Source organism: Saimiri boliviensis, chromosome 1 (genome assembly GCF_048565385.1).
Source record: "Saimiri boliviensis isolate mSaiBol1 chromosome 1, mSaiBol1.pri, whole genome shotgun sequence".
NCBI lineage: Eukaryota > Metazoa > Chordata > Mammalia > Primates > Cebidae > Saimiri > Saimiri boliviensis.
Genome location: NC_133449.1, coordinates 21,400,158 through 21,544,336, shown reverse-complemented (window position 1 = coordinate 21,544,336; position 144,179 = coordinate 21,400,158).

Here is a 144,179-nt window from a genome sequence, read left to right as displayed (position 1 = left end):
GGACACGTGCACACGAATGTTCATTGCAGCACTGTTTCTGAATTCTTTTAAGTCAAAGCTTGCAAAAGTCAATTTATATCTAGAATATACACATTTTGTTTGGCCTCCACACCACAGATTCTGTTGGAAAAATATGACTAATTGTCAATATTTAGAAATTATATTTTATACACAATCTTGGGTTCCTAGCATCTCTCCAATGATCTATATGTGAACCACATTCCTAAATGGCATTAAGGGGCTGAAATACAGAACAGGCGTGAATTTCTCAGTTTTCCACAGGTCCCTTAACTCTTCTTGGGGCTCTTACTGAGGAAACTAAAGTATTTCATTCATTTAATTTATCTGCATGCTGTCTGCAGACAGGCAAGTTTGTGACCCCTGCTTAACTTAAAACAAGTCACCTCCTGATATGCAACACAATAGTAGACAATATAGTATTTTTTCTTTTTCATTTCTGATATTTCTTTGACATCTTTGTGGATTAAAATAGAGAAAGGAAAATTTGTGTGTTTTTTTAAGTCAGAAAAAAAAATGCATTTATCCTCAGTCTGCTTAGCAGTGAGTAGGGTATGCTAACTTTGTTCAGCCACCGCTGGATGCAGATTTGACATTGGCAGGCTAGTCTGGTAAGGAAAAGTGAAGGTGAGTGAGGTATCTCTGAAAGTAAGAGAAAGCGTGAAGATTGTTGTGTGGAACACAGGCTGATTCAGCATAGGCCAATCTGCTACCAGAGCTTAGATTCAGGCCACTTGGAGCCCATTGTTTGACTGAGAAAGCCATACCCATCCAATCACTAAGTTGACAGTTAAGTAGGGCTTCTTAAAGGAGTGGATTCACTGCTTGTTTTTCTCCCACATAAATATAATTAAATATGAAAGGTGGTGATGGTGGTTGAACATCTGTCTTTAGCTTTCAGATTTTTCACAGTCTGTTGATTAGGTTATGTTTTGTATTATTCCAGTGTCCACAGCTGTCAAGTGAAACGGGAGCAGGCCTTCCAGAATCAGGGAGCCGAGGTCTATAGCAACTCTTCACGTTCCACGTGGTAATAGTTGGTGACAGCTTCTCCTCTGAACAAATTGTTTTCTGTTGGTTGATGGGTCTCAGCTGTTCTAACCTGGGAAGTGATGAGTTTTGCCTTCATTTGGGAAAGTAGGATAAGATCTGTTCAAAATAGAGTTCCTGGCTTCTCTGGGTGTTATTGTTTATTTTGTTTTAATCGTGGGTATGTATGTATGAACATGCAATGAGACTCTGGTGCATTTTGGACAGCAAGTTCTGATCTTACCAAAGTACAGTATCTGGAGCTTTCAAATGTTTGTGCTGTTCCTGCACCATGAGAGGGAGGGATGAACATAAGGGCAAGAGGAGCATTTCAGAGATATCACTTCTCCCCAGCTCTCTCAGATTGATTTCTTCTCTTAGGAGCATTTGTTCTCAGGCTGATGTCTTTTCCTCATGAGTGAAGTTAGCTCACACCAATATCCTTGGGTAAAGCCAAGCAGTGGCGTGCTAATTAAAATGGTAGGATCGGGAAACACAGAGGTTTTTCTTTCAAAGGTGTCAGATCTACAGACTTAATTTCATATGCTGTGAGTGTGCACACATGGCACTGAAGTTGAGTATGTCTGAAATGAAAAGGTCTGGAAGATTTTCCCCAGTGCCTTCACATTTCCTTCTCCTTTCTCTGTATTAAAATAGGGTCTTAGAAAAGTATCTAAACTGACTTTGACCCAAAGGCACAAATACTGAATAATTTTTTGGTTACTTGCACTTTAATATGAAACAATTGTAGGTATCTATTACTGTTTAATGGAATTTTCTGCCATGATGGGAATGTCACATAACTGTTCTGTCCACATCTATAGATAGATACTGGTCACAAATCCCTATTCAGCACTTGAAATGTAGCTGATATAACTGACAGACTGATTTTTCATTTTTATTTTTATTTCATTTCAATTAACTTCAAATTAAAATAGCCACGTGTGGCTGGTGCCTACCATAAGAAATGCAGAAATGAACCATTCATGATGAGATTTAAAGCTTTCAGCTATTCCAAATGAAGTATTTATATTTAGGAGGGTTTAATTACCCAGGCTGAAATCTGAAACCATACCTTTGCCAACTGAATGGGTAGCAAAGACCATTTCTAGTGTACACCCCAGGAATGACTAAATCATAGATAACAACAAGATATTTACACAATGAATGCATGAATAAATGCACAGTGATAATAAATGACACAATTTGTGGTATCAGAAAACATTTGTCTGAGCCAGGCACTTTGAGCATCACGTTTCTTGCATCATCTATGCAACAATCCTGTCAGGTCTCTATTATTGTCATCCTTATTTTGCATATGAAGAAACTGAAGTGCAGAAAAGTTAAGGCCTCACTCCAGGCTAAAAAAGCTAGTCAATGATGGAATTACCTCCTCAACCTGCTTCTGTCTGTCTTACAGCTTGCATTCACAATTACAGTTACTACTGTGACAATGAACTTAAAAGTCAACTTACTTTATGGATGATTAATGAATCTTGTATCTGGATGCAGTGTTGTAGATCTCCAAGGTCCCTTTCTTTTCTTTCTTTAATGATCACATTTAAAATAAAATAATGTCTAGATGCAACTAGCAGAGAGTAAATACTACATAAAAAGCAGCTGCATTATTTTTACTATCATCATAATTACATGATATTTCTGTAAACTCTACTTGCATATGTGATATTAATCAGAAGGGTCATTGAGTCATAAATGAACCTCCTAAGTGGTTCTGCCCTTAATGTCACCAATAACAAAAATATCCTAAAATCATAATTGAAGATTTAAGGGGCCCAAAGAGAGTAGCTAAAAACATTCTGTCTTACAAGAGCTATTGCTGTATGATTCTGTTCTCAACTCAAAATCAGTAATGATATTTATGGATATGTTTACCAATAGGACTGAATTTTGGATTTAAAAATAATCCTGTATCTCATTATCTAAGAATTGCATTGTAAAGCTAGATGAAGGAGTGTATGCAAACGATATTGAATTATTAATGGGAGCAGGATTTGCATCTACCAACATTTCCACTGAGTATAGTGATTACTTTCTGCCATTCGTTCTCCCTGAAATGTGATTCCTGGTATTCCCACCCATAGGACCTGTCAACCACTGCACCAGGCATGGAAGTTAGTGAGAACGGATCTACTAGTTATAGTAAAAGGAAAAAAAAAAAAAAAAAGAAAAGTCCACAAAGCACTTAGCTGTCAGCCATATCATCTGAAGCAAATTCAATGGAATTGATTTGTTTTAATTCTTCAGTATTTCTAATTGGTCCCAAGCCAGTTGCCAGTTAGGACTCATAACATTAAATTCAGGTTAACCATTTGGTTGCTGATCTTTGCATTATCCATATATTACAATTTCAGGCCTCCTCCATTGGCCACTTCTTAGTGATCACATGAACACTATTCTCTATTCCTTTGTGTTGCTAAGAATGGTTTTGATGACACAAAATATACTCAGTGGGCTTCTAGTAGATTAGCAAAGCAACTGAATGCCTGAGTGGGTCAAAGCAGTGATCTCTTTTGATCTTATAGTAAAGAATACCTGAAGGCATGTGTTGCTGTACAGTGAAATGGAAATGGAAATAGGAAACTACAACTAGAGACCCTTAGGCCTGTAAGGCTGGGAAAACCAAGCAGAATTGTATAGACTGGTTATAGAGCAGGAGGGTCAGTTGGGAAGCTGAACCTTGGGAAACATCAAACATTGGAGTCAGGAGACAGGAACATTCCAAGCCTAAGAATCTGTTTAGAACTGGAGCTGAGGCCATGTGGCAAGGATGAGTTCAAGTCCTGTTCTAGAGAGATGTGCTTTTTTATCTAAACCTGGCCACAACATCTGAGACTGCATAAAGTAGGAAACCAGAGTCAGCTTATTTAGTACACTTTTAAAAAAATACAAATATCTGTTCAATCATTTCCTTTATTTATAGTCACACTGATCTGTTAAGACAAACAAATGAGATGAGGAAGCTTTTCTAACTGAGGCTAACATCAGGCTGAAAGATGTAGTTAGTACACTATACTCCTCCAAAAAGTGGATGAGTAAATTTCCTTTGAAGTAAACAGAAACCATGCTAATAAGTAAAAAGAAAGGAAGGAAAGAATAGTGAAACTTTAAAACAAACTAAAGCACAGGCTGAATCGGCAGCATTTAGTTGACTAAGTGGGAGGATGGTTATTCCTCCTTCTCTATCTATCAGGGTTCTTTGTTTTGCATTAATTTGATTTTTCTTATTTATTTATGTTGAAATTATTACTCAGTATTTGCGTTTTAATTTTGTAAACTCTTTCAGTTTTTCAAGGTCTATCAATTACAGCTTTAAGATTTCAGCCATTGATGTGTTACTTAAAAATGTTCTGCTTGGAGAATTGCCTGAACCCAGGAGGCGGAGGTTGCGGTGAGCCGAGATCGTGCCATTGCACTCCAGCCTGGGTAACAAAAGCGAAACTCCGTCTCAAAAAAAAAAAAAAAAAAAAAAAAAAAAAAAAATGTTCTGCTTATCAGAAAAAAAAAAGTTGTAAGAATGTGGTTAATCATATCATCTTATTTTTTACTAATGCATATTGGATCACATTTTCTAAGTTTGAAATTTCAATACGTTCTTTTAACTCTTTCAGTATCAGATATAATTTGGGAATCTTACTTAGTTTTCTTGTCCCAGGTATTTAGCTTTTTTTTTTTCTTTAAAATTCTTTCTTTCTGGATGTTAAAGGCTTATCTGTCCAGACACTATGATTATGTATATTTTTTACTCTGAATTTTTCAGCATATGACACTAATGTTCTGTCTTTTCTTTGCCTAACACCACATGCTTTAGTTACTGTAGCTTTAAAGTATAATCTTTTATTAGAGAAAATCCACCCTTATCACTCTTTATTTAAAATAAAAACTCATTTGCAATCCTTAGACATTTATTCTTCCATATAAATTATTTCTATAATTAGATATTTGTTTTAATTATGAAAATTATGTCAGGATACAATTGGTTTGCATTATATTTATGAGTCTATACCTTTCTTGCTTTCTTATCTCTCTCTCTCTGATTTTTTTTACAAGTTTTACAATATCAATTCTGAACATTTAAGTTAATGTTAGGTCTTTATTCAAGTCTTTTTCATAGGCCTCAGTAAGGTTTCCTTGTATAAGTTCTGTGCATTTCCTGAAAGCCTCAGGGAAGTTCCCCTAGTTCCTAGCTTGAATTATTAATAATAGAAAAATGGCCCTTCTCCACAGGCTTCAGTACATTTCTCCTCTTCTAACTTTTCAGTGGCATGGTGGAAACAATTTTAGGGTATTACCAGTGAGTAAAAGGAATAAGGAATAACAAAACTGGTTGTCTTGGATGGAAATGAAGGGTCTTATTTGTACTGGCACTCAAGGACATTACTCGGTGAGAATGGGATTAATTTCTGAGTTGGCTAAAGGACCTCAGAAGAGAATTCAGAGTACACAGCTTCCAAGATAGGTATGTGTCCCCCTAGATATGTTATTTCTCCCATTTCCTTTTTCTTAATCTCACCCATGTCCTTTAGTACACAAACAAAAAAAAAAAGAAGTATACTATTAGTGTGTCCTCAAATGTCAGCTCAGAGTGTAAACAAATGACTCATACGAAGTGGAAAAGAGATGAAGGAAATTCAACTAAACTGTATCAAGACAAAGGATTTGGGGAGAGTCTGTTTAGAATAAAGGGAGCATTTCCTAGCTGCTTTTGTCACTCAGGTGTAATCATGCAACTAAGTGTTGGCTGATGGGATGTAAGCATGAAGAGTCTGCACAAATTCCAGGAATTAAATCTATGGAACTCAGTTTGCTAATCTGCCTGCATTTCTTGCTGTGGTGCCTGGGATATTGACATGATGGCTCCCTTCAGATTTCTTCAAAATGAATGGAAAATAAATTATTTTCTTCTTAACTCATTGTTATTTTGGGGTTTGCTGCCAATTGCAGCTGAACCTGATTTTAACAAAATAGGTTATGTATTTTGCAGGAAGAATACATAAAAACAGCCACCACCAGCCACACATATCCTCATGAAATTAATGAACTTCATGAATGAAGAAAGATATTTTTAGTCATTCAAGCAGAAAAAAGCAACTCTCTCTCAAAGTTTAGAAAAAGTCAGGTTCACTTTCTAATTCTCTAGAGCAATATTGAATTTTTTGAAAGGGCTTAGGTCTATAAGTTCATTGGAAAATAGTATATGACTGAAAAATCATAACAAGGCAAGTTTTCTTTCATATTCAAATGTTAGAAGAAGACATTCTCAAACAGCCTTATGCTCAGGGAACTGCTACCTGAGAGCCAATCTTGGAAAAAAACATCTTAACCATGAATAGGAAGACCATTCAAAAGAGGATTGAAGATGAGTTTGGATGTCTTTTAAGTATTACACAACAAGTAAATGACATTGGAAGAAATGACATATTTCATCTCAGGCATAGTAAATGACTAATAAAAATCCCACAGTGGGAAAAGGAAAAGTGGGAGAAATCACGTGCTTTTCATTCCAGATGTATACATCCAATGGTCTTCTTGATGTTCATCTTGGGAATCCTAAATTCATCATGTCTAAAACTAGATTTACATTCTTTCTCCCAAATTCAGTCTCTTTCCAATGTTCTCTGTCAAGGAGTATTCATGCCATTCACTCCACACTCAAATTTTTTACTTTCTCTTATTTTTTTTTAAATTATACTTTAAGTTTTGGGGTACATGTGCAGATCTTGCAGGATTGCTACATAGGTATACACACGCCATGGTAGTTTGCTGCCTCCATCCCCCGTCACCTACATTAGGTATTTCTCCTAATGTTATCCCTCTCCAACTTCCTCACCCCCTGTTATTGCTCCCCTATTCCCTCACCCCGCAACAGACCCCAGTGTGTGATATTCCCCTTCCTGTGTCCACGTGTTCTCATTGTTTGATACCCACTTATGAGAAGATGTGTTGTTTGGTTTTCTGTTCTTGTGTAAGTTTGCTGAGAATGATGGTTTCCAGATTCATCCGTGTCCCTGCAAAGAATATGAACTCATCCTTTTTTATAGCTACATAGTATTCCATGGTGTATATGTGCCACATTTTCTTTATCCAGTCTATCCTTGAGGGGCATTTGGGTTGATTCCAAGTCTTTGCTATTGTAAACAGTGCCACAATGAACATACATGTGAATGTGTCTTTATAATAGAATGATTTATAATCCATTGGGTGTATACTCAGTAATGGGATTGCTGGGTCAAATGGTATTTCTAGTTCTATATCCTTGAGGAATCACCACACTGTCTTTCACAATGGTTGCACTAATTTACACTCCCAAAAGTGTAAAAGTGTTCCTATTTCTCCACATTCTCCCCAGCATCTATTGTCTCCAGATTTTTTAATGATCGCCATTCTAATTGATATGAGATGGTATCTCAATGTGGGTTTGATTTGCATTTCTCTAATGACCAGTGATAGTGAGCATTTTTTCATACATTTGTTGGGTGCATAACTGTCTTCTTTTGAAAAGTGCCTGTTCATATCCTTTGTCCACTTTTTGGTGGGGTTGTTTTTTCTTGTGAATTTGTTTTAGTTCTTTATAGATTCTGGATATTAGCCCTTTGTCATATGACAGAATAGCGGCCTCAGAAGTAACGCCACACCCCTACAACCATCTGATCTTTGACAAACCTGACAAAAACAAGCAATGGGAAAAGGATTCCCTATTTAAGAAATGGTGTTTGTCTAGCCATGTGCAAAAAGCTGAAACTGGATCCCTTCCTTACACCTTATACGAAAATTAACAACAGATGGATTAAAGATTTAAACCTAAGACATAACACACACACACACACACACACACACACACACACACACCCTAGAAGAAAACCTAGGCAATACCATTCAGGACATAGGCATAGGCAAGGACTTCATGGCCAAAACACAAAAAACAATGGCAACAAAAGCAAAAATATAGAAATTGGATCTAATTAAACTTAAGAGCTTCTGCACAGCAAAAGAAACAGTCATCAGAGTGAACCAGCAACCAACAGAATGGGAAAATTTTTTACAAGCTGCCCATCTGACAAAGGGCTTTCTCTTATTTTTTGCAGGAGCTTAGCAGTCACCTTCTATAAGGAAATATGTGTTCCTGGTGCTCCAGCACAGGCACCTGCATTTGGTTTCCTTCTGTCTATATGTTTCTGTATCTCATTTTACCTCTTTTTCACTCCTCCTGCTCATATATGGGCCTTCACTAAAACATACTTTAATCTCTATTTCTTGTGTGGTAATATCACAGCGTTGTGGTTCTTATAAGGTCTGAGGTTCTCCATATCTTACCCCATGGGTAAATTCAGTTTAGGGATGAAAGAGTGAGCCTTGAGTCCAAGTCATGTTCCCAATATAGTTTTCCAAAATAGGCACTGCATTGTGTCTCATTTGTATTCCTGCATTAGTTATCAGTGTGGTTCAGAAACAAGAGAAAGAGGCTTATGATTAATCTCTACTTTCTGAAGCCACATCATTATCTATTGTTTCTGCCTGTGTGGGTGAAGGACATTTTACCAACTCACTGTAATTAAAACTTTTGATAATCTTTTTTAGTCATTTGTTTTAAGTGTTTCTCTTGTATAGAGCATATAAGGTTCGGATTTGTGGTCCACCTGAGAAGGTTTCATTCAATTGGAGTTTTTAGGCCATCTATACATACACATATAGAACAGATATATTTGGCTTTAAATTTTTTAATCCTTTTTTTTTATTGTTGTCAATGTGGTGATTTTCTTTGCTTTGTTTTGTATATGTGTTCTGATAATTTGGAATGTTTATACATTTTCTTCTAGTGGCTTCCTATAGGTAACTGTAACTTTATATAATTTACTCTTTTTTTTAATAATCCATGCAGGAATAATATAATTTATATATTATTTACTTTGTCTTTATTTTTATTATCTTAGTTATCTAATTTTAGTAAACTTTTGGTTATAAAAAATGAAGAAATTAGTATCCCTATTTCCTACCATTTATTTATAGGATTCTTACACTTTCCATATTTATGACTAAATGTTCTCTTTTTAAAGCACAATCCCAACCTTGGTTGTGTAATCAAATAAATTTGACATCATTTCATTATAGAGTTAATTTTAATTTTCAAGAGGTTAATAGTTAAAAAAAAAAAAAAAGGAGCATGGGAAGATTGTCTTTAGATTAGTTTTAGGATAATTGTGTTCCATTCCCTAACAAGGAAAAGTACTCATGTAGCAATTTTATTAACCACTGTAATAGAAGAAATGTATTTTTTTAATTTCTACCCTACTCCTGTAACTAGTTGGTGAATTGGTCAGTTCCTGTAGAGAAGCAGGAGGAATGGCCATTACTAACGTGCAGAATTCTAACAGAAAAGCAATAGAAAATGGTAGTAAAATAATGAGTTTTGGGATCAGACTGCCTGATTTGAAGCCTGGATTTGTCACCTATGATGTGAGAAAAATACTGATACTTTCTATAAAATGGACAGGAAAGTTAGATCAAAAGTTAAATGAGAAAAAAATAACAACCTAGAAGAGTGTTGTATCACATAGTATGTATTCAGCAAAGGCTCCTCGTTATGGTATTCCACATCTTAATGTTTGCTAGTCTCGTAGATGTAAAATGGTGGTTAGTTTTTATTTGAATTTGCAGTTTCCAGATCAACATGCTTACAAACATTTCAAAAACATGTTTATCTGTATTTATGTGCCTCCGTGCATTGTATGTTAATGTTCTTTGTTAATTTTTCTCCTGAATTGTCTTTTTTGAATGAATTTGTTGAAGATCTTTTTACATTAAATATGGTAACCTTATTGTGTATTATACATTATTTTCAAGTGTTTTCTCTCAGTCTCACATTTATAATTTTAAAATGTTTTTATTAGAGTAACATATATTCACAAAAATGTACAGCTTGATGAACTTTTACTATCTGAGCACCTCTGTGTAGCTAGCACTCAAATCACAGAAAAAAGAAAATATTCCAGCACCCCAGAAGATCCTGTCCTGGTCTATTAGTTCCCCACCTGACCCAAGTGTAATGCTATCCCGACTTCTAACAGCAATTAGGATAGATTAGTGTGTTCTCATGTTTCTATTCTTTGAATAAATGGAATCACATGGAACTGTACTAATTTATGTCTGGCTTTTGTTATTGGTAATTTCATTTTGTTTAAGTATGGCATCTTTCATTTTATTTTATTTTATTGAGATGGAGTTTTGCTCTGTTGCCAGGCTGAAGTGCAGTGGCACAGTGTTGGCTCACTGCAACCTCCGCCTGCCGGGTTCAAGTGATTCCCCTGCCTCAGGCTCCCGAGTAGCTGGGATAACAGGGGTGTGCCACCATGTCTGGCTAATTTTTTGTATTTTTGTAGAGATGGAATTTCACCATGTTGGCCAGGATGGTCTCAATCTCATTACCTCGTGATCCACCTGTCTCGGCCTCCGAAAGTGCTGGGATTACAGGTGTGAGCCGCCGTACCCAGCCAGCATCTTTCATTTTAGAATAGTTTTTTGTTTATTTGTTTGTAATGTCTTAAGTAATTTAATCCCTTAAGAGCTCAGTTAGGTGAATTAAAAATAATAATAAGTTAACCTATGGCTGTACTAAAGGGTGAACTAATAAGTATCTTAGAATAAGGTGATGTTGAGTAATTTTACCTCCTAAAGCAATGTTTTTCAAAGAAGAGAATAAAGTCCTTTTAATCATTTCAACAAATTTTCAACATCGCAGCTAATCTCCATTATCTAGTTTTCAAGTTTTCGACAGTCTGGTTCTGATGTATTTGTCTATATTATGGCTTGTTCTCTGAAGGGGTCAATAAGGCAAGTTCCTCATTATTGTCCAAATGCAACAGTCTCTTCTTTGTATCTTTCTCCTTCTCTCAGCATTGTTCTCTTGGTGTCCCTTCCCAGCTCAAGGCCATGTCATCTCGATGCTCATCTCCCTACAGCCAGCAATCCAATGCATATTTATTGGGTAACTCCTGTGCTTCACATAATACTTAGGTCCTGAGCATAAAAAGTAAATGAGCCACAAAGTCATTCTTATTAATGTACTCACGATCTAGCAGAAACGTTATGTAAACACGTAATTACAATAAAGTAAGTCTGGAAAATATGGACAGGCTATACAATTTGTATAAATGGAAGAGCGATTTGCATTGCATGTGTCAAAACTCATCGACATTGTGAAGTGAAAGCATGACAGTGGGAGTGACAGATGATGACTTCTGGGAGAAAGAAACAGGTTGTGCAAAACCACAGAGGATTGAAACACTCTAGCAGTTACATGTAGGTGCCACTCTGTCACGATTTGTAATGTGGAAATTGTTTCCATTTGAAAAGGGACCCAGGGAGCATTTGAGCAAGATTTTGCAAAGGGGCATATGTGCAGAGGTAAGGCCGAGGAGGCAGGCAGGTACCATATCATGAAGGGATATATCTCATAGTGTTCATAGAAGAGTGCTTGGATGTTATCTTGTTGTTAGTGAGGTTCCAAGAGAATTCTTGGGTGATTCTGTTTTGGGTAGGTCAGTCTGCACTACTTATGACAGTTCTGAAGTGAAAAGAGCCAGGGGAATAGTTGTGCCGTCAACTGAGTGAAGCAATACATCCGAACCCCTCTCTCACCAGAACTGTCAGTTAACTTGCTATCTGCCACCTCTTTCTCACAACAGACCCGTCCCAGGTGGATGGCACAATCTGGACTCTAATTTGCATGCCTGGCTGACTGAGAACTTTTGAAGAAAACCCCATCATATGTGTGGATGACAGTGTAAATCCATGTCCACCTGCCCTTAGAGGAGACTCAGCATCACCCAGCAATTGTGTTTGTTTTTCTTCCTGGTAGAATGACTCTGATTCTTCTGAATTATTATTTTAAAATTTAGATAGTCTTTTAAACTTCTTACTTAAATACATCCCTTTACTCTCAGTGGAGATATTTGCCTGTTATTTCTTGAAGAAGATTGGAGGTTTCATAAATATTCTCTCTAACTACTTTCTAAGTCCATCTGCATTGCTATAAAAGAACACTTGAGGCTCAGCATTTTATAAAGAAAAGAGGTTGATTTGGCTTTGGGTTCTAAAGGCTGTACAAAAAGCATGGCACCAGCCTCTGCTTTTGGTGAGGGCTTTAGGGAGCTTCCACTCATGGCAGTGGGCACAAGGAGCTGGCATATCACATGGCAAGAGATGGGGTAAGAGAGAGAGAGAGGGAAGGAGTGCCAAGCTCTTGTAAATGGCCAGCTCTCACGTGCACTAAAATGGAGAGAACTCACTCATTATGGTGCAGAGAGCACCAAACCATTCATGAGGGATCTGATGCCATGACCTAAACACCTCCCCCCAGGCCCCATCTCCAACATGGGTGATCAAATTTCAACATGAGATTTGGAGGGAGCAAATATTCAAACTTTATCACTTCCTCCCCCTCAAGATAAAATTGTATAACTATCTTTACCTGTTTTTCCCAGGATTCAGAGACAAGACTTTTATAAGTCTTTACATCTTTCATGTTTTTTATGTCCTTTATCAGAAAATTCTAGCTGCTTTGCCCTTGACCTTGTACTCCCATAGTTTCTCATAAACTGATTTCCTTCATTCACTCATGCTCTCTCCTACAGCTTTGATTTATCCTCTCCATCTGATTCACTTTAGATTATATTGTTTGAGACCACTTCCTAAAATTAACACCAGGACCACCAGGATTGTGTTGCTTTGCTAGATTTTAGCATTATATATTCCAGCTTTATGTAGGAAGGAAGCTGTGAGCAACTTAAGATACTTTCTTCCCTTTTTTGTGCTCCTGATATTGTTGAATACTGCCATGGAAATGCATTACTCTTCAATTCATATCATGTGTGCTAAAAGTTATGTGTAAATGAGCACCACTGCCTGCTGTTTTATTTATACACATCTGAATAATGTTCATAAATCAACAGATAAAGATTCCTCCATCAATATGTCATAGCTACATCTTGACTTCCAGCCTTGAGAGTACAAATGGGATAACATTGTGATCCTCCTATTCATGTGTCCCTGGGACAACTCTTTTTTTTGCTTGTAGACACTCTTTTTCTTTTCTTTTCTTTCTTTCTTTCTTTCTTTTTTTTTTTTTTTTTTTTTTTTTTTTTGAGGAAAAATACTCGCTCTGTTGCCCATGTTGGAGTGCAGTGGTGTAATCTTGGCTCACTGAATCTCTGCCTCCCAAGTTCAGGTGATTCTCCTGCCTCAGCCTGCTGAGTTGCTGAGACTACAGGCATGTGCCACCAATACAAATAATTTTTGTATTTTTAGTAGAGATGGGGTTTCATCATGTTTGCCAAACTGCTCTTGAACTTCTGGCTTCAAATAATCCACCCACCTTGGCCTCCCAAAGTGCTGGGATTACGGCATGAGTCATGGCACCCTGCCGCTTATGGATACTCTTGAGTCCATTGATTTCTTTTTTTTTTTTTTCTAAAGCTGAACTAACTTGCATTTTGTTTTTCCTTACTTGCAAGTACTAATAAATATTTTTCCAGTTTTTGTATGATTTTGTTCAAATAGTTCAAATATATTTCCTGGAAGCCTACTTTTCCCCCTAAACCATTCTTGATTCAGAAACTAAATATGAACAAGAGGCAACATTCTTGAACTTGTGGGGCTTACATTTGGGAGAGTACAGTGAGAATGATTTGCATGAAAATAGAAAATACAGAATTTTTAAAAGTAAATTGGTTTTTCAAAAGGAGCTGCAATGAGGAGGGTGTAGTTAAATTTTTTTTTGTTTGCATTCTACCTGAGCAGACGTTCCACACCTCTGTACCCCTAGTCTTTTCATCTTAGTAGGTACATTCTGCAGACTTCAGCACAGCTCATTTGCACAGCCAAGTGTTTTTGCAGAAAAATGATCATCCTGTGACTTTGAAATGCTTAAAAAAACTGTTCTCTAAGATCATTCAAATTCTATGCACTTCAAAGGATTTTGTTTTGTTTTCTCATCAATTTGTCAATGTAGGTTCTACAGTATTGAAACCCTATTGTCTTCCATTAGGCTAAGTTGAAATGAAAGCCCTTTCACATTCATGTCTTCCACCCACTTTGTGGCATGGGCATTTGATTTCTCATTTGTGCCCCATCATTTGTTGAAGGATAGTACCTGTGCTGTCCGAACATTGCATCACAGTGTTGAGCAACGGTTAATGATAGATGAAGCAAAAGTCTGTCTTTTTTAAACCACCGTATTTTAAAGAAGAAAGGACTTCATGTTGGAAGAATGCAGCATCTGCAGTGCACTCATGGCTAATTTGGCAGATTCAGAAATTAGTCAAATCAATTATGCAGCAACATGAAGACCAAATCTCTAGCTTGTTCAACCACATTCTGTCTTCCTACCATCTGTGTTAGCCTCCTATGTTTCTGGAGGAAAAATTCAAGTGGCTTCAGGAAGCTATTCTTTCCTCTCTTATTTTACTAATAGTGAATGAAAGCGCTTTGGCAAAGAAGTCAGGGTGATAACAATATGCTCAGACACAGATTGATAGCCTTCTCTCATCATCTCTCTGGCTCCAGATCCATGAATCAGAGGAAAAGAAACCTGTAAGCAGAGGTAATAAGTGGAAGCTGACAGATGACAACCCCAAAACTAAATAAAATTTAACGCTTTATAGACATTTCTCTTTGGCCTTTAATGAGCTGCTGCTGAGCCAGGTTTTGTTATCTCCACCTGAGGCTCACAATAGGTACTGAGTGGTCAGCAAAAGATTAATAAGACACAAGATGAGAAAATTGAATGTTTCACGCTAATGCTCTATATCTAGCTCCTGTTTATGAAGGTATAAGTGGAAATAAAAATTGGATGCTATTTTTATACCATCTAAGGAAGAAGTATTTTACAACATGGTGAGCCAAGGAAAATGCTTCTGAAGGTACTGGCACAAAACACACTATGAAGAAGTATAATTTATTATTTCTTTACTTTTAGGACACTTATGTCACCCACTTCTGATCATCTGATGTCCATGCCTCATTATACCTGTGATGGTTAATTTTTTGTGTCAGATCAACTTGACTGAGCAGGAGTGCCCAGACACTAGTCAGTCTTTATTCTCCATGTGTCTATAAGGATTTTCCTGGGTGAGAATGACATATTAATTGGTAGACTGAGGAAAGTAGATTGCCCTCTCTGATGTGGGTGGGACTTATCCAGGCGGCAGAAGAATGGTAAAATCTTTGATACTTTGCAGACAGTTTATAGGGACAGTGTCCCAAATAAATCTGCAGTTTACAAATGGGTGATTCATTTTCAGAATGGAGGCAGTGATGTTGAAGATGAAGCCTGTAGTGACAGACCATCTACATCCATTCCTGAGGGAAAAAAATGTATCTTGCTTGTGCCCTAACTGAAGAAGACTGATGAATAGCAGCAGAAACAATGGCCAGTACCACATCTCAAGTTGTTGAACTCACAAAATTCTGACTGACAAATTAAAGTTGAGAAAACCTATTCAATGGATACAAAAACCATTACACTCGGATCAGCTGCACACAAGAGCAGAACTTTAAATGAATATTTTAAATAAACAGGATCAAGATCCCAAAGCATTTCTTCAAAGACCTGTAGCAGGAAGCAAAATATGTCTTTCCTAGTATGATCTTGGAGACAAAGTGCAATGGCTACCAAGAGGCGGAAGTGGTCCTGTCAAAGCAAAAGAGAACCAGTCTAGAACAAAGGCCATGGCAATCATTTTTTGGGATCCTCAAGGCCTTTTGCTTCTTGACTTTCTAGATGGCCAAAGACCAGTAACATATGCTCATTATGAGATTGTCTTTAGAAAGTTCACCAAGGCTATAGCAGAAAAAATCCCCAGGAAAGCTTCACCAGAGAATATTGTGAAGATATTCTCTATCACAATAGTGTTCCTGTTTCATCCGTCTCCTCAGTCCAGGGCAGTTTCATGAGAGTTGTGATGGAAAACACTAGACATCCACCTTACATTCCCGATCTGGCTCCTTCTCACTTCTTTTTGTATCTTAATGTTAAATATTCTTAAAGGGTGTTCATGTTTGGTCAGTTAATAGTGTAGAAAAGACTGCATTGACAAGGTTAAATTCCCAAGACTCTCACTTCTTTAGGGATGGATTAAACATCTGATATCACTGCTTACAAAAGTGCTTTCAACTTGATGGAGCTTATGTTGAGAAATAAAGTTTATCTTTTTAATTTTTATATTGCTGTTCCATTTTCCATAAACCTTCTGAAGTCCCCTTATGTATTTGTGTGTACTTGTGTGTGTGGTATGTATGTATGTACACACATATATGCACATGCACACACCCCATTGTTTCTATCCTTTCTGTGTGCCCAATACATAAATCCTATTGGTTATGTTTCCCTGGAGACCCTGACTAACACAATACCCAAGAATCTCTGCCCTAGGACTGGCCCGCATATTTTGAAGGGAAGCAATGGGCATGAAGGGACAAAGGAACATCTCTAGCTCTTAGAAAGCTCTTCTCTTCCTCTGCTTCTTCCTTGGTGCTCCTCTCTTGACAGAAAACTTGTGCTAATCTACATAATGACCCTCAGGAATATCTGTGTTTTCATCCGTGTCTTCCCTCCAACATCCTTATCATGAAGCTGTATAGCTTTATGTAGTTATCAAGACCCTAAAACTGGATTTCTGCTGTTGCTTCAAACCCAGAACACCAAAAATACCTCCAGAATTGTCAGTAGCAAGTGTATCCAGAAATAATTTTATAGCATAAGGATAATTAAACACATTCAATCAATTCAACCAAGCAGTGATATGGCAGTGCATGAAATCAGTAAACATTGAGGGACAGAGGGAGGGAGGGAGGGAGGGAGGGAGAAAAGGAGGAAGGGAGGGAGGAAGGGTGTGCTTGCTTAATCTAAGCCATTACTTCTGTGATGCAATGTCACTTAATAAGTTCGTGATAAGATCTTGCCTTCAAAAGGTAACAAACCAGTGAAGAATGGGGATTCCTGCTCCCCCTGACTGCAGTATAATTTTCTTGAGGAATTCTGATAGTCCATATGTTTACCAGTGAATCTACAGGATTCCTAGTTTACATTAAGCTAAACATTCCAAACTGTTAAGCAAAACCTTGCTTCCCTAATACAAGTAGATGTCTGACTGTGACTCAAATAGCTTTCACGCTGCACACCAACTCCAGTGATAAAGCTGACGATTTCAGGAACTGGGCATCGTGTTCCAAGTTTGCTGAAAAGCAGTGTAGGAGGAAAGAAGACTATTCAAGAAAGGGTGCTTAGATGGCATCTCCCTTTGCTCTGTGTGTTCAAACATGATGACTAAAACCCTAACACAAGCAACAGTGTCTCAGGAGCTTACAAATACTGCCTTCCCATATGTCCATCAGAATCCTCTACTAATTATTTCTGAAACAAAGATCTATGTAATTCAAAATAAGTTACGTTTATCAACAAAACTCACTTGTAAGCATACATTTTTTTTTTCCTAGCAGAATTATCTTTCCTGCAATGTCTAAGTTTAATATCAAATTATGTCTCATGCACTGGAGTAAGTGCCAATGCTTTCTTATTCACTCTTCATATGATGGTCAAAATAATAGTATTATTTTTATTTTGCAGATGAGAAAAAAATAAGGCTTAGAGTGTTATAAAAACAAACTACCCAAGAGCTAGTAAGCAAACAGACTGCAATTTGGTCTCAGACCTTTTGGACTCCAGGAAATGGTTTTTGATATCAGACCATGGATCCCGATCTTCTATTCATATATCAATGGACGTCTAAGGAAAGGATGAAGTGGTGCATAAATCAAACTGAAATCAATTCAGCTCTCTCTTTTTTCATTTATCAGTTTGTCCACTTACCATGTATACTTGTACTTTGCACCAGTTATTGAGCAGACTGTCACAGACACATGTGTTAATCAGGGTTTATTATTTGAAATAACTCACAAATGTGTCCTTTGAACTGGTGTCATCTGCTTTGATATCTGCTTCTCCTTCCTCAAGATTCTTATTACATTCCTGCCCTTTGCACATTTGACTGGACCACTTAGCTCCCTTAACTCCTAATGTCTAACATCCAGGTGGAGTTGAAGCCTCATCTCCTCCAATAAACCTGCCCTGGGCACCTCTGCCCTCCTGAGATAATTAACATAAGATGCAGCCCAGTGATTAACTGTTACCTAAGTATTCCTATTTGTTTAATTTTTCTATATGGACTGTAAGTTTATGAACAACATTATACATAAAACATTTTTTCTTCATTACTATCACGATACTGGGCTATCACAATAAATTATTTATCACAATAAATAATTACTTATTAAGTAAACTCAGAATAATTTTCAATAAGACATATATCTTGAAAGTCATTTCTTTAAGCCTTAAGTTGCCCCTCTTGAGACCGGTACTTTAAGACATAGATGTAACTGGGATCTTCCCAGTTACATGGATTTTTACCTTTCCAATCTCCAGCCTTGCTTGACTTCTCCCAGTACTAAAGGGAAGGATTCTATAACTTGAAAACTGCATTAATTTCTCCTAGTAACAATCATAAACTCTGGAATTCCACAGGAAAACAGACAGCTGCTTATTGAAAGGAATTTTTATGTATTACAACATATTTTTTTATTTGGATTTTAAAAAATACTTTAGAAAGCTGATAATACATAAACCTAATGTGCTTCTTAAAATACAGTTTTACCAAATGTACCAGGCTTAAAAAATTGGAAGAGTGGAAGAGGATTTCTCTCTCTCTCTCTCTCTCTCTCTCTCTCTCTCTCTCTCTCTCTTTGTCTATGGCTAATATTTTTTTTCTTGCTGGCACTCTGGAGCCTTGTATCTTATTGAGATTTGATGGTGACCTCACAGGTACCTTATTAATAATGAACCAGAGGGGCTCAGTGGAGCTTGGGTTTGGAGTAATAAATCATACTGTAAGTAAGTGCCCTGTTTGCAGTTTTAGAATTTAGAGGAATGAAATAACCAAGACTGAGGGTCTGGCGGGTGGTCAAATTGATTAGGGGTGGGGGCTGACCTTTCATGGGGATGACACATGCTTATGGTTATTAATTACTTTTACATTTACACTGATAATTGCTATTATTCTTTCCAGTTACAATGTAATTCAATTTAAAAATTGAAGCTTCAAATGTCAGGACCAGATATTACACTGTGCCTCTGCCCAAGGAAGTTTATATACACAGTTTAGGTTATATGAAATGATGGATTATAAGGAAAGCTTCAAGGTGACTAATGATTCTCAAGGCAGAAAATTTGCTGCAAGGGAGATTCCAGGGGATTACAAAGGAGAAACAAGATCATGAAAAGTTAACATGTGGATTTTAACTCATCAGTTAACCGTTATGCATTTCAGTTTTCCTATTTAACAGAGAGTATTTCTAAGTCAGCACGAATGATAATTACTCCTGTAATTAAAGTAAATATGTTTTTTAAATGGCCTATGTTCTAGGGATTTTGTGCCTTGAACTGTGCTGGGTGATGAAGGTGAAGGAATGTGTGTAACACACGTTTTCAGTCACGAAAGCCCCTAGGCCACGTGGCACAGTTGAGTGTTTCCTGAACAACTTGGATATGGACCTCTGAAAGAGTTTGAGAAACAAGTGGACTCCTTCCTCTCGCACATGCCCATAATTACTCATGGATTCAATAGAATCTGTGAACAAATAGGCATGGGGGGTGAAATAATAGAATTCTTGGATCTCTGCTTTAAGGGATCCTGGAATGGTCATGGCAGGTGCATGGGCAAGCTGACCAGTGACCCAGCAGGATCACCACCAGGACACACTGTGGGTGTTCCCAATAGTGATTCTCAGTTACTGAGAAAAATTAAACCATGTTGTTTGTCCTTTCTTAAGAAGGCAGGTAGATGGCTGATTCATCTTTTAGTTAAAATTTTCAACCCCTCAAAAAAAAATATTCTTTATTAAAGCATTATAGAACAACCTTTAATAGGGCAAATGCTATTAATTATCATGAGAGTTAATTCCTTGATAGTAATAGCTGAATAAGGAACTGTTGTAAATGGAGACATCACCTTCCCAGGATTTCCTCCCACACTTGGGGCCTGGAGCGAGGGGCCATTTCGGCAATTCTCCCACTTCCTCTTGTGGTTGGGAAGCTCTGCGTGATCAGGGCTACATTCCTGGAGGAGGCCAAATTCTGCCATAGACTACCATAAACACTTTGAAGCATCATACTTACCCTTTTCTCCCCATCACAAACACTACTTGGAGCTTTATAATTATCCAAGAGGAATTTAATTGGAAAATTTAACATATCATATATTTAATTTTTAAAGATTATAGGACGGAGGCCCTGGGAAGGATAGCAGCTCTTCAAAGTCTCTAGTCAGCTTGGGAATTGAAAATGAAAGTAGTTGCATGCTCTCAGAATCGGGCTCCATGTAACCACTGGGAATGCAGTTCCCTGGGATTTAGCAAATCTGCTGTAAGAGCTTTCAGGCAGAAAGCAGCCTGAAAACATCATTACCGACCTCTGTTAGAGAGAAGTTTCCTAGTAGATCTAACAAAAGTTCATATCTAATGGATGTGTTCTTTAGTGCCTCTTGGTAAGGCAAGATACCTTTAACAGCATCTTTGAAATTATAGTACTTTGTTCTAGTTTCATAGTAAATGCTCTGATGGCAGTGTGGGCTCTCTTGGGTTTCTTCTTTGCTGTGAAAACACATACCTTATTATTATCATTGTTGTTAAGAAGTGTGAGAGCGTAAGATTCTACCCCATCATCTATGCAGAGCAGAGGCAGTGAATCCTGCTGGAGTGTAATAACAATCTATAAGTAAACCAGTTGTGGTAAAATCTATCAAAAATGTGGCAATTTATGAAAATATGTCCCTCAAGCACACCAAAGTTGTCATCAAAATGAGTTAACTGACAATTAACTTCTACATCTTGCATAAAGGGTTCGGAATTCTAGTGTAAAAATAAAACTAGATAATGCCTATCTACTGTTTATGAACAATAACTCAGAAACAAAAAAATGAACATGCCACTTGGTACTTTTCAATGTATGTTACCATCTTATGGAATGCTGCTGTTCAGTCTTCTGATTTAGAAAGATGACTTTCAAAGGAGACCGTAATGGTGATATTTTTGCCTACAGATTTTAATTTAAAATTTCAGCAAGTGAGCAGTTGTTTAGTGGTCACTGTGTTCCAGGAACTGGGTCACAAAAAGCAGGACAATTTGTTAACAACTATTAGCACTGGTTTACATTCCTGCCACCTGTTATACTTGGTAGGTGTATATTTATATTTTAAGCAAATTATTTACTTTTCACATTAGCATTCAGTGAGTTACCTTTTAACAAATTCACCTCTATATCAGTAAAAGCATGTAGAGGATTGTACATATACCTCAGAGACAGAGAGTGACATGGTCAGGAAAGGAGGTGGCATTGGTACTGGTCCTTAAGGGATATTTTGATTTTAATTATTTTCAGACTATTGGTGTTTCATTTTTGTTTGTTTGTTTTGTTTTGATTTGTTTTGACAGAGTCTTGCTCTGTCGCCTAGGCTGGAGTGCAATGGCATGATCTCAACTCACTGCAACCTCCGCCTCCTGGGTTAAAGTGATTCTCCTGCCTCAACCTCTTGAGTAGCTGGGACTATAGGTGTGCGCCACCACACCCACCTAATTTTTGTGTTTTTTTGTAGAGATAGGGATTCACACCACATTAGTCAGGATGGTCTCGATCTCATTATCTTGTGATCTGCCTACCTTGGCCTCCCAAAGTGCTGGGATTACAGGCGTGAGCCACTGCGTCCAGTCTCGTGTGTTCTTGTTCTATTTCACCAGCTCAACTGATGTGTCTCTCAAAAAGGAAAAAGAGAGAGGGAGAGAGAAATGGAAGGAAGGAAGGAAGGAAGGGAGGGAGGGAGGGAGGGAGGGAGGGAGGGAGGGAGGGAGTAAGGAAGAAAGGAGGGAAGGAAAGAAGGAAGAAAGGAAGAAAGGGAAAAGGAAGGAAAGGAAAGGAGAAAGGAAATAGGAAAGGAAGGGGGGGCAAGGAGGAGGAAAGAAAAGAAGAGAAAGGGAGGAAATGAAAGACAAAAGGAAAGGGAAAGGGAAGACAATATCAAGAACCACCTTTGTGCCCTGCCTCCTAGTCCTGAACTTACTTCCCCTCTGAGGAGCGCCTAAAGCTTTTGCCCTCTGCAGTACAGAAGGTTGCCCATCATTCCAGCATTCCCACTCTCCTGGGATCCTGAGGAGTCCTTGGACTTCTCCAACTGATGGAGGCAATGACTTAATGTCAACTCTATAGAGTGTATAATGTATATAGTCACAGGCAGTACAGAATAATTTTCCTCTGCCCAGATTTGTCCACTCAGCTCTCAGCCAACCACTTGCTCACTAATCTTGATGGCAACACCATGCTTTTCTGTGTGCCCTTGCTCTTCCTGGTAAACCTCTATGCACTTCAGCATGTCTAACACTCAGTTTACCCATGGAACTTTCCCTCACCCTCCATGCCTTTGAAAGTAATGCTCTCCTAAAATCAGAGTTCATCATCACTTCTACCTCTTTTATGTTTTGAAAATTTTCTTCACTTATATAATTCAATAACTATTTACCAAGGCTACTCCAGATATTATAATAAAAATTATGAAACACAGTAAATTTTAAAATGAAAATGTTTCTGCCTTCTTTAAGCACATAATGTATTGTGTGAAATAACACAATAGACAAAAAAAGGTAGCTTATATAGTAATTAGTGCTTTGGAGAAAAACAAATTTGAACAGAGAGATGCATTTGAGTATTGTGCAGTAGTAAAGTGGGTGATCAGGGATCTTTCATGGAGAAGAAAATAAGCAAAATATGAAGGATATAAAATTAAGCAAACGTTTCTCAAGAAGCTGTTGTACTTCTAATCCCTAGATTCTAAAACAAACAAACAAATAAATAAATAAAATAGATTCCTTATCTCTATGTGACTTATATCCTATGTCAAGCATTAAATACCTTAGAAGAAAAACCCTACTTATTTTTATCTTTAGCAACCAATACAGAGGCAGGTTCATTGTGCTTATAAAAGATTAGATAAAGAGTTAGATGTAAGAGCAATTGAATATTTTTCACATTTAAAAAAAAAATTAAGTCTTAGTCTCTCCAAAAAAAAAGTAAAAGAGACAGCACTGATAATTAGATAGTCCAAGTGCTCCCTCCTAAGTTTCAGACCTCTTTGCTGTCGTCAGGGACAGACAAATAGTTTCATCTGGTAAAAAATGAGTAGATGTGACACGTGTCACTTGTGAGCCAAGGCATTTAGGAGACCATGCATAAGCCTCCAACTTTCTCTCCTCTGCCTTTGGCAAGCTCAAATTCATGTGTTGAGACAGAAAAGTTAAAAATGGGGTACCTTGGACCACTGGATGGAGAAAAGTCCTACTAGGTTATAGCAGATTCTTTCAAGAAAGAAATAAAACTTGTTTTGTTAAGTAATTAAGATTTTAGAAATTATCTGTTACCATAACATTGTCCAATCTATTTTATTTTATTTTATTGAGACAGAGTTTCTCTTTGTTGCCCAGGCTGGAGTACAGTGCTGTGATCTCAGCTCACTCTAAACTCTGCCTCCCGGGTTCATGCAATTCTCCTGCCTCAGCCTCCTGAGTAGATGGGGTTACAGGTGCCTGCCACTATGTCATGGTAAATGCAATGAACATTTTATTCAGCCAAACTCTGGTAAGTGTAATACTCTTGATCACTCACTTTTTCATTGGCACCTATTTTCTCGTCCATGCCTTAAGCGCCAGTATCCCAAGGGCATAATCCTCAATGCATAAATCCATTCACTTTACACTTCCCAGGGATCTAATCCACTCTTGTGATTTTAACTGCCACCTACATGGTTAATGCCACTTATATCTTAATTTATAGCCATAACTTGTCTTCTGAGCTTTAGATGCATATGCGCGTATTGCTGGTAAACATCTGTAATTTTTGTATTTTTAGTAGAGATGGGGTTTTGCTATGTTGGCCAGGTTGGTCTCAAACTCCTGACCTCAGGTGATCCACACCCCCTCAGCCTCCCAAAGTGCTGGGATTACAGGCCTGGGCCACCATGCCCAGCCCAATCTATTTTTATCAAATGAGAGTGTGAGCATATCACTGTCAGGAGTATGTAATCAGTAGTTTTAAGCATCACCAATTAAGGTCTGGTAGAAATAGAACTGAGTTCACTGTAAGTTATCAAGAATTATATTGACAATTTTTAGTTCATTGAAAAGTTAGTTCTAGGAATTTAACGAGATTTTCCAAAGCTACTCATGTGGCTTCTAGAGACTCTGTAATAACAAATATGACAGAGAGCCCCAACTAGTTTCTTTGAGTCGTTAGTTGCTGTTCCTTCCCTGGATTGCGTGGCATAGAGGGTTAAGGAGAAGTTTCTTTAATTTGTGTTAGGGAACTGAGGGTGCTTAGAGAACAGAGATACTTGCTGCCTCAGGAGGGCTTATGTCAAGAACATACACTGGAGAGGAGAATTGAGCAGTGTACCTAGCTGTACTGTGAACTCCAGGGTAATGGAAACTTTAATCTGTTATTCCCCCACATTCCTCACAGCACTGAGCAAGAGAAGGGGCAGTAGATAATTGATGGCTGCATTTGTTGGTTGGTTCATTGGTTGTGTAATTGAAAAAGCAGTGAAATAAACAAAAGAAAGCAACCCAGACTGGTGACAGCACATTTGTTTTTTTTAGATTACTTAGATCTCAGAGTTTGAATCTGGAATTTCTGAATCCTAAAATAAGTAGTTATTAAACTTTCCCTGCTCTAGACTCTAAGACCAACTAGTAGGTTTAAAGTATCTATTTGCAGATACAATAAATTAACTCTAGATGATGTGAGCAGAAAAGACAGGTGAGTGGAGAGCCAGACTTAGGGATGTTAAATCACCTGCAGACCTGCTATAGTGAGGACACCACCACCAGTGAGGACCCTGGGCTCTATGGGCTATAGCTGACACCATCTGTGCTCCCAGCCCTGGGCACTGGAAATCACCAACAGCAGCTATCCCTGCTGCCCAGGAGGCTGTTTTCTCTGTACCCTCTTTCTCTCAAAGCCTGTTCTCAAGATTTCTCATGTGGCCTTTACAGCCAGTCTTCTAAAAATAGTATATTCCATTTGCTGGATTAATCTGTTCACCTCATCTTCACTTTGCAACCCAAAGCAGTTGGCTTCTTTCTCCACTGATGCTGTCTTTGGCTAAGATCTCAGTGACTTTCTAATTGGTAAATGCAATGAACATTTTATTCAACTGAACTCTGGTAAGTGTAATACTCTTGATCACTCCCTTTTTTATTGGCACCTATTTTCTTGTCCATGCCTTAAGTGCTAGTATCACAAAGGCATAATCTTCAGTGCATAAATCCATTCACTCTAGACTTAGCAGGGATCTAATTGACTCTTGTGATTTTAACTGCCACCTACATGGTTAATGCCACTTATATCTTAATTTATAGCCATAACTTGTCTTCTGAGCTTCAGATGTGTATGTGCAAATTGCTGGTAAATATATATAATTAAATATATCCCAGGAGCTTTGAAATTACATATTTTAAACTCAACTTATCCTGTACCCCAAATGTGGCTGTCTTTTGGTGTTCCCTGGATCACTGAATTACATCATTTTTCACCCAGTGTCCCCGCTAGGAACTTGGTGGTCATCCTTCAGTTTTTTATCTTGCTTAGCTCCAAAACAAAAACAAGTCTCATATACTGGAACTTTGTACATTCCTTTGGAGCTATACAGTTATAACTAATAATCCCTTAACTCAGGATTTCACAGTAATTTTCAACTACATTTTGATGTAGTCCCAAATCTAAACAGTCATCTCCGGCTCTGTTCTTCGGTGTCTTTCCTCCCACCTCATCTTACCCAGTTCCTGACACCCTTCCTCTACACACATCCCAAGACGAAAGATGATGTCATTAAAAATGAAGTCACATAAACTTTCTCTTTACATTTGTAGCCATTCAGGGGTTTCTGTATCTTCAGGCACATGGGCATGCCTCTTCTTTTCCCACTGCACCCCGAAAATATGAAGCCAGCATAGTTGCCTGCACACTCCATGTGGCTTCACCTCTCTGACCCTGCTGTTCTAATGCCTTGAATGAACCCTTCTTTGATATATAACTCTAATTAAGTGTTGTTTATTTTTCAACACACAGCTCAAGTATGACTTCCTCCAAGAAGTCTTCCCAGAACTCTTCAAAATGGGCAGTTTTTTTGTCCTTGTTTATCTACACCAACTTATGTATCTCCTCTGATGATACTTGCAGTTACCCACAAATGTTCACCACCTTACTACTCACTGAAGAATAAGTAGTTATTCAAAGACAGTGCACCCACATGCCCTAGCGTGAATCATAGTTTATCTTTTTTGTTGTTGTTCTGGCTACTTCTTCCATTTTGTGGTCTCTGAATCTAGAAACCAGCAGCTAGGAAAAGGTCAGAGAGCCCCTCCTGGTAACTCCTAAGTTTTGGTTTGTTTGTATATTTTTCTGGATAGAAAATCTAATACAAATAATAGTTGTTTGTTAGAATTCCCATGGATTCTGTAAGCAGATTATGATAAATAGGCAAACAAATAAACAAAAATTTGACAGCAGGATACCAGGGCTTCTGGGAACAAGGGCCCCAATTAATGTGGGTGGCCTGGGATGTCCTATTTCCATCTGTGAGCAGGTCATTCACATCTCCTTACTCTCCTTTTCTCCACTTCATTTTTCTTTCTTGCCATCAGATCATTTTTTTCCCTTGTTCCTCAGTCCACACGGAGAAACCGAATGTCATAATGGTGCAAATTTGAATGACCTTTGTTTCAGCTAGTCAGAGCAGAACATACTTTCCTTTAATTTTGGTTCCAAAATCCTAGAGAAGAACATTGGCATATTATGAGTCAAGTAGCTCTCCGGGGGAAAAATAGCTCAGGAGGAACAGTAAGTTATACTATCATGGTAGGTCAGAGGCAACATTGGGTATTGAATTGAGAGATTTATTTACTAGACTAAAGAGGAGGGAAGTTGTGCAGGGCTGAAGAATAATAGCTATTCCCTGTACTGGTAATCCTTCATATATGTGCAGCATCCTTCATAGCTTACAAAGTTATTTTTATAAAATAAATTCACAGTGATTTTCGTATTTACTTCATGCACAACTCTTGTGATTTAAGGGATACTACCCTCATTTTATAGATGAAGAAACTAAGACTCAAAGAGAACAAGAAATCTAATTTGCCTTAATTAGCCAGTAATGCTAGAGCTAAGGCATGAATCACTGCCTTTGTTCTTGAATACAAGTGCCTTGAAATATTGACTAACTTGTTGTGGACATTGGAGACCTCCAAAACTCAGTAGTGACTCTCAACGTCAAGACTGTACAAACTACTAGGTGAGACATAGTTTGCCTAATGGGATACTACTTTCTCTGCTTCTTAAAGAGGAGATATTGTTGAAATCATTGCCTCTGTAAAACTGACATCTCTGTCTTCGGCTCTGGGTTTGTTTCTAAGATAGGTGCTCCATGTTTATTTTCATTGAAAAGTCACACCTCTGGAACAATTTATTCATTTGGCAGGTGCTTTTTGAGCACTTACAATGAAAAAGGCTGTTCCTACTTCACAATTGGAAGAAAAATAAGACACTAATTCTGGCCATCAAATAATTTTAAAAGAGTTGGGCCAGAGATGGATATATGTAACTATAAAAATATTTACATGTGACAAATGTCATAAAAGAAGTACAAACAAAATATTATGGGGATTCTGGAAAAGGGATATCACTATAATAACAGGTTGTGGAATGTTTCACTGTGAAAGTGTCCCTTAGGGGATAGGAAAGTGGAATTGAGTTAGTTACATGATTTAGTGAGAAACAAGCATAATTGTACAGAACAGATTTAACAAAAGCTGGACTTAAACTTGAGCCTTACCTAGTCCCACCAGCTGAAGGCCTTAAGTTTATCCGTGACAAGTTTATATATTCACAACTACATTGATTGTTCCCATTCCCATTCTCTGATCCATTTGTCCTCCTGGAAATGACCATAAATTCTATTTGCTATCCATAAATGTCTATAGACCCATATTTTTTTTTACCAGTTGAAATCACACGCATTTGGCATTTCTTATTATAAGTGCTAGACTATCATAACTTACTCTTCTTTGCATTAGTAGAAATGTTTTTTTAAAAAGAAAATGATTTAATTTTTAGTTCAATAGGATATTGTTATGGAGTTGTGTATATAAAAACTAAAAAGAGGGACACATGTGTCTACAAATAGTCTGATTTTTCATACTGTTTTTCCAGTCACCTTTGCTTCTCAAGGACAAAGTGGAGATGCAGCAGGCTGCCTGAATCTAGCTCAGGCCAAGCTGAAGCTGGGGTGAAAGGCTACAGTTTCAAAAGTGCCTTGTGAATATATATATCTACATATGAATAAGTATATGAAGTTTTAAATATGCAAAATTATTTCATCTAGACAACAAAGAGCAGTGACTACGTACTTACTTCTGGGGATCAGCAGAAAACCAGAAAAAAGTCTGTGGTCAAGCTTGTAATGTAATGGGAAATAGACATTAAATAAATAAGTAATATGACCTAATTTGAAAAAGTAATACTTGCTATCAGAAATATAATATGTGAAGAGCGGTGATTTTAGGTAATGGAGGTTAAAAGAGACCCATGAGTAACATTTGAGAGGATCTGTGAATGAAGGAGTGCAGTGAACGATGTGGCATCTGAAGGAAAAGCACAGTAGGTGAAAGGGAGAGCAAGAGAAAATGACCTGAAACTGGAATAACCTCAGTGCTTTTGAGAAACAGCAAGAAAGAAGGTAATATGATTAGGTTTTGTGTGCCTCCTACTAAATCTCATGTTGAATTATAGTTTCCATAATCTCCACATGTCATGGAAAGGACCCGGTGGGAGGTAATTGAATCATGGGGGTGTTTACCTCCATGCTCTTCTCGTGATACTGAGTGAGTTCTTATTAGATCTGATGGTTCTATAAGGGGCTATTCCTCTTGCTTAGCTCATTTTCTCTCCTGCCACCTTGTGAAAATATGCCTCCTGTCATGATTGTAAGTTTCCTGAAGTCTCCCCAGCCATAAGGAACTCTGAGCTGATTAAACGTATTTCCTCTATAAATTACCCAGTTTCAGATATTTCTTCATAGCAGTGTGAGAACAGACTAATATAGCAAAGTAGTACCAGGAGTCGGGTGCTGCTATAAGGTACCTGAAAATGTGGAAGTGACTCTAGAACTGGGAAACAGGCAGAGGTTCGAATGGTTTGTGGGGACTCAGAAGAAGTTAGAAAAATATGAGAAAGTTTGGAACTTACTAGAGACTTGGAGGACTTGGGAGATAGGAAGATGTCTGAAAGATTGGAACTTCCTAAAGATTTGTTGAATGGCTTTGACCAAAATGCTGATAGTGACATGGACAATGAAGTCCAGGCTGAGGTAGTGTCAGATGTACATAAAGAACTTTTCAGGTGAACATGAGGAACCTGCTGAGAACAAGCGCAAAGGTCACTCTTGTTATGTTTTTGCAAACAGACTAGCTGCGTTTTGCTCCTGCCCTAGCAATCTATGGAACTTTGAAATTGAGAGAGATGACTTAGGGTAACTGATGGAAGAAATTCCTAAGAAGCAAAGCATTCAAGAGTTGTCAGGGCATGAAAATAGAAAAATTGCCACTTGATGCAGAAGAAAATAAAACTTTATTTTCTGGGGGAGATATTCAAGTTGGCTGCAAAAATTTGCGTAACTAATGAGCCAAATGCTAATCACATAATGAGCAAAATGTCTCCAGGACATGTCAGAGACCTTCAGGGCAGCCCCTCCCATCACAGGCCTGTAGGCCTAGGAGGAGAAAAATGGTTTTCTGGGCCTGGTCCAGAGCCCCCACTACTGTGTGCAGCCCTTGATGCCCTGCATCCCAGCCACTCTAGCTGTGGCTGAAAGGGGTCAATGTACAGCTCAGACCATTGCTTCAGAGGGTGCAAGCCCCAAGCCTTGAAAACTGCCACATGCTGTTGATTCTGTGGGTGCACAGAAGACTAGAATTAAGATTTGGCAACCTCCACCTAGATTTCAGAGGACGTATGGAAACACCTGAATGTCCAGACAGGCATCTGCTGCAGGGGTGTAGTCCTCAGGGAGAATCTCATTGAGGGCAATATGGAGGGAAATGTGGGGTCCTAAGCTACACATGGAGTCCCTACTGGGCACTTCCTGGTGGAGCTGTGAGAAGAGGGCAATGATTCTCCAGACCCCAGCATGGTAGATCCACCAACAGCTCACACTATGCACTTAGAAATGCTGTGGACCCTACATGCCAGTTGTGATAGTAGCTGGGAGCAGGGCTGTATCTGCAAAGCCACAGAGGCAGAGCTCCCTAAGGCTATGGAGCCTACCTGTTGCATCAGCATGACCTGGATGTGAGATATGAAGTCAAAGGAGATCATTTTGGAATATTAAGATTTGGTGACTGCTCTTTGGATCTTGGACTTGCTTGGGGTCTATAGCCCTTTTGTTTTGGCATTTTTTTTCCCATTTGGAATAGCTGTATTTACCAAATACCTGTACCTCTACTGTATCTCAGAAGTAACTAACTTGCTTTTGATTTTATGAGCTCATAGTCAGAAGAGACTTGACTTGTCTCAGATAAGACTTTGGTCTTAGACTTTTAGGTTAGTGCTAGAATGAGCTAAGATTTGGGGGTGGGGTGCTGATGGAAAAGAATGATTGTGTTTTGAAATATGAGGACATGAGATTTGGAAGTGGCTGTATGCAGAGTGATAGTTAGGCGTTGTGTCCCCACCCAAATCTCATCTTGAATTGTAGTTCCCATAATCCTCACAGGTTGTGGTAAGGACCCAATGGGAGGTAATTGAATTATGAGGTGGTTACTCCCATACTCTTCTCAAGATAATGAGTTCTCACAAGATCTCATGGTTTTATAAGGGGCTTTTCCCTCTTTGCTTAGCTCATTCTTCCTCCTGCCATCCTGTGAAGAGGTGCCTTCCACCATGATTATAAGTTTCCTGAGGCCTCCCTAGCTATGCAGAACTGTGAGTCAATTAAACCTCTTTCCTTTATAAGTTACCCAGTCTCAGGTATTTCTTCATAGCAATGTGAGAATGGATTAATACAGAAGGCTCCTGGAGCTGGAGAGGAATGAATACAGTGAAAAGTAAAGAAGATGAGGTGTATGAATAGGAAAAGGCAAGCTCATGGAAGCCCTTGCAGTCATAGGATTAGGAATTTATAATGGATTCTGAATGTGATAGGAAGCCACGGAGATCTTAAAAAGGTCAATTGTAGTTACTGATATATGAAGTGATAACTGTGTTGAGTGTGAATGGGAGCAAGAGTAGAATAGACGTTTGCTGGCATTTTTCAGGATTAGGCTTGAACTAAGGTAGTAGTTATAGAGGAGGGAAGACAAATTTAGGGTTTATTTTGAATGTAGACTTGAAAATAAATGCCAAGTGGGAAGTGAGAGAAATGAAGAATCTAAAGATAATTCAGTGATTTTTGACTGAGCAACTGCAAAAATTATGTTATTACTTAATGATATGGGGAACATGGGAGAAAAAGTTGGGTATTATGAGTACATGGGAGGTGCATTTGTTAAGATCTCTCTCTGGGAGGAGGTGGTGGCATTTGAGACGTCCTCATAGAAATGTGCATTTCACAATTGGATCTCAGGAAGGTTAGGGAAAACTTGGGAATTGTCAGAATGTGGATGATATTTAAAGCCATGAGATTGGATGAAATAATCTAGGATTGAGTGTAGAAAGTAGTTCAAGGACTGAGATTAGAGACAATCACAGAAGAGTTATTTCATTTCTTAAGTCAGCCTGGTTTAATCAAGCCTTCCAAACATCTTTGGGATTTGTGCGTTATGTACCCTCAGTGTGCCCTTCTTTACTCTCTTCCCCAATGGTAACACCAGGAGGCTGATATTGAAGGAGTGGTTGAATCAGAGCCTCCTTGATCTCTTCCTTCTGTTTTGAATTAACCATTAGAAGGAACCAGCAGGAGGTTGGAGAGCAAAAGAAGAAAAGTCTTGGGATTTATTTCCCCTTTTATGTTTACCTAAAATCTTGGGATTTATTTCCCCTATTCCCTTAATAACAGGCTGTTGTCTATGGTGAATGTCTATTCAAGACTAGAAAAACTAGAAGTAACTTTATACCTCCCATATGTTTGTTGTGATATTAATCAATCTTGTGTGATGCAATGAGCATGTGTAAAAAGACTTTCAAAAATCAGATTTACTATTTTAAAAGTTGAAGCGGAGAAACAAAAGCGGCTTCCTCACTAGCCTAATAGCGTTCTATCAGCAGCCCCCAAACCTTTGGCACCAGGGACTGGTTTCCTGTAAGAATATTTTCACAGACCAGGGCAGCAGGGCGTGGTGGCTTTGAGATACTTCAAGCAGAGTCTATATTTATTAATTTGGGCTTCTACCTACTACCAGATTCTTCAGTGTCTTGCAAGAAAAGAGCACTGGAATTTGTTTAATTTTGAATCTGTTTATGTAAGACAGAAACACTCTAAGGTCATGGATTTGGATTTCTTCTGTTGCCTAGAATGTTACACAATCTTCCATGTTCACATGGTAGGTAAGAAGTCTTATCTGAACTGATAAAAACAGTTAAAGCAAGAGAACCTCCAGAAGGAAGAAACAGTCTCCCTCCTGTCTAGTCTCATACGCTGTCCCCCTGACAGGGTGATGCAAACTTGACCAAGTGGAAAGGGTCATAGGTATTTCCTTCTGTGTTATACGTTCAATCTCATGCTCGAATAGCTTTGCACCTCTTGAAAATCCAGTGATGGTGATCGACACCATATCTGGGAGTGCTGGAGTGTCTCTGATCCAATCACTAATGCATTCATGCTGGTGGGCCATGGGCTTCAGGGCAGAAGCTCTCCAGAGCTACCCTGACCTCATTCTAGTTCCTGACAGCTCTAAGAAATACTAACCGGGCCCATAATTTATTTCACATGACACTTATCCAGTGACATTTATTTTGGTCAGAAGCTGATGTTCCTATTCACCTTGGCTGTGTTAAATCTTCAATCTCATAGAAGATGCTTTCTGACTGAATTCAGGATATATGTTGAATTTTTGAAATTAAGTCATTTAGCCAAATAGATGCTTCGAAAGACTATAAAAACTGGTTCTGTTGTAAGCTATGTGTTTGCCCTACGCCATCTCTCAGAGCTTTTACTGTCTAGCAAACCAACCAGGGTAAAGTGAATGAAGTGACGTTGATCTGTGTATAAAATTTCCTCTTTCTCCATTTTATGGAAGTTATGACATACAGTATCTGTATTAACCTGGCAGGTCTTTGTTTACATTATATATATATATATATATATATATATATATATATATATATATATCGGTGTTTAATATCCAATGTTTGCTAAACAATTAGTGTTATTTTTAACTTAAATTTCTATTTGATTATTTGATAGCATTAAATAAAACAGTCACTGGCCCATTAGAGAAGCAGAGTGAAGGGTCCAGAGTTGGGTTTGAACTCTGCCTCTCCCATTAGATTGGCAATTAAACTTGGTCAGATGACCCCCTGTCTTCATCTATCAACATGATTATAACAACAATATGTGTTACTTACAAAAAATTCCTGCTATTGTGAATATTAAATTATGTTTCATGAGAAAATACTTTTAAGTACTTTTTTAGAAATGATAAAACTTTATATATATTTTTAAAACATGAAGACAGTACCATTTTAGTTAAGACATTAGATCACAAAATACCAGAGGACTCTTTTGTTTAATATTCAGAACAGAGTAAGATGTAAATAGAGGGAAGTTAAAGGAATTTGATATTGATAAACTAGGGAAAATAACCACACCCTTTTTTGTGGCATAAGCTGGATAAAGGGAATTTAAGTTTTCCTAAGATTCCAAGATTTAGTAAGAATTTAGCAGGGTAGAGGATACTTATACTAGCCTCATATTTTGAGGTCAAAAAAGAAGGAATTTAAGACTTTTTTTTTTTAGGTTTGTTCTTTAATCTGACAGAAATGTTACAAGACGGGCAACTTTTATGTTGGCTTTGCATCTCTATTGGATGATGGTAGCCATATGGGCAGGGATCATTTCATCTCTCCTGAAGCAAAGAGCACAGAAGAGCACACAAGGAGGTGTCTGGTAACAGCCCGTTAATCAACTTGCTTGCTTCATTTCCATTTCATCCCTAAATAGAATGCAAAATGCCATTTTATGCCTGAAACATAGCAGCACAAATATTTTCATGGACCTAGTTCAATGTATCCCTTGAAATGAGCGCCAAGTCAGTTGCTTTAAGGACACCCTCCCACAGCTCGACAGTGGCTCTGACCTGCTTTGTTCAGCTCGCGTTAGCACAGCCCTCATTCCCCAGCACCTACATTTATGAAAGATGGATGAAATAACTCCTAGTGCTTTCACCCAATCCTAAAAGTGCTGCTGCACTACACAATAACTGTCTAGAGTTGCTTATTCCTTTTCTTCTATTAATAATACATTAAACTTCAGTTTAAAAAAACTCAGAGAGAAAAAGGGAAAAGAAGATGATAATGACTTCTTGACAGATCTTGAATGAAAGGCTTTAATACAGCTTTAACTGAGCTTGACACACCATTTTTAATGTGCAAGTGCCTTCTGTTTCCCAATCTCTTCATATTTAATTGAGAAGTCCCACTTAGGGATGAGCAAAGAGTCTAATGAACCTCCTCCCCCAAATCATTAATTCAAAATATCTGATGTTGATTATGTATTTTTTTTGGTGGTAACTACTGTCCCTGTTGATGTCTGCATAGAAATGGGCTGAATAACTGTGTTTTGTGAATATAAACCACACTGTTCAAATTGGAATGTTTTATTAATCACAGTTCTTAAAGATATTGAACATTGGAGGGGGTAGATCAGGAAATAAATAATACATACTCATGAAATGTCCCTGAGATGAGTAGCTGTTCTCTTTATAAATATTACAAAACTCACATAATCCCTTAGGTAAAGACAATATTCAACACACATAATGATGAACAACAACAAAACAGCATTTTAATTTGAACCACAGTAGCCCTAACTACTGTTTGCTCATCTTGTTAATACATATCCCCTTGAGTTGTGTGAACTAGGTAATTAGTAGCCCCAAATAATAGATAATTACCCTGAGATACAGCAATCGACCCACATTTGGTCACTATCAGTGATTAATGATATAAAATAGAAGAGATAATCCATATGCATGGAGGATTTGTGTATCGTTTTAGTATCATGTCTAATACTTGCTGCACATCTAATCTAACACTTGAACTTATTTTGGGAATACATGTTTATGTAGGCTTGTTAATCATTTACTTATAAAAATACTAGGTATTTCTGAAATTTGGAAAATATTTTGTATCACATTTATTCTTTAGTAAGAATTATGGCATACATTAACACTGTAAGATTAATTGCTCTAATTAGCAAATGTTATCAGTGACAAACTAACATAGAACATTTTATTTGCTGCAGCTGTCATTAATATTAAAAAAATGAAAGGAAAGGAAAAAGATTTTTAAATAGGTATGTATGAGTTGATCGGGTCATATTGGAGTAGCCAACATCCCTTTCCTCTGACTTTTGAATCCACTTACAGAGATGAGGGATTCGCACTGGGGTACCTCAGGTTCCTGGAAGCCCCTCACATCTCAGCAGCTCTCATATCTCTGGCTGCTACTTTCTCACTGATTACCCACTATTTCTGTAGCTAATTATCTGTTGGCATATTTCAAGCTTCTCTCTTCAAGTAGAATGTGGCTGGAAACTGTCTTATTTATCTCTGACCCATGTCTGAGCCTGGGCTAGTGTTTTTATACAATCATAGGTTCAGAAAACTGACATGTTGATTGATTGATTAGTATTAGAGTGGTGAATCAATTTCAGAACATGTTTTTGTTTTTGTTTTTTAACTTACTCTCTGCAGAGTCAAATAAAGCCATATCTGTTTAAGTAAAAATGATGCATCATATATTTTCAATTCTTAGCCTTGTTCAGATTGCAATAAAAGCAAATAGCCTTATATCTTTCTCTTTTAGAGACTCATACTTATGAGAAGACATATTGTCTTCATTTTACTAAACATTTTCAGCACCTACCATGATTGAGTCACTGAGAATGCAGGAATATATGAGGGCACTGTCATCAAGGTACAGTTTTGGAGAAAACAGATGTTGATACATAATAGAATGAAAAACAGAAGATAGAATGAAAGGAATTTTAAATAAATTCATGATAAACACTGTTGTCTGAAATTTAGGGTTGTTACACACTTTGTTGAACCCACAAAGCTCCTTGAATACAAGATCTATGTTTTTATTTTCTGTTATATCTCAATTGCTAGCAAGTCCTACAAATAAATTCATATTATTGAATATCAATAAAGGTATGCTCTAGAAATAATTTTATTCTGGTATTTTTCCTATAGTTTTACAAGCCAGTGACTAGCACATATAGCCAAACTATATAGCAGGATTAACAAATTTATATTCGTATTTTTCTTCTCGTGTGTGACTGGTGCTGGTGAGAATAATACGTAGAGGTCAAACGGCAAATGTTCTCCTACAAATTGCTTAGCCTGTTCAAAATGAACATGGTGTTTAGAAAAGGAGGAAGTCACTTCAGCAATTTAATGGTACTCTGAATATTTTAATCTTCAAATACTTTATTTTCACGTAAATTGAGAGTTTCACAAAACTATCAATGTGTGTTGAATAAGTGGTTAAAAAATGGACATCCTGTTTTGTGTATTGCAGCCAATGACAGCAGTAGGCTTGTAATGGTTGCAATTAGTGGACTTTGTTTGATTTCCTGTTAAATTTTTTATTTGTCTTGCTCTTTTATGGGAGTAAGAGAAAGAGAAATGTGTATGGTTTTTTATGAAACCAGTCATGTTTCCCTGTTTACTAAGATTGTTCCTGCATCAACATTTCCAAGCATTTCATGTTGAGTACTGTATGTGACATGGTTAACATTCTTCTCCCATCCCATATGTGTGTGTCTACAGGTGTATGTGTTTATGTGAATGTGATCTAAAGTACGTACATCCTTTCCAGGAACTAGACCAGCAGAACTATACAGACAGCTATGTCAGGCCTCTGGAAGGTATGCTGTTTCGCAGTGAGTAGAACTGTCTAGAGGTCACAACACTAAACAGATCCTCAAGTGATTTGCTCTTTTAGAAAGTGAGTGCTCTCTGGAAATCAGCAAAATCTTCCCTAAGTCTTTTGTCAAACTCTTCTTGAATTGTACTTAAAGTGCCTGATCTGGTGTATGTAAGTGTGATTTTCATGGTATGTGCATCATGCCAGAAGCACAGGTGATCTGGGCAGTCTCTTCTCTCCGTTGCATTGTGACTTGTTATGTTCCACAGCCTCAGACAACATGCACATTCTCTCCCAGCTCACAAAACCCTTTATCATCTTCATGATGAATTTTCACTGGCAACCCGTCAGCAAAGATGTCAAAGAATGGAACCCTGACCTTCTGTGGATTCATGAATCAATAGTATCCAGGCAACTTCAAAAAAACCCAAATTTCTGCTGACCATAGTAGTGCAGTTAGCATGCCAACATTGGGGAAGTTATAAAACCTCCTGCACCTCAGTTTTCTCAGGTATAAAATGTGGCCAATGATGTGCCTCCCTTCCAGGACTGTTGTAAGGATTAAATGAGTAAGCCCAAGGTAAGATCCGAGAATACTTTCTGATCAACATGTAGCATCTAGTATATCTAACCTATGCTGTCCATACTGCCATATGAGACCCTGGTGTGGAGTTGGTAGGAGACTGACATGGTTTGGCTCTGTGTCCCACCCATATCTCATCTTGAATTGTACTCCCATACTGACCACATCCTGCAGGAGGGACCCGGTGGGAATAATTTGAATCATGGGGATGGTTTCCCCTATACTGTTCTTATGGTAGTGAACAAGTCTCATGAGATCTGATGGTTTTATCAGGGGCTTCTGCTTTTGCATCTTCCTTCTTTTTCTCTTTGCCACTACCATGTAAGAAATGCCTTTCACCTCCCACCATGATTCTGAGGCCTCCCAGCCATCTGGAACTGTAAGTCCAATTAAACCTCTTTTGCTTTCCAGTCCTAGGCATGCCTTTAATAGCAGTGTGAAAACAAACTAATACAGTAAATTCGTACCAGTAGAGTGAAGTGTTGCTGAAAAAATACTGAAAAATGTGGAAATGACTTTGGAATTTGGTAATAGGCAGAAATTGAAACGGGTTGGAGAGCTCAGAAGAAGACAGGAAAATGTGGGAAAGTCTGGAATCTCCTAGAGATTTGTTGAATGGCTTTTACAAAAATGCTGATAGTGATATAAACAATAAGGTCCAGGCTGAGGTGGTCTCAGATGGAGATGAGGAACTTGCTGAGAACTGGAGCAAAGGTGACTCTTGTTATGTTTTAGCAAAGAGATTGGTGGCATTTTGCCCCTGTTGTAAAGATTTGTGAAACTTTGAACATGAGAGAGACGATTTAGGATATCTGGTGGAAGACATTCTAAGCAGAAAAACATTCAGGAGGTGACTTCGGTGTTGTTAAAAGCATTCCTTTTTAAAAGGGAAATGGAGCATAAAGGTTTGGAAAATTTGCAGCCTGATGATGCAGTAGAAAAGAAAACCCATTTTTTTTAAGAGAAATTCAAGCTGACTGCAGAAATGTCTGTACATAACAAGGAGCCGAATATTAATCCCAAGACAATGGGGATAATGTCTCCAGGTCATGCCAGAGGTCTTCATGGCAGCCCCTCCCATCACAGACTCAGAATCCTAGAAGGAAAAAATGGTTTCCTGGGCCAGGCCCAGTGTTCCAATGCTGTTTGAAGCCTAGGGACTTGTTGCCCTGTGCCCCAGCCATTCCCGCCATCGATAAAAGGAACCCAGGTACAGCAGTGCCCATGATTTCAGAGGATGCAATCCCCAAATCTTGGCAGTTCCATGTGGTATTGAACCTGCAGGTTCACAGAAGTCAAAAATTGAGCTTTAGGAAACTCCACCTGGATTTCAGAAGATGTATGGAAACACTTGGGTGCCCAGGCAAAAGTTTGCTGCAGGGCGGGACCCTCATGGAGAACTTCTGCTAGGGCAGTGTGGAAGGGAAATATGGGATATGAGCGCCCACACGGAGTATCTAACTGGGACATCACCTTAGTGGAGCTGTGAGAGGAGGGCCACAGTCTTCCAGATGGTGGATTGGTAGATCCACAGCTTGTCCTATGCACCTGGAAAAGCCACAGTCACTCAACCCCAGCCCATGAAACCAGCCAAGAGGAGGGCTATACCCTGCAAAGCCACAAGGGTGAGGCAGAGTTGCCCAAGATTATGGCAACCTACCTCTTATATCAGCATGACCTAGATGTGAGACATGGAGACAAAGGAGATTATTTTAGATCTTTAAAATTTGACTACGCTGCTGGATTTCAGACTTGCACAGTCCCTGTAACCCCTTTGTTTTGGTCAATTGCTCACATTTGAAATGGCTTTATCCAATACCTGTACCCTCATTGTATCTAGGAAGTATCTAGTTTACTTTTGATTTTACGGGCTTATAGGTAGAAGGGACTTGCCTTGACGCAGATGAGACTTTATGGACTTTTGGGTTAATGCTGAAATGAGTTAAGACTGTGGAGGATTGTTGGCAAGGCAGGATTGGTTTTGAAATGTGGGAACATGAGATTTGAAGGGGCCAGGGTGGAATGATATGATTTGGCTCTGTGTATCCATTCAAATCTCATCTTGAATTGTCCTCCTAGAATTCCCATGTGTTGTGAGAGGGACCTGGAGGGAGATAATTTGAATCGTGGGGGTGGATTCTTCGATACCGTTCTTGAGCTAGTGAATAAATCTCATGAGATTTGATGGTTTTATCAAGAGTGTCCACCTTTGCATCTTCTTCCTTTTTCTCTTGCCACCACCATGTAAGAAATGCCTTTCACCTCCCGCCATGATTCTGAGGCCTCCCCAGCCATGTGGAACTGTAAGTCCAATTGTCCCTCTTTTTCTTGCTGGGCATGTTTTTATCAGTAGTGTGAAAGCAGACTAATACTGAGACCCACTGTATCATTACAGTAATAGTAGCTGAAAAATCCCTGAATCCATGATGAATGACCCCAGGAGCTTGACAAGTGCTTTCCCAGTTCTTGCTTTAGTAAGAGGCATCACTCTCTTCTCTAGGGTCACCTACCACATGTTCCTCCGTGAAGCCTTTTCTGACCACTTGAGCCAATATTGATCTTCCTTCTCTCACTTTGCAGTGCAGACAATGTGCACAACACAGCTAACCATACCATGTCTTAGTTGTTCATGTGCTTTTGTCCTGCTGGCATACCTAGGTGATGAGGTGCAGCCAGTTGTTGTGTTATATTTGCCTGAACTCTTTAACATTGTGACTCACCCACATAGGGTGGAACAAGACTTATTAAAGTAATATTTAAAGATATATGTGTGTTTGGGTCAGGGGATATTAGAGTGAGGATATCAACACTCTTAACCAGTCCAGGCATAACAATTTGACTATGATTGCACCGTGTTATTCTTCTTACCCTAAATTCTATATTTAGTAATCACTTCAGGGGTTCTCAGAATCTATATAAGAGCAATAAATATTCAATAACAATGGCTAATCCCAGTTTGTAGAAATAACTCTACATAATTTGTTTGTTTGTTTTACTGAGACAGAGTCTTGCTATGTCACACAGGCTGGAGTGCAGTAGCACGATCTCAGCTTACTGAGACTTCCACCTCCTGGGTTCAAGCAATTCTCCTGCCTCATTCTCCATAGTAGCTGTGATTACAAGTATGAGCTGCAACACCCAGCTAATTTTTCTATTTTTAGTAGAGACGGGGTTTCACCATATTGGCCAGGCTGGTCTCAAACTCCTGACCTCATGATCTGCCCACCTCGGCTCCACATAGTTTTCTAACTGAATCAATTATCTATTTAGCAAACTACAAAGTGTGCATAGATGCTTCTTTCAATGTTAAAGCACTGCAGAGACTTTCAAACAATTTTATTTTATTCTGGATATATTATCTCTTATTTTACCAACATTCATTCCCCTTTCTTCTAACAAAATCTTACACTGAGAACCAAGTCCATGAACAGATATGAGCAAGAGAAGGAGTATGCGTGAAAGGGAGCTTGATGATAATAGTTCTATCTAAAGATGGACCATTGGGTGTTGGTCCTAAGGCTCTTCAGACATCCCCTCTGCACCTCTGAACCCCTTCTGTAGACATTTAGAGATCAGTGGCATCTATTGACTTCAAGGAAAATGAGTTGTGGAATGAGGCAGGTCTGAGTTCAAATCTTGGTTCTGCTGTGTACCTGCAATAAAATTATGAGCTAGTCTTTTGAAATCTATGAGCTACAAAATAAAGATAATCCTAACTAGAATATTATCTTAAAGGGCTATAAGAATTACCAAATATGTGGTCCAGAATATAGTATGTCTTCTTATAGGGTAGATATCATTATTCTCTTCTGTGTTTCATGTCATGGGTACCTTATGTCGTTCTGTGTAGAATAGCCATACTCTTGTATAAGATGATTTTTCTCAGGTCCTAATGGAGAAGCAGAAATAGATTCATCACCGTTTACAACCGATATTCATTGTTCCCAATACTGCTTTACTACAAAATCCAGGCTTTTATAAGGTTACCTCCCCACAAGATTTTCAAATATTCTCCAAAGCAAAGATGTGCCCTCTGGTTATTACTCACTGCTGTAACTTAAGCTTCCTGTCTTAAGGGGACTTCCAAAGTACTGCTGTGGGTTTGTACCTCACATTATTTTTGTACTTTCACATTTCCCAAAAAATATTCTCAGTTGATAACGAGGACACACTGCAAATGAACATTGCCATAAGATAAAACTTTCACTACCCAGGCAAAGACAAAAAGTAGTTTTTCATTATTACTTGTAGCTAGGGTTCCATAGAAAAATTGCCTAACCTGAAGAGAATTATAGTGGTGACATGGTGTTCATGCCTGATGATCCCAGGTGGTTACAGATGTCCAGCTATGCTGGGGACACTCAGGTAGGTCAGAATTCTAAATTCCTCACCATTGTTGTCTCTAGACAATCCACGTGCCCTGCCACACTTCATACTGGCACTGATTTCAGGAAGAGTGAGCAGAATAGTGTGTTTTGGCTAAGCTCAAATGGGAATTACAGCAAGGTTCCTTGTAGTCCAAAGGGTCACAGCGTTAAGAAGCACAACTTTTCCAACAGCCACACCTAGCTCCCTCCTCCTGGCTACGCATAGCCCAATGAAGAGATCAGAATGAGTTCTAGTATGAGGTAATAAATATACCATGCTTGGCTTTGTTACTCAGTTTGGCCCAAGAGATTTGGTCTTCCTGACTTACCTGGTAATGAATTTTCTTTTGGGATCTACATTGTTCCTCCCTGAAATCTGGTCCCTGGTGCCCCTAGGTAACCTCAATCCATAGTATAAATGATTTAAGCTGCATAGCCCTACTTCACTTGTCAGAAGCATCTGAGCTGAGATTTTGCCCAGCCTAGATACCATTTTATATAATAGATCTGAGTTCACATACTAATTGTGGATAATTCTCAATTTCTATATGCATGTGGTCAAAAGTTACACTTTAAACATAAGATGCTTCACCTACAGCATGTATATATTCATTTTTTTACCGTTACACAGATTCATGCATGAACTATGGGATAATATGTACATTAAACACAAACTGTATTTGAGGCATGATATCTTGTTCTTTAAGAGTATTTACATTTTAATTCTCAAAACAGTACTATAATGGAAACACTTTGATTATGAGTACTGTATAGATGAGGAAACCTGAGACCAGAAAAAGGTAAGAAACACACCTAAGTCTGACATGTCTAAGTCACAGTGTAATGGCAAGCCTGGGATTTAATCCCTGGTCTTCTTCTAAAAGACTATAAATTTGCAATAAATTAATTACTACATAAAGGTGCCTTCTTTTTTTATAGTTGCATTATTAGTGTTTATAAATTTTTTTTTTCTTTTTTTTTGAGACGGAGTTTCGTCCTTGTTACAGAGGCTGGAGTGCAATGGCGCGATCTCGGCTCACCGCAACCTCCGCCTCCTGGGTTCAGGCAATTCTCCTGCCTCAGCCTCCGGAATAGCTGGGATTACAGGCAAGCGCCACCATCCTCAGCTAAATTTTTGCACCATTAGTAGAGACGGGGTTTCACCATGTTGACCAGGATGGTCTCGATCTCTTGACCTCGTGATCCACCCACCTCGGCCTCCCAAAGTGCTGGGATTACAGGCTTGAGCCACCGCGCCCGGCTGTTTATAAATTTTTTAATGATGATTGCTTCTAAGGCATTCCTTGATTTTACATTCATAAAAAATGCAATGACATGTAAATGCATTGGAAAGACAAAGAATGTAAGTGCAGATTCATAGATTCTCATCACTTTAGGGTGGTTCTTAAACTTTAGTGTGCATCAGAATCCCCTGGAGAGCTTGCTAAAATACAGAAAACTGGGCTCCATACTGAGTGTCTGACTCAGGTTGTCTGGGGTGGGTCCTGAGAATTTGTATTTCTAACAAAGTCTAAAGTGATGCTGATATTGCTGGTCCCAGGACCACACTTTGTGCATCATTTCACAATGCTAAATGGAAGAGCAGTCCCTGTTATGACATGAGCCCTATCATTATTAAACAAATTTCATAAATACAGCATACTTTATAAACAACGGGGTTGATGCTCACTGTTACAAAATACATGAACTCTGAGCAAGCTGCACGGCAAATCCTCATTGAGGACTCATTAATAGATGACTGCTTTATATCTGACTCTCAAGTGCGCATTGTCTGGAATTACCGATGCTTCAGGTGAGATTCCCCATCCCACTCTCTTAGGTGGCTTGCTGGAAGGGAATTTGGAATGGCCCAAAAATTGATTACATCCTCTCTCCTGTTTCTTTTATAATCCCAGATGGAAATTTTTGTACCTTTGGATCTGTTTATCTGTCTGGAGCTCTCCCAGGAGAAAAAAAGAGAGGGAGATTAACCAACATAGAGCTGTAGCTCCAGGGTTTTCCCCTACAATCCCACAGGATCTTGCCATTTCTCTGGTTTTGAGAGGTGAAAGCATAGGCAGACAGCCATCCTGTGCCCAGTAGGAAATCCTGTTTCCATTGGGCCCTTCTCTTCTGACTGCAATTTGCACCTTACCTAGGTGTGAAAACCTTTCCTGGGGCAAGGAAGATGCAAGCCCGTCTGTCAGCAGCAGGTTGAAGCCACTCTCCTCCTTGTTACTGAGGAAGTGAGTCTCTATCTCGGCCTCTGATTTTCCTCAGACACTTGAACTATTCATACTCTATTAGACACATATGAAGGAAGGAAATTGGACTTTCTCAGGTTTCAGATGTATCAGCAGGGATGTATGACTGAAAATTAATTCCCTGACACAGACTGATATCGGTTTCCTGAAATACTGGGATACATTTTATAACCTTTATAACACATGATCTCAATGTTACATGTCATCCCTGGTTCAAAATGCTGATGTTTTGACAATGGGACATGGAATCTTCCATTTTTATAAATAACTTTCTTGTTAATTAGTTAAAATGTCAAGAAATTGGTCAGTTTGTATAGTAATGAAAAGACTCTAATAAAAATCTGCATATCTTCTAATGAGTGTAGAATGTCATTTAGGTATAAAGTATCAGATGAACTAATGCACTTTTAGATCTGGAGTTTGGCAATAACTAAAAAGAAAACATATCTTCTCTTATTTTTTTTAATCCCCAAATCTGCTTTATTTCACATGATTTTTTTTTTTTTTGTCTCTTCTTGTAGCAATACTATTCCTTGCTGTTACACTGCGACTTAGACATGTTAGACTTAGACATGTTTCTTACCTTCTTCCAGTCTCAGGTTTCCTTATCTATACAGTACTCATAGTCAAAGTGTTTGTGTTATAGGATTGTTTTGAGGATTAATTAGCAGTTTAAGCACTGCTAATCATACAAGCTCACTCGTGAGGTATTGGTAAATATCATTCTTAAACCAACTTTATTTTTACATATGGTATTGTTTGGATGTTTATTCATTTTAATTTACTACCCTTAAGTCTCATATGCAATCTCTGGAGGTTACATTTTAAATGTCACTTATTGTCCATGGCTTCTAGAGCAAGTTTCTTTATTTTTCTGATTCGTTGTCTACTCACTTGAAGAAAAGTACCAACTGCTTTAACTCACATGGTTGTGCCAGTGTAACAAATGTCTGATATATGTGAAAGAACTTAAAAATCTAGGAAATGTCATGTAAATTTGTAAGACTTATTATTACTGTGTGATTGTACTAACCCATACAGAACTTTGTAACAGAAGAATCATCTAATCAAGATGATTAAAATCTGTAACAAGGATAGCATCCAGAGGAAGCTCAATATATTGACTAAAAGATAAGACTGAAGGATTTAATGAGAGTTGACAGGACTCTCTTGACTGTATATTGAAGCCAAATAATTAGGATCTCTCTGCTATGAACACCTGACATCAGAGAACACTTCTAGAAACCACGAAATATATTAAACAGAAAAAAGGAGAAACAAATATTCAACACAACACAGAAATTACAGACATCCTGGAAACAAATCCAAAAACATATTCTTTTCAGCTTCAGTAACAGCCCATCCAGAAATTAAAAACAGCAATCCTTTGCGTGCTTTAAAATACTGAATAATATTGGAGTTATAAGTCTTGTGGTCCTCTATCAACCAACTCCCTGAATCTCCCTGGGATTTAAACAAATTGCTTTATAGAGTAAGTATTGAAAGAGCTTTGAGTAGACCAGTCAGTCTTACCAAGAACACATGAAGGAACTCATTGCACCCCCAGTGAATGGCTTTTCAGAACTCAGTTTGGGGTGTGTATGTGCGTCTGTACGTGTCTCCTTTTGGTAAACCAGAGACAGCATAACTAGTGGCTAGTATCTCTGAAAGCAATTACCTCTGCATTTTAATTTCTTTTGTTAAAAATAAAATCTAGAATAGCAGTTAAATAAAGCAGCCTGTGGTTTCTGGAAAGATGAAAGGTGACTTATATTGGGCTTATTGGTGGATGGGATCAAGAAAGAAACCATGCATTAGATAGTGCCAATGATAAAGAAGGGAGGAAGCTACTGATACCATTTTGCTGACTTCATGGTGCATTACTTCTGGGTTGAAAGAATTATTAGGAGAGCCAATAAAGAAGGAGGGTGGGTGGTTGTAGTGGAATTATGAGGAAAAGCTCGTCTTTTGAAATATTTTCAGAAGATATGGTACTTATTCGGTAGAATATGAAGACTTGCAGTGCAATACTTAGCAAAGACTTTCAGAATCCAAGACTGTCAGTCTTGAAAATGCATTTGCCTTGAGCTTTGAGTGTGCTGGTGGTGGGGAGTTAAGTATTCCCCCATCTTTTGTAGGAAAGAGCCATTTCAAAGTTCTCAAAGGAACATATAGGCAGCTTTTTGAGTGTTATCCTTCTTCTCTGCTTAGCTTGTTAATATGAAAATAGATTTAGAAAACAATTTTTTAAACTATATTGAAACATCAAATAAGCTTTTTTGAGTCCATCCATCTCTGTTTTGGGCTAGGCATTGTGGCACTATTTTTGGAGCCATATACTACAATAATGGAAGAATGAATTTCACATCTCGAGCTTGAGGAATTAATATTAAAATCTTTGCTTGCATTATATAAATAAAAGGGAATGCCACATTATTTAGTATAGATGTGCACTGTAAATTAAGTGCTAGTAATACTTAGTGTGAGATATTTAAGGGGTAGCCTGACGGGAGACTTTAATCTAGTAAATATGTATCAAATATCTTTCCTTATCTCTTTTTGATGACTTAGAACATAGAGATAAGTCAGTTACAGTCTTTGTTCTCTGGTTTCTTAAAAATCTTTAAGGAAGGATTGCCAAAGAGGACAATGAACATGAAAGTATAGGTTAGTAGTCAGTCTGTTCTTTTTAAATGGGAAGATTGGAAATGAGTTAAAGTTAACTCTATTCTGGAAACAGCCTGCCTGCTACATTTTAACCCTAGTGCCATTGCTTTCCTAAATGAAAGCCCCAAATTGCCCATCACTTCTATATAATTTCATATTGAAAGTCAGGAAATAGCTAGGCTGAGTTAGCTTGATCTGATAACTCATTTGGCTTTCTCTCCAAGGCTCTAAAGCCTTTTTTGAGACTTCATTCCCATTGATAAAGACATTCTGAAGTGATGCTTTTTCTATCCTCTATTATGCAACAGACCTTTTGTTCACAAAGAGTAAGAATTGGAAAGAAAGAGTTTAGAAATCTTACTGTTGTGGAAACTAAGACCTCCTGTTACTCTTCATTTTCTTCTATTTGACATACCCACAAAGTACTGTTAGTGCTGTTTCTCAGGGAAGTAAGAAATCATGCTTGGTTGGTGTATCAGCAAAGGCCTCATGAAATGATTGGAATTTGAAAAGAAGTCTAAAAGCAGATTAAGATTTCAGTGGTGGTGATAGTGGAGGCACAGGACATTCCATTTGAAGTGAAGAATATGAGTAGAGGTATAAATATATAACAGTGTGGGACATGACAATGGCAATGTGGAGTTATAATTTGTGAGAACTAAACATATACTGATGTGAAACTATTAGGTAAATTCTGGAATGTAGGTGTCAATGACATTTTGGAAACTGCTAAATACAAAGATCTACATTTCCAGTAGACAGTGAGAAGGTCATGGAATGTTTGATTGGAATGTGGTTGAAGTTTATCTTAGCAAAATGTATATGGCTGTCCACCTGTGAAATTCTTTGGAATAAGGCAAGCAAATAATGGGCTATGAAAATAGCCAAGGCAAAATATCTGAGTCTGAATTAATTAGATGGCAATTGTCATGAATATGACTTGGAATAGAGTGAGTGGCTCTGATGAATGAGAGGGGAAATGGGAAGGTAAATGAAGATGATTCCAAGAGTAGGTGTCTGGTGGATTAGGAACATGACGGTACCATTGCTGGCAACTGGATTATCAGAAGTGGTGGGTTGTTCCTGATGAGGGATGCATAGCCACTGGAGGTTTTGATGCTTTAGACTCAGGTGTGTATATATTTGCAAAGCTATATTTTAGAATAATGAATCTGCTGAGAATAAGAGGGTGGCTTGAAGGGGATAAATCCTTCGAACAGCAGGTGGTTGGTCATTGTTAAAAGCATTTGAGACCAGGCTGGCCAACATAGTTAAATCCTGGTTCTACTAAAGATACAAAAAAAATTAGCCAGGTGTGGTGGTGCACGCCTGTAATTTCAGCTACTTGAGAGGCTGAGGCAGGAGAATCACTGGACTCTGGAGGTAGAGGTTGCAGTGAGCCAAGATCATGACATTGCACTCCAGCCTTGGTGAAAGAGCAACACTCTGTCTAAAAAAAAAACAAAAACAAAAACAAAAACTTCAAAAGGATAATTCCCAAATGGCAGGATACATAGTTAAGAAATAGTGAAGCATCACTGTGAATAATGCTGACTTGTGATTGCATAACTAAAAGGACTTGTGTCTAACAAATGGTCATGCATATAGATTTTTTAAGAACAATTTTTGGGAGCATAGCACTTACATAATTTAAATACAGAAGTCAGTTTTGACCCCCCCCAAAAAAAAAAAAAAAAAAAAGCAGTCTTTACTAATTCTTCTGGGAGGCACGCACACATCCACAGGCAAGAAGGGGAGAACTCCATGTATTTCCATGGAGGGCCCCCCATAGTCAAAGGATTAAGACAAGAAAGACACATATTGATAAAGAAATTTTAATAACTGGAAGGAAAGGATACACTTCTCAGCTTACAGAACTTGAGTACAATTACCTGACATCTATTTTTAAGAAAGAGAAGGAAATTTAATTGAATGCACAGTTAGACATCTATCAAAATGAATTTTCTTTAAAAACCTCATATAACAATATCCCATTTCTCTCTCAGCATAATGATTTCTTACCAACAAAGCCTGTCAGTGTTTCCTAGAAGCAATATTGAAGTGACTTCTTGCTGGAAATTCAGCAAATGAACTTTTTTTGCTCCCAGAATCTCTCTCCTCATTAGGCTAGTTAGAAATTCGCCCGGGGCTCCCAGCCCGTCTTCTCTCTGACGGATGCTAAGTGTAGGGAAGCTAATGGACACTTTAACTGTTAGGGGGCTTTCGATTCAATCCCTTGCAGCCTGGCAGCTCCCTCCAAGTCCTTTCAGAAGAGCTGCAATCTTATGCACAAATATGATAGTTAAATATGGGCCAGAAGGAAAATCACAATTTTTTTTTTCATGGTAAGGGAGATGCTTGTTAAAAATGGGAAATAATCTGTGAAGGTATTCGATGGGCGGGGACTTTCACACCTTCAAGAGGCCCCTCCCACTGAACTGTCCCTATAGCAATTTGCTCCTTGCAGGGAACAAATGGGGAAGAAATCCCTTTTACCATTTCTAGGTGTGCTGTTACAGCCTCCTCCTATGGGCCATCATGTAATATAAATGTTCTCTAAGTTACCATCTAATAGCAATTACTAATAGAATATAACAGGTTTACAATATTTTGAATTTGAAATGAAAAAAACTGATGAGTATCTTGTAAATGTGAAACATGTTTTATGTAGACATGTAGTATCTGAGAATAGGTTTAATTAACCCTTTCCAATTACATTAACTTTCTTAGATTTTTCCCCTTCCCTCCTTTGTACCCTTTCTGCCCTAATATCAGCACCAATAAATTGGTCAGTGATTATTCTCTAATTGTCTGTGCCCCATATTTTTCTGCATCTAGTTGGAAGGTTTTTAAATGATCTTTTTTTGTTTGTTTGTTTCCACTTCTCAGTTCTCCTCCAACAAACCTGGCCATGAAGCTCTGACTTTACAATTCATAATTGTGTTCTTAATGTACAGGTTAAATTTGGTTTGGGGAAACAAGGGCCTGGTGTTTTAGATCGTTTAGATTCAATAATCCACAAATGTCTAGACATTCAAATAAGGTCAGAATAAAAATCTATTCTTTGAAATGTATTTAGCAATTTCAGACATCGATTTGGAGGAATGTGTCTTCCATAGGCGACTGAAAGAGAAATCTGTTCTGGTTCTAAATATGAATCAAAGTGGCAAGACCAAGACCATCTTATCTATTTAAATGGAAGATCATTCTGAAAGGTATAAAGATGCTCCTGCAAATCTGTCTGGTGCCAAAGCATCAAGACACAATTTATCCCAAATGACTACCATTGCTGTGAGACAAGAGCTGAATGTAGAGAGCCACTGGAGCTCACAATTCAACATTGACGGGGTTGTTTTCCCCAGGATACTACCTCATGATTTCTTCAAGTCTATTGATTCCTTTTTTTTTTTCCCCTTTGGGAAAAATAAGATGTCTATTTTGTTAGGTGGCTGCAGGACTTGGTGCTACAAGATCCAGTCCATGTGTCTTTGGTGACTGGATAAGAACCAGGGCTCTTTGAATCTACAGTGACAATGTGTTGCTGTTCTGGTAGTAGCATGTCTTACTGTTATCTCTGATGGTGTGACCTCACATCATGGGACACATACTAGAAGAAGTGATGTGACAAAGTGGATCAGGCAGACAATGTTGCACATGACAAATAGGCCATCTCATCTGAACACAGTCCTGCTTTTAGCAGATACTAACTTAAAGGGCGTATCACTTTTGTCCATATCCTTCAAGGTTTTTAGTGATAAGAAGGCCATGTGAAGGCCACATCTGTTATGGATATAGAAGTAAGCAGTATTGGGTAGTAACAAAAGGTGATGTGCCCAAGAAATCAGTTGGAGGAGGTGTAATTAGGTGGTGAGAGTGAGGATAAGCTATCTATCCCCTCTACCACTTGGTCTCTGGAACTGACAGCTACAGCAGAGCAGTTAAGCTGTGTTTCAGTAAGAGTAAGTGGGAAGGACATGGCTGAGAAAACCTTAATATTTCACTGCAGAGAACTTCACAATTTGGTTCAAGTTCATTTCCTTGTTCAACTATTATAGTTCACGCCTTCATTATATCCATCAGCCAGAATCTGGTCAAACATACAGAAACTACTTTAAGAATTTTGAACAGAAAATTTGGTACTGAAATATACCTAAAAGTTGTTAGAAAGGGTTATAGGAAACACTAGGAAATGGTGGTACAATCCAGAGATAAGAAAGTGGAGGAAGCATCTAACAACCTTCTTTTAGGACTAGGAAAGCAAAAGAGAGAAAGAGAATTAATGCATCAATCCTACCTACAAATGCTTTTTGAGCCTCAGCTTTTCCATCTTTTGTCGGCTACTTCTGCTGATGGGAACTAATCAGAATCCAAGTGGAAATGGAGTCCACAGAATGCCATTTTTAGTTTTTCAATACCTTCAACACAGAACACAGAACAGTGGGTAGGAATGAAGTTCAGTACAGACAGACAATATTTATTATAGTATGGTTTAGTTATTTTAATGAAAGGTGAACAAGGCAAGGATATATTTTTATGTGTATAATGTATATATACATAGACATATATATGCATGTACACAGATAACTACAACACCTAGTGATAATGTGTTAGACTTAAGTGTCAGGTAAGTGTGTGTTTATTCCTAGCTGTCTTTATATGCCTGGGACTGAATAATAACACCTTCTATGTATTCTTATTAGTAGGATGCAGAGGATGCAACATATTCTAAAGATATAGCATATTTAGCTACAGTGCACATTAAATGCTTTAAAATGGTTTATGCTTTAATCTCATTTGACAAAGGTTTTGCAAATATTAGCACTATAGTTCTTCTCACTTTGGAATGGATTTAAAATACTGTATGAGAACTGATATTTTGCTACTTACTGTCTCTTCAATTGTGGCACAATAAATGCTTGATGTTTAAATTAAAGGTTGACCTTAATATCCAGGGAAGAGAGTCACACACATTTATTATGTTATTAGAAATATTAAAAAAAAAAACCCACAGTGTCCTTTTCAGAGTAGCATAGAGTAGGAGAAAAACAGATTGTAAAAAATTAAATAATTTACAATGTGAGTCTCAAAAGGAATTTTCTACAACTTGTTTTTTCATGGCACAGAAATGCCTCGCTGTATTGATCATCACTGAGAAGTGAGGTGTTCTACTTAATTGTGTTTTTATATAAGCGAGGACTACCTTTTTAATTTATTTTTAATCATTTCAATATTTTAAGAGTAACATTTATTGTTTTCCTGCATATAAAATTAACATAGGAGAGAGGAGCAGGATCAAAATTGTAAACTGAACCCATTTTTTTTTCTTACTATCTCTGCACTAAAAGTTAACTGAAATTACAGAAATAATACTTTTATATAAATAATAGAAAGTAGGAAAGGGTCTCTTAGGAAATTCTGGAAGAGAGAGAGTAGTTGGGAGAAATTTTCAGAGGAATCAAAATATAGAAAATTGCCAAATACCAGCAATAAGAACACTCTTTTTATATAAAGTTGAGAAAATCCAAGCTTTACGACAAATTCAAAACCACTAGAGGCCTATAGTATAATCAAATTACTGAACTTGGATAAACTGGCAATATGGAAGCCTTCAGCTCTCCTAATGGTGAGATTTTGCTTATCGTGTGTGTGTGTATGTGTGTGTGTGTTTGCACATGTATGTGTTTTATTTTGTAATTTTTTAATTTTTTATTATACTTTAAGTTCTGGGGTACATGTGCAGAATGTGCAGGTTTGTTACATAGGTATACACGTGCCATGGTGGTTTGCCGTATCCATCACCCTGTCATCCACATTAGGGATTTATTCAAATGCTATGCCTCCCATAGCCCCCCACCCCCTTGCTATCCCTCCACTAGCCCCAACCCCCCAACAGGCCCCAGTATATGATGTTCCCCTCCCAGTATCCATGTGTTCTCATGTTCACCACCTACTTATGAGTGAGAACATGCAGTGTTTGGTTTTCTGTTCTTGTGTCAGTTTGCTGAGAATGATGGTTTCCAGCTTCATCCAAGTCCATGCAAAGGATGTGAACTCATCCTTTTTTATGGTTGCATAGTATTCCATGGTGTATATGTGCCACATTTTCTTTATCTAGCCTATCATTGATGGGCATTTGGGTTGGTTCCAAGTCTTTGCTATTGTGAACAGTACCACAGTAAACATGCCTGTACATGTGTCCTTATAATAGAATGATTTATACTCCTTTGGGTATATACCCAGTAATGGGATCGCTGGGTCAAATGGCATTTCCAGTTATATATCCTTGAGGAATCCTTATACTGTCTTCTACAATGGTTAACTAATTTACACTCCTACCAATAGTGTAAAAGCATTCCTATTTCTCCACATCCTCTCCAGCATCTGTTGTCTCCTGATTTTTTTAATGGTCACCATTCTAACTGGCATGAGATGGTATCTCACTGTGGTTTTGATTTGCATTTCTCTAATGACCAGTGATGATGAGCTTATTTTTCATATGTTTGTTGGTTTCATAAATGTCTTCTTTTGAGAAGTGTCGTGTTCATATCCTTTGCCCACTTTTTGATGGGGTAGTTTGTTCTTTCTTGTAAATTTGTTTAAGTTCTTTGTAGATTCTGGATAGTAGCCTTTTGTCAAATGAGTAGATTACAAACATTTTCTCCAATTCTGTAGTTTGCCTGTTCACTCTGATGACAGTTTCTAGTGCTATGCAGAAGTTCTTCAGTTTATTTAGATCCCATTGGTCTGTTTAGGCTTTTATTGCCATTGCTTTTGGTATTTTAGTTATGAAGTCCTTGCCCATGCCTATGTCCTGAATATGGCCTAGGTTTTCTTCTATGGATTTTATGGTGTTAGGTGTTATGTTTAAATCTTTAATCCACGTGGAGTTAATTTTTGTATAAGGTGTAAGAAAGGGATCCAGTTTCACTTTTCGCATATGGCTAGCTAGTTTTCCCAACACCATTTATTAAATAGGGAATCCTTTCCCTACTGCTTGTTTTTGTCAGGTTTGCCAAAGATCAGATGTTTCTAGATGTGTGGCATTATTTCTGAGGTCTCTATTCTGTTCCATTGGTCTATATCTCTGTTTTGGTACTGGTACCATGCTGTTTTGATTACTGTTGCCTCATTTGAAGTCAGGTAGCATGATGCCTCCAGGTTTGGGTTTTTTTGTTTGTTTGTTTTTTGTTTTTTCTTTTCCTTATGATTGTCTTGGCTATGTGGGCTCTTTTTTGGTTCCATATGAAGTTTAAAGTGGTTTTTTCTAGTTCTGTGATGAAAGTCAATGGTAACTTGATAGGGATAGCTTTGACTCTACAAATTATTTTGGACAGTATGGCCATTTTCATGATATTGATTCTTCCTAACCATAAGCATGGAATGTTTTTCAATCTGTTTGTGTCCTCTCTTATTTCCTTGAGCAGTGGTTTGTAGTTCTCCTTGAAGAGGTCCTTCACATCCCTTGTTAGTTGTATTCCTAGGTATTTAATTCTCTTTGTAGCAATTGTGAATGGGAATTCACTCATGATTTGACTCTCTGTTTGTCTGTTACTTGTTTATAGGAATGGTTGTAATTTTTGCACATTGATTTTGTATCTTGAGACTGCTGAAGTTGTCTATCAGCTTAAGGAGATTTGAGAAGCTAACCTGATGTTACGATTTCTTCTGCTTCCTGAGTAAGGATTTTTAAGGCCAGATTATCCTTTAGAATCTGAGCATAATTTTATGTTGTCCAACATTTTCGTAGGTATTTATTTTTAAATTTAGCCATTTAACTGAAAGAAGTCAATCTGTGGTTAATATTTGGCAGTACATGGTTAAGTAGAGGCATGGATTTGACTCAGTCTTTTCCCCTCGTTCAGCTTCTAAGGTCATTGGCTGGAGGGTCAATGCATAAGCATAATGGTTTAGCAAATTTCCAGTGTCTTATAATCCGGATTGAAACTGTTCTATCTGATTCTGTTTGTATGCTTTAACAAAACAAAATTTAGTGTATGTAAGTAAACCTTAGGAATATGTATTTAGTAGTCCTTTTCTAGAAGAAACTTGTCAAAATCTAAAATCAATAGAATTTCATCACATTTACAAGTCAAATTCAGGGCCACCGCCTAGCCATTTCAGCCATTTGCCATGATTTTACTTGGAATTTAGATCTTAGCATAAACGTACAAGGTGCCATTCATGTTAGAGGGTAGGAAGAAGAGGTTTTCAGGAATAAAATGGCCCTCAGAACTTCAGAAATTACTACCATGTAGTAAGGGATTTCTGGGGGTAAAAACACAGAGTTTGATTATCTGCCAGCTTGTTTACAAATGAATCATCAAGATGAAGATGAGTGAAAATATCTACACTTTTTCTGTCTAGATGAATTCTTCTTTCCCAGGATCACAATCATGCTTTAAAACTTTAAATTTCATCCTAAATATTTAACAATAATTTCTTAAATTCAAAATAGTTGAAACCCAGCATCCCTTGTGCATCTTCACATTTATGTCAGTCAAATAGTGCTATATAACCACCTTCTTAATTCTTAAGTTCAAGGTAGATATTATCTTCATTTGGAAGAGAAAGAATTTTTCCCCACAGAGCAGTATCACAATTTTAAAGAATTTGCCGGTAATCACATAGCATGAAAAGTGGTAGAACGAGAATTTAATTCAAGTCTCAATGTTTCTAAAAACCAGCTCTTTATTTCTCTTTTAAAATTTACTTTCACCATAGTATATAATCATTAATAGTATGTGATTTAAACTAGGGCCTAAAAGGTGGATAGTTTAATACCCAGAATGATAATGGTAAGGAAATTGAAGGAGGAGAATAGATAGAGATAAATCAGAAGCAAGAATTGACATGGCAATCAGGAAGACCTACTTTTTTGGAATGTAAAAATTATGTATAGCAGTAGTACAAATAAGACAAAGATGGTAAAGGTATTTTACACCAAGCTACTGTACCCCACATTGAGGTATCTGTAAGAGCTTCTGTAGGACTGGAGTGTCACTAAGGTTGACTTATTTTTGTAATCGAGGCATATATGCCATATCTTGTAAGGGAAAAGAATATAAAAATGATAAGGCAAGTTAAGAGCACTTTGTGGTTGGTGGTAAGTCACATATGGAATAAAATTGTTTTACTTAAGGAAAATTTTAAAGAAATAATTAAATACAGCATGATGATTTGTATGCTACTGGCTTAAAAAATGTTTGTCATCTTTACCTAGGTAAGAAGTTGGTAGGCTCTTACTTTTTATGTATTTTTTTTTTTTTTGATATACTTTAAGCTCTGGGGTACATGTGCAGAACATACAAGTTTGTTACATAGGTATATACATGTCATAGTGGTTTGTTGCATCCATCACCCCATCATCTACATTAGGTATTTTTCCTGATTCTATCCCTCCCCAAACCCCCACCCCCTGCTATCCCTCCCCTAGCCCTTCCACACCCGACAGGCCACGGTATGTGATGTTGCCCTCCCTGTGTCCATGTGTTCTCATTGTTCAACACCCACTTATGAGTGAGAACATGTGGTGTTTGCTTTTCTGTTCTTGTGTCAGTTTGCTGAGAATGATGGTTTCCAGCTTTATCCATGTCCCTACATAGGACATGAACTCATCCATATTTATGGCTGCATAGTATTCCATGGTGTATATGTGTCACATTTTCTTTATCCAGTCTACCATTGATGGGAATTTGGATTGGTTCCAAGTCTTTGCTATTGTGAACATACCTGTGCATGTATCTTTATAATAGAATGATCTAAAATCCTTTGGACATATACCCAGTAATTGTATTACTGGGTCAAATGATATTTCTAGTTCTAGATCCTTGAGTAATCACCACACTGTCTTCCACAGTGGTTATACTCCCAGCATCAGGGTAAAAGCGTTCTTATTTCTCCACATCCTCTCCAGCATCCATTGTCTCCTGATTTTTTTAATGATCACCACTCTAACCGGCATTTGATTTGCATTTCTCTAATGACCAGTGATGATGAGCTTTTTGTCGTATGTTGGCTGCATAAATGCCTTCTTTTGAGAAGTGTCTTGTTCGTATCCTTTCCTCATTTTTTAATGGGATTGTTGTTTTCTTATAAAGTTGTTAAAGTTCTCTGTAGATTCTGGATATTAGCCTTTTGTCAGATGGCTAGATTAACAACATTTTCTCCAATTCTGTAGGTTGCCTATTCACTCTGATGATAGTTTCTAGTGCTATACAGAAGCTCTTTAGTTTAATCAGATCCCAATTGTCTATTTTGGCTTTTGCTGCCATTGCTTTTGGTATTTTAGTAATGAAGTCCTTAACCATGCCTATGTCCTGAGTGGTATTTTCTAGGTTTTCTTCCAGGGTTTTTATGGTGTTATGTCTTATGTTTAACTCTTTAATCCATGTGGAGTTAATTTTTGTATAAGGTGTAGGGAAGGGATCCAGTTTCAGCTTTCTGCATATGGCTAGCCACTTTTCCCAGCACAATTTTTAAATAGAAAATCCTTTCCCCATTGCTTGTTTTTGTCAGGCTTGTCAAAGATCAGATGGTTGTAGATATGTGGAGTTATTTCTCAGGCCTGTTTTGTTCCATTGGTCTATATCTGTGTTTTGGTACCAGTACCATGCTGTTTTGATTACTGTAGCCTTGTTGTATAGTTTGAAGTCAGGTAGCATGATGCCTCAAGCTTTGTTTTCTTTTTATTTATTTATTTATTATTATTATTATTTTGCTTAGGATTGTCTTGGCTACATGGGCTCTTTTTAGGTTCCATAATAAGTTTAAGGTGATTTTTCCTTAGTTTTAAAGTAAAATGAAATATTTAATTTTAGAAAGTGCTGAGACTGGGGATATTAAAGGTCACCCAGGAGATGATATTCAATAAACAATGTGGATTAGATCCATCACATTGTAGAGGACTGAATTTAGAGCATTCCAAATAGAGGTGGTGATTGTTTTGAGTACATAGGAATTGTTCAAATATTAATTAAAATGCATTGAATTGCACAGAAAAAAATTTTATTTAACAGGGGCATCAAGTACAACAGAGAAAAAGCAAACAATTAGAAGGACACAAAGATAGTTAAGTTGCAGAAGTATAGGAGGAGCAAGAAGTAGTCACATGGGACAAAGCAGAGCAATGTTTAAAAGTAAGGCTCTGGAAATGGTCACACAATGGTCAGTATGAGATCCAGAGCTCAAGGAATTCTGAAATATGTGAGTGGTAAAAAAGTAGAGCCAATTAATTATATGGATTTGAGAAAGACATGAAATAGCACGATCTTGCATTAATAATGTTTATTGAATATATACTCTAAGAAATACAACAAATATAATAGTAAAATGTCTTTAATGGGTCTAGGTGTTTGTAGCTTGCATGGCAGGGAACTGGGCCAGGTGCTAAGGTAATAATGAAATGGATCCAATATAGTAGGGATTCCCAACCCCAGAGCCACAGATTAGTATGGGTTTGTGGCCTGTTAGGAACTGGACCACACTGCATGAAGTGAGCAAGTATTACTGCCTGCCTGAGCTCTGCCTCCTGTCAGAGCCGCTGCAGCATTAGAATCTCATAGGAACGTGAACCCTATTGTGAATGTGCATGTGAGGGATCTAGGTTGCAAGCTCCCTATAAGAATCTAATGCCTGGGGATCTGAGGTGGAACAGTTTCATCCTGAAACCATCCACCAGCACCTCCCTGCCATGCTCCCACTCAGTCCACGAAAAAATTGTCTTCCATGAGACAGTTCTCTGGTACCAAAAGGGTTGGAGTCTGCTGCAGTATAGAATCTATTCTTGAGGAGCTCCCATTTTTCTATGAAAGATTAAACAGGTACACAAGTAGAAAAATGAAAAGTGCCCTCAGAGAAGCCAACAATTTGGCTTTTCCCCAAAGACATTCCCATACTAGTGATATTAGTGCTTCCTCATTAATTCCTGAAGAATGAGACCACCAGATACATTCTTTCTCTTTCACTGGACTAATAAGCACTGTGAGCTCAGGGACTGTATCTGCCTTGTTCCTGCTGCTTGTGCCGTTCCTAAAACAGAATCTGGAACAAAGATTGCTTAATAAAAGACTTAAAAAGTAATGGATGGAGGGATGGATGAATGCATGAAGAGATGGAAGGAAGGATGGATGAATTAGTAAAAGAATGGACCCCTAACCATTGTTCAGATGAAATACTGCTTTACATGACCTTCTTTATTTTTCCAGTTGTATTTACCAGTCTATATATTTCTCCTACTATGTCGACCCTTGGAAAAAAAAAAAAAGTAATACTGTACTCAGCTGTCCTGTTTGAAATCTGCCACATTGTATCTCTCAACCTTGTGTTCTTAATTTGTTCCTTTACCATCATAGTAGCAGCCCTGGTAACTTACAAATACAATAAAAGCTACTGTTAGACTCTTTTGAAAGATAGAAAAACGCAATTTTCTTCACGTTCTCAAAATGATATAGCTTTTGAAAATATTAGACTTTTTACCAACTTCTGAATTCAGAGCTAAATAGTTACCTTTCAATTACTTTCCACATGAACATAATGTGATTTGATATTGTCACCAAGTTCTGATAAATGGAAAATTATTTGTACTTAGTCTGAGAAGTATTGAAGAACTCTATAAAGTTGATCAGGTTTTACCAGACTTTGAAATTATTGCAGCCCCTGCAAACACCAGATACATCAAATTATTTGAAAGGGTGATGAAAAAAAGTTGGTCTGATTAAACTGAGACCATTCTCTGACTTCCTAAGCTTTTAGACAACCTAGGAACTATTGCACACTGCACATGTCTCTTTCTGAAATGTTCTCTGCCTTCATTTTTATGAGAATGAAAGCACAGTTCTGTAATATAGGAAGAAATCTGTAGATTCTGTAGCGACAGGAACAGTGTGACATAAATCTCAGGAAGGCATCTGATTTCACAAATTTCCCACTTGATTCCTGCTATTGTATGAGGCTGGGCTCTTTATCTCTATCAAAATCAATCTGGAAGCCTTCTTGAGATTGCCCCCAGAGAAGCCAATACTCTTGTGGATTGGACCACAGATACTATAAGTCTAAATGTACATTTAGGTATTGGTGTGCTTTAAATTTCAATGCATGGCTAATTTTGCATCTATAGTATCTTAGTAGAATACTAAGATGATTCCTGAGAGAAGTGGCATTAAATCCACTCTTGGGGACTTTTTTTTGGGGGGGTGGGGAATCAGATAGTATCTCTAAGAAAAATATATGGTAAAGACCAGGGGATATGACATGGAATTTAATGTCAGACTTAATAATTTCCACAGGTTGGAGAGTGGAGAGAAAGATTTATATAGGAAGCATGACTTATGATGTTAAAGGCCAGGTATAGTCTAGATAAGTTGAGAAAGGGCATAGGTAGTTTAATGGTGATAATAGCTTTGGGCACAGATTCAAGAAGGACAAGGGAGCAGAAGATCCATATTTAGCAGGAGTGGCTGGGAGAAGTGCCGCAGGAGAGCCAGAAGGTATCCTAATGTGTCATATACAAGAAATTTTGTTTACTCTTTACAATAGGGTGGGTTTTCTGCTTAATGGAAGCATTTAGGTTCAGCATCTATACATGTAGAAGCTACTCTATGTCATTGATGTAGAATAAGGTTATGATACAAGTAATGTTTTAAATTAGATCTACAATATTTATTGATAACAGCAAACACTGTAAGGACTTAAAGCATATTGAACACTGTTCCTCTATATCTATGAACTAATGTATTCCTCAAAACAATTTAACAATTTTGCTACTATTACTTCTGTTTCAGATAACCAAGCTGAGAATCAGAAAAGCTAAGAAGCTTGCTCAAGAATGGATAGTAATAAAAGGTAGGATTGGGAAACAAACTAACCCAGGCATTTGGGCTCCAGAGCCTGCTAAATGTGAAGCTAAAAGCTATTCTAAGCTTTCTGTTTGCTATATATTTTTAGATAATAAACTTCTTTTTACAATAAAATAACATTTAATAGTTTTATATTACTGGTTAGTACAGCTATATCAGAAGGTACTCAGTTCTCTTTTGGGTAAACAGTTTGTTTTCATTTTTTAAAAATGTTATGATAAGCAAAGCTGCATGAATTTTTATCTTTGCAAACACACCTACAGGAAAAATCAGTTCTTAGCAATGAAATGACTGGATCAAAGGATATGCATATTTTTAAGGATTTTGACATAGGCTGTCCTAAATCACTCTCTAGAAAAATTTTTCCCAATTTGCATTGCCCTATCAGATACTGAGATAACTTTTTTTAACTTCTCACCAGAAATGATTATCTTTTTTTATCTTTGACAGTTTAACAATTTTCATGTTAATCATTATAGATTCAATTTGAAATTTTACAATTTTCATGTTAATCACTATAATTTGAATTTTTGATTATAAATTTAAAATGTTAAATAATTTCATGTTTAATTCTAATTTATCTCTTCTTTTGTGTTTAAGTGATCTTACTGTTGTTTAATATATTTGTAATTGTGTTTTGTAGAGTGCAGTGATCATTCCCATTGTTATAGCAAAATTTTCGAGATTTTAGTTGTAAAAAAAAAAAAACGCTTTCAAATTTATAGTCAAATATACCAATACTTTTCTTTCTTTAGAGCATTTCTGAGTTTAATGCATAGGAAAACTTTCCATAATCTAAAGATTATAGAATTATTTGCTCTCATTTTATATTGCTTTCTATGATTTTAATTTTTAAAAATTGATTTTGATGAATTATCTAAAGTAGACAGATTGCTTTTGTTTTTCCTCAAGTAATTAGTTGCTTGTCACAAGTTTATCAAGTGACTGTTCAGCCACTAGTGTCACTATGACCATCAGTTTTTTCTTTATGCCATTAAGAGAAAGCATAACATTAATTAATGGTATTGAGTAATGTTTAATTATATAACTTAATTACTTTATGTTCTAATATGTTAGCTCTTTTCCCTGAGAACTTTATCTTAATTATCAGAATGGGTTTTTTTTTTTTGTTATTGGAAAAATAGCTTGATCTTAATTATAAAAATAATACAAACTTATTGCAGAAACAAATCAAACAGTAAGAAAAACAGAAGAAAGGTAATAATCATGATTTGGTTTTTAGGTTTTATCCTTCTATCTCTGTTGGTTGTTTCTTTTAACATGCATTTTTCAAGACAGTGTACATATTGATTCGTAATTATTTGTTTTATTTGAAATTATTTTTAGAGCTGCTTTAGGTTTACAGCAAAATTTAAATTACAAGGAATGTTTGTTACAACCGATGAACCTACATTGACACATCATAACAATGCACACAATTTACATTAGGGTTCATTTTTGGTGTTGCACATTCTATGAGTTTCATCAAATGTTTAATTATATGCATTAACCATTACAGTCTCAAACAGAGTATTTTCACTTCTCAAAAGTCCTCTGGGCTCTTCCTGTTCATTCCTTCACATTCCACTCCTCCCAATCCCCTGGCAACCACTTATCTCTGTAGTTTTGCCTTTTCCAGACCCTCATATGATTGGAACCATATAGAATATCACATTTTAAGATTGGCTTCTTCCACTTAGCCATAAGCACTTAATTTTTCTCCATCTGTTTTAATGGGTTGATGATAATTTCTTTGTAGTGCTGAATAATACTCCATTGCCTGAATGTACCACAGCTTATCCATTCACCTACTGCCATACATCTGGGTTGCCTCCAAGTTTTGGCAATTATAAATAAAATTGCTGTAAACATCCACTTGCAGGATTTTGTGTGGGCATCAATAATATAGAATTTTTTATAGCTAAATATACATGTATAGCATCAAGTATAATAACTATATCGTTTGGCAGCAAAAATGAATCACAATTTATTCAACTAATCACATATTGTTTCATTTTCAGGCAGTTTTCAAATATTCTATTAAAATAATATAACATTATTCTATACAAATATTTGGGGAAAGATGTTGTATTATTGTAAGATGTTAAAGCAGGATTACAGGCAAGATGGACAAATAGAAACCGCTCTGGTGTGCAGCTCCCAGTGACAGCAACACAGAAGGTGGGTGATCTTCACATTTCCAACTGAGGTACCTGGTTCATCCTGTTGGGACTGGTTAGACAGGGGATGCAGCCCAAGGAGGATGAGCTGAAGCAAGGTGGGGTGTCACCTCATCGTGGAAGTGCAAGGGGCCAGGGAACTCCCTCTCCTAGCCAAGAGAAGCCATTAGGGACTTTTCCCAGCACTCTAGCAGGCTGGCTCAGATACTGCACTTTCCCACAGTCTTCACAACCCTCAGACCAGGAGATTCCCTCTGGTGCCTACAATAGCAGCACCCCAGGTTTCCAGCACAAAACTGGGCCACCATTTTTGAAGACACTAAGCTAGCCACAGCAGTTTTTGTTTGTTTGTTTCACACCCCAATGGAGCTTAGAATACCAGCAAGTCAGAACTGCTCACTCCTGTGATATGAGGGGCTGAAGCTCGGAAGTCAAGTGATCTAGCTTGGCAGATCTCACCCCCACAAAGACCAGCAAGCTAAGATCCACTGGCTTGAAATTCTCATAGCCAACAGAGCAGTCTGAGCTCAACCTGTGACATTTGAGTGCAGTGGAGGGAGGGACGTCTGCCATTGCTGAGGCTCCAGTAGGTAGTTTTAACCTCGCCTGTGTAAACAAAGTCACCGGGAAGTTTACACAGCAACTGGGCAGACTCATGCACCTCATCAAGGCCTCTGCAGGCAGACTGTGTCACTAGACTCCCTCCCCACTGGACAGGGCATCTTTGAAAAAGGGCAGCAGCCCATCAGAGACTTATAAATAAAGCCCCCACCATTCTTGAACAGAGCACTTGGGAAAAGGGGTGGTTGTGGGTACAGCTTCAGCAGACTTAAATGCCCCTGCCTGGCAGTTCTGAAGGGAGAGGCAGATCTCCCATCACAGCATTTGAGCTCAGATAAGGGACAGACTGCCTCCTCCAGTGGCTCCCTGACCCCTGTGTATCCTAACTAAAAGACAACTCCTAGCAGGGGCTGACAGACACCTTATATAGGAGAGCTCTGGCTAGCATCTGGTGGGTACCATTCTGGGACAAATCTACCAGAGGAAGGAACAGGGAGTAATATTTGCTGTTCTACAGGTCCTGCTGGTGCTTCCCAGGCAGGAAGGGTCTGAAATGGACCTCCAGCAAACTCCAGCAGACCTGAAGCAGAGGAGACTAGCAGTTTCAACATCAACAGAAAGAATGTCCACTCAGAGATCCCATTCAAAGGTCACCAACTCCATAGACCAAGGTGGATAAATCCTTGAAGATGAAAAGAAACCAGTGCAAAAAGGCTGAAAACTCCAAAAACCAGAATGCCTCTCCTCCTCCAAGGGACCACAGTTCCTCACCAGCAAGGTACCAAAACTAGATGGAGAATGAGTTTAAGGAATTGACAGAAGCAAGCTTCAGAACGTGGGTAATAACAAACTTCTCCAAGCTAAAGAAGTATGTTCTAATACAATGCAAGGAGGCTAAGAACCTTGAAGAAAGGTTAGACAAAATGCTAATGAGAATAACCAGGGTGGAAAAGAACATAAACGACTTGATGGAGCTGAAAAACAGCACAAGAATGTCATGAAGCATATGCAAGTTTCAATAGCTAAATTGATCAAATGGAAGAAAGGATATCAGAGGTTGAAGATCAGCTCAAAGCAAGAAGGCAAGCTTAGAGAAAAAAGAGCAAAAATAAATAAACAAAGCCTCTAAGAAATATGGGATTATGTGAAAACACCAAATCTACATTTGATTGGAGTACCTGAAAGTGATGAGGAGAATGACACCAAGTTGGAAAACACTTTGGATATTATCCAAAACTTCCCCAACCTAGCAAGGCAAGTCAACATTCAAATTCAGGAAATACAGAGAATACCACAAAGATACTCCTCAAGAGCAACCCCAAGACACATAATCATCAGATTCATCAGGGTTGAAATAAAGGGAAAAATGCTAAGAGCAGCCAGAGAGAAATGCTACCCACAAAAAGAAGACCATCAGACTTACAGCAGATCTCTCTGCAAAAACTGTACAAGCCAGAAGAGAGTAGGGGCAATTTTCAACCGAGAATTCTATATCCAGCCAACCTAAGCTTTATAAGCAAAGGAGAAACAAAATCTTTTATGGGCAAGCAACTGCTGAGCAACTTTTTCACCACCAGGTATGTCTTCCAAGAGCTTCTGAAGAAAGCACTAAACATGGAAAGGAACAACCAGTACCAGCCACTGCAGAAACATACCAAAATGTCAAGATCATCAACACTATAAAAAAACTGCATCAACTAGCAGGCAAAACAACCAGCTAGCATTAAAATGGCAGGATCAAATTTACATATAACAATATTAAACTTAATGTAAATGGACTAAATGCCCCAATTAATAGATACAGACTAGCAAATTGAATAAAGAGGCAAGACACATTAGTGTCCTGTATTCAGGAGACCCATCACATGAGCAAAGAAACACAGGAGAGCAAAAAAAGCAGGGGTTGCAAGCCTGGTCTCTGATAAAACAGACTTTAAACCAACAAAGATCAAAAGACAGAAAGAAGAACATTAAACAATGGTAAAGGGATCAAGGCAACAAGAAGTGCTAACTATCCTAAATATATATGCACCAAATACAGAGGCACCCAGATAGACTACCACACAATAATAGTGGAAGACTTTAACACCCCACTGTCAATATTAGACAGATCAAGGAGACAGAAAATTAAGAAGGATATCCAGGACTTGAACTCAGATCTGGACCAAGCAGAACTAATAGACATCTACTAGAACTCTCCACCCCAAACCCACAGAATATTAATATACATTCTTCTCAGCAACACATCACACTTACTCTAAAACTGAACACATAACAGGAAGTAAAACACTCCTCAGCAAATACAAAAGAAATCATAACAGCCTCTCAGATCACAGTGTAATCAAATTAGACCTCAGGATAAAGAAACTCACTCAAAACTATACAACTACAAGGAAACTAAACAACCTGCTCCTAAATGACTACTGGATAAATAAATAATAAAATGAAGGCACAAATAAAGATGTTCTTTAAAACCAAAGAGAATGGAGACACACATACAGGAATCCCTGGGATACATTTAAAGCAGGGTGTAGAGGGAGATTGATAGCACTAAATGCCCAAAGAGAAATTAGGAAAGATCTAAAATAGACACCTAATGTCATGATTAAAGAAGTAGAGGAGCAAGATCAAACAAATTCAAAAACTAGGAGAAGACAGAAAAAACTATGATCAGGGCAGAACTGAAGGACATAGATAGACACACAGACACACACAAAAACCCTTGAAATAATCAATGGATCTAGGAGCTGTTTTTTTTTTTTTTTTTTTTTAAAAGATCAACAAAATAGACTACTAGCCAGACTAATGAAGAAAAAGAGAAGAATCAAATAGATGTTATATAAAATATTAAGGGGGATATCACCACCAATCCCACATAAATACAAACTACCATCAGAGAATACTATAAACACCTCTATGCAAATAAACTAGAAAATCTAGAAGAGTAAATTCCTGAACATTTACACCCTCCCAGGAAGAAGTCGAGTCCCTGAATAGATAAACAAAAGATCTGAAATTGAGGCAGTAATTGAGAGCCTACCAAGCAAAAAAAAGTCTAGGACCAGACAGGTTCACAGCCAAATTCTACCAGAGGTACAAAGAGGAGCTGGTACCATTCCTTCAGAAACTATTCCAAACAATAGAAACAGAGGGAATCCTCCCAAACTCATTTTATGAGACCAACATCATCCTGATACCAAAACCTGGCAGAGGCACAACTAAAAAAGAAAATTTCAGGACAATATCCATTATGAACATTGATGTGAAAATCCTCAATAAAACAATGGCAAACCAAATCCAACAGCACATTGAAAAGCATATCCATCATGATCAAGTCAGCTTCATCCCTGGGAGGCAAGTTGCTTCAACATATGAAAATCAATAAATATAATTCATCACATTAACAGAACCAAAGACAAAAACTACATGATTATCTCTGTAAATGCAGAGAAGGCCTTCAACAAAATTCAGCAGGCCCTTATGCTAAAAACTCTCAAGAAACTAGGTATTGATGGAATGTATCTGAAAATAATAAAAGCTATTTCTGACAAAGCCACAGCCAATATCATACTAATGGGCAAAAACTGGAAGCATTCCCTTTGAAAACCAGCACAAAAAAAAAGATGCCCTCTCTCACCACTCCTATTCAACATAGTGTTGGAAGTTCAGGTTAGGGCAATCAAGCAAGAAAAAGAAATAAAGCGTATTCAGTTGGGAAAAGGGGAAGTCAAACTGTCTCTATTTGCAGATGACATGATTGTATATTTAGAAGACCCCATCATCTCAGCCCAAAATCTCCTTAAGCTGATAATGAACTTCAGCAAAGTCTTAGAATACAAAATCAATGTGCAAAAATCACAAGCATTCCTATATACCAATAACAGACAAACAGAGAAGTAAATCATGAATGAATCCCCATTCACAATTGCTACAAAGAGAATTAAATACCTATGAATACAACTTACAAGGGATGTGAAGGACATCTTCAAGGAGAACTACAAACCACTGCTCAAGGAAATAAGAGAGGACACAAACAGATGGAAAAACAGTCCATGCTAATGATTAGGAAGAATCAATATCCTGAAAATGGCCATAGTGCCCAAAGTAATTTATAGATTCAATGCTATCCCCATCAAGCTGACTTTCTTAACAGAATTGGGAAAAAAAAAGCATTTGAAATTTCATATAGAACCAAAAAAGAGCCCACATAGCCAAGAAAATCCTAAGCAAAAAAGCAGCACTGGAGGCATTATGCTACCTGACCTCTAATTATACTACAAGGCTACAGTAATCAAAACAGCATAATACTGGTACCAAAACAGAGACATAGTCCAATGGAACAGAACAGAAGCCTCAAAAGTAGTGCCACACATCTACAACTATCTGATCTTTGACAAACCAAAAATAAAATAAAATAAAATAAGCAATGGGGAAAGGACTTCCTATTTAATAAATGGTGTTGGGAAAACCAGATAGCCATATGCATAAAGCTGAAACTGGATCCCTCTTCCTTACATCTGATACAAAAATTAACTCCAGATGGATTAAAGATTAAACATAAGATCTAACTCCATAAAAACTCTAGAAGAAAACCTAGGCAATGCCATTCAGGACATAGGCATGGGCAAGGACTTCATGACTAAAACACCAAAATCAATGGCAACAAAAAGCCCAAAGAGACAAGTGAGGTCAAATTAACTAAAGAGCTTCTGCACAGCACTAGAAATTGTCATCAGAGTGAACCAGCAACCAACAGAATGGAAAGAATTTTATGCAATCTACCCATCTGACAAATGACTAATATCTAGAATCTACAAAAAGCTTAAACAAATTTACAGAAAAAGAAAACCAAATATCAAAAAGTGGGTGAAGGATATAGACACTTCTCAAAAGAAGACATTTATGCAGCCAACAAACATATGAAAAAAGGCTCATCAGCACTGGCCATTAGAGAAATGCAAATCAAAACCACACTGAGATGCCATCTTAGTTCAGGTAGAATGACGATCATTAAAAAATCAGGAAATGACAGATGCTGGAGAGGATGTGGAGAAATAGGAATGCTTTTACAGCGGTGGTGGGAGTGTAAATTAGTTCAACCATGTGGAAAACAGTGTGGTGATTCCTCAAGGATCTAGAAGTAGAAATATCATTTGACCTAGTAATCCCATTACTGGATATATATCCGAAGGATTATAAATCATTCTATTACAGACACATGCACAGGTATGTTTATTTCAGCACGGTTCACAATAGGAAAAACTTGGAACCAACCCAATTGCCATCAATAATAGAATGGATAAAGAAAATATGGCACATACCATGGAATACTATGAAGCCATAAAAAGGGATGAGTTCATGTCCTTTGGAGGGACATGGATGAAGCTGGAAACCATCATTCTCAGCAAACTGACATAAGAACAGAAAATCAAACACTTTATGTTCTTACTCATAAGTGGGTGTTGAACAATGAGAACACATGAACACAGGGAGAGGAACATCACACACTGGAGCCTGTTAGAGGGTGCAGGGCTAGGGGAGGGATAGCATTAGAAGAAATACCTAATGTAGATGATGGGGTGATGGATACAGCAAACCACTATGGCACGTGTATACCTATGTAACAAACCTGCACGTTCTGCACATGTACCCTAGAACTTAAAGTACAATTAAAAAAAAAAAATCAGTTCCCCTTCCTGCCACCAAAAAAGATGTTAAAACATGTTTTCTGGGGAGTGAGCATGCTCTTCCCCTTCATTCTGCATAACATACCTCTGCCAAAGTCCTCTTCCTACAAAAATATTGTTTTACATTAAGGAATAACTTGAGTGCAATGAGGTGGGTGAATCTTAAGCATACTGCTTTTGAGCTTTTATTTAACTATAAGCCCATGTGGTAGGCTTATACCTACCACAAGATAGGCTCCCTCCTTTCTACATGCGAGGTTCGTCCCTCAGCTTCCATGCTCTGTTTTCCTAATGTTTTTTTTTAGCTGAAAGCCTGAAATGACTGACAGGCTGGGAATGTTTCTAAGTCTTTCTGCCCCATCTTTGGCCCGGATTGCTCATGATGAGTTCCTCTTAGCTCCCTTCATCTGTCCCTCACCTCCATTACTGGGGAAGGGGAATCCCTCTCAGCTCTCTTGTTCTAACTGCCCTCAACCTTTGGCCTACTCTCCAAATGCTCTTTGAAGGGACCTGGGAATGAGTTGGAAAGGTGCTTCCAGAGTCATGCCATGTCAGCTCAACACTTGGTCAACTGGCAGCCTGAGGGATGGACCATTGGCTTACCACTTCCTAGCTGATTTCTTCCTCTTCTGCATTGCGAAGGATGAGAGCAGTAGTCTCTTCCTTTTTATGAAAGGCTCCTCGGTTTCTGTCATGTAGTTTATTTCAATTTCTTTGTGTCCTCAATCCTCGATTGAGTTTTCAAAACTATATTACAGTTTATTAGTCTCCTTTTGTTGTTTGGGGTGAATGTTACAGTTTATTGAAACTTTCTACAACAAAAGCAAGTGGAGGACTCCTGGTGTTTTCCATTTTGTGCCCCCCATCTATCTATTTATATGTATAGATAGACATAGATAGATGATAGATAGATAGTTGTCTCTGTAACTACAATATAGGTTCTATCTTATTTATAATTCTAGGAACAGTGTATTTTACTTCTTATTTCACTGATGATGCTCTGTGTGGATCTTTAAAAAATTTTAGTTATTGAGTAAATCACTTACACTATGATTACTTCTGCTAATTTTATTAATCATAATTCTACCTTCCTTAAATTTATTATTCCAGATTCATAAGATTTACTGTATTGTTCTTTTACAATCTTGCTTAAGCTAACATATTTTTATAATGAACTTGGGGATTATTGGGGGAAGGTTGGACAAGGGGTGATGAATAAAAGACTACATACTGGGTAGAATATACACTCTTCAGGTGATAGGTACACTGCAATCTCAGAAATCAACACTAAGGAACTTATCCGTGTAACGAAGACCACCTATACCCCCAAAACTACTGAAATAAAAAAAGAAGAAAAAGAACATTAATTGAAAATAAAAATAAAAGCATTTAAGGTTACAAAATTTCCCCAGTTATACTTTTGTTCTCATATAAAACATTTTAAAATAAAAATTTTCACAGTTGTTATTGATAGTATTCCAATAACAGTTTTAAGTACTTTCAATGCAATTATTTAGCAAAATACTTTATCTTTTCATTGTGACCTAGTATTGGAATATCCACTAGCACATGCTAACTATTATTTCATTTTGTATAAAATATTTACTGTTTATAGAGTAAGAATTATTTTTTGAGTAGAATATAATCAGTGTAATTCCTAAATACTCCAAAAACATTTGAAAAACATGTTGACACATTGTTTCTAGAATATAGAGTTCAATATTTATCAATTAAATCAAGTCTAGTAATTGATTCAAATTTTCCATATCTTTGCTCCTTCTTTCCCCAGTTTTATTGAGGCATAGCTGACAAATAAAAAGAGTATTTACTCTATTTAAGTTGTATACCTTGATTTGATATATGTATAACTTGTGAAATCGTCTCCACAATCAAGCCAATGAACATATCCATCACCTCACATAGTTACCTTTTAATTACTTTTTGTGTGTAGTGAGAACAGGAGGAAGATTTACCAAGCAAACGAAAAGCAAAAAAGAGCAGGGGTTGCAATTCTAGTCTCTGATGAAACAGACTTTAAACAATAAAGATCAAAAGACACAAAGAACATTGCATAATGGTAAAGGGGGTCAATGCAACAAGAAGAGCTAACTTTCCTAAATTTATAGGCAACTGATAAAGGAGCACCCAGATACATAAAGCAAGTTCTTTAAAAACTACAAAAAAAAAAAAAAAAAAAAAAAAAAAAACAAAAAAAAAACACCTCAGACTCCCACACAATAATAGTGGGAGACTTTAACACCCCACTGTCAATATTAGACAGATTGAGACCGAAGATTAACAAGGATATCCAGGACTTGAACTAAGATATGGACCCAGAGGACCTAATAGACATCTACAGAACTCTCCATCCCAAATCCCCAGATATACATTCTTCTCAGCACCACATACAATTCTTCTAAAATTGACCACATAATTGGAAGAAAAACACTCCTCAGCAAACAAAAAAGAACGGAAATCATGACAGTCTAAATTGGAACTCAGGATTAAGACTCACTAAAAACCATACAATTACATGGAAACTGAACAACCTGCATCTTTATTTATGCCTTCATTTCATTATTTATCTAGTAATCATTCAGGAGATTGACACAATATACCAGGAGACACAATGTACCAGAATCTCTGGGAAATATTTAAAGCAGCTATGAAGACACAATGTACCAGAATCTCTGAGACACATTTAAAGCAGGGTGTAGAGGGAAATTTAGCACTAAATGCCCCAAGAGAAATGAGAAAAGATCTAAAATTGACACCTTAATGCCATGATTAAAAGAACTAGATAGCAATATCAACCAAACTCAAAAGCTAGTAAGAGAAAAAAAAAAATCTAAGATCAAAGCAGAACTGAAGGAGATAGAGACACATACAAAAAACTTCAAATAATGAATCCAGGAGGTGGTTTTTCAAAAAGATCAACAAAATAGGTAGGCCACTAGTTAGATTAATAAAGAAAAAAGAGAGAAGATCAAATACATACAATAAAAAATGATAAAGGGGATATCACCTCCAATCCCACAGAAATACAAACTACCATCAGAGAATACTATAAACACCTCTATGCATTGCAAATAAACCAGAAAATCTAGAAGAAATGAATAAATTCCTGGACACTTACACCATCCCAATACTAAACCAGGAAGAAGTAAATTCCCCGAAGAGACCAATAAAAGATCTGAAATTGAGGCAGCAATTAAGAGCCTACCAATCAAAAAAAGTCCTGGACCAGACAGGTTCACAGCCAAATTCTACCAGAGGTACAAAGAGGAGCTGGTACCATTCCTTCAGAAACTATTCCAAACAATAGAAACAGAGGGAATCCTCCCAAACTCATTTTATGAGACCAACATCATCCTGATACCAAAACCTGGCAGAGGCACAACTAAAAAAGAAAATTTCAGGACAATATCCATTAGGAACATTGATGTGAAAATCCTCAATAAAACACTGGCAAACCAAATCCAACAGCACATTGACAAGCGTATCCATCATGATCAAGTCAGCTTCATCCCTGGGAGGCAAGGTTGCTTCAGCGTATGAAAATCAATAAATATAATTCGTCACATTAACAAAACCAAAGACAAAAACCACATGATTATCTCCATAGATGCAGAGAAGGCCTTCAACAAAATTCAGCAGGCCCTTATGCTAAAAACTCTCAAGAAACTAGGTATTGATGGAATGTATCTGAAAATAATAAAAGCTATTTCTGACAAAGCCACAGCCAATATCATACTAATGGGCAAAAACTGGAAGCATTCCCTTTGAAAACCAGCACACACACAAAAAAGATGCCCTCTCTCACCACTCCTATTCAACATAGTGTTGCAAGTTCAGGCCAGGGCAATCAGGCAAGAAAAAGAAACAAATGGTATTCAATTAGGTAAAGAGGAAGTTGAACTGTCTCTATTTGCAGATGACATGATTGTATATTTAGAAGACCCCATCATCTCAGCCCAAAATCTCCGTAAGCTGATAATGAACTTCAGCAAAGTCTTAGAATACAAAATCAATGTGCAAAAATCACAAGCATTCCTATATACCAATAACAGACAAACAGAAGTAAATCATGAATGAATCCCCATTCACAATTGCTACAAAGATAATTAAATACCTATGAATACAACTTGCAAGGGATGTGAAGGACATCTTCAAGGAGAACTACAAACCACTGCTCAAGGAAATAAGAGAGGACACAAACAGATGGAAAAACAGTCCACGCTCATGATTAGTAAGAATCAATATCCTGAAAATGGCCATAGTGCCCAAAGTAATTTATAGATGAAATGCTATCCCCATCAAGCTACCATTGACTTTCTTCACAGAATTGGGAAAAAAAAACACCTTAAATTTCATAAGGAACTAAAAAAAAAGCCCGCATAGCCAGGAAATTCTAAGGGGGGAGGCGGGAACTGGAGGCATCATGCTACCTGACTTTACTATGCTACAAAGCTATAATAATCAAAAAAGCCATGATATTGGTACTAAAACAAAGGTATAGACCAATGGAACAGAATAGAGGCCTTCAGAATTAGTGCCACACATCTGCAACCATCTGATCTTTGACAAACCTGACAAAAACAAGCAGTGGGAAAAAGATTCCCTATTTAATAAATAGTATTGGGAAAACTGGCTAGCCATATGCAGAAAGCTGATACTGTATTTCTTTCTTATACCTTTTAAAAAATTAACTCCAGATGGATTAAAGATTTTTTTTTTTTTTTAGAGACGGAGTTTCGCTCTTGTTACCCAGGCTGGAGTGCAATGGCGCGATCTCGGCTCACCGCAACCTCCGCCTCCCGGGTTCAGGCAATTCTCCTGCCTCAGCCTCCTGAGTAGCTGGGATTACAGGCACGCACCACCATGCCCAGCTAATTTTTTGTATTTTTGGTAGAGACGGGGTTTCACCATGTTGACCAGGATGGTCTCGATCTCTTGACCTCGTGATCCACCCGCCTCGGCCTCCCAAAGTGCTGGGATTACAGGCTTGAGCCACCACGCCTGGCTAAAGATTTAAACATAAACCCTAACACCATAAAAACCCTAGAAGAAAACCTAGGCAGTACCATTAGGGACACAGGCATGGGCAAGGACTTCATGACTAAAACACCAAAAGCAATGGCAACAAAAGCCAAAACTGAAAAATGAGATCTAATTAAACTAAAGAGCTTCTGCACAGCAAAAGAAACTATCATTAGAGTGAAACAGCAACCAACAGACTGAGAAACAATTGCAATCTACCCATCTGACAAGAAGCTAATATCCAGAATCTACAAATAACTTAAATTTACAAGAAAAAAGCAACCTCGTCAAAGAGTGGGCAAAGGATATGAACAGACACTTCTCAAAAAGAAGACATTTATGCAGCCAACAAACATGAAAAAAAAGTTCATCTTCACTGGTCAGTAGAGAAATGCAAATCAAAACCACATTGAAATATCATCTCACACCAGTTAGAATGGCAATCATTAAAAAATCAGGAGACAACAGATTCTGGAGAGGATGTGGAAAAATAGCAACACTTTTACACTGTTGGTGGGAGTGTAAATTAATTCAACCATTGTGGAAGATACTGTGGTGATTTTTCAAGGATCCAGAAATAGAAATACCCTTTGACCCAGCAATCCCATTACTAGGTTTATACCCAAAAGATTATAAATCCTTCTTTTATAAAGACACATGCACACGTATGTTTATGTTGGCACTGTTCACGATAGCAAAGACTTGGAACCAACCCAAATGCCCATTAATGATAAACTGGATAAAGAAAATGTGGCACATATACACGATGGAATACTAAGCAGCCATAAATATAGATGAGTTCATGTCTTTTGCTGGAAACCATCATTCTCAGCAAACTGACACAAGAACAGAAAACCAAACACATGTTCTTACTCACAAGTGGGTGTTGAAAAATGAGAACACATGGACACAGGAGGGAAACATCACACACTGGGGCTTGTCGAGGGGTGGGGGGCTAAGGGAGGAATAGCCAGGGGTGGAGGTTAGGGGAGGGATAGCATTAGAAGAAATAACTAATGTAGATGGGGTGATAGATGCAGCAAACCAACATAGCATGTGTATACCTGTATTCTGCACATGTACCTCAGAAATTGAAGTATAATAAAAACTATTCTCTTAGAAAACTAAACTTCTAAAAAAGGGAAATTCTGATAAATATTAACCTGAATAAATTGGAGACTACTGATAATGCAGCTAGACATAACACTTAGACCTCTGCCACCAAATATGATAGAATATACTTCTATAAGTGAGTAGTGGCAATGGAAATGTGGCTCAATCAATCATCACACTCAAAATTATAATATGAATCTTCTATTGATATTGTGCTTTACCTTTTCAAACTTTTGTATACATTATTTCTTTTATTTGAAACAACTAAATGTTTGGGTAATGTTGTGAATTCATGGATGTAGGAACTTACAGAAATTAAGTAGTTTCTCTCACATCACACAACTTTTAAGTGGCCAATTCAAGGCTTGAACTAATTTTTTATGACTACTAATTGTCTTCCCACAGCATTGAAATTGTCTCCCTAGCAATTAAAGGCCTTTCTACTTAATGAATTTAAAAACCCAAATCAAAAAGGTCTAGAAGTCCATAGGTTAGGTTAATTCAGCAGCTGATATAAGACCCTGGTTATTTTTCTTTTTCCCCTATGATGCTCAGCAAGTTCACTTTTGTCTTCAGGCTTACCCTCTGATAATCTCAAGATGGCTATGGTGGCGACAGGCATCACGTCCTTACACTAAAGTATGTGGGATGTGGTGATGCCTGTAGTATCAACTACTTGCGAGGCTGAGGCAAGAGGACCATTTGATCCTGGGAATTCAAGACCGCAGTGAACTATGATCATGCCATTACACTCCAGCCTGGGCAACAGAGAGAGACCTCATTTCCAAAATATATATACACATATACACACAAACATACACACACACACACACACACACACACACACAAAATTTTTTGGCATAGGGGAAGTACTTTATACATATATGGTCATATATGTGTGTGTACATACCTATAAATATATATACACACACATATATACACATATACCTATAAAGCATATGTATATAAATAAATATATGTATAGATACACATACATGCACACAGTGCATTCTCTTTACAAAAAAACTAAAAAATATCCCTTCCTTCTGTTACTTTTTAAGCATCAAGGCAATTTTCCTAGAAGACTCCTCAGCAGACATTCCTCAGAACTCAGTGTCCAGATTGCATGGCATGCTCAACCCTAATCAGTAATGGGCAAGAAAAGTGAAATTACTGTTACTATGTTATAATTATCAAGATTTAGACCTCAAGACATGACAGGTTGGCCTCTGATACTGAAAAAAAATTAAACCACAAATTTTTATTGTCAAGCAAATTTCTATTGTCAAAAATAAGGCAGGGAAGTGGCTCTGGGTAGGCAACAAGCAGTGTCTGTGATACAGATACAGAGATTGAGAATAAGAGCAAGAGAAGATGAGTCAAAAACTATTACAGACCATGCATCCTGGGAAATGGGGAAATAGATTATTATTGAGAGAAATAGGAAAAGAACAAAGAGGTGTCAGTCTTGATGGAAATATGATAGCTTTGATTTGGCACAAGTTGGTCCAGGAGATGGGATTTTCAAAAGGAATTGCAGGCACATAGTTACAAAGTTTGAAACACCCAAGAGCAGCCAGAGTGCAGACTGAGTCTTAAAAACTTCTTCATAGAAGAAACAATGTCAGTGTCATGGAAGCAAGTCAGATTATTGAGACAATGGAAAAGAACAAAAACTGAGTATTAAGAATCATTCCTAATTAAGACTACAGCATTAGAAATATAAATAAATGAAGAAGGCACAAATGAAAACAGAGTAGATATCATTTTTTAAAAGGGGTATGTCATTCCAATGCAAATGTAAATTCTTAGACTCAACACAGAATAATTAGTATCTCCATCTTTTTTCTTCTTTATAAGCAAACATTTAAACATCTTTAAATGTTTCACCAAATGGTTATACCACAATTTATTTAATCTTTCCTCAGTTTTCAGACGTTTTCTTACTTCCAGTTATTTTAAAATTTATCTCCTTTAATCCAGTCTCAGCCTTCCACCTCAGAATCTGTGACATGCAGTATATGGACACAGAAAAAGAGAATAAAGATGTTTTCAGCAAGAAAATGGTTTGAAAACAATGTTTACTAGGGAAAGAAACTGCTTGAAATTCTTTTGGTGTAACATGTAATAAGCTTAGTCAACAATGTATTTTTTTCGTTTAGTTCAGAGATGATATTTACCCTCACAAAGGTTTAACCACAAGGCTGGATTCAGGAAGAAGAGTGTGAAGTTAAGAAGATAAACAATATGCTTGTGTTGGATGACTGTGGAAAGAGAAGAAAGGAAGGCAATGGAAAGAGAAGTAGTCAGATGGGTGTCTCAATAGTTCTTTTTTTTTTTAACTTTAACCCAAACGGGTTCAAAATGTGTCAGTGATTGAATTTAAAAAAAAAAAGGAAACAAAACAAAACATTTTGAGTTCAGGAGACAGCTCTTCTTCATCTGGTCCTTTACAAACATTTAGGAGCCCTGCATAATTAATGGATGGCACTGTGCAGTTAGAATTCTAGTTTGCTTTTCTTAGCTTTCCTTAATTCCTCTGTGGCCTGGATCCTGCATGGCAGGGGCAAGATGATGCTACACAAAGCTGGAGGACTGATTTTGTAGGCTGCCTGATGGAGATAACACAAAATCAGAAAGATCTAGGATTTGAGCTAGAACCAAGCATCAATTAAGTAAGCAGGGAGAGATCATTAAGCTTCAATAGAAATCAGGAATTTATATTTTATAAAATTAAAGATATAAATGCCAGCAGAATGACAATTGATAATGTGGTAGCTTGTTTCCAAAATGGCCACCATCTTTATCTCTTTTTCCTTTCTGTCAAGAGATAGAGCCTGTGCCTCTACTCTCCTTGAATCTGAGCTTCCCTTTGGAACTTGCTTCACCAGTAGAATTTGGTAAAAGAAATGTTCTGGGATTTCTTGAGGTTAAGTCATTAGAAGTCTTCAAGCTTCTTTTTAGGTTTCTTAGAATACCAGTAACCATGTTATGAGAAACCAAACACATAGAGAGGCCAAGAGTGGGCTCTCCATTTGACAACTTAAAGCAAGCGTTTATCCATGGACAGCATCAGTTATCAGTCATGTGACTGAGAGATCTTGGACATTCAGCTTTGTCAAGTCAACAGATGATTCTAGTACTACTACAACTGCAATCCTGAAAGATCTGAGGCTGGAACCACCCAGCTGAGCCCAATGCACCCAGAGAAGTGGGAAAGCTTTCAACTTGGTTTGAATGTAGCAAAAGGTGAGAGTAGTCCAAACACATCCAAATGGATGGCTCTGCATCCAAGCCCAAAGTGGGTCTTAGGGCATCTTGGTCTGAGGACTCTTTCACTGTATAGGCAGGAGGTCATTTAAACCACCTTCCCAAATGCATCTTTGAGTAGAAGAGGAATAGGAAACAGGCATAAGAAAGATTAAAGATTTTTTGCCTAAATATTAAAAATTACCTGAAATAATTTTAAAATTATTATACTAAGCTAAATATTAAAACATTGAATATGGTAAGTGGAGGCTTATGAGGAAGAATATTATTTTCTATAGGAAAATAAATTTCATTTTTAAATAGGTTACATGATAATTAAACAGAGCAGAGACTAGTTCATCACAGGCTGTTTTTGTAAATAAAATGTTCTTGGTATTGGAACACAGCAACACCCACTTGTTTCTCATTATCTGTAGCTGTTTGTGCATTACCATATTTGCCACAGAGATTGTGTGGCCTAAATTATTTTCTTTCTGGCACCTTAAAGCAAAAGTATGCTGATCTCTACATAAAGTAAAATTTGGAACCATAACTCATACAAAAATCATAAAAAAAGCAATTATATTTTCAGGGTAAATTTCTAGAAGTAGACTTCCTAGCTCACAAACTTTGTGCAACATTAAAGATTTACATACATTTTTGTCCTAATTTATCTTCAAACTGTATCAGTTTACATATGATCACATCAAATATGAGATAGCTAAATTCTCTATATTCTAGCCATTCTAAGATTCAACTGGTTAGTCTTTTATATTTTGTTTATAAAAAAGGACATCTTGTACATGAATTTTTATCTGTATTTATCATTATTTAGAATTTTACAAAGTGGAATTAAAGGCTCAAAGGACAGTGTATTATAATTATATCCGTTGTATACTGCCAAATTAATTTCCAGAAAAGTTGTACCAAAATACTTCCCCTTACATTATATGAAATTTATATATTTATTTCACTTAACAAATATGCCAAATAAATTACACATTTTATTTAGTAGTCTCAAGTTGTTGACATGTTAGACAAAAATTAGATTCAATTTTTATTTTAATTAACTCTTTATTCCTCGGGAAATTCAAATATTACCTATAAACATTAATTATTTTTATTTATGTAAAAGGCCTCTCACAGCTTTTATTTTTGCAAATGATTTTTGTTTTCCTACTTGTGTTTATATGTGAATTCAATAATACATTTAAAAAATTGCTTATTAGTGAGTCTGCTATTGGACTGTCAATCCCTTTTCCACATTAATGTACTTCCACTTTAGAGCTTTTCAGAAATAATTATTACAGATAATATCTTTTGGCATCTGATAGGGATCAGATCTATTTATTGTTCTTTAACTTTTGTTTATTCATATGCATCCTTAAGTTTATTTTAGAAAGAGTCTGTCAACGTCCATAAAATTCCTTTTGAAATTTGCATAGCGATTGACTTGGTATGCTTGAAATGTCATTTAATTTTCTTCTAAGATGATTGTCACTAAAATTTTTCTGAGTTAATTATAAATTAAATAGTTTTAATAATTGTTAGGATTGTAACTATCTGTTGTTCATTTTAATAATAGTTTTGGCATATTTTCATTTTTATTCTCTCATATTGATCTTTCTCATTGTGGTTTAATTCCTTTGTTGATTATTTTAAATGACATTCTTTACTGTGTAATAGTTAAAAATTTTACCATAAGAGGAGAAAAAATGGTAAATTTTCTATAATGTGAATATAAACTATAAATACAAACTATATCATAGTTTAGAAGCTCTTGATATTTTTAAATAATAATTTGTCTATAAATGGAATCTTTAATTTGAGGATTCAAAGAAAGCACATATATTATTTTAATTTTTAAGATAGAATTGATTCAGCCTTAAACTTCATGGCACTCAAGGCTCACTGATACTTGGCACTGTAGATAGGATGGGTTCATGGTGTTTCTGACTTATTTACATATCAGCCTAATAGTATCATTAGAATGAAAACAGTTCCTTCGTCCTACTAAGTTTTTGGATATCTTTATGCTATGTCTAAATATTCCAGTCTTTTCGATATATCAGCTGCCATGTTTTTATCTTTACTGTATATGTTTCTATGATGTCTTCAGCTAAAATGATTATCTTATTTTATAAAAATTATTTTGACTTTAGCTCTGTCTTCTGTTGCTTCTTCCATAGTCTGATCATAGATACATTTCACTTCAGTAGCCACAAGACATGGGCTAGTCTATAGGACTCTTTCATGACTAGGAGAACAGGATGCTGCAAAACTCTGAGTAGCATCTGATTCTCAGAGTAACAGCTAATTTGAGAACTGCTAATGGAACTGTAACAGCAATAATGGGGCCCTCAGTAGGCATTCTAGGGATTGGGTCAGCAACCAGAAATGCTCATCATAATTCTTAATTCCTTTTACATGGGACAACCTATAAAGATGATATCAAGATCCTTAAAGAAATTCTTTGAAGAGAACCCAAAATAAGCACAACTCAATACTAGACATTATATTAAACAAAACACAACAAAACAGATTAATAGGATGTACAGCTTGGGATGCAATGATCTATGCCCACCAACCCAGGGGCTGCTGTTTTGCTGATGTTTTCTTACTGCCATCCCCTCCCTCATTCCTACCACGGATGGAAGGTGGTCATCTTTGAGGACAGATTTGGTGCTATATTATAGGTCCCAAGTATAAAACATGACTTTACCCAGGATGCCAGGATAATTTAGCTCTCCACCGTAATTTTCATATCCAATATACTTAGTCCTGAGCATTGAAAAAAGTCTGTTCAAGAAAAGTAGAACATCCCTACTTTTTCCAATTTTATGTAAAAATTCATGCCCTATCCCCACTCCAAAATGGATGCTTTACAGTCTTTGTTTTGGGAGTGTCAGAATGTGTGTAACTGTTAGGCCCTAGCTGCACTCAGGGCCATTCAAGTGACATTCATGGAGCATTCAATCTCCTTCCCTATGACATCTCTCACCATAGCTTTCCTCTCTTGACCTCTTGCACTGTCTTTCTAACTTGTTTTTCGGTTTGGATATAGTCCTATTCCCTCAGCTTTTTTTCAGCTTCTGATTTCAAGTTATTTGGCTCTGGTTTTGCTTCTCTCTAGGCCTATTACATCCACCATGATGATCATTGTCTTTAGCGAGCTCGTCAGCTCAATAGCGGAGGCACAGGTGGGAAACCGTCTTATTTTTCCCCAATAGATGTTCTCAACTATGCTATGGAAGTCTCCCCTTCCTAATGGCAAATACATAGTCTAATAATGTTTTCAGCAGATTCCATGATGAAAACATTATTAAATGTTTAAGAGTTATTAAAAGTCAATACAATTCAGTTTAAAGCCAAAATTGTATGTCTACATCATAACTGTATCTCTTCCATGGTTTGAGAGAATGATGTGAGGAAGCATTATGGCATGACTCTGATTTACATTCACTCAATAATGCTTACTGAGTACCTACTGGATGAAAGGTTCATATCTAGGCAATTAAAATTCATCAGTGACTGTCAGAGTAGGACTTGCTATATAATATGTGGGGCCTAGTGAAAAAAAAAATTGCAGGACTTTGACCAGGGTCCTTTCTCTTTCAGAAACCTACTGAACTAATTTCCTGCAGACAGGCAGACCATGGACTTTAAACTTCTGTGCAGGAACATTACTGCTCAGTACCTACATTGGGGATGGGTAAGAAGCCCCCTCTTAGCCACCTAATGAACATGTGTGAATTGCCAACCCAAGGCAAGAGCCACTGCTGCATTACCACCTTGAGACGTCTCTGAACTTGCATCCACATTTGCCTGCCACCCAGTTCCCCTTAGGGATGGAGGGCAATGTTGAAATATAGACCTCTGTGTTACCACAACTTCAAGGGTAGAGAAAGGCGAGGCATTTCCAGCACATTGGGAGGAGAGGCAGGAAGACTGCTAGAGGCCAGCAGTTTGAGACCAGCCTGGGCAATGTAACAAGACCTTATCTTTACAGGAAATTAAAAGAAAATTATCTAGGCATGATGATGCTCACTTGTAGTCCCAGGTACTCAGGAGGCTGAGGTGGAAGGATCACTTGAATCTAGGATTTTAATGTTGCAGTGAGCTATGATTCCACCACTGCATTCCAGTCTGAGAGACAAAGACAGATCCTGTATCTAAGAAGAAAAAAGGAAAGGAAAGATCAAGCAGGACCCAGGAAGCCAGGAATTTGGATGTATGCAGCCAAAAATGTTCCTAAGGAGGAAAGGAGGTAGCAAGACTCAGGACAGAGCATGAAATAAGGCATAGAGGCTCCTCCCAGCTCATGTTACACTGTCCTGACAGACTTCACTGACAAAACACATGAAAGTACTAAGGATTTCATGATAGAAACCAAAGAGCATTAAGCTTCAAGTGTAGGGCCCTTAAAAGCTCAGGGCCCCATGTAAGTGCCCTAGCATATGTCTCTGGAGCTGGCCCTATTTCCTGGTTAAGGACAATTGTCCTATATGCTTTCCATTTCTGCCATAAGGAACAGAAAATAACCAATAGACATAATGAGAAAGGAATGATATTGTATATTAGAAGGTATGAAGTTTTAAGAAAAAAGGCAGCAGCATAATGAGGACAGTGATAAGCGGTAAGATCTCAGCCAGGCTTGTGGGACACAACACACATGTTTGATAAAGCTAAGGGAGAAGCAGAAGTAAAGGCCCTGAAGTGCCTAATGTGCTTGAAGAATGGTCAGGAGGCCAGTGTAACTGCAGCAGGGTAGGAGAGGGCAAGGCGAGTGGGACATGAAGTCACTGAAATAATAGAACCTAATTCACGTGTTACCTTCTAAGTTATAAAAGAATCCTGACTTGCATCACTGCAAAGTTTTGAACAGAAAAGTGAAATGTTCTAATTGAGGTTGTATATGCATTGCTTCTAGCTATGTATTGAAAGGGGACCTTGAAAACTCGACCCTCTATTCAGATCATGGAGGTATCACTGGGGAGTCACAGTGGTAGGACTAAAGTATATATTGATGAGAAAGCCAAGAGTGTTTTCCTGTTAAGTGGGATATGGGTGATGAGAGAAGGGGAGGAGTGAAAGATGATTCCCTAGTTAATTTTCTGAGTAACTGGAAAGATGAACTTACCGGTAACTGAGATAGGGACGATTCAGATAGAACAGATTTGAAGGCATGGAAAAATCAGGACTTGGTTTTATACATGTTGAGAAACCTGCATATAAACCGTCCAAGTGGAGAATGAAGTTAGTCATTTGATTTAAGTGTCTGGAGCTCAGATGAGGGCTCTGGGCTGCAATGAGATAATCTGTTCATTCTCCATTACTAAGAATCCCTCTCCTCTTCTCCCTTGTGCATGTCAATTTCTTCACAGCAGTAAACGGTCTCTTATACCATACACCCAAATTTAATCCATCCTTCAAGTGCGTAATAGACTCATTTTCACTTCATTGTCCCCTTCCTCTTATCTCTTCCTCTTTCGTTCCCTCTTTCCTTTCTAACTTTTTTCTTTTTTTATCACCTCCTTCCTCCAATAAATGAATAGTGATCATTTACTGAAGGATTCAGTATAATCTACAGGTTAAGAATATGAACTCCAGAGGCAGACAACTTGGAGTCTGAATGAGTAAGATTTGACACCATGTAAGTACATGATATCATGTACCAGGTGAGTGGCTGTGGTCAAGTCACACAGCCCCTCTTCCTGTTACATGAGGATGAAAATAATACTATGATGACATTAGGAGCCTTAAGGAGTTGTCATACAAATGAAGTGAGCTTACATAATAAGGGCTCAGTGCAACACCTAGAATGGAATAAGCACTATGCAAATGTTATTGCCCTATTATAATTACCTTTATTATTACTAGTCACCTATTATATATTTCCTAATGTCACAGTGATTTATCAAGGATTAATTGCCTTACACTTCTTGAAGGAAAACCTCATGTCTCATTTACATTTGAATAATTACATCAATCCATTTATGCAATAAACATTTATTTGGGTGTGTGTTAGGCTCTGCAGAAGTAATGATGAAGAAGATAGACGTTATCTCTACTGCATGGAGCATACAGTCCCTGAGAAGGACATTTAAATAAGTAATTATAACCAGTATTGAGAACTCTAATGGGAAACACAGCATACTATAAAGGCACATAGCAATGGTATCCAGAGGAGGAGGGGGGCAATAATTCAAGAATGCTTCCTGTGGAAAGTAATATGTAAATTTCAATGAGTAAGATTTGGCAGGGCAAACAGGAAAGTGGAAGAGAAGGCTTGCTGTAGAGAAAGTAGGTTAAGAACAGAGAAGAGATGAACAAAGGTCAACAGGAAAAGGAAAACGTGGAATACAGACCCCCAAAATCCCTTCTAATTAGATGTTAGGCCAAGAACACCCTGTAAGACTTCTTAAAATGGGTTTAGATTATGTCTTAAAATCAGGAGGAAACCGCTGAATGATTTAAAGAAGAAATACAAAGATTATGTTCGTAGCAGAAAAATATTATGCTTTCCCCTGCTTATATTGTAGAGGAAAAAAAGGATTAAAGTCATGCAGTACTGGAAGTAGGACAAGGATTACGAATCTTCATCAGTAATGTAGCTATTAGAAGGATTGAGCCTTTAAAGTAGTTACAGCTAGAATAAAAACAACAGATAGATTAGGGACAAAGTTAAGTAGCAAGATCCATGTTGCAGGAAAGTGAAGAACCCAGGATTACATCTCAGTTTCTGTTGTTTTTCTCATGTACTGAAATATTAGGTTGGTGCAAAAGTAATTGCGGTTTTTGCCATTACTTTTAATTGACAAAGGAAGCTGTGAGGAGGAAATGATGAGTTCACAGTATACTTTGAGATGGCTCTACTACCTTCAAGAGATAATGTCCAGTAGGAAATTAGGTGGGAAAACAATGCACAAAGTTATCTCACATGCATTATATCATCTGATTCACAGAGTCATGAGAAGTAGAATTGACATTTTAGGAACAAACCTGCGATCTAAACAGGTCAGTTACATCCATGTTCACATAGAAAGTAAAGGGAAAATAGAACTAACGCGTGCTCTAGCAATCCCTCTTCAGGGTGTATAGACAAAGGAAATGACAACGTCATAGGGCTATCTGCACTCCCATGTTCATTGCAGTATTATTCAAAATAGTGAGGAAAAAAGAACAATCTGAGTATCCACTGACAGATGAAGAAATTGTGATATATATATATATCACATATAGAAAATATTGATATATATATTTATATATCACACGCATAAAATATATATCATATATAACATGTATATATCTGTATCACATATACATATACACACAGACATACACACTAAATATCTCCCTTAAAAAATGAAGAGATCCTGCTATTTGTGACAACATGAATGAAGATGGAGGACATTTTGCTAAATAAAATAAATCAGACACAGCAAAATGAATACTGCATAATCACATATGTGGAATTTCAAATATTTAAATACAGAGAAACAAAGCTTAGAATGGTGGGAACAGGTCTGGGAAGGGAAGAAGAGACAGTCAAAAGAGACAAAGTTTCAGATACGCAGGGTCTTCAAAAAGTTGAAAAGGAAACTTATCAAGGGCAAAGTCATGGTGACAGTGTTCTTAGGATGTCCAAGGTGTTTTGCTGGTTGACTTTCTGGAGGGCCAAAGAACAGTAACGTCTGCTTATTATGAGCATCTTCTGAGAAAGTTAACCAAAACGTTAGCAGAAAATCACCTGAGAAAGCCTCACCAGAGAGTCCTCCTTCATCACAATGATCCTGCTCATTCCTCTCATCGAACAAGGTCAATTTTGTGAGTATCAATGGGAAAATATTAGGCATCCACCTTACAGCCCTGACTTGGCTCTTTCTTCTTTTTGTTTCCTAATCTGCAAAAAATTCTTTATAAGGCACTATTTTTCTTCAGTTAATAACATAAGAAAAGATTGCAATTTACACGGTTAAATTGCCAGGACCCTGAGTTTCTTAGGGATGGGCAAAATGTCTGGTATCATTGCTTATAAAAGTGCATTGAACTTGATGGAACTTGTGATGAGAAATTAAGTTTGTGTTTTTATTTTTATCTTTTAATTTCCTTTATTCAGGGACTTTTCAAAGTCCTCTCATATGGAGGATGGATAAATACAGAGATCTAATTAACACACAGCATGAGAACTAGGGTTAACAGGATTGTACTCTATACTGGAAATTTGTTGAAAGAGTAGGTTTCAAGTGCATTTACCACAAAGAGAAAAGAGAGAGAAAAAAGCAACTACGTGAACAAATGGATCTGTTATTTTTCTTGAATGTGGCAGTCACTTAACTATGCATATGTGTATCAAAACATCATGTTGCATAACCTGAAAACACACAATAAAAATAAATAAATAACACTGGTTTCTATGAAAGAAGAAAGAGAAAGAAAGAAAGATATTCAGAAAGGAAGAAATAAAAGAAGGGAAAAGGAAGACGAGGAGCCAGGAAAGACCGTTCGCCCCCTTATTTCTGGTCGAGCACTCTTGATCCTGTAGCTCCTAATCTTTCCGTCCACACTACACAAGAGCTTGAAGAATGAATAAGTTTTAATTATTTGTATAGAATGCAATGGACTACTTTACCATATACATTGTACAAGGTTATTTGGAGATATTGAAGGATGAAGTGAGCAGACCATAAAAATTTATAGAGGACCTGAAAATAAAACTTCTACATCATTGAAAAGGCACCTCCATCATTTAGTTTTAAGTACATTTTATTCTTTAAGAATGTGTGTCAGTGCAATAAGATCTAAAATTGTATTTTTATGCTGTAGATGAAATCCTGCTTTAAAAAGTGCTGATTGTAAATTAATCAACATTATTTACAAGTAATTCCTGGAGGATGGGCAAAGAGGTGCAGAAATAATATTTGCTGAATTATTGGCTTACTATCATCACAGAAATGACATCTCATATAAGGTTATCACAAGGAGCACATTTCCAGAATAAATTATAAAGAAGATTAAATGAAATGGCAGAAAGAAAAATAGGGGTGGGGTGTCTGTGGCATAAGAGACAGAAACGTGTTAGAAGAAAAATGAAAGATTATAAATGAGTGCACATAACAATTGCGGGTTCAAACTGAGAAACTATTTGAACTTAGAAAAACAAGATTGGAAAATGGATGGAGAAATAAATCCCAGGCAGAGACAGGAGAAAGCTGCAATATTAAAAGTGCCAGTCTGACTTCCTTCTGGAAAAAGTTGGGTCCTCTACCACCCAGCAGACACATTCCACTGCAGAGGACTTTAACAGTCCTTAGCCTTGGATTAATCCAGATTAATCCAAGGCCCAATGACTAGAATATAAATGTGTGACCTAAATGGAGAAATAATAACCACTGGCTGAATTTTTATGGTGAGCTTTGAAAATAGCTCCCGAGAATGCTGGGAAGATGGCTGCCTGAGAACAGCTCAGGACTTCAGCTCCCAGTGAAAGTGCAGAGGGTGAGTGGACGCCACATTTCCAGATGAATTTTTATTGCCCACAGACCCGGAGATACCCAGGCAGAGGGGTTGCCAGCGCCACAGTCCCGGCTGGTGCGGCTGTTTTGGCCCCCGTGGGGCTGATTTGGCCCCACGGGGCTGATTTGACCCACTCAGCTGCTTTGACCACGCCCTGTTGTGGCAGTTCTCCGTACAAAAGCCACTGGTCTGGGAGCCCTCTTAGCTGGCGATCGAAGCCCTGAGACGGCAGAGTTGCCCATTCATCTGAAATTGTGAGCCAGGCCAGGAGATTCCTAGGCAAATAATCCACCAGGAGCCGGCGCAGCTGTTTGAGCCGACTCAGTGAGTCGCAGCACGGGAGATCCCGGCGCCTTTTCAACAAGCGACTGGAACGTGGGGTCGTTCAATTTAAAAAATAAAAGAAAAGACTCTGAGTCAGGGAGCCAGGTGATCAGGCTCGGTTGGTCCCACCACTCCACCCCCAACAACAATGAGAACAAAAACAGTAATTGAAAACGCTCTGGGTTGAGCCCTTCACACCAAGCGCAGCTGAAGCCAGGCCGGTCCGGTCCAGCTCGGTGGGGGAGGGGCATCCACCATTACTGAGACTCTCCACCACTACGGAGGCAGGCCGCCGTCCCTGAGGCAACCCGCCACAACAGAGAGAATCCGCCATAACAGAGGTGGGGCCACCGTTGCTGAGACAGTTCTAACTACGCCCATATAAACAGGACTGCAGGGAAAAGCATAGGGCAGCTGGGCGGAGCCCACAGCAGCTCAGCAAAGCCTCTGCAGGCAGACAGTGGCTAGGCATGCTGCTAGCTGGGTGGGGCAGACCTGAAAGAAAAATCAAAAAAGGCAGTAGCACAACGGAAACTCATAAAGCCCCAACTCCCTGGGACAGAGCACCTGGGAACAAAAAGTGCTTTATGAGTTCAGCTGCAGCAGAACTAAACGTACCTGCCCAGCAGCACTGAATGAACAACAGAGCTCACAGCTCAGGACTTAAGCCCCGATAAAAGATAGACTGTCTCCTCAAGTAGCTTCCTGACCCCCATAGATCCAAAGACTCACCTCATAAAGGAGGAACGGACTGACAGTTGGCAAGCATCCTTCTGGGACAAAGATAGCAGAAGAGGAAACTGGTAGCAACCCTTACTATTCTGCAGCTGCTGCAGGTGATCCCCAGGCAAGCAGGGCCCGGAGAGGACCTCAGCAGTCCTACAGCAGAGGGGCCAGACTGTTGAATTGATGGAGCTGAAAAACACAACACGAGAACTTCGTGAAGCATGCACAAGCTTCAACAGCCGAATTGACCAAGCAGAAGAAAGGATATCAGAGGTCAAAGATCAACTCAATAAAATAAAAAGAGAAGGCAAGAACAGAGAAAAAAGCGCAAAAAGGAATGAACAAAATCTTCAAGAAATGTGGGACTATGTGAAAAGACCTAATCTACGTTTGATAGGTGTACCTGAATGTGATGAAGAGAATGAATCCAAGCTGGAAAATACTCTCAGGATATTATCCAGGAAAACTTCCCCAACCTAGCAAGGCAGGCCAATATTCAAATCCAGGAAATACAGAGAACACCACAAAGATATTCCTCAAGTAGAGCAACCCCAAGGCACATAATCGTCAGATTCACCAGGGTTGAAATGAAAGAGAAAATGCTAAGGGCAGCCAGAGAGAAATGTCGGGTTACCCACAAAGGGAAGCCCATTAGACTCACAGCAGATCTCTCAGCAGAAACCCTACAAGCCATAAGTGATTTGGGGCCAATATTCAACATCCTTAAAAAAAGAACTTTCAACCCAGAATCTCCTATCCAGCCAAACTAAGCTTCATAAGTGAAGGAAAAATAAAATCCTTTGCAAACAAGCAAGTACTCAGAGATTTCATCACCACCAAACCTGCTCTACAAGAACTCCTGAAAGAGGCTCTACACATGTAAAGGAACAACCAGTACCAGCCACTCCAAAAACACACCAAATGGTAAAAGAGCGTCAACACAATCAAGAATCTCCATCAACTAACCAACAAAACAGCCAGGTAGCATCAAAATGACAGTATCAAATTCACACATAACAATACTATCCCTAAATGTCAATGGACTAAATGCCCCAATCAAAAGACACAGACTGGCAAATTGGATAAAAAGCCAAAACCCATCAGTGTGCTGTATCCAGGAAACCCATGTTACATGCAAGGATACACAAAGGCTCAAAATAAAGGGATGGAGGAAGATCTACCAAGCAAATGGAGGGCAAAAAAAAGCAGAAGTTGCAATTCTCATCTCTGATAAAATAGATTTTAAAGCAACAAAGATCAAAAGAGACTAAGAAGGACATTACATAATGGTAAAAGGATCACTGCAACAAGAAGAGCTACTGATCCTAAATATATACGCACCCAATACAGGAGCATCCAGATACATAAAACAAGTTCTTAATGACTTACAAAGAGACTTAGACTCCCACACAATAATAGTGGGAGACTTTAACAGCCCATTGTCAATATTAGACAGATCAACCAGACAGAAAATCAACAAGGATATCCAGGACCTGAACTCAGACCTGGAACAAGCAAACCTAATAGATATTTACAGAACTCTCCACCCCAAATCCACAGAATATACATTCTTCTCAGCACCATAACACACCTACTGTAAAATTGACCACATAATTGGCAATAAATCACTCCTCAGCAAATGCAAAAGAACAGAAATCATAACAAACAGTCTCTCAGACCACAGTGCAATCGAGTTAGAACTCAGAATGCAGAAACTAACTCAGAACCGCACAGCTTCATGGAAACTGAACAACTTGCTCTTGAATGTTGACTGGATAAACAATGAAATGAAGGCAGAAATAAAGATGTTCTTCGAAACCAATGAGAACGAAGACACAACATATCAGAATCTCTGGGACACATTTAAAGCAGTCTCTAGAGGAAAATATATAGCAATGAGTGCCCACATGAGAAAAAAGGAGAGATCTAAAATTGACACCCTATCATCAAAATTGAAAGAGCTAGAGGAGCAAGATCAAAAAAACTCAAAACCTAGCAGAAGACAGGAAATAACTAAGATCAGAGCAGAACTGAAGGAAATAGAGACACAAAAAACTCTTCAAAAAATCAATAAATCCAGGAGCTGGTTTTTTGAAAAGATCAACAAAATAGACAGACCACTAGCCGGATTAATAAAAAAGAAAAGAGAGAATAACCAAATTGATGCAATAAAAAACGATAAAGGGGATATCACCACAGATTCCACAGAAATCCAAACCATCATCAGAGATTATTACAAACAACTCTATGCACATAAACTAGTAAACCTGGAAGAAATGGATAAATTCCTGGACACCTGCATCCTCCCAAGCCTAAACCCGGAAGAAGCTGAAACCCTGAATAGACCAATAACAAGGTCTGAAGTCGAGGCAGCAATTAAGAGCCTACCAACCAAAAAAAGCCCAGGTCCAGACGGGTTCACAGCCAAATTCTACCAGACATACAAAGAAGAGCTGATACCATTCCTTCTGAAACTATTGCAGGCAATCCAAAAAGAGGGAATCATTCCCAAATCATTTTATGGGACAAACATCATCCTGATACCAAAACCCGGCAGAGACTCAACAGAAAAGAAAATTTCAGGCCAATATCCATGATGAACATAGATGCAAAAATCTTCAATAAAATACTGGCAAACCGATTGCAACAGCATATCAAAAAGCTCATCCACCATGATCAAGTAGGATTCATCCCGGGGATGCAAGGCTGGTTCAACATACGCAAGTCCATAAACGTAATTCACCACATAAACAGAACCAAAGACAAAAACCACATGATTATCTCAATTGATGCAGAGAAGGCCTTTGACAAAGTTCAACAGCCCTTTATGCTAAAAACCCTCAATAAACTAGGTATTGACGGAATGTATCTCAAAACAATAAAAGCTATTTACGACAAGCCAACAGCCAATATCATACTGAATGGGCAAAAACTGGAAGCATTCCCTTTGAAATCTGGCACTAGACAAGGATGCCCTCTCTCACCACTCCTATTCAATATAGTACTGGAAGTTCTAGTCAGAGCAATCAGGCAAGAAAAAGAAATAAAGAGTATTCAAATTGGAAAGGAGGAAATCAAATTGTCTCTATTTGCAGGCGACATGATTGTATATCTAGAATACCCCATCATCTCAGCCCAAAATCTCCTGAAACTGATAAACAACTTCAGCAAAGTTGCAGGATACAAAATCAACGTGCAAAAATCACAAGCATTCCTATACACCAGTAACAGACTTAAAGAGAGCCAAATCAAGAACGAACTACCATTCACAATTGCTACAAAGAGAATAAAATACCTAGGAATACAACTAACAAGGAATGTAAAGGACCTCTTCATGGAGAACTACAAGCCAGTGCTCAACGAAATAAGAGAGGACACAAACAGATGGAGAAACATTCCATGTTCATGGTTAGGAAGAATCAACATCATGAAAATGGCCACACTGCCCAGAGTAATTTACAAATTCAACGCTATTCCCATCAAGCAACCAATGACCTTCTTCACAGAACTGGAAAAAAACACCTTAAACTTCATATGGAACAAAAGAGAGCCCGCATAGCCAAGTCAATTCTAAGCAAAAAGAACAAAGCAGGAGGCATCACCCTACTGGACTTCAAACTATACTACAAGGCTACAGTAATCAAAACAGCAGATATAGACCAATGGAACAGAACAGAGGCCTCAGAGGAAATACGACATACCCACAACCATCTGATCTTCGATAAACCTGACAAAAACAAGCAATGGGGAAAGGATTCCCTGTTTAATAAATGGTGTTGGGAAAACTGGCTAGCCATGTGCAGAAAGCAGAAACAGGACCCCTTCCTGACACCTTACACCAAAATTAACTCCAGATGGATTAAAGACTTAAACATCAGACCTAACACCATAAAAACCCTAGAAGAAAATCTAGGCAAAACCATTCAGGACATAGGTGTAGGCAAGGACTTCATGACCAAAATGCCAAAAGCAATGGCAACAAAAGCCAAAATAGACAAACGGGACCTAATCAAACTCCACAGCTTCTGCACGGCAAAAGAAACAGTCAGTAGAGTGAATTGGCAACCAACAGAATGGGAAAAAAATTTTGCAGTCTACCCATCTTACAAGGGGCTGATATCCAGAATTTACAAAGAACTAAAACAGATCTACAAGAAAAAAACAAACAAGCCCATTCAAAAATGGGCAAAGGACATGAACAGATACTTTACAAAAGAAGACATACAGGAGGCCAACAAACATATGAAAAAATGTTCATCATCACTGGTCATTAGAGAAATGCAAATCAAAACCACATTGAGATACCATCTCACACCAGTTAGAATGGTGATCATTAAAAAATTTGGAAACAAAAGATGCTGGAGAGGATGTGGAGAAATAGGAACACTTTTACACTGTTGGTGGGAATGTAAATTAATTCAACCATTTTGGAAGACAGTGTGGCGATTCCTCAATGACCTAAAAATAGAAATCCCATTTGACCCAGCAATCCCATTACTGGATATATATCCAAAGGATTATAAATCCTTCTACTATAAGGACACATGCACACGAATGTTCATTGCAGCACTGTTTACAATAGCAAAGACCTGGAGCCAACCCAAATGCCCAATGATGATAGACTGGATAGGGAAAATGTGGTACATATACACCATGGAATATTATGCAGCCATCAAAAACGATGAGTTCACGGCCTTTGTAGGGACATGGATGAACGTGGAAACCATCATTCTCAGCAAACTGACACAAGAGCAGAAAATCAAACACTGCATGTTCTCAATCATAGGTGGGTATTGAACAATGAGAACACATGGACACAGGGAGGGGAGCACTACACACTGGGGTCCATTGGGGGGAAATGGGGGCGGGACGGGGGTGGGGATTTGGGAAGAGATAGCATGGGGAGAAATGACAGATACAGGCGAGGGGACAGAAGGCAGAAAACCACACTGCCATGTGTATACCTATGCAACAATCTTGCATGTTCTTCACATGTACCCCAAAACCTAAAATGCAATTAAAAAAAAAGAAAATAGTTTCCTGACAGTTTTCCAAAAGGTAGGAGAAATTAAGAAAGACTTTCAGTCTTATAACTAGCAGCCCCTGCCTCTAGCTAATCACAGCAACCCCCAAAATTAGTATCATTGTTCTCTCTAAAGGAAGGAACAAGGTGTTCTACAAAACCTGAGAATGTTTTCTGCAGAACCCATTCAGATTCTAGCCCTGGTAACAAGTCACTTTCTTTTTTTTCTTTTTTTCTGTTTTTTTGAAGATCTAGATATGATGGAGGGACATCAAAGTCCAGGTAATAGACAACAACAGATGTGTGTATCTGTGACTGCAAAATTCTGACTCTAAGGAGCTCCTTGATTTCACACTGATGAAACACACAATGATCTGAAAATGCAGTGCAAATACAAAGAACGTGAGTGCAAACTCCTGGATTCTCAACACTTTAGTGTGGTTCTTAAACTTAGGTGAGCATCAGAACCACATGGAGAATTTGTTCAAACATTTTTCCAGGCCCCACCCCAGCACGCTTCATTGGTAGGTTTAGGGTAAGACCTGAAAATTGTTATTTCTAACACAAGTTCCTGTGATGCTAATGTTGCTAGCTCAGGACCACTCTTTGAGAGCCACAGCTCTGTACTACACAGTGATGAATGGCAATGCCAGGAATAGAGCTGGGACAACCTCTCAGCCAGCACAGAGGTCCCTCCACCACAGTGTGTCCCTTCCCCTACATGCTACATGCTCAGTGAGCTAATCAATCTATGTGTTTATTTGCTCCAGTGTTTCCTACTTTGGCTTAATTAAGCTATTATTCAATAAGACAGAGGAGGCCCTGCGACCTCTTGCCAATTCCATTTGCCTGACAGTCAGCATCACAACGTTCAAATGAACCACACACAGACACACAGAGACAAACCAACATTTAAGCTGATTACGTTTTACAAGCAGATTACTCTTAAATTGCCTGAGATCTGTGAGGTCAGAGAGGTTCACAGGTGCACACTAAGGTCTACCCCTTTAAATACTCTTGATCTATCCCCCAGCCCCCATACCTAGGAACATGGCAACATCAAACTGTCATCACATGCAGTCATTGCCACAATGCATCCAGGAAGTCTTCATTCCATCTGCCTTGTTACTGCCGGATCTCAGCTTTTTATATTTTAGTTGCCTTTACTCTGCATTTTGACCTCATCTATGCTCATCCTTCTTTTACTTGCCTGGTTCAGAAAGTTTTGGAGTTGACTTGCTTTAAGATTCTTGAGCCATCCACTGACACAGGGGTCACAAAACTAACAACAGGCAGGGAGCAGAGCTGGCCACGCACGACTACTCCTGTCCTCCAAGAGATGGGTGCAGGTTATGGGGAGGGGCAGAGAGAAATAGCAGTTCCTTACCTCCAGAGCTAAAGACAAGACTCCCTTGAGAATCCAGATCAAGCCACGTCACTTTTACTGCTAGTACCATTTTTTTTAAAGTCAAAATATTTAGGTAAATCTCGGTACTGAAGCTGGTCTCTATTTGCCTTTTGCAGGAAGCTTCCCCAAAGCACCGTAACTCAGAGATCTCTCATCTGAACTCCTAATAAAGTGCAATAAAGTGTAATGCTTCACCAAGCCCTAGGTGAAGCATTTTACTTGTGTCATGCCATTTAATAATTGCAATGTCTCTATCACGGAAGTCCTGTGTGTTCCACATTTCATGTGTGAGGAGATTAAGACTTAGGGATTTTAAGTAACCTGTCCAGAGTCACTTCTAATCTGTGTTGGAGCTCGTATTTCAACCCTGTCAGTCGGGTGCCAGACTTGGCACTCGTGCCGGTGTGATTTCTGCTTTCCTGTGGCACAGACAGCCTCAGCCAATCACACGGCACTTTCACAGTTTTTGTTTGACAGATTTGAGATGAATACCTTGTGAGCAAATGAACCTCAATTCAACACAGACATGTGGAGCACCAACTGGGTTTTCAGCTGGCTGTGTGCAAGGATCCACGATCGGGTGGGAGGTGGGAAAAGGAAACCATTAAATTTGGTCCCTACCTAGAGAGAATTTAGATATGCATGTAAGCGGTGGAGAATTGGACAGGAGAACATATGGTGAAGCGGCCAAATGTGTGAAAAGCAAGCTATAAAATATGTGTTTTAGCTAAAACCGAGAACTGAAAGAAGAGGCTAAATAGGCGAAATAGTATAATGGAACATCTTCCAAAATCAGTGGCAGAGCTACTCTCAGCTCAGATGGTGACAGACTGGCTGCCTATTGTCCTAAAAACTCAGTCATGTATCCATGGCACTAGGGGTATTTAGAATGCCCTCTCATTTTAATATTTATTTAGAAGTTAATTACTGTCACTGTCAGCTCTTTTATCTCAACAACATTTCAGAGAAATGTATTCAGGCATTATGTGACTTGTAAGTAAGATTAACAAGAAAGTTCACAGAAGTGTCATAATCAAGGGATTTGGCTGTTAATAAAGAACCTACTGAAAAACAAATGAGTTAACACTAAACAGAATTTGAATTCGGCTAAAGCAAATTCTAGAATTGCTTGTAGTATTCTTCTTCTTTTTTGAGATGGAGTTTTGCTCTCGTTTTGTTGCCCAAGCTGGAGTTCAATGGTGCAATCTCAGCTCACCGCAACCTCTGCCTCCTAGGTTCAAGGGATTCTCTGGCCTCAGCCTCCCGAGTAGCTGGGATTACAGGCATGTGCCACCATGCTCGGCTAATTTTGTATTTTTAGTAGAAACAGGGTTTCTCCATGTTGGTCAGGTTGGTTTCAAACTCCTGACCTCAGGTGATCTGCCTGCCTCAGCCTCCCAAATGCTAGGATTAAGCATAGGTCATCATAAGCCTAGAATGAAAATTAAAGAGCAATGACCATAGTCATGTGGAAAATGGGCAATGCAACTATCTAGCTCTGAGCATTATTCTTGGCTCAAAAGCCTCACTTTTGCCCTGTATTATTTAAATCTTTAAATAAACACAAATATGCTTTCAGATGGGCTTCATTGTATGTAATATCTGCATTATGCTGGTGCACTCCCACACAGAGACACATAACTGATGAGTTGATAGAGTGCGTTACCCCTGCTTTACAGATGGCTAAAGGGATTAAGCAAATATCATTGCTGCAGCATGAAGCTGAGCCTTTGTATTCACTTATAAAGTTAGGGAAGTCACTGAAGAGAAAGATAAATCATGCAACTGGAATGGAGAAGAAAAGCTCCAATTATAGTTCCAGAATTGGCTGCCACCTTTAGTGTTAACAGAGTGTGCACGTTTCTCAGAAGTGACACCTGCATTGTCTATTGGGAAACATTTAATCCCTGGCGCTGTATTAAGGAGGCTGGTGAACATACAACTGAATAAAAATGATGTCAGTTCCTTCTGAGATAGAAGAAGCTTCAAGCTTTGCTAATTGAAGTAGGAGCATATCAGAGAGTTCTGTGGACCTCTCTTAATTTGATTCCACTTGCAGTGTACCATTCTGCCCTGCAGAATACCTGGAAATTGAATAAACATATGACTATTTGAATGTAGATGTAGTTCTGATTTTTCTACTGCCCTTTGCATAAGCTTTTATCTAGGATTTGATTAGCTGTGTCTCTCCTGCTAAAAGGAAAGGCTTTTGTTTCATTTAATGTAGTATCACCGGTGACTAAAGTGTGCTATGCATATGGTTAGCCCCTAAGGAATGATCAGGGGAGGGTATTTACAAATACAACTCTTTTATCTTGGGGTCACTTTCCCAACAGCCTCACCTATCAACAGCAGAGCCAAGAATCAGAGAGAAAAGACAAAGCGCTTCTGAACATTCAGAATGGTTGTAACCCTGAGGTCTGTGAATTAAAATCTGTGCTTTATCCAAAGGAAATACTCTTGAGTGTTCATCTTACATCTATTTTTTAATCTTTATTTTTGTCTTCAGTAGTTGTCACTGGAATACAGTTAGTGCTCAGTAAACAAGTGCTGTATCAAGAAAGTATATTGTGCATATTGAGGTTTCTGATCTGAAAAATGTGAATGTGCTTAATGCTTGGGTACTTAAAAGCACACCTTTTGGTTATCCGACAAAGATGCTCATGGTGGAAATTGACTCTCTTGTGATTCCAGAAATATGAAGTGTTGTATTGACTATTTCCAGGTGGCACCACTGACTTGTCCTGATCTGGAGAGGCTCTGGCTTGCTCAGCCTGCTGTTGAGTTTGCAGTGACAGTGTAAAGTCAAGACAGATACAGATGCTAACAGGACATGGACACCTTTTCAGATAACTGACTTCATCTGTCTGCCTGTTTATGTGGAGAGCTGATTATCAGCCATGTGCAAATGCTGGGGAACTGATCTGATCTTTGTGATGTTTTACACTACAGGCAGAGCAGAGCCATCTTTCTATCCAACATTCACTCAGCGAGGCAGGAAATATAATTAATCTTTCATGCATATTCCCATGGTACCCTGCACAGTCAATCATTAAAAAGGAAAAAATAAAAGAGCCAGTGTCACAAGAGCTTGTTTGTTTGAAGAATCACCTATGAACTCAAGAGCTCTGAGAGGCAGAAAAAGGGATATAAGCCATGTGAGGCATGGCTGGGAATGATGGGTTCCTTAGGGCAGTGAAAGTTGGGCTGAAGGTGATTGTGGGAAATTATTCTACAATGCACATAAAGTATATTTAGTCCAATAAGCAGAATCCAGGGTTTTTAGTGGGAAAATTTCACTCCAAAGAGAATGAAAATCACTTGATAGTGGTCAGTACTGTTAGAGTATAATGATTGCTTGTTAGGCAAATCTATTGTGCAGAGGACTTTCCTGAAAATATTGATACTTTTAATACAAAGAAACGTTATAGGACCAAGAATTATGAGACCCAATTTGAATTCCAGCTTTGTCAATTATTTTGTAAAGTTGTACAAGTTACTGAACCACTAAAAAATCAATTTCGTCATCCATAAAATAGGTATGGTAAGATATAATCATACTATTGTTCTGTGGCTCAAACTAAACAATGCAATATATTTAAAGTAACTCATAGACTACCTAGATCTCAATAAGCTATGCTTGGTTTTATTAATCTTTTGTTATTTATGAAACACTAGTTCAAATACATATAGTGAATGCATTTAGAAAGCAATACATACTAGACTCTCTTTTTGATAGTTACAGTGCATGCACGAATTTTAAAGTCTCTGAAAAGGTCTAAGTTAAAAACAATAACAAAATAGCAATAAGAAAAAAAAACACCTGTGTGGTTAATGATTAACCCAGTATTTTACAAATGTGTTATTATATTATTATTATTATTATTATTATTATTATTATTATATTGTTATTATTTTGCAGAGTCTCACTCTGTCACTCAGGCTGGAGTGCAGTGGCAAAATCTCAGCTCACTGCAACCTCCACCTTCCAGGATGAAGCAATTCTCATGCCTCAGCCTCCTAAGTAACTGTGATTACAGGTGTGTACCACTCTGCCAAGCTAATCTTTGTATATTTTTAGTAGAGACAGGGTTTCACCATGTTGGCCAGGCTGGTCTCAAACTCCTGACCTCAAATCATTCACCTACCTTGGCCTCCCCAAGTGCTGGGATTGCAGGCATGAGCCACTGTGCCTCGCCGTGCCCTGTTTTTTTCTATAATTAATTCTTGCTAATATGTCATAGAACTAGGATTTCACAGATTATACTTTGGTAAAAGTCAACTTTGTCCAAATTCTTTAGTTTTGAGATCCCCAAATAAGTGTCTATCCAACGTGAGGTTATGACCCTTACCACAGGACACTCCATACCACGCTATGGTGGAAGACAAAGATCTATTAGGATCTCAAATTTGGGTCTATGTTGGAATCACCTGAGTGCTTTAAAAATTACTGGTGCTTGCGTCCCACCACTGGAGATTTCTATATAATTGGTATAGATTAAGGCCTGTTCACAAAGCCTATTTGAAATAGCCTGGATAATTCCAAAATGCAGCCAAGTGTAAGAACTAATGCAAATGATAACCCTAGGGCTATTTTTCTTTTAACAGCATTGCCCTATTTTTCATTCAGATTTGAGAGTAAGCCTGCCATGTTTTTTTTACAAAGCTCAAGAGTTTGATAAATACCCAATGATCATGATCAGGTATCTCTCTGTAATCATTCTTTTATTAACTCATTTAATAATCATATGCTGATCACAAAGGAAACAGCTATGTTCAATAGGTTCTGTTCAACCCTTCTAACTCCTTGCTCGCCCAGTTTCCAAAGCCCTCCTGTGTTTCTCAGAACTACTACTTACTTGATTGTTTTTACCATGTAGAATGCCACATGGAGTATTCTGCCCAGCTAATAATCACCTTTCTGTTTGTGTCAAGCTCATGAAGCATCCCCAACCTCACCCCGCCACCCTCCAACGGAACCATGAGGTCCTAAACTCAGATATCAGCAATACAGATTTGAAGGCAGAGAGAGCCTGATACAGAATAAAGGACAAAAGTTTCAGAGTAAAATATACATAAATATAAATACTGATTCTACCTCTTATTATCTGTGTGGACTTAGAAATTTTAATTTCTCTGACCTCAATTTTCTTATTTATAAAATTGGGGTGATAATAGTAACCTGGCAGAATTAGTGTGAAGAGTCAATGAGATAAACCACATGAAGTCTATAAATCCAGGCATAACCCACCAGAGATGATCAGACAAGAAAGTGCTTATTTATCTACGTTGACCATTTCAACACCTTAGCTTATTGCACCACACTTGCCCAGAGCAGGATGTAGACTCCTCTTAGGGTAATCTTGTAAAATGCGCATCTCAGGACCCAGGAGAAAGACTCATGGAACTTTATGCAAGATATTTTTCCTGAACTCATTGTTTTTCTGGTATAAAGAAAGAATTGAGGAAAAAAATAATATGTTCATATTGATACATGAATATAGAGATGGAATATATTACTCTTCTGGATAAATAATATCCTTAAAATAGAAATAAATCTGATGAAATCCTATTTCAGTTGGACTTGATGGTATTTCCACTAAATACCTTTAGAGACCAAGTGAGAGAAAACATGAAACAAATTACATAAAGGTAACAAGAAACACATTAGTGAGTTATCATCCATGCTAATAAAAACTACGAAAAAATCTCCTTAATGACACAAGGAGGCCCCAGAGCATGTGGGGAACTGTGTGGTTTCAGGATGGGCTCCTAGGTTTGGGTTTCTGGCTATGTGTCTGTATCAGACCAAAGCACACAGTCATTTCACATTTATGTTGTATCAATTAATATAATCTTTTCTGTTGGTGGCCAACAACATCAACAAACATGATCCATTTCTGTTTTCTTTTGCCTTATCGATTCACTCTGGGATTACCTGTATGGCTTGCTCCCTGGAATGTAAGTAAAGTTGCATGGAAACTGTTGCCTTTATGGTCTTAGCTTCCCCTGTTCTTCATGTACTCGTGGGAACTCAGAGCAGAGGTCCTCAAAGAGAGAAGCAGAATGGGAGAGGAAGACAGGCAGACACTGCATAAGTCTCAGGCCATGGATGTTTCACAGCATTCCTGTATCTTTTACTGCCTGATGAGTTAGTCCCTATTTCTCCAAGGACTTTATTGGGAGTCTCTTTCATCTATCCAATGCCATCCTGCAAGGAGTAAGATCAGAGCCTCAGTATCAGCAGGGGGATTTTAGGATCAGTGGGTACTTGTATCAGTCCAATTTCATACTGCTATGAAGAAATACCCAAGACTGGGTAATTTATAAAGTAAAAGAGGTTTAATGGACTCACAGTTCCACATGGCTGGGGAGGCCTCACAATCATGGAAGAAGGTGAAGAAGGAGCCAAGGCACGTCTTACATGGCAGCAGGCAAGAGAATGTGTGCCAGGGAGCTGCCCTATAAAAAACCATCAGATTTCATGAGACTTATTCACTATCATTCATGAGAACAGCATGGGAAAGAACTGCCTCCATGATTTAATTACCTCTCACTAGGTCCCTCCCACAACACATGGGGATTATGGGAACTACAATTCAAGACGACATCTGGGTGAGTACAAGGTCAAACAATCTCAGTACTCTTTAACAGGATCTCTGGGAAAGCAAGGGGTCCCTAGGTATACAAAGCCCTCTATGGATTCTTCACTGAACTCCCACCATAAAATACATATGCCCTAGCCTGTTGACCAAGAAATCTGCAAAATTTGCATTTCCAAGCCAAAAAGGAGTGTTAATGCAGATTTAGTAGCATACTGCCTGGTACATATTTAATAATATTAGCTAGTATTGTATTATTGTGATTATCATAAATCAAAAGGAGGAAGACATACTATCAAGTGGTTCAAGAGGGTCCAGTAAGAAAAGGAATATTAAAAGTTTATTGGCTTTAGCAATATGAAGATCAACTGTAACCTTGCAAGGTACATCAAACAGTGAGTGGAAGGAGGGGAAACTGGAAAAAGGGTAGAAAACCTTTCAATAAATTAGCATGGGAAGAATTGGCAAGAGACTAGTTGCAGTTAGAGAGGTAACCTGAGTCAGTCACACTGCTTTTTATGATTTGTTCTTCATCTAGAATGGGGAACATGCAGTAGTGATGAAGTGTGAGTGATTCCTGACCCTCCTGCATCTCCCACCTTCATGGCCCTTGCCTGCTCCAGGTCTCTGCACCATTCATGGATTCCCTGGAGTCTATGCACCCTCCAGGAGTATGACCTTCTAAGACAATTGGTAATTCTAATTTAAATTGCTAAGTTTCATGAAGGATGTAAGAAATCAATAGAATAATAGAACCCCCCCGCCCCAATACTTTACACACGCTTATGACTTCAAGCCGAAATATTGACACTCATTTTAAAATTAAGATATGACTCATTTACTTATCCCTCTGTGGATCCAGAGGGAGTGAAGGGCTTGTTTAGCAGAAACCAATGGCCAGAGCATGAAGAAAATTCCAGAGTTGTTCATAGGGCATCTGATGCAAGGGGTGACTCAACAGAGAAGTGCCTGACTCTAGAGAGATCAAACTCTTTTTCCCAGAGAATGACTCAATTCTACAGTCTTCCACTTAAAATTGGCCATTCCTGAGGCTGCCTGGTCTTCAGTTTTCTAAAAATAAAATTCCAGGAACTTTAAAAGCTCTGATACCGAATGCACTGAGTCACCAAATGATTTCTACTCTGTGTTACAGATTTGATTTTGTCCATTATTTAGAGTATTACAAATTGATAATAGGTCAGTAAAACCAATCCTTGAGAATCCCTAATTCCTAAAACTTCTTAAGACACTTTCATGTTTGACATTTCCTTCATTTCTATTTCCTAAAAATTCTCTCCTTAATTGTGTTAGTGATTATTTTCCCCTCTCATTGGTCATATTGGAATATTTTCTTACTGACAAAATAACTGTTGAGAGCAATTCAGCAGTTGGGCTCTGAGTCGTATATGTGAATCCTTACATTCTTGGATTATCTGAGCCTGGTGGTTAAGACGACTGACAGTGTTCATTGTGTTAAATTATCTATCACAGTTTCCAGAAGACGACTTGACCTAGACTTAAGAAACTTCAGAGATGTTGCTAAAAGAATCAACTCTATGGAAAGCCTATTTGTTTTTAAGTATAATGCCTGTTGTTTTAAACCCTACTAGCTCCCTGTTGCCTATAGGATTACTACCAAACTCTCTTGCTTAGCAAGAAAGTATATTACAACCAAATCTTAACACGCTTTTCTAGAATCACCTTTTGAGGTTTTTAAATCTTTTTTTTAAGCTACAGCTATGCATATTTTCCATGCATTGATATATGCTATTTCTTCTGCCTAGAGGTTCCTAGTTCCACATACATATCTAATTTGAAAATACTTCTGATAATCTTATATCTGATTCAAACATTAACTCTCTTTCTAAAATTTCTGGCCAGTCCTTACATGGAAATCTCAAAGTACTTTATGCATAACCTATACCACACATCTTATTCATTACTTTCTTTGTTGAATTTTACTCACTGTAGGTGTCTTACAGCAATATATGATTTTAAATGTCTTGCTCAAATTCTTATAATTAGTTGTAACTCAATATATAAACAAGATGTTTATATTGTATATCACATCCCAAAAATAATTGGGAGGTAAAAAATAAATTGCTCATAAGATTTCCAAATTTTCAGGGCATAGTTAAAATGCGATATTCACTAATTAATCCCTGATGAGCTGGAAGTACCTGACATCCTCCCGTAGAAAATTTCGTCTCCTTAATTTTAGTCTTGGATTTCTGTTACAACATATCCTCTCTCTTCAGAGAAATCAGACTGTGAATGGTTTGATTTCAGTTTCTTGGTATGATATATGCTTCTAAATGCAAATTTGAAAGAGGAAAATAAACAAGGTACTTATCTATTTCAGACTATTCTTGTTCAAGATGAAAAGAATCATAGAATGGGTAAGTAATTAGTCCAAAGCCAGGCAGTGATCTAGAATCAGATCCAGAACTAGAATGTAAGTCTCCTAATCAACATCTCCAGGATTACTGAGAATAACATTAAATTAAGCATCAAAATATCTGAGTCCCATTTTTGGCTTTGTCATCAATAAGCTCAGTGATTTAAAGCAAATCCCTGTTACTTTGAGTTTTACTTGCTTTACCTGCAAAATAAGTAAAGCCATACTTATAAAGGTGTTGTGTGGATTAAGTCTGATAAGAAAAGCAAGGAACATTTTGAAAAATACTTCACAATGTGTTTGTAATAATTTTTATTATAAAATTAATTCTAGTTTGTGGCAGATAAGGAACCCTGCAGGTCACAGCTCTGACTGAACTCTTCCTGGTCTTAGTTGCCTCTGTAAAGAGAAAATTTTTTTATAGAGTAACTTGGTAGCTTGTTAAGAATATGCCTTATTGTTCCTCTTGTACAATGCCACACTGAAGGAGAGCTATTTTAATGACTGAATTTCAGGCATTTGGGGGAAAGAGAAGAAAGAACCTGGGTGCAGGGGTGAAATTCTTCTCAGGGACTTTATCATTCACTATAGTCTAACTTCATCTCAGAAAGCAGTCATCCTTTCTAATGTCTGTGTAGTCTAGGCTATGCCCCACATACTCAATTAAGCCTCTATCCTAATCACAAGGAAGGTTAAACTTTGCCTTCAGCTAATCTGTGGCTGATAGGTACCTCTTCAAAGATGGCATCAAGGGTAGGTCGCAGATGGCTTTACAACGTCCTGTGTTCTATGGGGATGGTGGTGGTGGGATGCTTGATAAGGGAGAATTAAAAAATGTGTCCATACATAAAACCTGGTATTTGAACCTACCTGCAAAACTCATGCCTCTTCCTCTTCACAGTAAATACAGTGTGTACTATATATAGAGTGTGTCTGTGTGTATGGGGCGTGTATATGTGTATCAGGGTAGAGGAAAGATGATTTCCTACAAGGGCAACATTGTATTTGCCTTAGCCCACTCTAGGCCAAGTGAGACAACACCGCTGTACTCTGGAGACTGTAGCCTTTAATCGCTTCTTGACCAGATTGCTAATATTCCAAATTATATGTTCGATGGGAGTGTGTATGTGTTAGTAAAGCTTCCAGAGACATTGCCTTGCCTGATAAATAGATACGCTGCTTGGTGGATACCTTCTTATCTTCTTATTAATGATATGCCCAAAGCTCAGATTAACACCTTAGGACTTTGAAGATTGTCTCAATAGGCTTTTCTGAAAATCAGAGTATTATAACCACTGGTTACCCTTAAGCCACCCATTTAAAAATTTGGGTAGAAAAATGATCCCATTTTCTTGCCCTGTTTTTTTTTTCCCCCTTGTGGCTCTATTATCACCAAGGGACACTCAGATTTATCTGCCTTAATAGTATATTGCATTGTTTTCCATAGGACTAAAAATAATAGATTTGTAAAGAGAAATAGAATTGAATTTTTCTCCTTCTTTAGATAACTAGTAGGAATTCCAAAATTATTACTTGGGAGATTTTCCACACTGTGAATAGATGATTGTCCATGCTACATATTAATATCTCTTGTCTATATCATTTTTTTTTAAAAAACAATATATTACTATTTAAGAGTACATTCTTCACTCTCTTTAAATCTAAAGAAAAAAGCATGGACAAGCTTCTGTTAATTAAGAGTGTGTGCTGGAGGGAGTGAGATACTTGTGGGTCATTCTTTTGGTTGTTAATTTTGTGGTTAAGTAAGCTGTGCCCTGTAGCACTTTGTGTCTGATTCACTATCACTTTGGACATTTAAATGTTAATTATCTTGGTTTTCTAAATTATTGTATCTGACTTTTCCATGCCTAGTGCCCTGGATATTACAAGCCATCACTAAGCTGGTGTTTGTGAAGCTATCACGGCTTCTATTTCTTGCCTGATGGTAGAATGCATACTTCATGCTGAATTATGAAGACCCAATTAAGAGTGTATTTCAGTCTGCTGGCTTATTATAAAAAGGGGATATGGAATAAAGAGATGGGGGGATTTGGAGCCTTTACGTGACCAGGCAGGGAAATTGGGGTCAGAAGTGGGCATAGAGAGACAATAATGGAGTCCAAGAAAGGTTGGCATATTAGATTCCAGCTAAAATGGCTGGGCATGAAAGGGCAAGAAATTAGCCGGAAAGCTAGCTGGCACAGCAAAGCATGCTCACACAAAATTACCTTCTTAATAATGAATCTTAGTGGACTTTCCCTGTGTGTGTGAATGTATGTGCCTGCACACAAGCACGAGCATGTGTGTATGTGTTTCATGACTTATTAAATAGATTAACTACATTGATTTTTACTTTGAGATTTCCAGGCAATCACACAATACTTGAATTTTTCAATCCTGTTGCTACATTACATGTTAATAAAAGCCAATAGCAAACATTTAAAAAGTTTTCCTAGATTAGGGCCCTTTCAAGAATCAATAGTCTCATTGTCACGGTTCAAAAAGCTATCAATTCTATGAGGACCACTAATGGCTGCAGAAAGAATGCATGTAAACACCACTAGAAAAAAATCAATGTTCTCTCTAAGTCATCAATAATTCTTGATGGCAAATGGAATTATGAAAAGCATTACATGTACCTCATGTCTTAAGCGTTTGGAAAAGATCCGCATTAGGTAGCTGGAATCCTGGTGTCCGAGACAAAGCAGCTATCATTTAGGCCTTGATGATCTGTTAACTGGTGCTTGAATACTGCCTTATGGTTCCTAAGATAGAGTGTCATACACATGACTCCTTTGGCAGCCAGAGCAACCCTGTGAACACTGAAGGAAACTAGCTACCTTGTTGTAGGTGAAGTCTCAGTGAAGAAGAGAAGTGGCATATTGGCCAAGCCACTCACAAGAGAGCTGGGAGTGATGTGTAGCTCTTCTAACTCCTGTTCTTACCCATTAGTGGTGATGGGTGCCTCCACCAATGTAACTGTGAATGCAATGTTTATTTATTCAACAATTCTCAATAGGCTATAATCAAGCAGTTTCCTGAGAAATCTGGATATTAGTAAAGGATCCAGAGGTTCAACTGCATAGTACATCTTACCTAGGTTTATAGAGTTACTACAAATGAGTATTCACTGAAGGTAAGGGCATACTTTTTTCCTGCCTTTCAGTTGCCTCAGGTGTTGCTGGAGTATCTCTACTCTCTCAAGTATGGTATTTGGCATTTATTATCACGCTTCCCCATTTTAAAGGGAGATGATAACAAATAGAGCTGTGCCTGCTAAGGTCACTTAACTCTTAGCCCCAGCACTGCATAGTAGTGAACACATTTTTTATCCTCTAACATTGTTAACTTTTTTTTTTATGTAGCTGTCTCTGCCTTTGGTTAAGTCTTATTTTTAAATGCAAATTTATGTTAACATTTAAAAAATGTTTACAGATTTTTAGTTTGAGGCTCAACCTCAAAGAAACAGAAATAAAAGAAGAAAGAAATGATTGTGGGAGACCCTCAATGCAGTAATGAATTCAACATTCTTCAATCAAATTTAAAATTTAATTATAGGTAATTGTTCCTTTTTTAATGAAGTAGTTTTGACATAATGCTCCATTATTATATAATTAGATAATTAACTCCATTAATCATTTTACAACTTATTTTTCTCCATGTTTTCTTTAAATATTTATATACTGTGCCCATTTTTACAGCCACGACGCTCACCATAATCGGAAGTACAAGTCAGGGTAGACAGAAGATCTTGGTGAAAGAAGTCCAGTGTTGTTTCTCCAAGTGTGCCGCCCATGCTCCTTCATTTAGCAGAAAATTGTTTTCAAATTATCTTTTGCATTTTCAAATCTATGAAAGGCAGCACTCAACATTGTATCTGCCATTTTCTGACCCCTTAATATGCACCATTCAGGCACTCTGCTAGGCCTGGAATCAGTAGAAAGGGAAGGCAAAAGATTACTAGGCATATTCTTTGATCTAAAGAAGCTCATAATTTAATGATGAAGAATGTTTGAAAGATGCTCATGGCTCCTTCTTTTAAAGAACTCATAGTGCAAAATAAGAAGTGCAAGATCTCACAGTTATGAGACACTATTAGATTTAGTGCACCAGTGATGGTGGAGGGACATCAAGTAGGTGAGTCTGGCTGCATTGAATCTTTTTCTGGTGACCTTGACTTGATCATATTTTACATGCTGAATTAACTTTCCACCACACGAGCCCTTGCAAGTCTGTGTTAAGCAGCTCGTGTCCTCGCTCACATTCCTACTATATGGAAATGGTCGTCTTTCCCATGTTTGCACATAACCAAAGAATTATTTTTAAACTGTATTTATGTAGCCCGGGGACAGACATCTAACCCAGCCCTGCAGTCTTATATACATTCCACTGTATGTTCTTGGGCAAGTACTCAACCTTGCTGTGCCTGTTTCATTACTTACAAAATGGAATATATCTTATCCACAAAATTTTAAAGTTCCTAAATATAAATCACTCAGAATCATTCTTAGCACACAGTAAAAATACAAAGTGATATTACTTCTATAATTCTATCCTACTTTGATGTTCTCTTTTCATTAGCTAGATACAGTGGCAACTGACTCTACCAATGCCCTCTTTCTTGTCCAAAACTTATATCTGAATATCCATGAACAGTATCCATGAGAGTGATTGGGGCTTTTGTATATTATAAACTTTCTTATTTTTAGAAAGAAAAGGAAACCCATTTGCAATGACCTTCGCCTTACAGTACCTTCTCTATTATTTTGATGTTCTAATGCTTACTTTCAACGGGTATTGCACTAACGGACATTCTCAAGACAAGAGCAGCAGTCTCAGAAGACTTAATAAATAAAGCAGAAAAAAAAAATGAAAAGGAACAGCAAGAAAACTGGAAGGCAATCTTCCTTTACCACTGATTTTACTTACTGATTCCTTTACATGATTATCTGCTTCAACCTACTTACATATGGTGACACTGGATTCTGCACAACTGATTTGTTGTCATAGGAGAGAGTCATGCAAACTACAGAAATCCACCCAAAACCTAGAGATGGAGAATCAGTTTTCAGAGGAGCTGTCTGCTTTGGGAGGCAGCTCCAGAAGCAAGCCTCAGGAATTTCAACATCAATTGAGAATCTGAATGATTAAAACTGCAGTAATAAATAGCTCTCCTTGGAACTGTTCCAGAATCTATTATTTTTCCTTCTCGGTCATTAACAGCAGCAACAAAATATTATGTGTAAAAGGGGTACTATAATAAAAACCCTAGCAGTGTCTACTGCAGGTTTGTGCAAGGCATCTATGATGTTCTTAACTCATCACAGAAGAACTCAGGGGAGTGTGGTAAATGTCAGGGGTTCATGAGGAAAAGTGAAGTTGTCCACAGGTTGACCTTTTTGCACCACTGGGAATGACTCTCTGCATAAGAAAATACTGTCCATTGGAAATGGGAGGCAAAATTACATATTTCAATGGAATATTGGACAAATGGGGCAGAAATTGACACAGAAGTTATTTTTCTGTGTTGCTCCTTGTCTCTAAATACACTGAAAATTCTTGTCATTCATTCAGTATTTTCTCCTTCCTCCAAGAACCCAGTTCACTGGTGGTGCACAAGAAAGAATTGCTGATGTTCATTGGGCTGTGTGGGAACTAAGGTGGTAAATGCTTATATTTAATGAATGATGAGTCTGTGGCAAATGCCTTGGAAAGTGCTACATATACATCACCTATTGAATCCTCAGAAACATTCTCCAGGGTCAAAATTATTGGCCCCCATATACAGATGGGAAAACCGAGGCTCTGGTATGCTAAATAAATTGGTATAATCAAACTCATGTAAACCAGTTTGTTCCCTCTTTCCTAGTTAATCGCTAACATTACAACATGAATGCCTGATTAAGTTCTCTTTCTGAAAATTAACTTCAGGAATATAGGTTCTTTTCAATATCTTTCCTCTGTGTTTGCTACGTGTTAGGAGGAATACTCTACTTGATTTTTGAACTGATGGATCTTAAGCTGAATATCTTTTGCATACAATTATTCATAGAGGTAGTAGATTTTTAAGAGGTTTTCATAAGGGATGAAATGCTAAAATTTGACTTGAAAGTCAAAAACCTAGGAAAATATCCAGAGACAAAAAGCATACAAACAGTAATCTGGATATATTCTTCCAGCAGATAGCTTAACTAAAAGTGAATCTACCATTAAGTCCAACTGTGGGGAATGCTTAATGATGTTAAATGAACTCCACTGGTAACAAAAGATATCCAAGTACATCTACTGATGCTCTTTTCAAACAGCATGATGACTCAAGGGACTTATTGGTAGATGGGGAAAAATGTGAGTGAGTACTCATTAAAAATATTACTTATAACTCACACAGGTGATTGAATGCAGAGCTTTAATTGAATTAGATACATTGAGGCTACAAAAATTTTTTGTAGCCTCCTCTTCCTTACAGGTATTTATAATCTAACCAAACACTCCTCAGACTCAGAAGCAAATCCAATCTCCCTTAACCTCACTTTCAAAACCCATAAAATAGTAAAGCAAACACCCCTCTCCCTCTTATCAAAAGGATAAAGTGTGTGTGGCCGTCCCAGATTCTAGCTCTTCTAGCTTTCATCCTTCACTTCTGCAGCCTCAGAGCATCCTGTCCTCTTCCTCTCCCCCTCTGGACTTCAATCCCTGTACCCTGGTTGAGTTGCTATATGCCAGGCAATGCCGACTGTTTAGGGTGGTTGCTCTTTCAAACAGCCTATTTCCTCTTTGTACTCTATGAAAGAGCAAAGCAAGGGTTTTTAAATCCAAAGCATCGACCATGTTTAAAAAGCAGCATTCACAAATGGCCCACCCATGGGTTCTCTTTGCAAGATGTTTGAGCCCCAGATACAAGGGAGGCCCAATGAACCAAGACTGTTTAGGTGAACCCCTCAGGAGTCTGGGAATGTGTGATGCTCTACCTGGTTAGTAAGGAAGTCTAAATGCCTGTTGGACAATCCTGTCCTGCCTATGTTGGTGCATACCGGTGGGACAGTTCTATCGTACCAGTCCATTGATGAGAAGAAGAAAGTTCGTGATGGCAAAGGCCATTTTCCCTGCATGAGATCGATTCAAATGCACAGAAAATACCAGGTCAAAAGTTCAAAGTGGTGCTTGTTCATTCTTCTGGCAGAAGTAGAATCACAAGGGGTAAGTTATACTTTGCAAGAACCGGAAAAAAAAAAAAGAGGATTTTGAAGACATATAAACCAGCTCCAGTCAAAAGGCAGCTGCACTACACTAGACTCCTAAGACTACAAAAAGTTTCAGGCTGACAGTGTGTCTTCATTCTGATGGGGAAAAATAAAAGTGTTTCCTCTAGTTCTGGCAGCTCTGCAAGGAAAAAGAGGTATTAGCAGAAGTCTGAGCCTTCAGGGGTCTGGCCCACATCCCAGCCATATCCTGAGATAATGGCAGGACTTCCAAAAATTCTTGTGGCAAGGTTCCGCATTTCCTGTCCTAAATGGTTAGGCCATCTGGAATGTCTATTATGGAAGCATTAAACTTATGGAACTGTCCTCGCAGGCTCCCAAAACTACTTCAAGTATTCTACAGAGTAAAAATAAGTTGAATAGAAACAAACTGTGCAGATTACCAACTCTTCTAGTGGAGGAGGCACAAATGTACCAGAGTCATATGGAAAATACCAAAATATAAAAACTAAGGATTTAAAAAGTACACTTCACAGAGTGATTTCAAAGAATGAATTTAGGATATAAATTTGAATCTAAAGTCAGGACATTTTGGCCATGGCCTTCTGGAATTCTTATAGCTACCTCCAACATGTACATCAGGGGTTTCCATAGTAGCAAGACAAAGAGAGGCAGGTGGATTGTGCAGTAATTCCCACCTCTCAAAATGCAGCCAAAGTGCTTTGGTGGAAAGGCAGGAGTATCATCTATCCATACACAAGACAGAACTGCTCTTCTTTAGATGTAATTACAATCATGGAATATACATGTAAAGAAACTGACAAGAAAAATATATGATAAAAAGTCTCATGGAAACATGCTCACACCTGGAATGTTAGTTTTCTATTGCTCCATAATGGGTTACCACAAACTCAGTGACTTTAAACAATATGCATTTATTATCTCCCAGTTAAGTCGGAAGTCCAGGCAGACTTGATTGGGTTTTCTACTTTGGCTATCACGTGGCTAAAAACAAGGCACCTGCCAGGCCGTGCTCTAACCTAAGACTCTGGTGAAGAATCTACTTCCAGCCTTGCTCTGGCTGTTGGCAGAATTCAGTTATTTGCGGCTGTAGGGCTGAGGTCCCTGTTCTCTGGTTAGAAGTCAGCTGGGGCCCCCCATTTCAGCTGCTTAAGGCTACAGGATTTGTTCTCACGTGCTCCTCTGACTTCAAACCAGTAAAGCCCATTGAGTCCTCACCCTTGAAATCCCTCTGACTTTTCCTTCTGCCTGCAGTCTTAGAAATTTCTTTGCTTTTAAACTGCTCATGTGATTAGATTAGGCCTACCTGATGAGGTAGCATCCTCACAAAAGTAACACCAGTGGGCAAAGATCATGGGGTTCATCTTACAATTCTGCTTACCACACATAGCCTGTTATTCAATTTAAAGAAAGAAACAGTTGTGTGTTTTCTTATGAGATGATGACTCTCTGATTAAGTGGAGCACCCAAGAGGTGAAAGCCTGCATTTTGGGGTGGAATGTACAATCACAAAATGTGGGATATGTGGTTTTGGTTGTCACAGCCTACATGGCTGCTACTTAGTAGCCTTTAAAATAACCTTAGACATTTTGTCTCCCCTGCCTATGCAGTCTCTTCCTCTCTTGACTTTCCACCAAACCTCATCTTCCATTAGAGAAGTCTCTGCCTTGAGGCTTGCTGAACATGTTTCTTCTGATCATACTTCCCTCTGAACACAGACACACAGTTGATTACACCCTGTCTACACTGATCTTCCTCTGTAGACCTTCTCTTCCCCAGATTATGCTAAGTTCCTCTAGGGCACTTAATGTCCTACTCACCTGTGAATCCTCTGCTAAATTCTTCATGAAACCTGACCCAGAACACGTGCTCAATGGATGTGTGTTAAACAGAGATAGGTAGTACAAGCACCCTGTATTGCTGGGTTATGTATAGGCAGTAAATTATATTCCCAACAGCTTTGTATGCTGTTAAGTTAGCAAAATAGACTAAGGTTTTAAGTCCCACAATAGACAATCAATATATATTGTTAAGCAAAATACAGCAAGGTTTTAAGTCCCACAATAGACAATCGATACATATTGCAATACAGAATCCATAGACTCAAATGAGTTTGTACAGTTCAGTTCCCTTCTTTCCTCATTGTGATAATACATTTCTCAGTTTAATCTGCTGATTGATATTTGAGCTCTCAGAAGTCAGGAGATTACATTCTTTGCTCCTGCAAATGATAACAGAATTAGCTACATTGAATATGTCAGTGCCATTTCTATTTTGGGTAACCAGGTGATTTGAGAATTAGGCAGCTATGGTCAATTGATCAGCTCGTCTCCACTCAGATTATTCAAATCCCAAGTCATATGAGAGTTTATACCTATATCCCAGTTTATGTGAATGTCCCACAGACTGATCATCAGGTACAACACAGGACTCTCAGAGCCACCAGTCAATATGTGATATGGGAGTCTAATACACACAGCCAGATCTGTGATGAGGGGCTAGACAGGAAAGGTGCCTAGAATGATCCCTGCCAGACAGCAGCACTCAGATGCCACACTGAGGAGAAAAAAACACCTCCACTCGGAAAATGGCCCTTAAGTGCTTCCCAGAGAGCATAGGAGCTATCTCTCAGGTATGCAGTCAGAATGAGAATAGGAGCATAGGTTGTTGGGACAACTCTGAGGAAAGCTGTGATTTTAGGTACTAAATGACTCTAATGACATGAATTCAAATATCCTGTCGCTAACACAGATCCATGGACTTCTCCTGAACAAACTGTTACATTAGGAAGCTGTGATATTATGATTTATTGTATATATATATATATATATATATATATATATATATATATATATAATTTATATGTATCTTTGTTCTTTGTCCTGCTTCCTGGTTTCCCTGCACACACATTCTAAAACCCTTGGAAACACTAAAGTGAAAAGTGTTGGGCTGCATGAGAATGAAGTGACTAGTGGCTGGGGGATCCAGGATAGCTGCAGGAGAGGAGCCGCTTGTTAGGGGAACCAATCATGTGATGGAAGTGTTGAAACTTTCAGCCCCCGCCACCCCTCCCGGCAAGGTACTGAGGTTGATTTGATATTCAATGGCCAAGGATGATCAATTATGCCTATGCAGTAAAGTGTCCATAAATCCCCAAAATGACAAGGTTCAGAGAACTCTCAGGTTGGGAAGGTGGTACTCCCTGAAAGAACATGAAAACTCCATACCCCTTCTCATATACTTTGCTCCCTATACCTCTTCATATGCTGTTCTTCTCTATTCTTTGCAATCCTTTATAATAAATAAGCAAATATAAGTAAGTATTTTCCGGAGTTTTGTGAAACATTCCGGCAAATGATCAAACACAAAGAGGAGGTCATAAAAACTCCTGATTTATAGCTGGTATAGCAATAGCACAGGTGACAATTTGAGACTTGCAATTGGCATCTGAGGTAGGGAACGTCATTTGGGACTGACTCCTTAACATGTGGAGTCTGCACTGACTACAGTTAGTGTCAAAACTTAACGGAATTTTAGAATGCCCAGTTGCTGTCTGCTGGAGAATTAATGTGTGGGAAACAAAACAAAGCAAAATACACATCCGGTGTCAGAATTGTTCTGGGTTGTGTTGAGTGAAAGAATATTAGGAAAAGAAACAGTCTGTTTTTACTACTGTATACAATGGAGCAGCCAGTTGAGAGAGGGAGTAGGGTAAAACTGTTAAGACACTGAATCCTAAATAATCTGTCAATGAAAGATCTCTGTGGTAGGCTACTTAGCCACTAAGTAGACTGCACCTTTGTACTTCCAACAGATTAAACACTGAACAGATGCTCCAAGGAATCAAAGACAAGGACCAGATCTGGAATTCTTAGAAAATAGTATCCCCTCTCTCAATGGCCTCACTGACAACTCGGCTAGGTCGCTGACAGCGATGTTAGCACTTTAACACCCTGTCTATACACTGGTTAAGCACCTGAGTGCACTAGGATAGAATGTAAAGAAAATAAATGAGCTATATATAAACTGGGGCTCTAAGGAAAAATTAGAATATGTACATGACTATGAAGATGATGTCTTTATTTACCATATACTGTAAGTTACATATATTATAAAATAATTTTTAAACAATAATCTCCCCTGTCCTTATGCTTAAAAGTTATAAACTAAATCATTGGTCTTCTTGATGCTTCCGCATAAGGTCCTCTACACAGGGTTCAAAAACTGGTCCAGAATACATTGCAATTATGCTTTTCAATGAATTAGATCAATGAAGTTGTTCTCAACAGACTAAGATTTATTTAACAGACTAGGATATTTTGGTTGAGATTTCTTTTTTTCAGGAGAGCCCTCTTGTGGGTGACAGACATATTACCAAAACATAGATTTTCATCGACTTGGTTAGGAATAGGCTGAGAAGAACGCTTATTTTAATCATAATAAAGTTGAATATGTATGCCCTTTGTGCCTCCACATAGTTTCTTCCTTTTGAACTTCTGTAATTTAATTATAGAACTATGGACTCCAAAGCTTTCAGAGGACATCAAAGGTCATCTAGTCCAGTGGTTGCCAAAAGAGCTAGTCAAGTTTGTCATCCAGGGAAAATTTTAAAACTGCATGTTCTTGGGCAATGGGTTGGTAAGTGTACTAGTCCATTTTCACACTGCTATAAAGTACTACCTGAGACTAGGTAATTTACAAAGGAGAGAGGTTTAATTGACTCACACTTCTGCATGGCTGGGAAGACCTCAGGAAACTTACAATCGTGGTGGAAGGGGATGTAGGCACATCTTACAGGGTGGCAGGAGAGAGAGGAGAAAGCAAAGGGGGAAGCAACTCTGGCAAAACCATCAGATCTTGTGAGAACCACTTACTATAATGAGAACAGTATGGGGGAGCCACCCACATGATCCAATCATCTCCCTCCCTCAACAGGTAGGGATTACAATTTGAGATGAGATTTGGGTGGGGACATAAAGCCAAACCATATCAGTAAGTCTGAAGCAGGGTCAGAAATCTCTATTGTTTTAAACCTCCTCAAGGGACACCGATTGAGTCAGACTTACCACTGTGGTTTTCCAAATTCCCTTTTGATTATATTTGCTGCTACCCAATGGATATTAATATTTTAAGGCTATTCAATCTCTAACTCAAAGATGAACTTTACAGGGACAGGGCCCTGCTTGACTTTCTATTCTTCTAGCACCTAGCACAGTGATGAGTAAAGACAGGGTACTCAATAAATGCTTATCAGATTGATTTAAGTAATTCTAATCTACTAATCTATATCATTAATACTATGCAAATTATACTCCTAATGGATTTACATTCTGGAAAACTTTAAACAAGGAGATTACAGTGTAAAACTTCACAATAGTCAATCAATACAAATGACCTTAAACAATCCAGGAGCATTCAAACTAGTATTGTATATATCTGTAAGGCTTACATTGAATAGTGGAATGAAGTTGATATTTCTTTTCCCCCACTTGCATGTAAAAAGAATGTGCTATATTTAAGTTATAGTTAATAAAGTTTTTCAGCCTTTCTCGCCATTCAATGTAATGTACTTGGTATGAGAGCAGTAATGGAAAAAAACAATCTGCAAGAAATTGTGTAAGAGGGATAATCTCATTTATATGCACAATTTTGAATTCAAAGAAAATAAGAAGCAGGTTACCATGCATTTACCTTTACAAATGCTGGGCCTAGGCAAGATTGGATGGATATAAGCAATTGGATCTGACGATAATATATTCCATTTGCAATTGTTAGAGATTTATGCAAGATAGCAGGTAACACCTTCCTTTTGAATTTCAAATGCTGTGTAACCTTTTGAAGATAACAAGGGATATTCATCTGAAATAATGGTGGGAAATTTATAACAGAGACCACATAATTAGTTGTTATATTTTGCAAGTACCACACACTCTGATAGGAACACGGCTAGAAAAAAAATTCCCTCAGTAAGAAGAAGTCAGTTTCTTTTTCTTTTTTTCCCCCCTTTTCTTCCTTGCAGTTGAACAGCTTGGTACATAGGATACTTAGAAGAATATAAATAAAGTGTAAGACAGCATCCTCAAATGCTTATGCGCTCTATTGGATTTTCAGGTTTATTTCTAATGTGTATCCTTATCAAAACAGCAAATTATGTGGGTCTGGGTTAAATTCTTTACCACAATAGGAATCCTTCAGTCCAGAACCTAGCAATTCATTACAGGAAGCAAAAAAAAAAACTAGATTAAGTTTCCTTAGGGTGGTCCTTTTTACCCATTATTTTCCAGCAAATTCAATACTCCAGCTTCAGTTCTGAGTAAAAAAAATACACCTAAATTTCCTGGCATGATGCCTTAGAGCATATATGGATGCACATTAACAATAGTCATAAGAAGCTTAACATAACTGAGCATCAAATTTTGTATTACCTATTTGCTTTCTCCGAAGGGGCTGGGGGAACACACATTGATATTATACACATTTGTTTTCAAACTCTTTCAGTTGTGAGGATGATAGCCAGCATTCCTGGTTTGGCTTGAAGTAGTCAGGGTCTACTGAAGACCTTATTCTTAAAATACTGTGATTGTGCCTTTTGATCTGATTGGTCATTCCCCAAGGGACTGACACAGAGGCTGACTTTTTGTTTTGCACTCTCCCACATCAGCTTGCACCCTGGGCTAGAGTGGTATTCTGGGTGGCACAAAGACTCAAAGACATACATACCTTGTGTTCACCTGGGGCAAGAGATGATGAATGGGATGACAGGCAGACAGAACCCACGCTCCCAGGAAGAAAGAATTCAAGGAATAAGATTACTGGGGGAAAATAATGACTTAGAAGGGCCATTTCATATACTGGAAAGGCAAAGTGCAATGTGTACACCCACGACCAGATTCATGCTCAGAAACACTTGAAAGTACTAGAGACTTCTACCTTTGATAGATCTGTGGGCTTCACATATGCAGGAGATGATGATTAGGGCAGGCTTATACATGGTCTGGATTAGCAATGGAGTCCTAGCTCAGAGTCAAGTCCCTAGCTCAGAGCTAAGAGGCAAAGACTAGCCTATTTTAATTTTTTTCATTTGACTCCACACATTTAAGGAAATCTCTGTCAGGTCACTGACTGACCATTAAAATAACAGAACAGAGACATTACTGACCACACACAACAAGGAATATAGTCCTTGCTAAACTAGCTTGAAAACATCACTAAACAAATGGATCACTGCATCTATCAAACACAAAAAGAAAAAAAAAAAAAAAAAAAAAAAAACCTCTGGAGAAAAAAGAATCCGATTTCTAAAGTTACAATGTACTTAAAATGTCCAGTTTTCAAAAAATAACCACAAAGCACACATTTACCTATGTAACAAACTTGCACATCTTATAAATGTACCCCAGAACTAAAGCTCAAACTAAAAATCAAAACCATAGAGGGGAGACAAAGAATCAGAAAAGTGTGGCCTATTCACGGGGGGGAAAATCAGCAGAACCTGCCCTTGAGAAAACCCATTGGGCTTACTAGACAAATACTTTAAATTATCTGTCTTAAATAAATCTAAAGAGCTAAGAGAAGTCATGGACAAAGTATTTAAAGAAAACCAGGAAAATATATAAGCAAATGAGTTATCAATAGATAAAAATTACAAAATGTGTGAGCAAATATCTCCTTTTGTGTGTGAGCAAACTGAGATATCAATAAATAGAAATTATGAAAGAGAAAACAATTAAAATTCTGGAACTGAAAAGCACAACTGAAGAGAAAAATATTATCCAGTCTCAGGATCAGAAAGGTTTTATCTCTTTTGTTTTGTTTGCATAAAGAAAAATGAAGGGAGCCTAAGGGACACGTGAGAAAGCATCAAGTACATAAACATATGCATTATGGGAGTCCCAGTGAAGAAGGGAAAGAGAGTAATAGACAGAAATTGTATTTAAGAAACAATGACCCCAAATCTAACATATTTGAGGGAATACATGAATCTACACATACAAGAAGCTTCACAAACTTCAAAAAAGATAAATCTAAGAGAACCATACTGAGACACACTATAATCAAACTAAAACTCCAAAGAGAGAATCTCAAAAACAGCAAGAAACAAATGATTCATCATGTGTAAATGATTCTTAATACGATTAGCATCTGGTTTCTTGTTGGCAACCGATCACTATAGGCAAAAGTGAATGTAATGATATAAAGTTCTGAAAGAAAATTTTTAAAAGTATTTTGACCAAGAATTCTGTATTCAGTAATATTTTTCAACGTGTATCTGATAAAAGACTTGCATTAGGAATATGTAAAGAATGCTTACAACTCAGCAACTAAAAGAAAACCAACCTGATTAAAAATCAGCAAAGAAGTTGAATAGACATTTCTTCAAAGAAGTTATGCAAATAATATATAAATCAATGCTCCAATCATTAGTCATTTGAAAAATGTAAATCAGAACCACAATCAGATACCACTTCATGCTCACAGGAGTAGCTATAATATTTTTAAATGAAAACTAAGAAGTGTTAATCAGAATGTGGAGGAATTAGAACCTTCCTATATTATTGGTAGAAATGCATAATTATTTATCTAGTATAAAAAAACCATTGGGAAGTTCCTCAAAAATTAAATATAGAATTACTCTACCACCCCACAATTCTAGATCTAAGTATATCCCATGTCATTGAAAGCTGTTACTCAAATAAATATATGTACACTCATTTATAGCCACACCACTCACAGTAATCAAAAGAAGACACAACCCAAATGTCAATCAGTGGATGCATAAATATAAAAATATGGTATGTGGAAACAGTGAAATGTTATTCAGCAATAAACAGGAGTGAAATACTGAAAAATACTATAATATGGATGAACCCCAAAACCCCTGTGCTAAGAAAAAGAAACCAGGTATCTTGTATGACTCCGTCATATAAACTATCCAATAACAGATAAATCTGCAGAGATAAAGCACAGACTGGAGGATTCCAGGGGTTGGGGGCAAGGAGAAATAGGAAACAGCTACTTAATTGGCATGGAGTTTCCTTTCAGGATGATGAAAACGTTTTGAAAAGTGGATAAATACAGTGAGAACACAACATTTTGAGTGTATTAATTGCCATAAAATAGTTCACTTTAAAATGAACTATTCATCAAATGGCTAATTTAATATTATATGAACATTGTCTCATTAAAGAATTCCCAAGGATAAACAATGCAAGGTAAAACATAAGTCATTACATGTCTACCACCTTGACCAATAACTTTAAAAGCTGGAATTCAAAGAAGAGGAATATCATTCCAGCCTATTCGGCTTAGGACAGCTTTTACAGACCAGAGACACTAGTTAGGAGTTGGGTTAACTCAAGAGGTGTTCTCCCAGAAGCCTACCCTGATAATTCCACTCATCTAGGCTAATAATTTAAAGTGTGCATTTCCAGGTATAACCATTAATTCCCTGAGTGGTTGAAATGGCCCATTGTAGAATTAGTTATTAAATTACTCTTCACAAATATAAAGAAAAGAATATTCTCCAATGTGTAGCAGCAGCTACTATTAAGTGATGCACAAGTTAAGTACTGTGTTCATCTTTGCCCTTTTAACTCTGGTCTGGTAGTCCAAAGAGAGAACCATTCTATTAACACTTCTTTAAAAAAAATTGCTTTACAGGGTCTTGCTGTGTTGCCCAGTCTGGAGTGCAGTGGCTATTCACAGGCACCATCCCACTACTGATCAGCAGGGGAGTTTAGACCTGCTTCATTTCATACCTGGGCCGGTTCACTCCTTATGCAATCTGGCAGTCTCCTACTTCCAGGAGGTTACCATATTAATGCCAAACTTAGTGAGGACATACGATGAGCATAGTGCACTACAACCCCAGACCCCCTGGGCCCAAGGGATCCACCCTGCCTCTGCCTCCCGAGTAGCTGGAACTACAAGCACATGCCACCATGTGTGGCTCTACCTCTTCCTACAGAGCTCTTGATCTCTCCTTTGTGCTCCTTCAGTGACTCTTTCAGTTCCATGTGCTGAACTGAACCAGCAGTTTTTATAGGCATTTTTTGTTTACACTAGACTCACCACCCAGTATCAGAGGAAAACTCTGACTCTGTTTGTGTATCCCCTGAATCCCACTTACATTCAGCCAGAGAAAATACTTTCCTAAACATCATGCCATTTTCTTCTCTTTCCATTCCTCCAGTGACTTCTTACCCATGCTTTACTTAGGCTTTCTTCTCTGTTAAACATTAAATAAGGCATGCCCTCTTCCATCCAAAATAAAAACAAATAACTCTTCTTCTCTGAGATGACCCAAAAAATTAATAAGAATGCATTAATAAAATAGTCAAAAAGCAATGTAGCTAATAGTACCTATAACAATTTGGTATATTAAAGGATTACATGGTTCATAATAGCCGAGGAAGCCTTCAGGGAAAAAATGAGATGTGAGTCAGAACTTGGAGGATAAGTAGATTTTGATAAGAAGAAGAAGTAGGGCTTGGAAGGGGGAAGTATTTGTATACCCTATGTCTGTGGAAAATGTTGTCTTTTCAAGCAAGAGAGGGCCCAATCTACATGACTGTTGTCAAAGGGTACTGATTTCTGGGCTGCTCAATATTGAAATATACATGGTAACTACAGTTTTCTGTTGAGTACACTTGGTCTTATGTCTCTCCTTAAATTAGAACCTAAATACCAACATTAATATGGCAAAGCTTTGGTTAAAAATGGGTGAGCACATAGTATTGAATGTAAAGTGAATCATATACAGTTTGCTAAGTACATAACTTAAGAGTATACAGGCATTTTCAAATTCAAGTGACATCCAGAAATAATTGCATTGTGAATCTTGTATTAACTATAATACTGTTTTATAAGGAAGTGGTTTGTATTTGGATTTTTACTCCAATTTCCTACTCCTGATTCTGTAATTCTCCTTTTATCACTATTCCACTTGGAAGATCACCTATTTTTATAAAAGTTATTTTTTTTGTTTTGTTACAGAGTATTTACAAAACCCAGAAGCTAAAGTACAGAGAATTTTAGTTTTCATAAGAGAACTCATTGAAAATATTTCCATTGTTTGGGCCACTTCTGGCATTAACACTTCTGTGTATGAAAGAAAAAAATTAGTGAGGGCCTCCCTTGTCTAGTGCAAGCATTGTGCTAATGCCCTCTGCAAATTGCTTGTGCATATGTTTATACAAAGTGCTTTAAGCTGCAATAGTACAAAAGGTATTGAAAGGTGGAACAAAATAATATGTCTAGACTGAGTACCCAAGGGAAAATTTGTTTTTCTTTTTGCAATAATGAGGCTCTTGAAATTTGCAAGGACAAAATACATTAGTAAAGAGGTTATTTTATAGATACAATGGAATAGTTGATGTCAATAGACTGTATATCCTCGGTTAAAGAAAATAGAGGTATCAACTAAGAAATAATATGATAGTGAGTGTTTTATCATGAGTCACCTAATATTCACACCTTCAAAGAAGGGATCTTTTGGGATCCATTTGTCACTCTTCAGTATTGATTAGAATTTTTCACCTGAAGTACTTTTATTTTTCATTACTAATTCAACAACCTATTATGTGTCAAACACTGTCTTCAGTACTGAGTTTACTTTGTTTTTGAACTACACTCTACCTTCTCTTAACTTACATTACACTCATCTTTTATTTAAAAGAAACAGCCTTTCCGTAGCCAGCCCAAACACAACTGACTTTGGTTCAGGCAATAATAGCTAGAATAGCACAATCGCTTTCACTTGACCCAAGTAGCAGTAGCTACTGCAATGTTATACAGACAAGGCCTCCTAGAGATTCTTTATTGGAAGGGATTTTAACTTTATGAGCTCTATGAACACAGCCGCAGGACACATTGCACCTTGAAACGATTTCCTCCGTGGTCTATCTTGGCCTCAGCCTTAAATGACAATCAAAGCGGGGTTGGAAGTGCATCTGCTTCTTTTCTTAAAAATAATTGTCATTTCTTTTATGCCTTGTTACAACTTTTGTATTGGTCACAAACATTGGACAACCTAAAAATTTACAGTATAGGTATAAAATAAGGAGATTTAGTAATGGCAATAATGATTAATGTTATTTTGCTGAAAAGAAGGGAAGATACTTTTTTTTAATTTAGAAAGTAAACATGTATGCATTTAATTTCACCTCAATAACAGTTCTGTGTGGTGGCTTCTGGAGGCATTACTGCTCCCATTTTACAGATGAATAAACAAGGTCACATATTTTGAAAGTAGGAGACTAGAATTTAAACTCCAGTTGTCTGGCTAGAAGCCTAGCTTTATTTCCATGTTACATTCTGTCTCTCCTGAAACTGCCAATTTGATTCAGCAAATATTTATTAAATGCATGACTGAGTTTTATTTTCCCCATGCTAGCTACTTGATTGACTAGTGGTTGGAATTGATTGACATTAGTGGCAAATTCTACCAGGCAGCCTTCACAATGGAGAGGGCATTTTTATGCATAATTGTAAGTGATGCTGTTTAAGCAACAAAAGCTTGCCAACCTTGCTCCAAACCTAGGGATAAGCACCCCTTAATAAAATCACACTCTAAATTATTTGAATAAATGACTTAATTATTATAGATACAATTTCTCTTTTTAAAATTTTTATGGATACATAATAGTTTCATGGGGTATATGTTATATTTTGATACAAGCATACAATGTGTAATGATCAAGTCTGAGTAATCGAGATATCCATCACCTCAAACATTTATCATCACTCTGTTTTGGAAAAATTTCAGTGCTTAAAACAACTGGAGGTAACCCAGATGAAAATACCCTGGAGATGACACTAATACTGTATGTCTCTGAAAACCTCTAATCTTCAGCCCTTCCCTTTCCATGAAGATCTTTGAATTCTGTTGTATTCACCACTTGCCCCACTGAAATTCTTTATTATCTGTGTCATGCATTTTAATTCACTCATTATTCTTTTCAGTCACACTGCATCTAAATGATTTTTGAATATGCAATATATCTTACACACAGCATGACTTGTGATGGAGTGTTTTTCTACACCTCAAAGCAACCCCCTTAGTTTTTAGCACAGTATTGGTGCTCCCTACATTTGAATAATAAAATTAAAATATTACCAAGCAATAGCAATGCCCATTTTTGAAGTTTTTTTTAAAAGGCCAAAATCCTAGTTCTCAATTCCTTTCTTTGCCACTGGAGTCTATTAATTTGGCTGATTAGATTCTAAACATGTGCACCCATGTTTCTAAGGAAAAAAACATGGAAAGAATTTGTAACCCTTTTAAAGAAAACATTCTACTTATTGATTCACTAAAATACTCCTTTTCCCAGAACACTTTCCCATGTTTGTTCTAAGGGAGAAATGCGGTACAAAGTCTTCAGGCAGAAATTAGAGAAAAATATGCTTCCACTGGGATCCATTGACTATACATTTGAATAATTCTGAAATGGGAAGAAAACTGTTCATTATTATCCTAATGCTCAAGTGTTATGTTTCTTCCCTTCAGGGTTATAATAAGAGCTGTATCTTACGGGTCATGAAACAGTATCCTGGGTCTCAGGAATAAGCTTTCACAGGCTTGAGGCTACATGTCCTTGAGATAGCATTAGAGAAATTTTACACTTAGCATAAAGAGAAAGATCTGGGAAAGCCAATGGGTGTGGGTGTTAAATGGGCAATATCCATTGAGCATTTTCTATGTCAGGCATGATCCCAAGTGCTGAATATCCACTATATCATACAACCTACAATACCCCTTGTGAGTTAGTTTTTGTGATCCTCTTTTACACTGAAGAAAATATATTTTGATAGTTTCAGTTATTGGGACATTAAAATGGTAGCTCATTATAAGCTATGTTTTACAAGCTGTATTAACTCAAACTTTCTTGTCTGCCTGAACCACTGACCAAGGTTTATTCAACCCTTAGTTCACTTTCCAAAATGGAACTCAGTCAGAAACACAATGTGCCTAATTTTTGTAATTTTCAATTTTGATATAATTTCAAACTTACAGAAAAGTTGTAAGTTGTTATTATCAGGGAAAACTGGGTGAAGGATATACACAATCTTGCTGTATTATTTCTTAAAATTGCATATGAGTCTACAATGATCTCAAAATTAAAAGACTTTAAAGTCATATGTATATTCTATGTATGTAGATCTAACCTACAATCTACATTCAAATATCATCAATTTCACATATATTCTATGTATGGCTTTAAATGTGTATATTTAATATGTATATATTATACATATATATGTATGACTGAAAACTTAATATATACATATATTTTAACATATGTAGTAACATTTAACAATACATATATAATATATAAATAAAATATACATATAAATGTAATATATATATATATACATTATATATATACATATAAACTTTATACATATATATGTATTCTGAGGATAAAAAGTTGTATAAGGAGATCATGTATAGCTTTTGATCCAACTGACCAGTCATTTATATTCTGACCCATTGGTATTTATCATTCTATCTCTGTCTCCCATATGTATATTATTCCTAATCTGTTTGACAGTATGTTCAAGACATCATGTCCATTCACTTTTAAATGCTTCAGTATTGTCACACAATTCAGTACATAAACAGTACAGTTATCAAACTCAGAAAACTAAGAATTGATGCAAAACTATTATCTAACCCACAGTCTACATTTAAACATCACCCATTTCACTATTGATATTTATTGATCTTCTTAATTATGTTTCTCAGTTCACAGCCTAATCCAGGATTACACATTATCCTGGATTTTAGTTGGTTTTCTTTAATCTGGGGCAATTATTTATCCTTTCCGTTTTGACATGAGCTATGTTGATAAACACATGTCCGTTATGTAGTAGAACTGCCCTTGGTTTTGGTTTGTCTGATATTTACTTGTAATTAGATTTTGATAATACATTTTGACAGAAGTACTACATAAGTGATTTTTTGTCTGTCTCAAGGTGACATAGTGGTAGGTACATGATGTTCATTAATCCCTATATTGGTATATTGGTGATATTAGCTTTAATCACTTGGTTAATTGGTATCCTTCACTATAAGATCACTATTTTCCCTGCATAATTAAAGTAACGTATGAAGAGACATTAACCTGTGGTTAAGATGATGTAAGTACATCTGTCTTTCATCAAACTCATATGCTAATTTTAGCATCAATTACCAATTTTCTAATTCCATCCCTTCTTCTATAAACTGTTAGATTGATAGCATTCTACTGTAAGAGAACATTTTTGTTCATTTATTATTCAGTTATTTATATTTTTTATGGACTCAGGAATTCTTGTTTTATTCATTAAATTATAATGCATCACTAGCATTATTTATTTTGAGGCCCAAATTGTCTCAGATTTAATCAATGCAAGTCCCTGCAAGTGGGCTCCTGTGTCTTTTTAACATGCCCAGGATTCTACAAGTGTCTGTCACTTTCTGGTTCAAGATGTTAATGTGCACTGTCTTTTAATGGGCTTGTCAGACTTCTTCTAGTTATCTTGGTTATACCATTTCTCTATTGCCCTCTTGTCTCAGTTTGCTACTTAATGGACACTTTGGAAAAGTATCCACCCCCTGGACTAGTCTCTCTCTCAGTATTTGAATTTAAATATATTCCCAGGTGATTAAATCATGTGAAATGGCAGACTAGTTACCGAATCAAATCTTGTCTGTTCTGTGTGCACTTTAAAAATGGGAATGTCAGCATTTGGACAGTTCCTCAAATGTCTTACATGTGTCCTTGCCTCCATAGCCTCCCTGGTGACAGATGTGGTGCTGTTTGGCTGAGAAGTGAGTTGAGTTAGTGAAAAGGCCTGTGGAGTAGAGCTTGCACACCTCCAGCAACAATACAGATAGAAACTTAAGCAGCTTCCGACCACAACATCGTAAAGCCAAAGTGCTAAGGAGAGGGTCCCAAGGACTCCCATACAACCATTCACTGATTTAAGGACAGTGAGAAAAGTGTATCCCGATATCTGACACTTGTCTCTCAATCACTGTGACGTTAAGAAATCAGTCACCATCTCTGATTTTCAGGGTTTTTTTTGTTGTTGTTGTTGTTTGTTTGTTTTGAGACAGAGTCTCACTCTGTAGCCCAAGCTGGAGTGCAGTAGTGTGATCCCGGCTCCCTGCAACCTCTGCCTCTAGGGCTCAAGTGAGCGATTCTTGTGCCTCAGCCTCCAGAGTAGCTGGGACTACAGGCAAGCACCACCATGCCTGGCTAATTTTTTGTATTTTAGTGGACGTGAGGCTTCACCATATTGCCCAGGGTGATCTCAAACTCCCAAGCTCAGGCGGTCCACCCACCTTGACCTCCCAAAGTGTTGGGATTACAGGCATGAGCCAAAACACCTGGCTGACTTTCAGTTTCTTTCATCTGCAAAAACTAGAAAATGTGACAATGACCTGTCAAATTTAGAGAGGTTTTAATGAGAATGTGATTCTAAAGATAAATAATATCTTGCCAAAGTACATGCTCAATTATTTGAGTTTCTGTTGGTATTCACTTTGCGGAGTTAAACATACAACATAAACATTGTGTAGGCTTGTCTAGAGAAATGTGTAACAAAATGGCATAGCTATCAACTGTATTTAAATTGCAAAAAAAAAATGTATAACTTTCTTTACATGTCAGAGGAGATCTCCACAATTATATGTAGAATAAAACTATGTCAGAACCTCTTCCAGCACCCAGAACCCAGTGCTTTTAAGACTGCAGCCAAAAGAACTAGGTTCTGCTATGCTTCACGATGATTGTTCTGCCTCCTGGCTGTTTATCTACAATGGTTTTCACAAAAGAAGAGTTGACTGGAATTGGATTCTCACAGGCCAATATAAAGGCAGCTTAGTGAGAAGAATTCAGTCCCTGATGCTTCAGACATTGACACTGTCTACCTTAACCAGGACACATCATGCTTTCGGCACATGGTGGCCAGGATGGAAGGGGTGGTTTTACTTAGTTATGGTAGCAGGGGCCATATAGCCTATATGGAAACAACTTTCTGGATTCACTTTCCTCACAGGGAAACAGAGCACAAGTGGAGCATTATGGTGTGTGAAAAACATCAGGGTGTCACTCTATGTTGGTTTATCAGCACAGGAAAATGTTTCCCAGAAGACAAACAGACAGAATCCACTATCCTGCCAAGCTCCGTGGCTCTGATTTATGCCTTATTTTAATTATCCCCTCTCTCACAACTCTCTCATTGAAACTGAAATACATTTACTGCTGGATATTGCACCATCAGGTTAGCTGATTATGAATTGTTGATAACACAGCAATGGGAGGACCAATAACATATGCATTTACCATGCCCACTAAATATTTACTGTTGGGTGTAACCAGCTATCTCAGTGCATGCCATATAGCAGGTGCTCAATAGATACAGGATTATTTTACCTTTTTAAATACATCTAGTTTTACATATGTGCCTTAACTAAGATGATGTTTTATAGATTCTGAAAAAAGTCAAGTCAGCAGAAATAATCTGATTCTGATACAGTATGGGTTTCCTGAATTGATTTTGTGATGCGAATTAAGAAAGTCAGAATTCTGAAAATTATTTTCCACAGCCAACTTCTTACTGCAAAATGCTGTTGACAATCTCATTAAATGATACAAAGATTCCCTAAAGGTGCATTGAAAGATTCCTGCTAACTGACCTCAATTGTGAGCAGCAGAAGTAAAACATAGCTGTAATTCATTTGCTACACATTCTAAACTAATGAGAATATGACCAAAAGGAAATATTTAAGTTGAGCAGCATGCTAATGGCAAAGTTCCAGGACAACATGTATTCTCATCACTAGATTAGTCTCAAATCATGAAAACCCATACATAAACTCTGTAAGCTAATAAGCTATCCACCTTTTACCTCAAACATCATTAATCCCTCAGTTTTATCCACTTTTGAGAACAGCATTGTGAAATAGAGTGCCTGCAGTAAGAAAGCACATGTTTGTCAATTTAAGGTAGAAAATATGTTGATACAAATTTTTATTATTAAATTAATATTAATGACAACATGTGAAGGATATAAAGTAATAACATTCACATTTTTTAAATGTCAAGCAAAGTTTTTCTCCATAAATAAACATGCTATTTAAGGATATAATCTTTACCTTTATGATCTTCTTTCATTAGTCAAAATAAATGTATGAAAATGTTAAAATTCTTATAGTTACATATGAGGTGATGTGACATATCATTTAATGAATGATTTGTCAACATTAGATTTAAATCTCCACTAATGGTGATGAAGGGAGCTAAATCTTTTTCATGATTTGTAGGTCAAAGCTCATAATGGTTAAAGTCAAAACAATGTATCAAAGTAAAATTAAAGAAACTAAGTTTAGTCATTTATTACCAATACATTGAAGACATAGAAAATAACATCTTTGTGAAAGCAGAATAAAATCACTTTTGCTTTATTACTATTTCTGTTTAAGATTTCTAAGCTTACAGCTATTTCCTTGCAACTGATTTTTATGCAAATGATAATCTATTTTTAGATATTTCCATCAAGCTGCAATGAGACTTTATATTGAGGAAGTGATGATTAAAATTTTATATATATATATATATATATATATATATATACACACACACACACACACACACATACATACATATACAATTTTCAAGCATAACCTAAATTTGCTAATTTTGATACAGATGCTAACAGTAGCTGATGTGTTTTGTCTGTGTTTACCATTCTGCTATTTTAATGAAGAAGGTGTATGTTTGTTCTCCATAATAAAATTGGCATGAACATAATTTTTATGTCCTTATCCAAGGCTTTTTAGTTGGAAAGGGTAAATGTCTTCAGGCATTCTCTTAATTAAAAAAAAAAAAATTGGCTTCTCACAAATGCCAAAAAGCTGTATCGGTAGCAAGGCAGTCATGATGATCTTCGGGAAAAATCTCAGATTTTGTTCCTGGTAATGGGAGGAAGGCCATGCTAAAGATACCCTTTTCACGTAGAAATGCAAAGCACTAGCGTAGAGCACCAATGCAGTTTCCAGTAAGGACTGCCATAATTCAATAACTGAAGGCTCAACACTATCAAATTGAAGTATTCATGTTCCCTTAACAAAATATTGTCATTGAGGTTTAAGACTTAACATTGAGATAACATACATGGAACATAAGCATTCCTGAGAATGAATTATAGTGCATAGATAAGAAAAATGCATTCTACTTAAGAGCCAAGATGAACATGGACATCAAGGACTTAGAATAGCTTTGAATCAGAGAGCTAAAGATGCATTGTCTCCTAATGGTGTCTTTACTTCTGTCTTGCTTTCCCACACAAGTACATTATTCACAGAGAAGCCAGATAAATCATTTTAAAACAAGAATTAGTGCACATTGTTACTTTTGCCTTGGAATTTTTTTTTTTAATGAGTGATTTCTTCTGCATGGAACACTCTTCCAAGTCACTCATGGAATTTGCCATCTCTTGCCATTCTAGTCTCTACTCTGATGTCACCTCCTTCAAAAGGCTGTCCCAGGACACCCTAAGAGCAAATTGACCTCTCTGTTTACTCTTCTTTATTTTTCTTAGCACTTTTCATAGCACTAAATATTTTGTTAGCACTAAAATACTAGATACTTTAGTATTTGTTTGCTTATTTGCATGAAAACAAGCGCTTTGTCCTTCTTGGTCACTGTATTCCCGAACCCCGTAACTGAAAGTAGCACATCCTGGCTAATTAAGAAACATTTATTGAGTAAATGAATGAATAGATGGTCACAATAGACTGATGTGAAAACATAGAACTCATGAATGGTCTAAGTCAATCTAAAGTTGAAACAGCTCATGACTGCTTCAATCTGAGAGACAATTAGAAAATACCTGCAATTTATTATTAGACCAGTTCATGCTACTAAGGAAATAAAAAACTGCAAACATTTCTTTTCCCTAGTTACCCTTTTCCATATAATTTTTAAAAGAAAAAAAAAAGCATAAATATGTGAGGATCAGCACTATTTCATGAAAAATAACTTTTCAAGGGTTTTTTTTTCCTGTTGTTGCTGTTTATTGTTTATTTGTTTTTCTGTTTTCACAGTTTCCTTCCCATTCCTGAACTGATATGCCTTTATAACCAAAATAAATTTGTAATCATTGAGATTCTTTTCCAAAGGATTACTTGTGTTTTGAACATGATCTCTTACTGCAGAAAAGAAAAGATTTCTCCCTTGTTAAAGAATTCCTTGTCATAATTACACAGCAATCTTCTTGTATATTTTATTCCTCCCTGTATATCCCCTTGTTGTAGCACACTGCCTCATATGGAATCCTTGCTCAAAAAACATGAGCTTTTGATGTTGTTGCATGAATTATTCAAGACTTAGGTACAAGGCATGTATGTTAGCAGTTTCTGGGATTAGAAGAGGAGAAGGAGGGAGAACCTGGAAAAATACCTTGCCACCAACACAATGTAGGGCCATGAAAACTCATTAGGCCAAAAAATTTGGCTCTGCAAATACAGCAAGGGGGGCATGTTGCAGGGTTCAAGGCAATTCCTTAAAGTAAGGTACTTTCTAGGCATCAACATGAATGCCTGCAAAACTGAAGCTTTCAGTATTGAGAATTGGCCCCACTGAAAAAGATATTCTTTGAAGGAAGCCAGAAGAAACAGCTTCATATAAAGAATATGAATTGTACAGAATGAGGGGAGACAAAGCTAGAACCAGAAACTTTATTAATGAGTATCAGGTACAAAAATAAGGCAATGCCATGTTCTGAAGAAATGAGAGTTTCAGAATAAGCTTGGCCATGGCACTGAGACAATGGATGGTGGAAAGATGATGGGTTTCCTGGAAATTGGCACTAGAGATCTGAAGAAGGGAGAGGCCAGACTGTTTTAAAGGCCTATGCATGGCAGACTTAGCCACAGTTCAGTAGTTAGCACCTGTTTGGCCCACACGTTGGGAAGAACATATGTAAAACATGGACTGTGTGAGTTTCAGGACTCTAGTTACTCCAGAAGTGGTCATGTAAAATATTCCATTAAAGAGCTGAAGACTGGGGATAGCTAGAAAGGAGTCTAGGTCTGAAAAGAAGGGGTAGACAAGTAGATCTGGAAACATAGTTGAAGTTAAGAAAATTTCTATTAAAAACAAACAGCCGGGTGCCATGGCTCACACCATCACTTGAAATCAGGAGTTCAGCCTGCCCAACATGGTGAAACACCATCTTTACTAAAAATACAAAAATTAGTCAGGTGTGGTGCATGCCTGTAACCCCAGCTGCTCAGGAAGCTGAGGCATGAAAGTTAACTTGAGCCTGGGAGGTAGAGGTTGCAGTAAGCCAATGTCGTATAAAGCACTCCAGCCTGGGTGACAGAGCAAGGCCCTGTCTCAATAATAATAATAATAATAATAATAATAATAATAATAATAATAGGGATCACAATAAAACTATAGAGCAGATCTGCCCAATATACCTTACCCAATGATGCAAATATTCTATATCTGTATTCTCCAGCCACATTTGGCTAATGAAAACTGAACTTTTATAGCCATGTGTGGTTAGTAGCTACCAAATTGAACAGCATGGCTCTGGTGACTAGTTCCAGGAGCTGATTGGACAGACCGCAGCTGGGGTAAGAATGAGGCAAAGCAATGCAGTATTGGTTAGTAGTATGCTTTAATGTTCAGCAATACATATGTGTTCACTCCTTTTAGTCTTATTTTATGCCTAGGTCAATCTGGAAACTTGAAAGGAGCTAAGTCTTTAGGGACAACTAAACATAAGTGTTTTGAAGATCTGGCAGGGAGACAGAAGGGGGAAATGGTAACTATCAACATACTATATGAGCTCTCTGAAGTAAGAAACTTTTGTTTTGTTTCGTTTTTGTTTTTCATTGCTATATTCGCAGCATCTAGGAGGTAGGCACTTAATAGATCTTTGTTTAAATTATGAATTAAAAGGCATTGTGTCTGATATCCAGAATCAATGAATTGGTGGAGATGGATTTTGGGAATCTGTGATGACTTTCTGTTGCCCCTACAAAAACTTGGACCCCCAACAGAGGCATCAATTTCCTCTTTGCAAAAACTTAATTCTGGTTACTCTGGTATTTTATTATTACTAAGGAAAAAGAACAATAATTGCTATTGCCATTTGCAGCATGGGGAAGATTTGACGATCTTGACAAGATTGATAAAGGAGTGCTTGCTTTTGAAGGAATAGTGTGCTTCCTTACCTACTTTACAGGGGTGTTGTGAGGATTTATAAATATTTGGTCCTTCAATGCTCATAAAATTCCTAGTTAAATGCCTCCAGTCTCTGTCACAGAAGATGCTTATTTGAATGTTTAGTGGATGTAGTTCTGTCAGCAAACAGGCAGATACTGTGGAAGGGTCATTTGTACTTTTTGTGTGTGGCTTTTTTTAATGCTCACTTCCTTTATTTTGACTACAAAAACAGTGGATGTTAATTAAAAAGATAAATATTTGAAAGCAGAAAAGTTTCATAAGAAAATGAAAAGTCAAATCAATTACATATAATTATATATATGGATATGGATCTATAATCCTTATCTTCCTATCTACAGGTCTACACAGACTCATACACACATTCACATGAATTTTTAACATTTTGTTCTATTTCCTCCGTGTCATTTTGTGTGCATTAAACAAAACAAAAATGTTTAACAGTTTTGTATACTACTTTTTTTGCCTTTTATGATGATGGTGGATAATATTCTAAAACATGATAATTAGTCAGTGGACATTAATCCCTTATAAAAATGTTCTATATTTTCAAAATACCTATTGTTGGAAATTAGGGTTGTTGTTATTTTTTGCACTATGATAAATTTTAATGCAATCATTATCATTTTACACTGGTATGTGCCTATCTCTCTTCTTTTTCAAATTTTAGATAAATTGCTGAAAACAGAAAATGTTGGAGCAAAAGATAAATTTCTATTAAGGCTCTTAGTGAATTTTGCAAACTGTTATAGAGTAAGCTTACCCCATTCACACTCTCATTAAAAATGTATAAAACTGTCATAAAAGTCATTCCCTCTAGTATTGAAATATATTTTAAAAATCTATTGCAATGTGGTGAGTGAAAAATCAATATTGCTTTAATTTGCATTACTGATTACTTGTAAGGCTGATCTTTTCAACACATTTTCTGGCCTCTGTAAATTGTTCATATTGAATGCCCACTTCTATATTGAGACATTTTTGCAAAATTGTTTCTTAAGAACTTTTTACAAGGCAAAAATATATACCACAATAATGTCTTAGTTTACTGTTTGCTTCAGATATTTATTTTTGGTTTTAATCTGTACATTATGTATCATATATCTAATACAGTGATCTTTGTATATTTTCCATTGGTTTAATTTTTGTCTTTAAAATTTTCATTGTACAAAATTTAATTTCTGTCACAGAATACTGAAAAACAAAAATAAAGCAAAGATCCATCTTGACCTTCACTTAAGTCCTTTTACCTTAGCCACCTAAAAAAAATATTTTTTTGTTAGCTCTTCAGGTATCATTGCAGCTATGATCTACATGTTTAAAAATTTACATATACATATAAAAATGCATATTTCCTTCTCTATTTTAAAATAATTTTAATCATATATCTACTTTGCAACTCATTTTACTAAACTCATGTCTTGAATATCTCGGATGATGTGTATTTTGAAAACCTATGTTCCATATACATACACACGAATATTTCTGGTAGATTTTTGGAGGCTATCTTTACATAATTAATTGCATAGGAAAAAATCTAGAGTTACTAGTAGCTTATATACTTAACCAATTTTTTAACATCATATCCTGAATAATTACCTGATTCCCTACTGGTATGTGCTGCTTTCTTTTCATACTTAGATTCTAATAAACTGTGTACTGCAGTTTAAGGCTAACTAGTATATTCAATTAACATGTGTTTCAATTATTGAACCCATTAAACTATCTTTTAGTTGTAATTTTGTAACTACATATTCATAAAAACTTCAATAATTTTATCACTCATTGTTACTTTCTGTTTTAAAATTATCCATGCTTTCTTCCAGCTACACTCTAGAGCCACTTTCTCAAGCCTCCTTTGTCCTTGTCAGAATGAATGAAACAATCTAATTTAAATCTTGATTGAAATTATCTTAAATCTCTATATTGATTTAGGAAGACATTCATTCTACAATGTTTGATATTCCCATCTGTAAATATAGTATATATCTCATCATGCTTTATATGCCCAGTAATTTTTTTCTTTGTTTAATTTCTATAAGTTATCCACCTTTCTAATCAAGTTGTTTCCTGTATTCTACATCTTGTTGAATTATAAATAACATATTTTCCATTCCATTGTCCAATTTTTTTATTGCTGCTGTATTGGAAAGGTTTTGATTAACTTCATAATAATTTGAATCATGTTTCAGTTAATTATCTTGTTTTCCACAGAAACAACTCATATATATTGATACTTGTCTTCTCATTACTAATAGCTAAAGATTTTATTTGTATTTCATGTTTATCTTGGCCAGTGTTTAAAACAATATGAGCTAATAATAGAGATATTAGACAATTTTATCATAAGCATCACTGAAGTTAAAATGCCATCAGTATTTTCCAGTAACCATATTATCCTTAATAACGGAGAATTAACATCATGTAAGTTTAAAATAGATGTCATGGTGAAAATTACATTTATCCATTCTTTTTTAAAAAATAATTTATTTTCTAATATCAATAATGCAATAATCCTACTTGGCTGTCATAAATTATTCTACTAATGTACTGTTTATAAATATTTTATTTAGAATTTTTGCAACTGCATTTATACGTTTTATTGGTCTATAAGTCATATTAGTTTGCTTTTCCAGTGATTGTATCTTCCTAATTTGTTCATCTTTCTATATTTTTTCAAGTAATAAAATATTTTACATGATGTTAGAATTACTTTGTAAAATAATAGTCTAAAAGAATTCTTTAGTAAAACTGTCTGGCCCTAATAAGTCTTTAATTATTTTTCATTCTTTCTAATAGGTATTAGACATTTTTGTTTTCTAACATTTCCTGAACCACTTTTTATCATTTGAGAAATTCTTATAAAAGTAACATTTTCATCAAGGTTCTCATATTCATTTGAGAGCCTAGATTTTTACATAATAAAAAATAAAAAGTTATTTTTACGTAATAACTTTTACTACTTTTCAATGATCACTGTATTTGTTGAAATATAGCTTTTCATTCTAATGCTATATATCCAGGGGTTTACTACATTTTTCTTAAGGAAAACAGAAGCTATATGTCTATTTAATTCATTATACTCTTTATTATTCCACAGAATCATCTCTTCCACTTATTTTTCAAATGTCCTTTCTGCATACATCAAATCAACTAATTTTGATATTTTTTCTTTCTCTGATGTCCTTAGGCTTGTTATTTTATAGAAGTGAAAAATTTAGATTAGTGACATTTCTTTTTGTTAATGAATAGCGAAAGCATTTGGGGCTGTACATTTGCCTCTAAGCATAGCTTTGGAAATATTGTACAAATTTTGATAAAAATAATTTTTATGGTAGTTGCATAGTAACTAAAGAGTTTCTCCCTCATTTATCCAAGAGTTATTCATAAAAAAACACTGCATTTCTGTATTTGTTTTATTCTTTAAATTTTTATTTATACTTTCCAGTAATAGGCCTCAGTAGCATTGATGGCAGAGAGACTTTTACGGTCATTTTTACATTTTTGTAATATTGTAGTGTTTTATTCCTGGTCTAAAAAGTGATTGTTAAAATGACTATTTCGTCAGTCCTTAAAAAGATACACTCTGTGTTTATATGGCCTATATTTCTGTATAATTACTTTAACTGTACTTTAATCAGAATTGTGTTCTGTGTATAAGACTCCAATTTTAAAATATTTTATTCTTTTCTAGATTATAAATTTATTTCTTTTAATACTACCTTTTTATTAAAAAGTTGAGTGTTTCTATCAACTTAGCCTTGTATTCATAATAGGCTTTGTTTTACTTATTTGATAAAAAATATTTCATGCATAAAGATTTTTCATTATGGGGTTATTACTATCTTTCAGTGAAAAACTACTCTTTACCCACTGTAGTCTGAAGGCTAAAAAGTATTGAATTTGGTCTTATTTCTGTCACATTGTTTCTTGGTTCTTTGTTTAAAAATTCGTACATTTGTTCTGTTCCTTTTCTTCTCCTGCTACATACACTAAGTTTTAATTTTTGAAAACATACTAATGATTTTGAAGGAATAAAAGTGTTGTAAGTGAGCTAATGACAGTTTGATTTGCAAAAACTAATTCCCAATATTTATTTCTAAGATTATAAAAGTTATGAATAATATATTGATTTTTGTCTTCATCATTTCAGGTAAGTCACTTTATTCTTTGTTATTGAATTGTGAAATTTTAGATGTAGATCTCCATTCATAAGAGATTAGAGTATCATTTACATTTCAATAATACATTTATTATTTGAATTTTAATTTGTTACCAAAATGTAAATAATTATATCTTTATCTCTTTTTAGTGCTCAAGACTAGGCTTTTCATATCATAACTTTCTAGATGTAAGTTCATATTTTTCAATTTTTTTCTTTGCCGGCTGAGATTATTAATATTTTTTGAGTTGAAAGCATGGGATTATATTAGCTCTCTTTGGACTTCTAGAAATAGCTATTTTATGTGGGTACTTATTTATTTTGTTGAAACCTTTGTCCTTAAATTTCTATAAACATTGCCTTAGGAATCTTTGTCTGAGTGGTATTTGTTTGTTTTGACATTCTACCTTGGGCAGGAGAAATCTGAAACGACCTTGCTTTTTGTTCAGATAAAATCTGTCCCTTTTTGATACCTGAATTTTTAAGCATTTTTTTTGTTGCAAACAGGAAATGCCTTTTTTTAATCCATAGACTCCATTGTTCTTTCAGTTCAAGTAATTTTTTATTCATTATACACCTCGTTATGTCTTTATGTTCTTTCTGTGTATACCTATTTTTCATAGGTTTATCATCTTTTCTATTTTATATGGAATGTCTGCTTTTTAACCACTTTGATATTTTTTGTTTTTCTATTGAATGAATGGAGAGTCTTTTAAGCTCCTCCTCTGCATGATTCAATTTTCTAAAGGGTCAATTGTAAAGATCAATAGCTCTGATTTTTACTATTAACCTGTCTTCAGAGCAGTTTCTCAATCACAGCATTATTGACATTGGGGCCAGGTAATTATTTGTTGTGAGGGGCCATATGTGTATTGTGTAACATTTAGCCGCATCCCTAGCCTGTACCTGCTGGAGGCCAGTAGCACTCTGCAGCTGTGACTATCAAAAATATCCCCAGACATTGTCCAATATTTGGGGAGAGGGCAGGGGGATGCAAAATATCCTCAGTCGAGGACCACTTATTAGACTTTGACAGTATTTTTATATCTTACCTTCTCTTTACCTTAATCTTCATCTGAGTCTTTGCTTTCTCTGACTCCCTGTTCTTGTTTCATTGATGCTTTAATTACATGCTAGTTTGTTTGTTCATTGTTTGGTGCCTACCAATATTTCTACAGTGGGCTTTTCTTAGGCTTTCACAACCATTTATTTCCATAGAAACGGATAAAGAGGCTTGTTCAATCTGTAATTCATTTATACTATACGAAAGAGAGCAACCACAGCATTAAATACTTCAAGCCAAGAATAGCTCTCATTTTGCATTGTTAAGGAGAAGAGGATAAGAACATGCCCAGCAACACAGGACCCCACTTCTCAGATCACAGGCTACTTTTCCATCCCATTGGTTTAGTGGCAGAGTATATTATCTCTACCTCATCTCTCTCCCTTTCTTCTCCTCCTTCCTCTCCCTGTCTCTTTTCTTGTCTTTTCTCTTTTTCTGTCTCTTTTCTTGTCTTTTATCTTTTCTCTCACCTTATGCATATGTGAGATAGTAGCACAAAACATTATACTACTATTTGATGATGAGTAAGCAGAGCTATGGAATGCTTACCGTACGTAGAATCTTAGGCTAACTGTGCCACATGTACTGCCTCATTTAAGCATCACAACTCTTTGACATGAGCTCTATCACCTTGTCCATTTTACAGATGAGAAGATGTATTCCAAGAAAGCTTAAGTTAAGGGATTAAGCTCACATTACAAATGGTGGTGTTAGTATGTAACTCAGGTTCCTCTGACTCCAGATCCAGGTTGCTGGCCACCATATTATTCTACACAATGATTTCCTTAGTCCAGGAAATAGTTACCATCAGGTAGAAGTCAGGAAAGGATGAGGAGTTGTGGCTACTTAGCTTTCTACTTAAATGGCCTTCTCTGACCTCCAACAAGGGCTAAATCATGCAAGGAATCAAATGGTTTTGCTTTTTCCTCAATGAATGCATGTTTTCATTTAGGTCAGCAGTCATACACAAAGCATGATTTTTTTTTCAAGCCTAACCTAGTCCTTTAATTAGTGAATATCTTTCCAATATTTTGCCCTTTGCTCTTAAAGTCTAGGGGTTTATAAGGTTTTTATAAATTAGGTAATTTTGTTGGTACTTTTTTTGTCGTTTTTGAGATGGAGTCTCACTCTGTTGCCAGGCTAGAGTGCAATGGTGCAATCCTGGCTCTCTGCAACCTCTGCCTCCCAGGTTCAAGTGATTCTCCTGCCTCAGCCTCCCTAGTAGTTGGAATTACAGGCATGTGCCACCATGCCCAGCTAATTTGGCATTTTTAGTAGAGACAGGGTTTCACCATGTTGGTCAGGCTCATCTTGAACTCCTGACCTCTTGATCCACCTGCCTTGGCCTCCCAAAATGCTGGGATTACAGGCGTGAGCCACCATGCCAGGCCTTGTTGGTACTTTTATGGGAACATGGAAGAGGTTCTATCAGTCACTGAGAGCATGTATTTTTAAATTTTAAAACTATTGAATTTAAATTTCTTGAAAATTAGTCTTATTGAGTACTAACGCATATACTAGTACTCCATGAAATCAGTACCTGTTTTTTCATGTATGTATTGCAATAAAATTAAATTCTTATTAAATTAAGCATGGTATATTTTAATAAAATGATGAATGGTTTTTCAAAAGGGTCTAAAACCATGTGCAAGTGCTTTTTGTAAATCCAGTTGAAGAATTCTGGTGTCTAAGGCTAACACATTGTCACAGGACAGCCCTCATATCCCAGTTTGGTTCAAAAGTTATAAATACACATGGGAAACTGAATAAAGATTTTCAACTTCTCATCCTCTGAGTGACATTTTTATTTAAAAATGTCGCTTTTCTTATTTTTAACAAGATATTCAACTTGTAAAAATAATTCTTCAACTTTGTATCCATGCAATAGACTTACATTTTCCAGAGAACAAAATCTTTCACAGAACTGTATAAAGAAAGCTCCCTGAGCTCTAGTGGGATGAAGGATCAGAAAGATCCCAATCCTGGAATACTAGCTTTTTATTCTCTGTTATGGGGTTAAAGCTAGGGCATATCTCTACACCTGAGCTACTAATAGGAAACCACATCAGAAAGTCCAAAGGGCACTAGTCTGTCTATGCCCAGAAACTGTGTTCAATCCCATTTAGTCTCCTGAGTATCCAGTGCCCATTCTCTGGTTTTCATGGCTAAGGAAACCTTGGTTTTGTCTGGGATAGCAACATTCCCAGCCCAGCCTATGGATTATAATTAATCCGAATCAGTCTTCAATGGCCACATAGTATATTTCTGACTGAGATCCATGGAGAAGTCACTGGAATGAGTCATTTCTCATTTCTGAGATAAATGTTTCTTTCTTGATTCTGACAGGAGAGGAAACACTTCAGAGATATAACACCTTACCCTTACTCTCTCTCCTCTCTTCTCACGATCAGGCACTGGTGCAACTGTCTCATGTATATAGGACAAATATACAAAGGTGAGAAACATCCACTGAGGATGACAGAGGAGAAAATGGTAGGAGCCTTGGTTTCTACCCTTGGCACCCAAGAAAATGCTAAAATCTCACACATCAAACCTCTAAGGACGTGAGAATAACAGACACCTGTGTTCAAGCCCTATCAGTCAGATTTACAATACTTGCAGCAAAACAAGTTCTTAATTGGTATGGTTCCAAAGATTTCTTCTCTATCTTACTTTTGAACTTTAGAAATGACTTCTACATACAATAATGGATTATTAATAAAGGAAGAAATTTGAAGAGAGTTGTAGCTATTTTGTAGGATAAAATATCCATGGAAACTTCAGCTGTTCTATGAGGAAATCTTCCCCTCCCTCCCTCTCACAGCCAACGATCTCAAGAATAGACACTTAATTCTCATTATTCATGATAGCTATTTTCTATGCAGTTCCCCATGAAAAATGAACCAGTGAATACTGAAACTGTGCTTCTGGGAGGATATTATATATATATATATATGTGTGTGTGTGTGTGTGTGTGTGTGTGTGTGTGTGTGTGTGTGTAATCTCTAACTCCAAATGCAATACATCCTGGGAGATTCTATTTTCTTCATTTTTACAAAAGAGAAACAAAGTTCAAAATCTGTAAGTGATTTGCCTAAGCTGTTCCACTAACAGGTGCCAGAACTGAATTCAAATCCTCTTCAAATGGCTTTGTTCTGGAGCTTCTTGCACTACACTGAGTGCCCCCAACCTTCCCCTCCCCAGGTTGTCTCTCCGTCAAGGCTTAAATAAGAAGGCAGAGTATCATCTTGATTGACCTCAGCTGGGAACATGGTGGGTGAGTGGAAATTAAATTTTTCACTACTTTGAGCATGTCTGTGAATGACTCCAATCTTCAAGTGTTGATTCTGGAGTTATAAATAAATGTTAATAAGTAGGCAAATTGCAAATAGATATTCCCAAATAATGAGAATACACTGTAATTATATTTTTGTCTTTTCTCAGTAAAATGTATCTGGTGGTACTCATCTTGAATATCCCTTCTAACAGCTTTGCTATCAAAGTGTAAGCTGACTTCCAACCTCTGCTTCTCTGCATGGATGATTTCTTGCATTTTCTTTTAGCCGTGTGACTAAATGCATGAACACAAATGCTCATACACATACACACAGATGCAGCCACATAATACCCATACTATATTATGTTCTCCAATGCATAAATGTGCTATTTAATTCCTCATTGATTCAATACACAAAGTAGTGAGTGTATGGAAGAGTCAATATCATCTTGACTCAAATTTATTAAAAATGAAGATTTCTGGTGCTTGTCCAGAGCTGAGAGGTGTTGCGAATAAGGAGTCACTATAAATGGGCCAAGGTTATTTTGGGGGATAATGAAAAGGTTCTAAATTAGATTGTAATGATGGTTGTACCACTCTGTAAATGTACTAAAAAATTATTGAACTGTGCACATTAAATGAGTAGATTTTATGCTATGTAAATTATATCTCAGTAACTCTGTTAATAAAAACAACACGATGTATCTGCTACACAAGCACAGGCCTGCGGAACAATGGGAGGATGTATCCTCACTGGTCAGGAATTCACACTTGCTGAGGGTTTTCCATGTACAGTTGCCACATTCTTGTGCAGCTTTATCATTCACCTGTCACAAGAAAAGCTGCAAAGCTCTATGTGCCGGCATGAGTTGGAAATGTCTATTAACTTGTCAGCAAATGAAAAGGGTGAAGGGGTTTTCATCTCTGCAGATGAATTGGAACAGGTGCAGCACGTCTCCAAGATCGCTAATTAAAACTACTCAGGACTTATATTTACTTTACATGAAAAAGAGTTTTACATGTGTTTGAAAACTGTATGGAAATACAGCTTTTAAAAATTTGACTCTAAGAATCAAGCTTTATTTCTGCTTTCTATCCGTTCGTGAATGGAACCCTTGCTAGGGCATGTGCCACATCCACTTTCATATACTTATTTTATATTTCACATATCCATATAGCAAAGGTAAGCTCTATTCATTACCAAGAGGATTTGAGTTCGTTTGGCTATGTCTATACTTTCAATTTGTGCCACTTCCATTTGACTCCATGGAATGATACTGATACTGTTTTTTTATATCATCTTTGGAGAATTTGAGGCTCTTGCCCTCCCAAATTCTGTGTATTTGTTTGTAGTT